Source organism: Ostrinia nubilalis, chromosome 3 (assembly GCF_963855985.1).
Source record: "Ostrinia nubilalis chromosome 3, ilOstNubi1.1, whole genome shotgun sequence".
NCBI classification, from domain to species: domain Eukaryota; kingdom Metazoa; phylum Arthropoda; class Insecta; order Lepidoptera; family Crambidae; genus Ostrinia; species Ostrinia nubilalis.
Genome location: NC_087090.1, coordinates 10,506,673 through 10,624,919, shown reverse-complemented (window position 1 = coordinate 10,624,919; position 118,247 = coordinate 10,506,673). Strand labels below are relative to the sequence as shown.

The 118,247-nt window shown below is 36.8% G+C and overlaps 1 protein-coding gene and 1 long non-coding RNA gene across 2 annotated transcripts; both read right to left on the bottom strand.

Annotated features, from left to right (window-relative positions):
* Positions 1 to 35,617: 35,617 nt before the first annotated feature.
* LOC135087898 (neuroligin-1-like) lies at positions 35,618 to 65,194 on the bottom strand. Its single transcript, XM_063982742.1, has 13 exons — positions 65,004 to 65,194; positions 63,546 to 63,763; positions 60,193 to 60,351; positions 56,912 to 57,100; positions 56,086 to 56,171; positions 55,627 to 55,794; positions 53,206 to 53,326; positions 51,755 to 51,951; positions 46,743 to 46,865; positions 42,537 to 42,682; positions 41,495 to 41,622; positions 38,979 to 39,131; positions 35,618 to 38,897 (listed from the first exon to the last, which is right to left on the bottom strand). The coding sequence occupies exons 1-13, from the start codon at positions 65,192 to 65,194 to the stop codon at positions 38,005 to 38,007; spliced, it is 2,772 nt and encodes a 923-aa protein (XP_063838812.1). The 3' UTR covers positions 35,618 to 38,004.
* Positions 65,195 to 65,307: 113 nt separating this feature from the next.
* Positions 65,308 to 114,641, bottom strand: LOC135088317 (uncharacterized). The gene is made up of 3 exons (XR_010261010.1): positions 114,149 to 114,641; positions 66,472 to 66,527; positions 65,308 to 65,370 (listed from the first exon to the last, which is right to left on the bottom strand). It is a non-coding gene; the product is annotated as an uncharacterized LOC135088317 (long non-coding RNA).
* Positions 114,642 to 118,247: the final 3,606 nt, after the last annotated feature.

Below are 118,247 nucleotides of genomic sequence, written 5' to 3'. Positions count from 1 at the left end.
TAAAAGATGTCCAATGATGGACAAAGGCCTCTCTCAAGGATACGCTGCCCGCATTTCATACTTTCCACGAACCTCTTCACCTAATTGTTTGTCTACTGAAGTTTTTAAAGATTCCTTTTTTCATTGCATTCAACATTTAATAAAAAATAGTATTCTAAGAAAAATCTCCACATATTTTCAGCCAACAAACACAACCCGAATTCAGTTTAAGTTTCCGCCAACCTGTCCCACACCCTGTATAGTAGATGTGATTAGTGTTAGCTGTCTGCGCGGTCACGTAGAGCTGTGTCGAGTGGCGTCGCGAGTGCGCGCTCCTAGTGTCACGGGCTTATGCCGGCGCACGCCCGGCGTCATCTTGCCGCCTCTACAACTGCACATTACTTGTCAATAGTTTGTCAATGTCTTAAGTTGGGACTTACACGAGTATATATAATCTACAGGGTTTAGGTTAGATTTAGAGATTCCAGATTATAAGATTTTAATTTTTTAAATGTTACTTATTTCGTTTCTTAGGTTCGCTATTTTCTTTAGGTGATCTAGATACACCCTGTATTATTAATTGAATTTCTAAAATGTATTTGGTACAATGGAAATAGTATGTTGCACTGCAGATAAGACCTAAGTACCTATTACCTATGATGCTGCAAAATTGTAACTTCTACAACAACATCCATATCACTCTGCATAATATTTTCATTCAAATAAAGTGACTTTGCTTTTCTTCCAGGGACAATTAATAAGTTTCAAATTGTTTTCAACTTAACGTAGCTGTTATGTAGTTTTTACTTAGATTTATAAAAAAAAAACTTCGAAACCAGCGTAAAGCCAAAGCTTCAGCAATTTATCTAGAGTTGTGAATTAGACACTTAGCTTTAAACGTAAAGATTCACCGCTGATAGTCGCAAACCCTAAGACAGTTTGAAGTTACCGTAGTGAAAACACAATCAAAACTTATTCGATAGAGCATTTACGTGACACTATTACATACACACCGTCTCGGTACTCACAGAAACAGCTGCATTATTCGATTAACAGAAATCGAGGGCAATGTAATTTGCTAAATCTAAAATGTTATTTAACATTTAAATAAATGGATGAAAGCATTAGGCACCTAAGCGTCAAATCGCATTATTTGCTTTTATACCATCATTAAAATTTAAACGTAGCGAAAATTGACGCAATCCATTATGGTAAATGACCGGCCGCGATCAAATTGTCGCAAAATGAACATCACTAGTACATTTTCATCTCCATTTTATTGGCAATTCGACAGAGGGTGGTAATTTTATCTTATTATTGCGTACGGTTCACTTGACTCGCGCACCAGCCGGCTGCTTAAAAAACTAATTGGTGTTTATTTGTCATTTATACAATCGAATAATTAACAAGCAAAAAGATTTATTACGCCCGAATCAAATTGAGTGTAGCAACAGCAATTTATAAACGATTTTGTTTCATGATTATAGGATCTCGGTTATACTTTTGTATTTTATGAAGTCTATTTAATAATCTCTTACAATCATACCCTTCCATTTGTTTCGGTATTCAAAACAATATTTTATGTTTTCAGGTAGCAGCGGGGTTTCTTCATCGGTAGAGAAGCTCTTTGTGTGCATACCTCGTCTGTCTCGGAGGAAAAGAGGCAAAGTTGACGTCCAATCTGGTGCCTACTTTCAGAAATGAGAACGTCCCTGCTAACGACAAACGTGAAACTTCTTTCCTAAGTTATTTGTTGTGCTTTTTTTCCGACTGAAGCGATTTCCTACATTTATCTGAGATTCAAAGCACGCAAAGCACTGTTTAGTATTTCTCGTTTCGAAGTAGTTTTGTTTGTAACAAGTACGATTCTCCTTGGAGGCATCCGTTTTTGTTTGAGTCGTTGTCTATCTAGATCTATCTTGGAAGGTTTGTTTTACCGCAATCTCCTAACCACAATAATGTCTAGACTCAAGCCTACTCAACAACTACGTAATAAATATGTCAAAGTTTGACTCTGATGAACGATCACAAAGTCGTCATGCTCCAAACTTTTGTTTTGTCTTCTTTTTCTGGAGAGAATATTTCGGATCTAATTACAGTTAACTGCGAGTTGTAGTTTTCCGTACTTTTTACCAAACGATGTTTATAGCTGCGTTGATGTCCAAATACTTAGGTAATTGCACAAAATACACATAGTTTTTAATTTTTTTTTAAATAGCTCACCCTACTGATTATTTTAACCGTGTTAAACTCAACAATTTCACTGAGTCGCTGCCATTTTCAGGTACACCCGTTTATGTGTGTGCGCATCTTGTCAGTTTACGAGCAGCTCTAGCGCCGCTATAAAATTCCCTTTACGTTCTAGTTCATAGTGTCGCAGCAATCTCGGACAATTCGCGCTTTTTATATGGCTTTTTGATGTACGGCGATACGCACGAGTGGAGTTTTGCAAAACAAGCAGAGTGGGTCGTTGAACTTTAAATAAATAGTGCCTGCAACATGACAGGATCAGAAAGGTGGCATTTGACTTCTTCTATCATTTGAACAGAGTGCTATGAAGACCCACGCAGTGCTAACCGGATTAGAGAAACGACTATCCGCTTTTAAGCAGTGGATCTTTATACTGGACAACGAGGACGTTAAAAGCCGCTTGTCTACCTTTTCAGCTGGGAAAGTATCCAGACAGTTTGAAGTAAATCGTCACTAAAAGCTGCAATGAGAAAAAGAAGCAGGTAAACGTGGACTCAGGTATAAAGTTAGATTTAAAAAAGATTGCAATTATTCTGAGAGGGAAAATTTGTGTTCATTCATTACAAGCCAAGGACCATTACTTACGATTTATGCCATAAAAACTTTATACTACATTCATTACTTAGCTATCCATTCAGGTAGCTAACATTCTGGGACAAACCACCTACAAACGTTGAACCAATTAAAAACCTGTTCCCCAAGGTATTTTTAGACAAAATACTTAAATTTATTCTGCAAACTAAGGCGAGGAAAAGAAAACATATTCCCGGCTCCGCTTACACATGTAGGGCGAAACTAAGTTGAACCGCGACCGCGACTAATAGGGTCAACATCCCAATGCACTCTATTAGACCTTCCAACCCTTTGTAATCAATTCTCTGGGCAACACGACCTTTTTTCTGGGGACTGGAAGATGCAGTAAATTGCATGCCTGTAAACCTAAGGAGGTTGTGTTTAATTTTTTAATCACATTAAAATTTGCGACTTACTCTTTTGACTAAAGTAATAGTTACTATGTTCTTGGTTGGTTTGTGTTTAACACTTTATAGTTTTGCGTTAATGAAAAAAAAATAGTTTTACCTTCTTTTGAGTATTTTGCCAAATAATCTAATTTGCCTTGCGCAATTTATACATTCATTGTTCGTACAAACATCACACAAAACCCTGAATTCAATCCAATTGACTTGTATTAATAAGAGATCGACACTCCAATGTGGTCTTGAACCCCTTCATCCTTTGTTATCAATCCCTCGAACCATATTACCGCGTTTCCCTAACTGTTCATTGCTCGGCTGCGAACTTTAAACCGAGGAAAGACGTCACAACAAATTCAGGATTATTTGACTGCACGACAATGGCTATTGTCTATCTTTAAATAGGTTGGGCTCGACACCGGCACAATGGGCTCATTTACTCCTTCCCTTAGGCATAGACGAAAACTGCGACTATAGAATTAACGTGTTAATGCAATGTGTAATTACCTCAGATCATAGAAGGGAATAGATGTGAAACGGGGGCGTGGCGCGTGTCTCCGCGATATGCCCAGAAACGAACATCGGCCGCGTAGCTAGGTTAGTCGCGATTCAGTCGTACTAAGGAAATGTTCTCCGATATTTTGGATAATGCGTCGTTACGTGCAATAAAACAAGTGAAACGAAGAACTACAGGAACAATGGAGTCATTTACTACATGTAAGTATTGCAAATCCATTGGTATTTTGCTTATAAATAAAAAAAACTAAACATTTTTACGAACGAATTCAGTGCCGTAACAGTTACTGCGATATCGAAATCAGTGGTGATAAAAATTCTAACACACTTGTACATTGACGATTTAGTTAGCAACCACTTTATGTCATGCTCAACTACTGCGCAATGTATTTAATTTCTTCCGATATCCACTGTCGTGTGAAAATACACAGTACGGCCGCATGTGCCGGTCGTAACATAGTGCCGTGCTCGTGTTCTAATGCGGTTTCCTATTATCGATAAATAGAAGTAAATTATAATTTTCTATTTTGTAATTTTAAATAAAAAAATGATGTGTTACTTGCGATTATAAGATTTTACAAAAAAAAAAATAACAGTAGAAGTAATTAGTAACTGTCAACTATGTAATTACTATAAGAGCCAGTTGAAAGCCTAATATAGGCATTATTTTTGATAAACATATGCGGTACGCAGATCGCCATAATTAAAAAATGCGTGATAGTAGTTAATAATAACGTATAATAATAAAAAGATTTTCATACATAAGCATTTTGTGAAATCAGTTTCGAGCCTTGCCCCTAGCGATTTAAAGTATCGATATCTTGTCGACTCCATTTTGTCTTTGTTCTCTCACTAGTTTTCAAAGTGTGCGTCACGTCACGCGGCCATTGATTGGCCATAAGGCATGCCTTCTGGCCAATCACAACACTTTTAAGCCGGTTGCACATGTTGTCGTAGACTCTCAGTCGCTTTGTTTTTACACAGTTGAATGTGTGTGTGGGAGCTGTGGTGGGGGAAATGTGGGGACACTGGTTCTCGTTGTAGTTACGCGCGACTTCATATCTATTCTCTTTCTATGATCTGAGGTAATTACTTTTCGCCTGAGGCTAATATCTATTTTTCTGGTTGATAAATAATGATACAAAACTATTTTCCTTACAGACTTTATGTCAGAACTAATATGCTATTAAACATATGATCAGGAAAGGAATCCGCGGAGTATCCCCCAGCATTAATGTCTGCGCCAAAATGTCCTCAAGTACCAAACCAAGGATCACCTACTTACCACAAAAGCGGCGATCGTCAAAATTCCCGGCCTCTTCATAATCATTCGGCATAAACATTTTACATTCACACCATTCCGCCCACGCAAGGAATCGAACTTAACGAGTGACTGATACCTATCTTCGGAGGGGACTCATAAAACGGACCCGCAGCCCTCGGAATTCCTTCCATCATTTTGAGAAACCCTTGTCACTTCCATTACGTTCCCAGGGCGCGCCGTTCGGATCCTCTCGCCCTTCATTTAGCGGAGTTATGGCCTTCTCATATTTTCTAAGTGTCTTGTATTCTTGGGCGGATTTTGAAACTGTAAGTTAAACGTCGCATATTCCTTAGCACTACATCTGTTGTCAGTTTTTTTACGTATAAAATAGATAGATATTAAAGCAAGGACAGACTGTTAAAGGTGCTTGGTCCTTAAATTCCCTGAAAACAAAGCCAATACGCTCATTTTGTGGAAATAAATAAAAATAAGTACTCATTCTATCCTATTTTATTTTCAAAATTCTGGCAATTACCTATTCATATTTTTCTCCGAAAGTAAACAATGATTGACGAATGCCAATAACAGAATTAAGTTATAGCCAAGTAGATAAGATAAATGTGCCAATAAGTAGTATAATGCGTTGTCATGTGCTCCATTTAACATTAAGTTGCGATCCCGAACAACGAACAACTCGCCGCAAAGAACTTTCCATCGTTACTTATAGCTGAATAAGTAAAGACGCAAAACAAAAGCAAAAGTGTTTCTTAAATTTTCGCTAAGCTTGTGTTGGACCCCGCAGTGCATACTTAAGTTTCATAAAAAAAAGCTCAAAGTTGTGGTGCCGGTGTAATCCTTGTTCTATAGGGAGCTTTCACGAGAGACAAAAGCTTTTATAAGTTTGGCTTCCACTATAAGCAAAGCACAAAGACAATAAATTAATGTGAGTCACTATAACTAAGAGAGAGTTCACACGGAGTGTATTTTGCTGTCTGTTATATTTAGCAGCTCTTCAAACAAGTAATCTCGATGGGTTTTCAAAAACTTATTTTCCACACTGTAAAGTTTCGGTTGTGCCTGCAAAACTCAGTTAAAAGTCACATTAGTTAGAATCAAATGTGCAAAATGTTCGTGCATGCCACTAAATAAAATATAAATACAACAATAAGTACGATGTCTGATTAAGAGTAATTCGCTGATAAAAAGTTTGGATCAAATTGGCTGGCTTAAAGAAGAAAAATAACTAAAAATAATTTAGATAAATTTTCACCCCTTGTGTGCACTGCAGAAGCGGTCGCTAAGCCTCGCCCAGATTAAGTGACTCTGGCCAAACCACATGTGAATTTAAGCAGAGAGCCCTCTTTGATAAACACGGTAATCGCATTATATTTTAACAAATATCTTAAGCCTTAATCTTGAACGCTTTGTTGTATTTCAGAAGACGTGAAGATGCTGGTTGACAATGCATAACATTTAGATAATATTACGTTGCTTATTTTATTACTATACCTACTCGTAGATAATATTAAGAACTGTAAGACCGCTATAAAGATTTTGTTTTATTACGATTTTTTTTACCTCTAGCTCCGTTTAGAACCGTAGTATTTTGTTAACAACAACCTACCTACCTTTTAGAAAAAAAAAAAAAAAAAAAAAAAAAAAAAAACCTACCTACCTAGGCTATCTATGGCAACGCAAGAAATACACTTACGGATTCATTTGACTGTTTTGGTGGACCAAGTTCACATTGCCAGTTATGCAAATAGGTTGGCCTTATGCTACAATTTGGTTTTAATCTAGAGTTGGATTATACTGAATTAAGAAAGATGTGCAAATGGACCTTTGTAGTCTGTGACATGAGGGTTAGATCTGAATAGTTTTCTACACACAAATCCAAGCTTCGCGCAGCGGTCTCGTCTCAATCGCGTAACTCAAACTCCATTTGCGCTTACAGTTTTAAAACACTTTGAAAATGATATTTTACACCAAATATATTTCAATGCACGCGGTACGTGACGATCCTATTCCAAAGGCAATCGTTCTAATACCGGCCGATCGTTTCAATGAAAACGTTTCATCAGTTTTTAATAAAAATTCGTGCAGCTCTGTTCACATGACAACAGTTCAATGTTTTTTTTTAACTCGCATTTTTGTTTTCAATGCGGACAATTTGTCCGTAGTCCACATTTTGAAACCACAATTAATGGTTTATGATAAATTGATCAACTCGGGATAAATATTGTTGTTAAAGTACAAAAGGTTTGTCAGATGTTTTTGAAAACTTTAGTTCCATCAACGGCACATTAACCCATATGAATGTAGGCACATAAAACTTATGTTCATAGTTTTAGGTGCTATAAGTAATGCGACATAGAATGGATAGAAAGTCGGATGCTCTTACGGCTGAACATTGTCTAGTGCGTCTAATTTGTGCTTATTTTTCCTGGTGTTTGCAATCCGATTACTCTTATAAATAAATGGATGGACATCCAAATCCTAAAATTTGATTACTTACATGTGCAGGAAAACAGCAATACGCTCTCGGTCTATAAAGCATCCTAATTGATTCCGATGCGATAATGTTATTTATATCGGATACAATTTATTGTACTTGACGAGGGTTGACAAGTGTGTAAAACAATTTGCCAAGTGAGTTAATTCTAAGCCGTAATGACCGCGAAAGTCACAACTTTTGCAAAGTCACCGTCTAAAAACTTGATGTTAAAGTTCGACAAAGTACCTAAATGTAATTTTACGGCGTTACGGCCGCTTTATTAGATTAAATAAGGTAGGCGCAATTATAATTAAATGGAAAATTTTGGGACGTAAAAAACCTACGGAACTTTTTTATTAAAAGCACTTGTTTTTCTTTTCAATCTTTTTGCAGTTTTCCTTGTACAGGTTCAATTTAATATCACCGCCATCGTAGAAAATAACAAAGAAACTGCGATGGCTATATCGAGTGAGCTTTTGTCGCTCACCAATAGCATCAAATGATGTATCTCGCGAATGTTACTTTGAATCTTTCGTATAAAATTGCACCCTAAGAATGTCGTGCATCATGCTAAGTGACTCGCTATTTGCTTGCAACACGTTCATAAAGCGGTTTATGTACTTTATTTCGTTGGCATCATAAAGCCAAAGCCATTCGTCCGTGAAACTCGGCTGCATATCAGTCAAGTGCGCCACTACTCCGCCTCGAGCTATTCAATGCCCTGAGACGGGCATCGTGAACTTAAGTTATTGGGCGTAAATTGCAAACGGTTCATTGAACGCGTTTTCATGTGAGGTGGTGAGTAGATGGCTTAACATTACACAGTCGATGAACAGCTATAAACAGATAATATAATGCTCCTCAAACCTACGCAATTACTGGAAATACAACCAGATGAATTAATACCTGTGCCAACGGCTGTCTGGAGTAGGTTGTTCAATTACACACTTAAATGTATATTTTAGAAGCTCAGAAACAGTTCATTCGTACGTGACAGACATTATAATAATGCTACGTTGAAATAAAAATGCTTTATTATATTATTCATTTATTTTTGCTATCAATCGTTACGGTAGTTATAAAAATAATATCAAGAAGGAAAAGAAGAAACCAAATACATTTAATGAAATGTAAAAAAATATTCAAGAAAAAAATACAAGAGCCCCGTACTAGGCTACACCTGTTTCACGAGAGGAGAAAGAAGGGTAACAGATTAAGTGAGCTGTAATACAACATAGAAGGGAAAAAAAATCTTGATCTTCAATTGCAATATTATGGTTAACAAAAAGAAAATGCCTTCTCTCATTCTTTTTGAAATGGAATAGATTCCAAAAGGTATGAAAAATATCATGTGTGAACAAAAATTTAGGACGTCCACCCACAAAGTGGACCGGCGACCTCATAAAGGTAGCGGGAGGGCGCTGGATGCAGGCCGCCACCGACCGGCCATTGTGGAAATCATTGGGGGAGGCCTATGTTCAGCAGTGGACGTCCTATGCCTGAAATGATGATGATGATGATGACTATCACCATATCAATATTCTTCTTCTTCTGCCTCGCCTTATGCCGTTACGCGGGGTAGGCTTTCAATATTCACTTCACACAAAAATCTTAAGAGATAATCTAGCAAACTTTTTAATCATTATAACCTTTCTATAGCGTGTATAGATAGAACTAATACTTCATAGAGCTCGCTCAAAGCCAGTGGCCATAAAGCCGCTGGCTGAATATCCGTCAAGTACTCCTATCATGCGGGTGCATCATAATGCCCTCTCGTACACGAAATATCCTGAGATAGCTCTTTGTTCGCATCTCAGAGATAATTCTGGCTAGTTAGCACAAATGCATACCTTTACAATTAACTAGATTAATCTGAAAATGAGCGAGGCTCTAGATATTTGGTCGGTTATCTATACTTATAATAAATCTGTAGAGAGGTCAATTCTGTACATGAAATATATTTTCAAAATAACTATCAGGGGGTGATTAGTGATCGATACTGATGCCAAAAATGCAATCAGTAAAATTTTTGTCTGTCTGTCTGTCTGTCTGTCTGTCTGTATGTTCCTTATAGAAACAAAAACCACTTGACGGATTTTAACGAAACTTGGTACAATTATTCTTCATACTCCTGGGCAGGTTATAGGATACTTAGGAATTCCCACGGGAACGGGAATTAGCGGGAAAATCCTTTTGTACGAAAAATCTAAACCGCTTAAGTTAGACGCTTGAAATTTGGCATGCAGGTACCTTAGTAAACTTAAAGCTTAGTTACAACAGGATATTGCAAAATTCCCATGGGAACGGGAGTTAGTGGGAAAAAACATTCGTATGAAAAAATCTAAACCGCGTAAGATATACTCTTGAAATTTGGCATGCAGGTACCTTAGTAAACTTAAAGCTTAGTTACAACAGGATATTGCAAAAATCTCACGGGAACGGGAGTTAGCGGGAAAAAACATTTGTATGAAAAAATCTGAACCGCGTAAGATAGATGAAGGGGGGGTAAAACGAGATCCACGCGCACGAAGTCGCGGGCGGCCGCTAGTTATAACTAAACCAGAACTCAACAAAGCTCGAGTAGTTATTTTAAGAGAAATAACAATAATTAGGTCGTGTCGTCACCTTCGGCTAATCATCACTTTCCATCAGGTGAGATGCAGGCCAAGAGCTTCCTCGTAGTAAATAAAAAAAAATACTTACTATATTTAGTTACAGTACAATACTACAGTTACGAATAAGAGAGAAGACAATCATTATTGTATTTTGAAATCTTAAAAGATAATAAATTATGTGGAGTGGAAAAAGAAGAAAAGAATTAATAGTAGGTAAAGGATACCTAGTAAGTTTTCCCCCAAATTGTTTCACGTTTAGTAATGAACCTATGTTACAATACCTAAAATAGTGCCTCTATACGTCAATTTGCCCAACGAGGCCGAACAATAGCTCGCGAACTGACGATCCTGATAATGTCCAAAAGCCATTTGCTGGTGCGTAGTTGCATGAATTGTCGCGTTAATATATGATTAGTGTGAATTGAAAATGGTACTTTCGCTTAATAGTTCATAAATTCAATATTTTACGTTAATACGAGTATATTGTCACTTCCTACGATTCCATTGGCCTTGGGTTTCTAATGGTAACAATTCCTATTTCTTGTTTCAAAGTTTCTGGACCCGAGCCATTGTTCAACTTGGTACTTGTAGGTGGCAATTTTCTGGTACTACTTATGTCATAGTTTTTTCAGGTTACCATCAATCAAATCAATTTCAGGTCAAATTGTAGACAGTGCAAAAACTAAAATTAACTCATGCTGTGCGCGTATCAGAAACATCATATTATCCTCATTATAACTTCTAATATTCATAGGACCTAATCTTCACAATTACGCAGATAATCTATACAGCGGGAGTCAGCGTTACCTTAGCACGTGACTCTGTATAGAAACGACTTCAGACGTCATTATCTGACATCGCTTGGCGACCCTCATAAAGGGTTATGTCCACCACAGGAAACAAGGTTGGAAATTACTAATATTAAAGTCGGGACAATGCTACGCCTAAATGCAATTAATATACAAAGACAGTCCGCTGGCGGAATGAGGCGGAAGCCTTTTAATTAGTCAGTATGGTAAGTACACGAAGAATGTGTAAAAGTACACTTATGTGGTCCCTCCCTTGTGAGGAAGATAACTGCATTAATCCTCTAGCTGTCCCAGGGCCGAAGTATGCAATGTAATGCATTTTCTTCACGTGAAAAGTTTTTTTTTTCACTAAGTCCCTAAGCTACTAATACTGTAAGGCTGGGTTGCACCATCTAACTTTAACATTAATAAATGTCAAAATTATGTCAAACTCCATACAGAAAACACCGGTTATGGTTATAGTCACGGTTAAAATACCATGCAATTCAGCCTAAGTCTCACTACATAGTGAAGTAGCACTTCCTAAAATAGTAGAATTTAAATATTCTATCAGGTCCAGCATCTTAATACATTTCTTAAGCCAAGCATCAAGATTATTAATGGTTTTTGTTTGAAGGGCACTAGTGACATTACACATTTTTTGCGGCCAGCAGACCGCGCAAATTAGACCAAGAGGCTTGTCAACCAAGATTCACCGGCTTTCCTTGGGACAAAAACAGTTTACATGTGTTAAAATAGGTAGTAGGTATTAGATACTTTGTTAAATCCAAATGAAGCTCAAATAATATTTTCTTTTCAGCATAACTTGGATTTAACGAAGGTGTGCGAAATAAGAAAGGGTCAATTAATAATTTTCAAATGGACATTTTCACTGCTACAATTCGTATAGTTAAACCATGAACCAGATTCAGTTTCAATTACAGATTCTGCCTTGTGATAAGTATGTTTGATTTAAATGCAATTAAACAAATGCCTTAATCTAGACTTTAAAATGAATCGAGATTGGAGCTTCGTTTCTTCTGAAAACTAAAATAATGTTCTCTATTTAGGTTCCAAGTCAATTAATTCAAAATAATATAATAATGGCGTTGAGCCGAAGCAAGTTTGTAGACAGGGGCAATTGACGGTGTAAGCTCTTTGCCTAATCCTATTCACGCGGATTACCTTCTAATGCCAATCTATTTTAAAGTCGCAAATGTGTTTATTGTTAAGCCCCAGAGAGGACTAAATACTTGTAATAAACTAGTCAACTCCCAAAAACTATATCATAAAGATTTTCATTAATTTATTTGTTTGATTTGTATCTATACTTTTTTAAATCGTGAAGATTATAATAACACTAAAGATTAAGTAGGAACAATAATATATTTTGCCGCATAATGCTAATTACTGACGAACTTGATCTATGTATCAAAGAAAAAATATCTACTTACCTAGTACCTAAAACATTTTCCATTTGACAAACACAAGAAGTACATTAACATTTGTAGCAAGGGAAGAAATAAATTAACGTCTGTCGCAAAATCGAATTGGAGGAATCCGTTATAAAAACCTCGGTGATTTTCTCGACCGACGACTACAATTTTTTTCCATTACCATGGATTTCTCTTAGATTTTATGAGAATGAAACAAAATCTGTACAACGTAGGCACGAAGGTTTTAGCTTCGACTTATTGACTCGTTTTGTACAACAGATTCTATATCAGATAGACATTAAGTATAGCATAGAACGATCAAGTATGTAGGTATATGGGGTCCCATAGAGGGTACCGTACCTTTACACCCTCTCATCAGATATTTTCTCTTTTTATCGTTTTTAAATTGCTACAAAGGAAAAGATAAATCAGTCAGAAAAAAGCAATGTTCACTTTTGCAATTGATATACATGTTCATCCATACTAGCGGCACATTGTTCCGAAATTAGATAGGTAATGAAAAAGCTATTTATGATTGTATGTTTAGGCACTGAAGAGTGCGAGGGAATATTTACCGCTTATGAAGTACTTTAAATTAAAAAACTTTATTACCCGCCCGAAAAAAAGGTAGTCTCACGAGACCCTAATAGGTAATAACTTTTTATGCCGTAATGAGAGGAAGTACGGGATGAGCGCGATAAATAACGGAATACTAATTTGCAAGTTCCCCAAAATTAGCCCCTAAACAAAAGACTTCAATGAGGCTTCCAGATTTAGTTACGGAAGAGGGTGCTCTAAGCGACAACCATTTGTGGGTAATGTTGACCATAAACATCGGCCTATGCTACCCCGCCCGCTCAGTATCCGCACTGATGTATTTACGCACCACGAATTATATGGAAGCTTGTTTACATTTTAATGAAAGACGTGGGCTTGTAAATTCGCTGTTTATGCTCGCTGTCAAGCATTTCGACGCTGCGCGTGCCGTATAACGGTGTACGCTGCGTCATGTGAATAACGCGCTAATTTTAAACATAATATACTATTCCGCTGCGAACATAGATTCTCTCCACAATCAACCCCCGAAGTCAGCTCCTCGCTAATACTCGCGGAGAAACAAATTGTTACACAAGCGAAATCTGAAAGGCTCGCCTCGGAGACTTATTGTAATGTCAACGAAAATGGGAAGAATATATGAAATGTCAGTAAAAGTCCCGCTGCCTTTCATCAGGCTTTTATTTTCAAACATCGCGAAGAAAAGTCGTTGACATTATTGATAAGTGTCGTCTCGCCCCTGGGTATTCGATACATAAAACCTTATCTTATTTATTATCTATGTGTTTGAGAAAATATTTTTTTCTCTTTTGCGGTGTTGACTGACCTCAAAAAAGCTCTCGATTTGAGCCGGGCTAAGCGAGTTAAGCGTTATTTATCGCGAGATTTTAAGCAATTTATATTGATCGCCTAAAGAAAAGATAGCCGCAGCCTGAAGAAAGGCAAACGACAGGCTACAAAGGAAGGGTGCGCTTAAATCACTAAGATTAATTTTCCGCGCACATAATTTATATCAGCAAACCAGGACGCGGGTCGACGAGACCATGAGGCAATTTACAAACTCGAAAATCGCGGAAGTTCGTTAATTATTCGGCGGGAGCGGCTCGGGCTCGCCGGGACTCACGTTTATTGACAATTAAGACAAGGCCCGACCGCTTCACGCGCCTTATTGCGCCGCTTGCGGTCGCCCGCTAGCTCCCTAAGCAGGATTTCAAATATTCACAATTCAATAAAGTATATAGATTTAGAGAGGTCCAACTATTGATAGCACGGTCCTTGCTTTTAGAACAATCGACTCTAGGAGTTTCAATCCAGTGAAATCAGATTACGGATTTGAGGATCATGGTGGAAAGGGTCATCGTATAGATTACTTCATGCTGTAGCTATTAAGCATTAGAACTTCCCCAATTATTACAGTATTTACCTTTAACTTCATGCACTTTGTATTAATTATAACGGGTGTGAGTTTCAAACTTATGCCAGACCGCCACCACAGCTCCCGACCCAAGAGACGTTACTGATTTCTGTTTTCGTCTAAAATGTGTGATGCTCAGAGATCACAGGTGCAATGTTGCGTATACATATAAACAAAAACACTGGTTTTCTATTTGAAAAGCTCATAATGTGGTCTCACGTCTGTCTCTACTTATTTGAAAACTCGCAAGTGACTCTTGAACATCGCTTGCCTACAACTAAGTATACATTTAGCATCATAACCTCGCAAAATATCTCTCAAAATAAGGCGACCGTATCAAGACCAGTAGAATCACATTCGTCACTAGCTCAACGTCACGGTATATGCACCACTCGGTCGTATCATTTACGATACAAGCAACAGAAGGGCTGTTGCACATCAGTTTCAACGCGCGACGGCTACATTTTCAATTACGAGAGAGCCTTACGAACTTAATGATGACAGGAGCAAACAAGAATGTACCTGCAACATGAAGCTTATGAATACCTACTTAGTTCTTTATTAAGTGACACTCTAACTAACAGTACTTGTTCTAAGTATCTAATTATATGACTTTTCATTCAATAGCAAACGTAGATAAACTTTCAAATTGTAAGATATAAGAAGACGTACATTTCTTGCATCGGAATTTTCTATATCTTTAAGAGCACAATAATAGTAACAAGAAAGTTACGTGCAATAATAAATATACGAGTATAACCACCCACTTTATACTCACACCAAGGTTACCAATAGTTTGGATTCACGATACATATACGGGATACCATAAAATCTTCCATAAGAATATAGTAGGTTTGCGGGTACGTCGGTGTAAACAACTAATATGGACTACGGAAAACCCTCTCAAAGTAGGCCATGTATCGTATTAAGGGAGGTTGTATTCTGTATTCATACGGCGGGACGCAAGCCAGCCAAAATGGCGGGTATAAAAATGAGTTAAGTGATAGTAAACGGCGACCTACCCATCGAATATTCTCTTTCTACGGTCTAATCTAAAAGACATCTAATAGAGTTTAAAAATAGGCCTTAGCCTTTTCCAGAATAACAAAGGTTTAGAATATTCTATGTAACTAAATGGATTAAAACCTAAATAAATTTTCATGAAACCCTAGAGCACTCAAAACTTTATTTGAACTCCTATTCAGATTTACCTGTGATTAGTAGGATTTCAATATTTAAACCAATTAAAAGCTGGAATATATTTTACGTTTAGTTTAATGAAGTTTAGCATTCCTCCATTCATTTGAACTTTGAGTAGTTCACAATAAACCAGACATATTTGCATTAATAAAAATAAAATTTTGATTAAATATGCATGCAAAAAAATGACGTACTCGTACCTATTCGATTCCACTCGTAAGGAAATGAGAAGTAATTAATGAAAGCTGTAATATTTTTATACCAGCGCAATGAATAAACCTCTGGTTATGTATGGAGGCACTACTCGGCCGCTCCCCGGGGAGGGCTCGGATGAGCAAGGGCAGTATTTTTATTAAGTAATAAAGTGAAAGGAAGACAATTGGGATCCCGGCGAGCTTAAATCAAATACAGACATTGCCGAGAGTTTATTACGTAATTGACAAGTAAAATCGATATAAAAGTAACAACGTGACCGTAAAGTTTAAATGGCAAACGTAAACGAATGCTCGTTCCGCTATCTTTAGGTTTATAGATTTTTTTTAGGTATATAAAAGATGCAGATTTTTTTATCAAACGAAAGGAAAGTTTCATATGATTTTTTTAAAGGTACGCATGGAGCTTGAATTGAATTGAAAAAAAGTACTGATAAATACGATTTTACAACAAAAAAAAGTATAGTTTGAGATTGTGGTTACTATGTAGAAAAGATGCCACAATAATCTAAACATGCCTACCTTTCTAGTTATTTCTGTCTATGTGATATGCAAACATGAAATATTTTCCTCCCTTTCGCTATGTCAAATCTGAAAGCGTATATTGAAAGTTGGGTTGTTTTTATTTATGTGCCATCTACGTAAAGTTTCCTCATACGTCATACATATCATGCTTTTCCATTTAATCAACCATACTGTAGTTTATGATTAAACAATCCAATAAACCATTGTATTGCTTCTTTTTCTGTGATTAAATGCAAATCTCATAACACCCACATTTAATTTTCATTGTAATAAAAGGCTGACAAAGCAGACTGAGTTTCTTCAGCCAATTTATTGTCATAAAGGGTAGTAGGTATTAAGGTACTTGATACAAATAAGGCCTACGTTCTAATAAGGCCTATACATCAGAAAACACAGATAAATAAATCCAACCGGGAAAATACTTCAAGGACACGTACTCATATGCCCTATAACCTAATAGAGTGCAAGAGCATCCCGATCCATGATCCCAGCACCAATTGGCACGCGTTCTTCTAAGGTGGTGGATGATTTCGTGCTCCCTTATAAAAATCCGGCGATTTGATCTTAAATTTTCGGTAAAATGACGCTGTTTTAGATTAATCTTTTCTTAGTAATCGTTTCTAAATATTTCTTACTAGCTAATAATTACCTTAATTTGTGCTACTGGCTATATATGCATTATTTGTAAGTTTTTAAAGACAACAAGAGCGAGATATCTAATAAGGCCTAGGCCTTATTTCAGCATGGTAGGCCATATTAGATACTTATGTTAACACCTGATTACGGACAAATTCATTAAATTAAATGAGTCAAAAAGTAACAAAATGTTTATTTAATAAGAATGTTACTAACAGGACAGAAAAGAAAAAGAAAACAGTGCCAAAAATCAATCAAAAAAAGAAAAAAAAATACAAAACCAATAAAAAATAAGAAAAAAAAGCCGTATGTATAATTCTAAAGGAAAGAAGAATAAAAGCTGGTATTATCATGCCTGTCTCGAAGACAAAGTAGCAGATATGCGACCATAAAGAAATGCTTTAAGTGGTATCACAAAGATTGTGTAGGAGTTCGTAGAGATGATTCAAAAGCCTTTTTATGCCCTGGTTCTAACAAAAATTGAGATCTCATTTTGTTTACAAAAATTCTAAACTAAATGATATTCCTAAACTGATTTATTTGAAAGGTTTTATGTGTAGGCCTTATTCGAACACGGTGTTTTAATAAGCCCTATACAAAAAAATAAAATTGTTTGTTTTTGATATTTTTTTTAATAATATATGTAAGGAAACATTACTTTGTTACTATGAATATTTAATTTTATCTATAATTTATGTATAAATCTTAATAAGTGGAATTTAAGTTTATCGAGAGATATACAGTATATTTCTGTTTACTTGGTATGTAAAATTTTGATAACGCAAACAAATCGACGTGTTTAATGTTATAAGACCGCATTTTGTTTAATACAACCTCAATTTTAAGGTCTAGAGGCATTTGAATCATATAGGCCTTATTTCGTGTAGGTGATTTAATAAAGCCAAAATCAGTGGTTTCGTAATTTGCTTATTTTGAATTAATTTAGTTAAAAATTGTGTTATTTTTTGTAATATTATAAAAATTAAAGGATGGAAGAAGTTAATTAACCTTGTTTTTGTTGATTGGCGTTAATATTTATTGAAATATAAGCATTTAAAGTTAGGTAGGCCTTATTTGTATCAAGTACCTTACTTTAAGCTTAATAGGTACTCGTGTGCATTCAAGTACCTATTTGAATTTGTCTTGTTGCCTATCTTTTATGTATAGACCTACCTACCCAAATCTATCACTTGTAATTTAAAGAACTAAGAACTGCTCAAACACAATTAAAAAGACGATGAAGACGCAAACACAGAAAATTATAATGATTCAAATTAAAATTCTGAACTCCCGATACTTAACAAGAGTGCTCGAATAATTATTAAACTAACAATAATTACATCAGATGAAAGCTGTCGAGAGGGGGCACCCATAAAAAAATATAACTTTCCTTTTTATTCTGTTGGATAGGAATTTCTGGAGTTAAATTGAATGGTGTCGTGTCCATCATTAATCATGAGGGTTCAGGCTTGTTCAGAGTTCCCTTGGGAAGTTTTTCCTTGTTTTACGGTCCACCAATAACTATTATAATCATTATTTGTGTTTTGTTTATCATATAATAGAAGACAAATCCAATTTATATAAAAAAGGTCGACAGCTATAGTATAAGATAAAAACAATACAAAGCTTTTTTACCCTAAGCAGATCCGTAAGGCCGTGTCGTTAATAAGTTATAGAATAGCCCAATGGTGTCGTCATTAAACGCGTTTACTACTAACAATTCTTATAATGAATGAAATTAACGACAAAAGAGTTATACTTAAGTAGTTTATTGGTTACCATTGATCTCAGATAAAAGTTCTCCGTGAAGTATAAAGTAACATCTTATGAGTTAGCTTTAATTCCTGTTGCTCTCGTAACACGGTTGACGACGCAACATAACATATTAAAGCGGCTGAGTCGCTATGGAGACGCTATATTAAAAGCAGCGCAATAAAAAATACGCTTTATGGAATCACTCCTATACAAACATTCATATTATTCAATATATCTCCAGCGGTTGCTTGCCAAAATCCTTACATTATCCTTATAATAGTTGATATGAAATAACATATCACTAAACTGTCACAATATTATTATTAAGTGCCATGGAAAAGAAAATAAAGTATAGAAAATAAATGATAAGCCTTTAAGAGATGTTTGTCTTATTATGATCAATTTTTCCTTGTTATCAAGACAGCTAGTTAGCTCCTGTCTTCAATGACCCTGTTTCACAATATTAAACAATGAAATATGAAAACTTGAACTTGAATGTCACAATTGTATTTGTAATCCCCACTTAGGGCTAACGGCCGATTCAATACACTGTCTACATTTACGGGCTTTAATTTCCTTTCGAAAGGGTCTAGCACCTCGCTTCACCAAGTTAATATGCCAATTAGATAGCCTCATCCCTATTAGCAAAACCTTTGAAACTTCAAATGAGCGGAAGACCTAGAAACAGTACAGACAACTAAACACCATTTTCAAGAATATTGGATACATGGAAGGAGCAATTCTGTTGTGAAATTACAGGTTAATTTGTTTTGCTCCACTTCAAGTGAAATTTAATAAAAAGAGATTTATTAAGAATATGCTTTATGCAGTTTTCCGAGTAAGCTGAAGGTTTAAAATACGCAAGCAGTTGGGACGTGGTGGTAGGACAGATGAGCGCCGCTCACTGCGCCAGGCTGTGCCGCTGGCATACTAATATTGATAAAATACTGGAGTTACGTGATTAAAATAACGCTGCTGCTTGCATAGGTGCGCGGTGACAGTTGATCTTGTTGATGCATTGCTGCACTGAATTATTCCTATTAACAAACACACAAGATGAAGGAGAAGCTCACTTAAGGTTACTAAATTATTAGCATTTCGGAACGTACGATATTAATATTTTTATAATAATATTCATACTATCATTATGTTGGTGTTAAGGCTTGTTCTAAATTCCTCTGTGGTTGGGGTTCCGGGTTAAGCTTGCCCTCACTTATCATCAGATGAAATGCAGGCTAAGAGCTTCTCTCGTTTGTAAAAAATACATTAATTCAAATTCTGCCTATATTGGACGTTTTACAGCTTAATTTTTCGGATGATCTCCCTGACTTTGTCAATATGCGTGGTCGTTCCTGTAAATATGAACATTCGATTATTCTAGGTAAAAAGATTTCCCTAGGGATACATCAATCGTGAATAAAACCTATGAAATACGAAACCCTGGAAAGTCCTTAACATAATGTAGGTAAATGTTTACGAAAGTACCAACCTACCGTAGTTACACAATTTGAAATATGTAATTTCGTGAAATCAATTATTAATTTAAAATAAGTTGTAGATTCTTTAGATTTTCCTAATAGAATGTTACCGCACAAATCATTCAAATATCTAAAGAACATTTTTCATGATCACAAAATTCACCTCCGAGCTTTCTCAGCCAATTTCAATCGGAAGGCACTTTACTAAATTGTTCAACGTTTTGCTTTCTTAGCAAAAAATGTACGAAATATAAATTGTAACAATATTTATTTACCTAAGTACCTTCAGCACATCATAAATGTTTAATATGCATGGACAAAATGAAAAATTGTCAAATTCGTATTACCTACTTACGAGTATAATAGAATCTCCATTCACCATAGCTTTAGATTTTTTTTAAATTAAGCTCGTCTTATTCGCAGTGAGTGAGTAGATTTAATTTCTAATTAGCTAGAAATCTGTTCCTTTCTTAAAAGAGTAATTGGCAGATGAGGTCACAAAGATATTAGAATTGGATTATTCATTATTCCTTTGCCATCAAGTTTAAAATTCCGGGGATCCGTCAAAATATCATTTTGAAATTGACGTTTGATATTCAGAAATGACATTTTACCAGACTGTATTTTTAAAGAATATTGAGAAAACATATTTTATGTTGTATGCAGTGTAGTGTTTGACAGGCTCTAGATATTGCCACATTGATAAACGGCGCCGGATTAGACAAGTTTCGTAATTAATACAATATTCAGTGGTACTAAATTCAGAAATGTTTCTAAGTTCAATCTGGTTGGGATTGTGGCTTAGTTAATAACAATATCTCAGCGTTTGATTGTATTATGTACCAGTCTTTTGGGATTTAAATGAGACGCGTGTGTGCACTACAAGATTTATTTCCGAACTAGTTGACATACAAAGTTTGCTTGCTACCCACTTATTTTATTTATAAGTAAACTACCCAATACCTCCACCCTTATTTACTAACTATTCTAGAGATTATATTTAATTAAAGTACAGTAACCTTTTTCATTATCAGATATGTCTTACATGTTTTCCAGTGTCGTGACTGGACTCCGTGTGTACTTGAATGGTATACATAAAGATAAGTCGGTCTATATTTATTAATAAGTAATACATTTAGGTACATTTACAGTAAACATATCTAAGAGGAGCCAGTCACAAAACAATTTCTTAATAACTAAACTAACTTAGTTCTTAACTAAAATACATACAATAAGGATTATTCAAAGCCATATCGTGTTGGAGGGTGTCGCTCTCTGAGAGGATACCTCCTTGGAGCGAGCTGAGGGGCAGGCGGGCGCGGAGCCGGCGCGGCCGAGCCCGGGCCGGCCGCGGAGCACTCCGCCGGTCCAGCCCCCGGCAACCACAACCAACCGGGGTTTCTCTGTTCCTTACTTTGTGTTACTTTATCGTCCTGTGCAGATCCACCAAACACCTTACATATTTTTAGTTGATCAATATGTCTATGTATACATTGTCCGTCCTTTAAACTGATACGATAATCGGTATCGCCTAACTTTTCTATGACCTTACCCTTTTTCCATTGTACATCGTCATTATAGTTTTTAAACCATACTTCCTCACCTACCTTAACTTCCCTACTCACTCCTCCCGCACTATTTTCTTGTTTTTCTTGTAATTTTCCAATTCTTTTCTCGCGATCAGGTTTGAGACAGTCTAGTCTAGTACGTAAATTTCGACCTAACAACAGTTTAGCCGGACTGTCTCCCGTAGTATTGTGAGAGGTGTTCCTATATATTAATAAAAACCTATACAAAGCTGTGTCTACGTCCATGCGAGTCATAATTGCTTTTTTAATTACTCTTTTACATACTTTTACTGCGTTCTCTGCGGCTCCATTTGAAGAAGGATGATACGGAGCTGTAAATATATGATCTATTCCATTATTATTACAAAATTGTGAAAATTCGGAACTCGAAAACGGTGGCCCATTGTCACTGACTATTTGTTTTGGTAAACCAAACCTAGCAAAAGTGTCTCTCAGTCTTTCTATTACTTTACTGGCCGTGGTCTGATTCATCTTAAAACATTCTATCCATTTAGATGTTGCATCTATAATTACCAAGAATTTCATACCTGCTATAGGCCCTAAAAAATCTATGTGAATCCTAGACCAAGGGCGTGTGGGCCAGGGCCACGAGCGGGGCGCGTGCGCCGGCGGCGCGCCGCTCAGCGCCGCGCACACGCCGCACGCGCCGCACTGGCGCTCGATGGCCTCGTCCAGCCCGGGCCACCACACGTAGCTCCTGGCCAGGCTTTTCATTTTAACTATACCTGTATGTGTGTCATGCAGTTCTCTCAATACTTTGTCTCTGCAGACATTAGGGATTACTAAACGATGTCCCCACATAATGCAGCCCATTTCTAGGTATAGTTCCGACTTCCTATTAAAATATGGTTTAAGTTCTTTAATATCAACATCGGCAGGCCAACCATCTTGTATGTAACTTATAATTCTACCTAATAATGGGTCTTTTTGCGTTTCTTTTTTTATAGTTTCGTTACTCAATAATAATGCCTCGGTAGCAAAGTGTAGATAAGTTTGTTCTATATCCCTGTCCCCTGAACTATCACGGCTTTCCTTGTGTGCGGCTATTAAACGTGAAAGTGCGTCCGCCGTATTCTCCTCTGATTTAATGTACTCTATGGAAAAGTCATAAGCTGATAAAATAATGGCCCACCGTTGTAATCTACTCGCTGTCATGTTAGGTATGCCTAAATTCGGACCGAATATGCTCACGAGCGGTTTATGGTCGGTCCGAAGTGTAAATTTCCTACCATAAAGATATTGATGAAATTTCTTCACCGCGAATACTATGGCCAAGGCTTCCTTGTGGATTTGGCTATAATTGAGCTCCGCTGGGGTGAGCGCGCGCGAGGCGTAGGCCACGACGCGCTCGCGGCCGTCGGCGGCGCGCTGCGCCAGCACGGCGCCCAGCCCGCGCGGGCCGGCGTCGCACGTCAGCACTGCGGCGCGCGACGCGTCGTAGTGTGCCAGCACTCCCGCGCTTTTCAACAGGCCCTTCACCTTTTCAAAAACTCTTTGCTCGGTACTACCCCATGACCATCTGTTATTTTTCTTTAATAAGTCAAACAGAGGAGCCAGATAAACGCTTAAATTTTTAATGAATTTACCGTAAAAATTGACCATTCCTAGAAAAGATTTCAATTCCGACACGGTTGTAGGTGCTGTCATCTGGATTATTGGTTCCAGTTTACTTGGATCTACTCGCACACCGTCCCTATCTATTACGTAACCTAAATATTTTACTTGGTGAGAAAAAAATTCACACTTCTGTTTCTTTATCTTTAACCCATTGTCCTTTAATATTTTAAAGACTTTTTCTATGCTTTTTTCGTGGTCTATTCTAGTAGTATTTGAAATCAGGATATCATCTAAGAACACAGTTACGTTTGGTAGCTCTCTAAACAGATTAGTCATTATTCTTTGGAATATACCTGGGCTAGACGCTAGTCCGTACACTAATCTTTTATATTTGAACAAACCTTTATGCGTATTAATGACCGTTAGAGCTGTACAATCATTTTCTTTACTGTCATCTAACAAAACTTGATTGTACGCTTGTGATAAGTCAATTTTTGTAAAATATTGACTGCCATTTAAAAGAGTAAATAAGTCTTCTATTTTTGGAACTGGATATTTATCTACCAACAAAACCCTGTTTAAAGTAGTTTTAAAATCTGCACAGAGACGTAAAGAACCATCCGGCTTGTGTACGATTACCAGAGGAGTGGCCCAGTCGGAGTGCTCCACGGGCCCGATGACGCCGCTGGCCAGCATGGCGTCGAGCTCGGCGTCGACGCGCTCGCGCAGCGCGTACGGCAGCGGCCGCGCGCGGCAGAACACCGGCTCCGCCCCCGCCCGCAGCCGCAGGCTCGCTCGCCCTCCCGTGAAACACCCGAGTCCGGGTTCAAACACTTCTTTAAATCTGTAATTGAGATTTTTAACAAATTCATTTTTGTTCCAACCGTCCATTAAAGGTGTACTAATTGTATTTATACAAATTTTAGGTACAGACATCTCCAGCTCGGCTAACCACTGTCGGCCTAATAAACTAGTTGTACCTTTATTTATTACATATAAATCTAGCTTTTTTGTAACGCCCTGACATTGTACATCAACACTTATGAAACCTAACGGTTTTATGTTACTTCCATCGTAGAATGTTAAAACTAATTGGCATGACTGTAAAGGTACATTTATAAATTTTTGTTTATACACTTTATCATTAATACATGAAATTGCCGATCCCGTATCTATTTCCATATTAATTAAAATTCCATTAATTTTTACAAGAACGCTCACCGGTCTATACTTTGCTAAGGACATCTGGAACATGGGTTCTTCATAGTCACCACTCTCCTGGTCCGCTTCATCGTCCTGGACATATTCGGTCGACATGCCCGTGACGTCACCCTGCCGGTTCCCGGTGTCCCGCGAGTCCGACCGACCCGCCGCCGCCGTCGATGACTTGTTCTCCGTGCCTTGTCCTATGTAGAATTGTCTTCCGCCGCCCCGTGCTGCACCGCGGCCCCGGTAGGTGCTCCGAGCGCCCGCTCGGCCGCCGCCTCTCGATGACGTAAACGAGCCGTTAAAGGTCGTTTTGCGGTCACCGTCGTTTACCTCCGCCAACGAGCACCTTCGCCGCAAATGTCCTACATTTTTGCACCGACTGCACACATAGTCCCGAAATTTACAGTTTTCCACCTTATGTCGAAAATCTCCACAGGCCACACAACACCCCGTTGTTCTTCTCACCGGCGGTTTTTTCATAAAATTAACGCCGGTAGTTTCAACTGCCAAAGCGTCCCGTTCCGCCGCCTCTAACGATAACGCGATCGCCGTTGCCGTTGAGAAAGTCAACTTTTTTTCCACAAACAGCCGTTGTCTAATACCGTCACTGCACAGCCCGCACACAAACTGGTCCCGCATATTACTGTCGAGTTCGGTCCCAAAGTCACAAAAACGCGATAATTTCTTTAACTGTTCCACAAATTGAGCAATAGATTGGCCTTCACATTGTCTATATTGGCGAAACTTAAACCTCTCCGCTAACATTGACGGGGTAGGTTGTAAATGCGTAGACATTAGTTCCACCACTTCTTTATAAGTTTTTTCAGCTGGTTTTTTAGGTGAGCACAAATTAACCATGAGTTCGTATGCGGCTTCACGTATTATTAATGTAATGCACTTAAAACCCAGTCCTGTCGCCACTATTATGTACCAGTCTTTTGGGATTTAAATGAGACGCGTGTGTGCACTACAAGATTTATTTCCGAACTAGTTGACATACAAAGTTTGCTTGCTACCCACTTATTTTATTTATAAGTAAACTACCCAATAGATTGCATGCAAATTTTTACACCTAACGTCTTATAAATACTCAATTATTTATTGCATCCATAATATTACAAAGTTACAAAGGTGCTATGGTATTATTTTAGATACAAACTAGCTACCTGCCCCGGCTTCGCACGGGTGCTAAGTATACATACATATAAACCTTCCTTTTGAATCACTCTATCTATTAAAAAACCGTATCAAAATCCGTTGCGTAGTTTTAAAGATTTAAGCTACATAGGAACAGACAACGGAAAGCGACTTTGTTTTATAGGTACGTACGATGTAATGATAAGGAGTCGGTGAAATCTGAGTAAAAATAGCTTTTGGAAAACAGTTGGTTTCTTCTCAAGTAGTAAAGAAAGAAAGAAATAAAGTAAACAAAAGTCATTCTTTAATCTTGTTCCAGTGTACGCACTAGAAGTTTCCCACTGATTGTGTTAACTTGTTTTAACAAACACTCGCAAAACTCGTCAAGACTGTTCTTAACTAGTGCCGACTTCGGTAGATTTTATCCAATGGTTTTACCTTCGACTAAAGGTGTATTGTTATGGCGAGAGAGAGTTCTTTTTTACGAGTATATATCAAGTCTGTAGCTGGCACAATATTAACTAAGTATTAGTACTATTTTTATAAATTTTTACTTATAACTTCTTAACATTTCTTCTTGAAGTGATATTAATTATCACAATTAACAATTATCGAATTAACAGTTCTAACTTTTATCTTCTTTCAACTATGAACTACTACTCGCTGTTAGTCAACAATAATAATTAACCCTTAATTTGGCAGACTCATTAAATATCAAAAAATAAAAATACATCGTCGGATTTATGTTCTTAGGGTTATTTAAAGGTCAGAAAAAAATATATAAAAAATCGGAACTTCACCAAATAGAAAAAAAACAATGTTCATCCCGATGAACACTGCCAAATATATGGAGAATTTTAACTGTTCATTGGGGTGAACATTGCCAATTTAGGGTAGCGGCATTAAATTAAAACAATTATTCATATAAAAAGTAAAATTTATATTATTAAACGCTTTTTGGTGCACAAAATAGTAAGAAAGTAACTATTACCATACAATTTTGTGTGATCGTTGAGGTAAAACAATGTTTAATGTTTTTAAAGAAAAAAATCATAATTTTTTGTTCATGTAACTTAAAAGTGGACAAGTCGCACTAAATAATAAAAAAACAGCTCCCACATTTATAAAATATATTCTTCAGGGTTTAAATAAAAAAGTAAAAATGATTTTAATCAAAAATATTCTTTGGAACTACAAACTTTGAATCTACAAACAACCGCTAAATTAAAATATGTAATTATTTTGCATGAAAATTTTGAAAACAATTATGTCCACTTTTACCAGTAACAAAACATTATTCTGATATTACATTTCATGCAATATACAGTATTAAGCTGCCAACATCCCAAACAAAATAAAAAATTACTCTAAATAAAGAAATTAGTCCACTGAAATAAAATTAAGCAAAAATAAACGGTTCATAGCCAATTTGACAACGTTCACTGGGATGAACAATCAAAGATTATTAGTAATTTGGCAATGTTCACTGGGATGAACACTCGACTTTGACCTGGTATAACATGGCTTATTTATTAAATGAGCATTGTAAATCAATCAAGTTATTAAGCATGAACACTATGCAATACGTTAAAACCACTGTCATTACTCAATTATAATAAAATACATGTAAAGCTTGAATAAACACCTTGACACTAAAGCCTGGTCTTCGCTATGGCCGGCATTTTGGCTAAAATTAACACTTTCAGACTGTGACTAGCACATAAAAATATTTTTCTACCAAAACTTAAGTATATTTTCTAGTGAAAAAAAAAACTTACCAGAAATTAAGACGTATGCACTCGGCATATTATTTTTTTCAATTGAATGTTCATCCCAGTGAACAAAATCAAATGAAGGGTACAACAATAACAATAATATTATCAACAATAATAATTAAATTGGTAATGACTACAATAGATCGTACTTATAAGGGTTAAAGTATTTATTAAGTTGACATTACCCACTGTTGGGTGACAAAGCCTAATTACTTAACAGAGGCGCCAATTGGTGAGAAAATTTATTGTTACGATAGTCCTGTTGTTGTCTCGAAGTAGTAATTTTATATCCACTCACTGCGAGATACAAGAAACTAACCTGATAACTATTTTGTATGGAGTCTACGAGCTTATCCCTCGGTTTGCTTTTATAGAACGCAACTTTTTAAGAACAATTGTAATGGAAGTGTGCGGCTTTCTCTACCTACGAGTATGTGTAGTGTAAATACGTAGCTATTTTCAGGACTAATAAAATCTTAAAATCAAAATTATCTATGCATATTTTTCCTGAGATGAATCACGAGACAACAGACCTCCGTGAATAAATGATTTGGCCGCAATTTTGACCGGCTCCGTGAGCTCATCCGTTTTCAATTCAGCCGTAAAAAATGTATGAATAATTCCGCTATTTACCTCCCACCATTCGGATGGATGTTTGAAGATACACATAAATCGTTGTTTATATCGTAACTGTTTTCTTCATAAATATGCCTTTATGATGATGAAAAAATACTTAATTTCCTTAACAAAATATTTTTACGACATTCATAAAATACGTACAAAAACAAATAAATATACATGCGTGCTAATTAATTAACAAACTTTCTTAGTTCGCCTGTTGCCAAAGCCATAAAGAAGAAGGGCACGTCCTGACTCCCGACCCTGCAGCCCAGTTTGATAACGACAACCCTTGTGAATTCATAAATCGTGAAACGTCGTCAGCCCATAAAAGTCACTTGTGCTTTGTAATTTGATTTACTCACAAATTCTCGAGAACATCAAAGGAGTCGCATGTAAAATAAAAGTGAGCGCTTGAGGAGGTATAAATTATGTAATGCGAACGCACACCGACCGTAGCGTGGCTCGCTTTCCTTCGACTCGATTCTTACGACGACTCATTTAACTCGAGTTGATAGTTTTGTAGATTCCAAATCGACTTCTGCTCGAGAATAGCAGCTCTGTTCCTCCAGTTTGCGATCTACAATCGAGAATTCACTTTGCAGACTGGCTCTTGAGTTTGCGTTGTTTTTGCTTTTAATGGGATGTTGAAGCTAGCACACCGCGGTACTTTAGTTAAGATATTAGCATTAACTGTAGACTTAAGTGCTAAAATTTGTCAAGTTATTTCATTCGAGTTGAAAATTCTGTAAGAGAATGCGTGCAATTGTTCTCGTGTGTAAAAAAAACTGTCGTGGCACATCTCTACTTCCCGGCAGTTTCACATCTACACGTCGGCTCATTTACGCTCAGGTATGGCGCTTTGTGCACTTTCTTTATCCTTTTAGCCCTTTATAGGTCGGAATTTGAGAAAATTAGCCGAGTTATTCTTACTAAGTGCGTAAAAGGGTAACGAGCACACGCCGGGTCTTTTAACGCGTTTCAATATCTGAATGACAAAATCACAAAACTGTGTCGTAGAAAAACAGCGTTGTGATTTTTCACAAAAGGGGATTCGAGCTCTCGGACACCTATTTTCGCGCAGATATTTCCTCGTTAGCGTAATCAGGTCCGTTTACAAGCAATCATTTTCTTTCGATCTGGGTGTAGCCGGCACACAAAAGAATTCTGTTTGGCGTTTGTGCATTTTTAAAGACTTTCTAGGTTATCAGATGTACCTACAAGAAAATGTTATTTGAACATTTTCCTTATTGAATTTGTTCAAACTGGTAGATAGGTTCTTACCACATTGTCAGAATTACTGCCTAGTGAGTAAGCAGAATCGAAGAAAAAACACCATCAGAATGGACCCCAAGCTTTCTACTTTGCCGCAGGCGGAAGTAATGGGGCCAAATAGTGATCATGACCTACATCTTGAAACTAACGCAAGTAGAAGGATAATAGCGCTAGATATTCCTCTGCAATATACACATGTTACCGCAATTTATATGCTGCGTAGGTGTCTGACATCGCACGTGCCTTGCGAAGAATGGCATCGTTTTCTTAACGGATAATATCAAGAGCACTAAATTTTGCTAACGCCTCTAGGATCTAGTGAAATTGGACTCGATCTCGAAGTTCCCTATTCAATTCCCAGGAGAGACATACATTGCAAAATCACTTTGTCGACTCTGTAGGATGGAGCTTAAATCAGCCTGGCGTCAGAAAAGAAACATAATTCAATGTTGCGGAGGAAAAGTTATACCACTGGCTATTTCGGTTCATATAAATCTGCTTACAAACTAGTAACCTCAGCTGTTAGTAGACATACCTACAACTAACACGATATAAAGAGAGTAACAAACTAGAAACATTTTAAAGATAGTCATGGTATTGGACACTTTGAAATTGTGGTATCTCATCCCACGTTAACAGTTTTCAAGTTTGCTTCGGGCCCGAGCCCGCTTGTACACAGTTTTGTTACCGACTTACAAAATGTCTTATCGTCATGTTGGAACTACATTTTGGGATCAGCTTTATTCTTCTTATATAATCTTTTTATAGCATCTTACTCATAATAAATGTAAAGAGATATTACGAAATATAAGTAAAATAATTATTTTTAAATGCTTTATTTATCATCAACAATAGGTATGATTGAATAATCCCTCAGCTATAGGGAAGCATTTTGAGAAATACTTTCTGATATGCTTACTCGTGCTTAATTACATTACTTGGGATGATGTTTATTTCGAACGCGATGCTATGTAAATATCTGACTAAGAGGGATGTTAAAATCGCAATCCATGTTCAGGTAATCATGTTTACTCGCACATCCAGCTGAATGGCGAATTGGAGATACCGATAATATTGGAGCGAGGCTCCGGGAGGCGTGAAATAGTTTCTCGATATATAAATACCGACCTTATGTAATGTTACGTATATAGGGTGTAAATGAGAATGGATAGTTCTTAGAACAAGATTATCAGATAGCGAATTTCATTATCGTTAGCGATTTCAAAATCAGCGACAACCTGACCTGGGAGTTTAAGTACAGTACAGTAAGTAGGTACTAGAATGACAGCCGTTTAATACCTTTGGGGGACAAACGTTAACGTAATGAGCACGCGAAGTTTATTATACATTCATAAGAACCTACTATCTTAGTACGTTTATCTGCAATCTAATCACCATAGTCTCAAGATAGCTGGTCCCTTACCAGTTAGGGAGGTTAAAAAAGTTCTGCTTGTTTGGGCTAGGCAATTAAATATATGAAAAATTAATTCAACAATAAATACGTTGATGTTTTACAATAGGTACTGATTGCTTAGTTTCAAGAGCTGTTTCGTTTTCTTGAACAACCTGTATAACAGAATAAATACCCATCCAGCTCACTCCACACATAAACGAGAATCTGGAATCGTTCGATTTGTCGAGATTGTGTAAAGTGCTCTTACTTATGTAGATTTTGTCTGACCTTGGTATCGCCGTCTATGAAATCGAGATTGTTTGAAATATTCGTTTCTATTATTGTACTGAGTACCTATACGTACCAATATTTCTCGTCAGATATGGTTCTATGGTAACCTGGGTATTTCATTCCACTTAGTCCTGAAAATTAATGACACTATTACAGCAGTTCAGGGTGATACGAAAATTTTGTCTCAAATAATGTGATAAAATACACCTTTATCCCTCACACCGCTAAAAGACGAGCAAAATAGTTCAAAATTAAATATGTCATCGCAAAGGTTAATTAATGGATGTATTACATTCATTATTGCTGCCATACCTGACAAATTACCCAATCCATTTGGAGCATCATTTAAATTTTATTCATCATCATGAGGTCTGTCGACAAAGTAAAATTAAATGAGTAGAAATAACAGGCTTCGTCGCGTGCACTACATGGGCACTGAATACTAATGACTGGCAACACTGGCTATTGTCATCACGGTTTTAATTAGATGCCTGTATATCACGCGTAGCCCAGTAAATTAGGTGATAGTAAAATTAAAACAGTTGAATAGGATGCACAGTTTGACATGCGTTTGAACATACGCAAATTAAAAAATAACTTCTTATCTAGCCCCGCAATCGTCTTTACTTTTTAAAGTAAAGCAACCTTACTCATTTTATACAAAACAAACAACATTCTACCCAGTAATTTATTATACGCACATTGTAAACAAAATTTTGGTTACCTGTGTCAAGAATTTCATAGTACCCTTTTCACACTAAGCAAACACGTACTCAACTGTTTACTAAATCGAGGAGATGCCTCGTTAATTGAAATTCCGAATGGACCGGCTAATGGAAAACCGCGAAAGAGCGGAATAGGTATTTTGTAAATAATAGATGCGTTTACATAACTGCAGGTGCATGTAGGATACCTATATAAATTATTCATCCAAATCCCGGCCGAGTCAGCTGCGGACTGGCAAAAATCGCTTTACGAGTGTGGGAACTAGCGGGAGGCTTACGAAATAGGCAGCACGACTACCGCAGACGACCGATGACTGACTGCCAAAAGTCGATACAAGGTATGACATGATACTAACAAATAGCTAGTCGTAAATACTCGTAATACTCGTATTATGAAACGTGTGGTCGTGTCTGTGAAATTATTTTTTTTAAAAGATTTTCTCCAAATCACAATTTAATGCTCGTTTATCCACAAATGAAAAGCCTCTTATTTTGAATTCTACTCGGATCTCATGTTAGAAATGCCTTATTTACTTAACCATATTAGTTTCTCTTGACTATTTGCCTTAATTATGTGAATCGAGACGCAGACTTGAGCTTTAATGTTATTGATCTGCAGTTGCGAGTTCGATTCTCGCCAAGAGTAACTGTTAGTACGACATTAGTCAAGCAAACACTATTCGATCGACTTTGCAAATCCATTACTTACAGGTATACATAATAAATAATATGTTCGTGAATAAATCTAAATTAAGAATTCGATACATACCTAATTTCACAAAAATACACTTCGGCAGTGATTTCAATTGATTTCTGCCCAAGCTTAGTTTCCGGGTCTACCTAAGCTTCATTACCCAGATTTGATTGACTTTTAAGCTCCGGCCACAGAAATGCATTGGTTTGTCGACCGCCGGTTAAAATTAGCCGAAGTCGGGCAGTCAGAGGTTAGTGACAGGCAAAAATCGGCCGTCTACTTTGCCCGTGCACAGCGACGGCACCGCGCAAACAAATTGGATGCTTAAAATTCAATTTGAAGGTTTCGCGGTCCGCTTCATTCGCTCGGCCCGTTCGTTACAAGCTGGACCCACATATCCGAATGGAAACGCAATTATTTCGCCGTAACTTGGAAAAGCTTAAATGTTTATCGCCGCTTGTTTGTTTAATGGAAGTTGGTCTGCATCACAATGAAATGCAAAATTAAAAAGCAGATAGCGACTGAGATAGTCTTTATGGCTTATTGGAATAGTCACGGAGCGGCTTATGTAGTGAAATGCATTCCATTATGATAAAAGCGGGACGAGCAGTGAAATTGTCTTTCATCGTTAGAACGCGTTTTCAGCGGTTCATTCCAAATTGGATAAAGATGTTTTAACCTGAGTTTTAAAATTCGTCTGAAAATGTTTATCATGTAGGTATTTAATAATAAACTTTTAATACCTAGGCTCTTAGCTGTATTATCATCATCCTGTGATAGATAGCTAAGTCCCAAATCCATATGAAAGATCACAAAACTTGACGTGGCCTTTGCGAAATGCTTTAGAAATAAATTATTTGCTTTTAAGTGAGTGCATAAAGCCAATACATTTATATTAATGTACTTCTCTGCTCAGTTTCACAGTTGTTAACAACTCTGCCTCCTTATCTGAGCTAAAGCATTTTAAAGCTCGTGTTAAATCGCGGTATTGTTATGAAAAGTTCAGAACAAACCCAAAACGAGCTGTTAAAATAAAGCACAGATTGTGGGTGCTTCTATGAAGAAGAATTTGAAGTTGGAATAACTACTGGCCAAAGTTTTCCATCCTCAAGCTCACAGAACTTTTCGGAATAAATTCAAGTTTTCTCAAGCAGAAAATTGATGAGTAAGTACTACAAAATTCAGTATTGTATATATCACTTAAATGATATCTTTGCTTATGAAGAAAAGGGGTGTTTGTAAACCACAGAAGTTTTGAAATAAACAGTCTGATAGATAATAGTAATTTAATATAAGAATTAGTATCAAAATGTTAAAGAATGTTGTGTTAAATGATCAATCCAGATAAAACATAATTTAGTTTCTTAAGCCCTGTAATAAGCAAATATTCTTAAATTCTGTCTATAATATTCATATTTGTTAAATAGTGATAACACCCCTAAAACACTGGCAATGAAACAATATTAAAGACCTTAAGCATGTGGTAAGTACATCCATCGCTATTATGCTATTATTACCATAATTTTTGTCGTAATCCGTCTAGATTTATGCTGACGTAGAACAAAGGCGTAAGCTCAATTTCCATATTTTGCATGGGTAGACTAGGTACTTAGGACTTGCTCAGGGAACGTTCACAGTTCACAACTTTTAAATCCTTAATCTGTTGTGCCCGTGTATAACACAGCAACCATAGGTCCAAACTCGTTGCAAAGTAGCCTCTATCACAATTGTATAAGACCCAACCATGTTAAGCTTGATGTGCTGCCGTCTGTACTTCCAATGTTCACGTCCTGCGCTACAGTCGAGACAGGCTTAATAAAAAGTAAACAGAAAAACTTACGAAGAGCATCCATAGAGATACACTTAGTTAACTTGATGTTACGTCGTCTCAGTGCCGTATGAAAGTTTTCTAATCCTGTATTCTTTGGTAAACTTTTCCAATATTGCGAACATAACAAGCTTACATGCGACCTAATCCGACAACAGCCGAGCACCTACTGCTGCAAGAAACTTTGCTGAACATTAATTTATTTATCTTCATATTTTTTGAGTTGACGTTCATATCATTACGAAGGGTGGATTCGACCAAACAAGAGTAAATTATTCATCTCAGAATAAGTTTGGCACATTGACAGTTTCAGTATGGAAAATATGTCAAAATGACAAGTTTATTCTTCAGTTAAAAGTTATCCGACAATGGTAAAATCGCCCCTTAGTTACTAAGGGTAAGTTAAGTCATTAATACAATGAAGATCTAAATTTAATTATGGGTCATTTATTAAAGACGACTTATGGAAATTGATTCCGAATAGAACCAATAGAACTCGTACATGCAGTCTATTGTGCATTCGGAAATCAGTTCGATCACTCTTCACGCCGTGCATCCTTTCAATTGTCGAATTAGAATCGGGCTGGTCCGCTTTGGAATTAATCGGTCGCCCGTGTACCACCGAGCGCCGCAAATTTGCCCAGCGACTCCCAACAGCGACGCTTTGTCGCAAAGTAACTCGCTCCAAATGAGTTATCACACGGCCTCAGCCACGGATCAGCACTTTCATTAACTTTCCACCTCGGCTCCTCCGTTTTTTACATCCCCTTTCCGCCTATATTAAAACTCGTAATTTTTAAAGTATGCCCAATGTCAGTCTTTGCGTAACACTCAGTCTGGCTTTAATTAGACCGAACCCGCGCAATAACTCCTGCATAATAATAAATAGTAGAGTAAATTATCAAGATCAAGAAATGTTGATGTTAAAAGTTACTCTTTTATTGCAGGCCCTGTAATAAAATAATTCCTTAACTCTGAATGTAATTTACTTATTCCGTTTTAGTAAATTAACTTTGATCATTTATCTCTAAAGGGTTAGACCCTTTGCATATTTTAAAGAGAGAATTTTTCAAGAATGACACTTTTAGCTCGTTTACAAAGACGAAAAAGTAACACAACAATATTAATAATTATGCACAAACTCAATTAAATTTAATCACACTCTGCTGGTTTCCTGAAAAACTCGCTTTTCATCTAAATTAGGCGGAGGTAAAGAAATACATAACGCGATAAATTTCAATTCTTTATTCGACACCATATTTATGCACTCCATTTCAACACCAATTGTAACAAAATGTTGATATTCAGTTACACTTTTATTTTATGATATAAAATTTGGGGACATTATTATTCAAAATGCATAATTAGCTCTGTATTGCTTATTTTTTTTCTACAATACATTTATATAATTAAATTAGGAAAACTATGTTTTTCCTTCAAATAACAAATATTAATTAATTAAATTAATCATCGCTATACCATAGTCGATCAACAATTAATATAATATGAACTACATTCAAACAATACTAAGTAGATTATTTAAAATATCTAACATTAATAATAAGTTAGATGTTTTAACTGTTATCTGCAATTCCTTAAAGGATGACAATTTCCATAAATTAAAGCTCATCTTTAACATAACTACAAATTACAATTACAGAAAACATTTAATTGCGTTGTAGATTTTAAACAAATTCAAAAACTTTAATAAAAATATTTAGGCCATTCACAGGATATTTCATTGCAAAATATTAAATTATTTGTTAATAACTTCGCAAGCTTTAATATTAATAATGTTGACAGCTTCGGTGTCCGTCGAATTTATTTAATTTATTGTTATTTACTATTAAAATGTATACAATTTTGGTAAAATTTTCATAACTTGGCCCTTACCAAGCTTAATATTATTAACATAAAACTTAAATGTTTGGTGTTATTTGTATTCAAATTAAATATTTGATGAATATTTTATACCATTAAAATACATATATTTTGGTACAGAACTTCACTTTTTGTAAACTTAATTGTATAAGAAACAGTATATAAATGTGTAAATAATCAATTGGTTATAAATTAATTTCACCTATGGACCATGGACAACAGAATTTAACGTTATATTTACGTCAAAACCTGTGGACAAAACAATCAATTCCACATTCTAAAATTATTCTCATAATATCTCTATCTACAAATTGTTAACACATAACAATGACATTGTTCAGTGTATTGTATTATATCTATTAATTTGCAATTATCTAATTATTTCACATTTTGTCACAATTTGGATAATGGAATTAATATTTATATTAATTCACTCACCATTAGTTAATCATCGTCAATTCCTGTGAAGATAAAACATGGACGAGTACGGAAGCGAGCCAGTTTGTAACATAGAAGATCTAACTGATAACATACCTATAAATAACAAAGTTAGTATTAAGTATTTTTTTAAATTAATGAATGAAGATACCTTATACAAAATTTAGATACTTGGTAAGTACATTGTGTTCCTTGTGGTGTGTCAAGAACTAGGCTTACGAGTATTACAGGACTAAAGTTTTTCAATCGACGTGAATTTTAATGCCCTCTTTATTAATTGTTTATTGAAAAAGGTCAATGCACCTAAATTACAATTTAATTATTCGAGTCAGTGGCGGGTAAGCCGTAGGCTGATAGGTAATATCGGTAAGAAACAGATGTCTTTGCTCAAAAATCATTATGTTCTTAAGCGTTTAACTTATAAATCGCTGGTTAAGTCTGTGACAAAATTAATTAATTACAGCCACGTTTTTTAATAACTAAGTTTCTTGAAATGTAAGAAACTGACGACCAGAAACACGTTTATCCTTCGACCTCCACACTAAAAAGCAGTTGTGTGCTCTATTCGGTACTATATTCAATAGTATAGACGGTAATTATATTTTTATTTAGTTATAGAACATTAAGTAGGATGTGGTTGAATATTGCGATGTTCATAACTGTGGCCTATTACCCTGATTACCTTAAAATTGTTCCGACACTGAAATTTAACGAATATTACTAGCTCGCAAACAATTAACCAACCCTTTTACGTAATTTCAATTTGTTATTTAATTTAAACTTTCCTTTAGGTACTCGTCCATTTAGTAATTAGTTTTCAATATTTACTTATCAAAAACTACTCAAAATTAATACAACTCACTTAAATTAACTATACAAAAAGTTACAACATACACAATGCTTTGAAATATAATGTTATCCTACATTCTGAAACACGGTTCGTCTGATATAATATTTACACACTAACGGGTTTCCTTAAGTCTTTTGTCACTAATTTATTGTTATATTCACATTCATTACAGACGAATATGTTCACAAGAACCTACAATTCCTTCATCGTAAATCCGAAGGTGGAGAATACAGTAATAAATGGCGGAGATCTGATCTGGGTAACGACGGCAAGTTCTTCGATACTTCATAATATTTTTATTACTTCGCTATTTTCTGGTATAATCGAGTATTTTATATGCGAAATAATCTTAAACCAAATGATTGTATTTTAAGTTGCCATTAACTTTATTACATCCCTTCATCTTCGAACTTATATGGCATGTAGAACGGAATAGTGAAGATATTGGCATAGGTACATTGTAAACAGTTATAGTTTAAGGCAGAATAGTCACGCATGCCCGAAAATTTCGCTGTAAGTACGCACTGTTAAAAATATCTCATATTTACACAATCGTAACGATACATCACGTCGTAATGTTTTATGTACACGTCTATGTTTAAAAATCACAACTTTGTCCGTTTATTGACAACGACCTCGGCGTCCAGGAACCCTCATACGGATATTTCCTGTATTTGGACGCGCTTCTTCATGATGCCGGGCGGCGCGGGCGTGGTCGCGGCGGGCGGCACGCGCAGGATGCCCGACCCGCTCGCGCCACCCGACTCCGAGTCGCCGTTGGTCTCAGAGGCCGCCTCCGACTCGGGCCCGAACTTCACTTGGGTCGAGCTGTCCACCACCCGCGGCTCGAACGTGCTAGTTCGCCCCACAGAGTCCTGCCGCCCTTCCACTTTCTGAATGTCTGGCTTCTGCGTATCTATACACACTACACTGCCCGCCTCTATCGCACTACCCACACTCACGTCCGGCAACGAGCTGCGGGCCGCTCGATGCTTCTCGTCGTAGCAACTGTACTCGCCGAAGGTCGGTTCGCCGCAGTCCGATAACGTCCGCAAGTCGAACTTGGAACCGGAGCCTCGGGGCACGTGCGCCGATTTACACTCGAAACCGAAACCTTTGCCGTCGAATGCGCGCACTTCGTAGTCTAGTTTTCCGTCGTAGTCTGATGAGGATGAGCTCCCGGCCTCGGCGAGGTCGTCTTTGGAGCGCCGAGGTCGGGAGCCCCTCTGGTGGTAGATGCCGGCGAAGATGAGGACGTTTAGGAGAAGGAGGAAGCAGCCAACTGCTATCGTGACGGTCAAAGCGGCGGTGTATGATTGATAGTGAGAGGAAGCGAGGCGTCGAAGGAGGGCATCGTCTGGTTGTACTGGGGTGGCTGTGGCATTAGGCGGACACTCTGTGGATGGTACTGAGGGTGCAGGGGCTGGCCGAGGTGGAGAGGACTTAGGAGAGGGAGTGCTGCGAGATGGGTCGCCGCGTCCGCCAGAGTCAACATTGACTACGTGCGGTACGTTGGCTTTCGACATCGACTGTGGACGCACCGCTCCTGTGTAAAATAAATAAAAATGTGTTGTATTGTGACCACTTCGTATACGGCTATAGTAAAATCTTAAATTTATAATCATACCCTCGTAGTAGTTGGCGTTGTCGTCTGGGAAGTGGTGGTGCCTCATGCCGGTGTCTGGCATGTCGAGGCCGGGCCTGTGCAGCTGCGGGATCAGAGACAGCCAGAGAGACATCTTGTGCCCCCGGTAATGACTGCGCATCTCTGGCTTGCTGCCTGTTTTGACAATATTATTATACAGCAATAAGTACTGGGATGCAGCAGTGTGGTCAATGCAATCTCATTTTACTTCCGAACCATTTGAGTTCCCGCTCCCGTGGTCAAACGTATTTTCTATGAAGTATACTTAACGCTATAAAGTTTAGATTAATTTTCTGGACTGTGCACTAGACTGATTTATTACTTTAAATTTATGACATATAAAAGCATTAGTCCCCTTTTAGTTGCCAAGCCATTCAATCTACTTTTAAAACTACTTACTTCGATTTCATTTTATCTTAATCGTGTGTCCATTTACCTCACTATACTATAATCAGATGAAAGCCATTACAAAAAACCCCACCAAAGTGCAAACTCGTTCAAATAACCACGAAATTGAAATAAACGTCCAAACAAATCCACAGGACGGGAATACCCTGACCCTAAACTTTAAATGAACGACTCCGCGAGTTTGTAGTTCGCGTCTCAGCGGTAATTAACTTTAAAAATGTTGGTCATTGGAAGTTACGCAGGTGAACTAAGGAAATTAACCGCCCAAACTAACTTTCAACTCGACTTCGGGAATAAGATGATATTATTTTTGGTACTAAAACTACACGGAACCTGCAAAAGTAATTTAAACTGCACGAAGATGAAGTTTTATGTCATCTCTCTTGGTGATTTTATTCTATGTTCTTTTATGACCGACTTAAAATACATATTTGGTTATTTATAATCACCTCTGCTGCTAGACACAGACTACTCGCTATAATTTTATAAAATCTGTTTATGTTTAGCTAATCTTCAACTTGAGATCTTATTAACATCTAACGGATGATAGCGTCATAAATTATATAAAAAATTTAAAGCAGGTTAATAGTCACATAATGAGACACAAATACAATCAGGAGAAGACACATTTTTTTTGTAGGGTAAACCGTATAGCTATTGCCCACTTAAAGATTTCAAACACATTGAGATGAAAAATTAAAGAAAGTATTTTAATTATCGACCATTTATGACTTTTTTCTTATAACTCAATAAACTGTTAAACAGAATATTAACAGTTTTTAGTTAAAACTTACGTAACTTAGAAAATATTGAAATAAATTTAAAATCCTCCAAAAAGTACAGTCATTGCCCATTACTTACACTAATTGCCCACATCAAAGCACAGTAATTGCCCAGTATCTTAAAACAAAATAATCAATTTTAAAATGACAAAATAGGCTTTAAATAAACAAAACAAAACATTAAACTTAAATTCTTACACATTATTATTACGTACAGTCTTCAAAATTTCAAAATAAATTGCGTTTGGCCTTATTAACATATTATCAAATATTTCTTGAGCTGACGTTGATGAGTCAGAATCGGTAGAGACAGAATCATCTACTTCAAAACATAGATGACGCAAAAACTTGAATTTTATATGTAAATTTTATATGTATTTATTTTTTTATCTTCTTTGATATCAGTTCAAGTGGTTGCTCAGAATGTTCAATTAGCTGTTGGTTATTCTTCCCTAAAGTTGTATCTATTTCCTTACAATTAACATTTTCACTAGTAGATTTAACGTAGGATTTTCATTTTTTGTATTTGCGTTTGAATTTTTATCAATTTTTTCAAGCCAAACCATATTTTCAGCAATTTATCTTGTAGATAAATTGTTGGATACATCTTGTACAGCTTCGATCGCTTTTTGCAAATTTTCTATGCTATATTGAACTTTTGGAGTCTTTGGCATACTGAAAATGAAACATTAAAAGCCATTTCAATATTTATGCCTGTAAATTGCAAAACAAGTCTAGCAATGAGCAACTTAAACACTGCTACTGCATGGTGGCAACACTCTAATAATAATTGCCCTGGGCAATAACTATGCATTAACATATGGCAATAACTGAAATGATGGTGGGCAATAACTAAAAAATACAGATTTACGTGCAGTGATTACCCACCGTTAAAATGACCGTTAGAAATCAAATTTTATCAGTTATTTTCATTGATAATGGAGAAAACACTTATAACTTCATCATGACTATACACCATTAGTTGAATATTAAATAACTTGCAAAAAAAAATTAACCTCTAAGCAAGTAATTCCTTAGTAAAATTGTTAAAGTCTTTACCTGTTTGAGTAACATTTTCTCCCGTCTTGACAAAATCGGCCATAACTGTTTTTTTTTAGTGTTTCCTATTGTAAATTTTAAATCTACTGTACATTGATCTCGGAGCCATCTACTTAGTAAATTCAAATCTAACTAGAGTGATTCAAAGTCAGCACCTGACAATATTATTCTTAAAGCGGGCAATCACTACCAGTGGGCAATCACTCTCTGGTTTACCTTGAAACTGAACGTGTAACAGACAGTACTCACTGATCTCCATGTAGAGCTGGTTGATGGTGTCATACGTGTCCCAGTACCGGACTTCATCTGGGCCCAGCCGTGGGGATTCCCCAAGCAAGGGGCTCGGTGGCGGCGTGGCTGACGGGTCATTCGGGTTCCTGCCACAAGCAAAGTAACTCAAACAAAAACTCCAAAGTTTCAAGCCGATACAGATTCAGGAACCTTTTAACCTTAATCCTTGCCCAACGGACAGAACTTTGTTAATCCTATGAATCTCCTTTTTAAATGTTGTGCAGTTATTGATTACCCTTTAGAATTACCTTTAATAATGTGGTTGATTTTTGCTTCATAATGTATTTATGTAAAATAATAAAGAGCTAAATTTTAAAAATTGTGCTCAAATTACGACAGCTTTGTACCGGAGCGCGTTTATAAGTCAAACAAAACATAAATATTAAACAAGCGAAAGTAAAATTCTTAACCGTGTTCAGAAATAACGAAAAAATACTAAATATACCTACACCGTTACATCCCATCCCATCCCATCCTCGCCCCTCCAACAACTCGCATCTCAATTTTCAAAAGTGTAAAAGTTTTTCAATATTTGAACTTAACCAGTTTAATACCACCTCAGTAAATACGGAATTTCCTACCTCACCGAGTTCCCAGAAAGAAGAATAATTTAAACAGCTTACATAATCATAAAAGTTGTAACACTGTTAAGCGTTTAGATGGACTGTACAAAATTACGAAGAAAGTGAATTAGAAAACCAAATACTAGGTACTTTACAACTGTTAAAGGTATTTACTTAAACTTTACGTGTAAAGTTTGCGCCAGTAGGTACTTTGGTAGAACCTAAAAGTTAAGAATAGGTCCGAAACAAAGTACCTACCTTTTGCAAAGACTCGTTTTATGTTTTACTTGGCGTCGAACTTACCAGTTCTTCGTTAAAGGCATACTTATTATTTTGTATGGTGGTGGTGAGTCTATGCTTGAGTTTGATTCCAGTTCTATTTGATTGTTTTATAAAACGGACCAAATACTCTGCGTCTCAAATGTAGTTACTCTTACCCATATCGGACGAAATTGGAGACGTAGTGTATGCATAGCCTTGACACTCGCTGCTCCTGTTGCGTGAAGTTCTGTTGGTGATGAGTGAGTGATAACGGTACTCCGAGGTAGTAGGGGAGCTCCTCTCCGTGGACTGATCCTGGTCGCTGTATGAATTAAATATATTTAGTCACCAGTCGTCATTCCATAAAGCATACGCTGCGCCATATCTAAGGTGGAGCCATAAATTCTCAATCACAGGGTCACAATGTTATGCGGATAATGGAGCAGTGTCCCAGAGCAAGATAATTAATATTACTATGTTTCATCAAACTGCGTAGGTATATGCTATGTTGATAACACCTGATATTAACCAGAACTAACATAATGAGCGCCATAGTTAGAGGTGCTTGTGCAAAAACGCGTTTCTTTTATATTTAAAAACTGTTTGTTTCCAACCAAAATAGAAACGTATTTAAGTTGACCTTTTAAATGTCGACAAGAGTTCGAGACCACCGATTTAGCGAAAATTATATGTAATTTATATTCTAGGCACGCAAAAATAAAAATTGAAATCCTTCTAACAATATTAGCTTAGTTACCCTTTTTAATCGCGGATGAATTTGAATACGCCACCTAACGATCTACGTTAACTTTTATCCAACAGAAAAACCATTTGAATTTTCTGTTACCCTACAAAGCAAACTTTGGTAATGTTACTACTGGAATTTAGGCTATACTAACATAAAGTGTCTACAATACCTTAAGCTATAAAGCGCCGAGAACAATACTTTTAGGTATAATCAATTCACGCCTACGAACGCTTTTATTTCATTGGGTACACTCTACATAAGGCAGGTACCTACTTCTCATATATCTACAGAAAATGTTCGTTCTAAGATATCGGTGACCCATCTGATTGATGTTCGAAATTCGAATCGATTGGTATTATTTATACATTTGTAGCTATTTCGAATAAAGACTTTTTTAATGTGAAAGAAACGTTGCAAACTTTGGAAGGCACCGAAACTTTTTGCTTTAAGTCACACAACTAGGGTTGCCAACCGTACTATAATATATAGTATTGTACTATATTTCGGGTCTGCGTACTATATACTGTTGAAAAAATATATAGTACGCAAAAATACTATATTTTCAACACCGACAAATCTAACAAACAAATCCTTCATTAAAATAAATAAGAACGCGCCTTTAAAGTAACTTTTAACTGTTAAGATGGCTAAGTCATATAAACTATTGCGCACGTACCATTTCCTTTGATGAAGTCCGTGAACATACCCGATAGGCGATAGCGTGTATCCGAACGCTTGCGTAACGAACTTCATCATTTCAGCCATAGGACGTCCACTGCTGAACATAGGCCTCCCCCAATGCTTTCCATGTTGATCGATTGGTAGCGGCCTGCGTCCAGAGCAGGGATGCTACCTTTACGATGTCGTCGGTCCACCTTGTAGGTGGACATCCCACGCTGCGTTTTCCGGTACGCGGCCTCCATTCCAGAACCTTTCCGCCCCATCGCACGTAACGAACTGGTCAATGTCAAATTGACAACGTAAATTTTAACGTCAAACGATATTTTGGTCTGCTTTATTTATCGGCAGAATCATTTTCAACTAGATGTTGCTATTTCTTTTGAAAAGTTGAAATCTTATATAAATTAGGTATGGAAAGTGGTAGTGATAACGAAAGTGCGTCAAATTCTATTGCGCCGTTAACGCCGATTAAAAGACGAAAAATACCAAAAAGACTCCAAATAAAATAAACCGGAGTGGGAAAGAGAGTATGACTGGATTACTAAAGATCCCCAAAATATACAGTGTGAGTCACGATAAAGTGCACATATGAAAATATGTGAAACTAGACCTATTTTTTTCGAGAAAAAAGAGGTCAAAAAATTTTTGAGATTTTTTTTAAATTTTTTATATAATTTTTTTTCTTCCAATTACTTTTCGTAAAGAAAACGTAATAACTTTTAAACTAAGAGGTATATCCTGATAAAATAAAAACAATAATAATGCTAAATAATAGGCGATACTAATAAAATACATAAAATACCCAGAAAATGCCAACAAATAATAAAAAATTAAACTTTTTGAAAAAAAATCTGCTTTTAAATTCGTGTTTTTTTGGTTATTTGATCAATTTCTCCAAAAAATGCCCCTATAACAGGTGGTTTTTATTGCTTTGTATTATTCTCTATCGTATTACTTTTGTAAAACTAAAATTTGCATGTCGCTATCCTTATCACAACATATTATGTCAGTTTTAAAATCGGCGCTAGAACAACATAAAAAATATATTTCTTTTGGTTACAAAACAAAAAAAATGTTGCAATCATTAGAAGCAAAATCCCCCCACAGAAAGTTATGGAATGCAAAAGATTTTTTTGCTATTTCTTGATAAATGTTTAGACTATCTTAATAAATGGTTTTGATTTCAGTGAAAGCAATTGGTTATTTAAAATCCAAAAATTAAATTTAAAAAAGGAGGTTTTATTTAATGACTGTGAGACAATATTAGAAGTTCTAAATTTACAAGAAAAATTGAGTATCAAAATGGACGACCTATATACTCTGAAATAACGTTAATGAATGAAATCTTTGCCAAATTAAAAGACTGTAGTGACTTTACTGACAAAACTGCAGGCCAAAAATGGCAGCATATTTTAAAAAATACTGAAAATGACTTACCAAATTTATTTGAAGTAATTTCATTCCTGCTCTCTATTCCCGCCACTTCGGCATTTACAGAAAGGATATTTTCGGTTAAGAATTCGAAGTGGCGAGAAGAAAGAAACAGAAGTAGTGTATCATGAATAAAAAATGAGCTTTTGATTTATATTATTAATTTAAAAATTGAATGTGACAAAGCATATTACACTTTTATTTTAAACAAAAAACTGTTACACAGCGCAAGAACTGCAAAAAAATATAGTTTTTATAAAAATAAATAATTAAAAAATGTATATTTGTCTATTTTTTTTGTTTTTCCCATAAAATACTATATTTTTTTTAAATGTACTATATTTTTTTACACCTTATTTTGGAAAATACTATATTTCGCTGATGAAATGTTGGCAACCCTACACACAACTTAGTCGATTTGCGACCTTTAGGAGTAAACAGACGAACTTGTGACATAATGCTTTACGTTTTAGACTGTTTTTGCACTGATATGCGAATAACAACACGACGCCACAACGGCGTTTTGTGTTCCTAGTAGTTGTAAATATTAGAAGCTTAGTGCCGGCGTTGTGGCTAAAATTATGCAGCAAAAACACTTTGCAAGATAAGCATTTCGGTAAATAGCATTGCTGGATCACACGTTGTTGAAATACAGAGGAGTTTTGCGTGTTTATTTTAAATAATTAGAGAACAGTGAAATTTTGGTTTAATAGAATAAGGTATCCGTCATAAATAAAGCAGAATTCTTGATAGTAAAATGGAGACGCAACTAAGTTTCAGAACCATTGTCCTAAACTTAGTTATTGTAATGTTTCATTCCATAACTCAAATTAAATCATAGCTAATCAAATCTTTAAAAATCCTAATAAAATTATTGGTCACAAAAAAATTGTCTTTTTCTCTCCATTATTGGAAAACCTCACGGGATTATAATAAGGCACCATTATCACCAGCGCCCCATAAATAAAAATGTGGAAACCGTTTTACCTCAATTTGATTACGGGGTGTCCGTCCATAAATTACGGCGGCGCACGCCCTTCACAAGAGATTTCTGCTCGCTTGACAACCCCAATCCGGACCAAATCCATATCCGGAGATCGAGATAAAACCGGGAGTAATCCTTTAAGTCTCCGCATAGAACTTTAATAGGTAAATCAATGCCTGAATGCCCCAAATGCATTCCGTTCTGCCAAGTACAGGGTGTGTACAGGTGTACCGGGATTGCGGTAGTTTCAATTTAACACACAGTTTAACATTGGTGTTATCTCGGATTGTTAATCCCGCTATGAAATCCAATTTGTATGTGCTTAAGTATTGAATGTATCAAGGCACTGGAGGTATTTGGAACTATAATCCTTTATTTAAAATACAGATTGGATAAAGTAAGCTTCTTAAAATCAGGTTATGAAGTAAGTAAGCCACGCTTTTCTCAGCTCTTATCTTGCTCGTAAAACAGCCGCTCCTAATCCATGAGTCAATGAACTTAAAGAAGTATAAATAATCTGCGTGTTTACATTCCCACCTGGGGGTAGTCCTTGTCCTGCGACAGATGGTGGAAGTGGGTGAAGTACGTGGTGCCCCCGCGCAGCGCGTGGAGGTAACCGAGCCTGATGAGCGGCGCGGCGGTGCGACCGTCACTGAGGACCTGGAAACAAATGACAGCTGAACAAAAGTACATCACGTGTGCCTATTTGAAAGGAGGTTTTAATATGCGCACGGGTAATGTAAACAACGCTGTTATTGTTACAAAAATCATTCGAGTTACTTAACCTTTTACTAAAGATTTTTTTTAAGATTCATTACAATTTCAGTTTAGACTTCTTTACACTTTTTACAATAGTGTTAGTTTACACTCGTATGTCAAAAATACATAGCTAGGAAACGTTTTGGAAACTGAATTCAATTATTCAATAAAAATGTTTTTTTATATTGCGACTATGCAAAATTGCTTCGATATCGGTTCTCCGTGGTCCTATATTTATTTGAAAATTCACAGTATAAACAAAAATACGCAAAATACTGACCAATATTACTACTCTACGCATACAGAAAATATAGACTTGTTTACTTATTGATAAATGGACTCCCGAAAAAGCCTTTAACTCCAAATAAACAATAGCACGATATTTTTCCTAGCATTTGATAGGCAATTCTTTTAAACTGTACCTTTCCTGAAAGTATACTAATGGACACAATATTTTCACTTAGGAACAAGAAACGAAGACACTCAAGAGTAGAAACCACGTAATAGCTGTAGACGTTTCCCAAAACAGCAAACAGGCAATTTAGAAAAGTTCATTTTCTAAAATGACCCGCTCGAGTATCCGCCGGGGATCGTTAGCACACTAAGCAGACCATCTAGACTAGACCTTCGCCGGCGGGGTTATTAATTAAATCTAGCCGACCATTTCAATTTAAATAGAAAGATTTATGTGGAAAATTTAAAACTATGTGGGAAAAACTATAGGAATTTGTAACATTACCCTATGTGTTATTTGTAAAGAATATCACATTGTTTTCTTATACTATGATTAAGCAACTCTTAACACTTTTTTTTACCAACTTTTTCGTTATTTTTTCATGTAAATGACGGAATAAATTTATTGAAAAGAACTAAATTAAATGTTTTCAAATAAAAAACACTTAGGTAGGTACGTATTTTTAAAATATTATAAGTCGATATGCCTCTACATGTATAAATTTTCACTTGCTTTAAGAATCAGAACCCAACATGTATGACTTAAGAAAGAAAATATAAAAAGATTTAAATCCTAACATGCCAAGAAACCATCTCTCACAAATTACACTACTAAAAGCAATCTTCGGAAATATTTCAAAGGATATAAGGTGACTAAAAATAAATTGTGCCGAGATAAAGCTGCAGTAGGCCGGATGCCGCGCTCCCGTCCTGGAGACATTTTCATATTAACAGGAAGAAGGAATTTATTAGGTGTGACGACGGAATTTCCTAGTTCACCTGCACACAATCTAGTTTTCAAATATTTCCTGACGTTGGAAAATGCTTCTCCTAAAAGATTTCTAGATATTTCAGCAGCGCTGAGCTTATGTAAGTTGGAATAAAGATTTTCTAAATTGTTTCGCATCTAATTTACGATTTACATACGAGGAAAATGAATATTAGTAACCCGTACCCAGTATTAGGTGAGTTCAGACTAATTAGCAGAATCGTTATCATTAGTGTAGGTAATTTGATATTCAATTATGAAAGTTAACAGAGAGACGTCTTTCAATTATGTTGTGTAAAATATTATTTCCAGACTTAATAGAAAATAAGATATAAACAAAAGAATGGAACAGAATTTGTCGTTAAATTCCAAATTAATAATGAGCTCAACGCGCGGTGAAATTAAAATTTTTAGACTGATGGTATTTTCATAATAAAAAAGTGAAGCAACGTAATCAGCAGAAAATTAAATATTTGTGGGCTGATAAATTAGTATCCAACATGTTTATGTTTATAATTAATTCATAGAGCACATTTACCGATGTTCATAATCCGTTAAATACGTAAATATGGCTAGAGTTGATTACCCTTTAAAGTAGGCAACATAAGAGATTCATTAACCAACAAGAGCCAGGAGCGTTTACACACGATGTCTCGGAGTAAACTTCAAGTGCCGCAGATGCTCTCTGTACTATTTAATTGAAAACATTGTTCAACTTGTAAATGCAAACGTGATTCGGGAATGTTTGTATCGCTTGTATTGTCATTAAGGGTGCTACACATTGTTGGTACCATCTCATGGGGGTACAGACTTTCATTGAGTGTAATTATATGAATGTCTTTCATACGACTCGCACTATTCTTTATTATATTAAAACTAGCACCGAATTTATTGAAAGTCTATCATAAAAACATTAACTACAGTTGCATTAACTGTGAAAGTTTTTCTACGATTGATGCTCTTCTGAAATCGATCCAATCGATGGTGTCTAAAAAATATTCCAAAATTATATCCATGAACATTATCGATGACGGTGACATCGGCTCAGAAAATAGATAACTGTCAGCTGACTAGACGCTCTCGAAACGCTCTATCGTAGGCGATCTCAATTTACGCCTCGAGTGGTTTCCGCGACTCACCGTGCTCCGCGCACAAAGGGTTAATGATGCTCGCGATGAATACAAGATCGCAGTTGAAAGTTTTTATTAGAAAATACTTGCATCAAAGCGTGCAACGATACATCATGTACGTCAGCGGCAACTATGCACCATGACTGGTTTAATATCCGCTATGACGGCATCATTTGTCATACGAACATAACTGAAGAGAGGTTGAGGCTGTATACGAATATTGAGCTAACGTACCGTGACTACCGTAGTAAATATGCTTAAATGTACTTCACCTTGGGTGGTTCACCATGGGTGTTTGACTCGGAGTATAAATTGCACATCAGATTGACATTTATCTCCAGCGGGCAGCCGTCATCAACTAGGTATAACTTGTCTATTAAATACTTACCTGACTTGAACACTATGATTACCTAAGGTTCTACTTCAAAGGACACTTAAAATATTGGTCACAATAATATAGGTAAGTTATTTTGGTTACTAGTAGCTTTAGTTTTCCTTTCATTTGCACAGATATTACCTATGTATTTAAAGCAGAATAAGACTTAGGGGGACTTTTAGCTGACAGATACTGGCTGCATTATAGGTTGAATAGCTTGTCCTCGCGACGCCATGGCCTCCGAGGAGGGGAGTTAATGACTCTCGCGCACGATGAATACAAAATGTAGCTGAAAAGCTTCATTTGAAAAACTTGAAACATCACGGCAAGAAATTACGCAAATGTCAATGCTTATAATTTTTTTTGCTTAAGCGGTTCTTGACTGCACTAAATTATAGGTGAATAAGTTTTATTCATAAAAAAGTTACTCTAAAACCTCAGGATACTCAGATTAAACAAATAGGTAGGCAGACTTATTAAGCTCAGACTAAAAGCTAGCATAACGAATTTAAATCCAATTTCATCGTAAAATTATTCAAAAGGTTAATAGAAATACCATCGTAAATAAAATTAGGTGGAGAATTCACAAAAATAATTTTTATTCTACTCCTATTAGTAATTCACGTGGGCTGTAAGTAAATACTTTCGGGTAAATAAATACGAATTTTTCGTCCCTTACAAAACAAACGCCTACTTTTACTAAGGCTTTGTAGAAAAATAAACATTTCAAAATATTAACGTCGTAAAAGACCTAAAATAAGATTATCAGAGGCCCTTCACCTCAAGGGCAGTGTCTTGAAATCCTATTGAAGTCTAAAATATCAAACACGAAAACAGACAAAAAATATTCTTCAAGTATATAAGCTTCTGAAGCGAAACGAATATAAACAATAGGTGGTTAAACAGCTTAAGAGCAGCTTTAGAGCCATTTACTTACACAAAGGCCATGTTTAGCTACACGTGGAGCTGGCTCAGTTAAGAACCGGGTTTCCAACGGGATTTTCTTTACGAAAACTTTTGTACATAAAAGTACGCCTATCCGTGTATATGTTACAGGAAATGTATGAAATCCGTCATTGTATACAATTCCTAGGATTTGTGTATAAGTCCTAAAATCACCCGGAAATGTGTGATGTAAATTATATTAGACACATTTCCTAGGAAATTTACACATTTCCTAAACAGCAATCGGAAATGTAATTAAGATTTCTTTTTTTTCTCCGAAACTTAAATGGCGCTATCGCGCCGCGGCCGCTGTGTATGTGTTAGGTCGCAAGTCTAACCTAACCTAACCGAGACTTTGTTATCCAGCTACAGGAGTACTAAAACCTTCATGCCAATAATAGTTAAATAAAAGAGATGTTAAAATTAGGGTTTTCTAATACTTCAGCGTAATATGCGTGATGACGAAAGAAAGGTATGCCAATAGGCAAATATTTTTTTCAGCCAAAGTATAATAGTGTGAAAACAACTTTCAGGCTAAACAATAATAGTTGTGAGTTAAAAGTACCTATCGGCCAATGTGGTTTGGCTAAATGAAATTTTAGGCGTACTGAGGGGCACCCGATCACACGACCGCGCTTGTGCCGCTTAGTTTTATACATTTCCTAATACAATATTGGAATTCTATAAAAATCCTAGGAAAAGTATACATGTCCTAGGATATGTGCGTATTAAAAAATCTCTGAAGCAATATTTTATACATTTCCTAAATAGCTTCGGAATTGTATACATTTCCTAGGAATAGTATACAATTCCTAGAATTCATACATTTCCTGTAACATATACAATAACTATCAACACTTAGAAGACCTGCGTATGTACGTATAAACCATTCTAGACTACTTAATAATACCTTATTTTGAAATCTTCTTACCTACCTTCACTGTCCTCGTACCCTTTACATTTTGACCGTTCTTCAAAGTACAATAGATCTCATTTCAGTAGACTATAAATAGCACTACTTATGTGTACCTACATTCGACAATACTCTTATAATCGACCCCAAAAATGCATATTTAAGATAAAAAGCTAAAATTGGGTTAATTTAATGGGCATTTACCTCCAACGTCGCGTCTCTTACACTAAGAGGGTTCTGCACAGGCTTGTCCCAGTCCGTATACTCGTTCTTGAGCGTCGAGTAGATCTCGTTCAAGTGGTAATAGTACGCGTTCCGCACGAACGTTCGCAGAATTCGGTCCCGCCTGCTCTCGTTGAAGCCGAACTCCAAGTCTTGCGCGTTGAATTCGAGGTACGATTCTGCAACAACGCCATCGCCAATTTACATAGAGAACGCACCCACGCATACTAAGTGGGATTAGAAAGCACCTAAGCTCTTAATTTATTCCCGCAGAAAACGAGCTAAGTTAGACATGTGAGAACTCACTATTAATAACTCCTTGAGACCTGCCTATTAAGATCGCAGATTAACCCGAGTTCCAGAAGTTAATTACAGTCTTGTAAATGTTTGTCGACATTAAAGGAAAACATTCGGAACAAAGTAGGTCATTATAGCTACAATCACGTCATTATGATATGGAAAAGTATTGGTGAACCGCGCCATTATTTCTGACAAATGAATAACATGAATGGCTCATTGGTGTATTGTGCGCATCCTGATAATAATGCAATACTACAACATACATTATTAAAGTGTATCAGGAAAGATTTTTGTATTTATGTGAAAGTTTTTAGTGAGAGAAAATCTATTCTTAATCGAGTAAATCAAAAGTTTATTGATTTTTTTAATACTTTATATAGTAAGTTATTACAAAATTCAGTATTGTTAAGCGCGTGTATGAATCGTGCAGAAAAATTGCGTGTCACGAACCATAACATTTAAATGAACGCAATGTAAATATTTGCTTACGTCAACTGATAACTTATCAGTGAAAGCGTTTTACGTTTTATTCATAAATTTTTCTACATTCCGTATTAGGGCAGGAGGAAATTTTATAATAGAAAAGCCTGAATATAAAGCATACTATGTTTAGATTCTTTACAGTAAGAAATAATTATGTAGAATAAAGTATCTTTAATTTGATGCGGTACGGTAGGTATCTTCATACTATTACTATACGGAATCTTCGTACTATTATACGGCATCTGCCAAGCAAAAGCTTTTTATAACTATAAAGCTTGACTCTGATCTTATTATATTTCCACACTCAACTTGAATCTACATTATATAGCTTTTTTATACAGGGTGTTAGGTAAATGGGTATATGAGCCGACACTAGCCCATGTTAACATGGGCATATAAATGGTATGGTGAAGTCAGAAATTTGATATCATCATTTTATTTTTTTTTATTTTCATACAAAATAAATTTTATAAAATCCGATTTGTATGAATATTAAAATAATTAAAATGAAGATATCAATTTTCTGACTTCACCATACCATTAATATGCCCATGTTAACATGGACTAGTGTCGGCTCATATACCCATTTACCTAACACCCTGTATAAATCTCCAACATAATATTACTCAATATACCTAATCCATACTCACCAGTGGTAGTAAGTCCGAATAGCAGTTCCCTATGGGAGAAGTCAGCGAGCTCGTGGCCCGCCGCGTTGGCCACCGCGGCGGCGCCCGCGCCCAGTCGTGAGCTGTCGGTCGGGGGCGGCGCCTAAACAAAATAATAAATAAATAAAATATCCTTGGAAATTAAACACTACGCATCTAGTCCCAAACTAAGCAAAGCTTTCTTTTTATTTTCGCCTTATTGATTCTCGGAATTGGCGATTCCTGTGTGGAAAATGCCCTCACAGGTTGTTAAATACTGACAGAGTAAATACAAATGAGTAGGTCATCTTCATAGAAACGCACCGAGCGCGGTTTTTATGTGAGCGCGCCAATATACTTATGCGGCGCGCACGCACACACGGACAAAATTCGGCGCAACCACGACTGGCTCCCCGCTAATCCCCGCTAAATTTTGTCAGTGTGTGCGTGCGCGCCGCATACGTGTTGGCGCGCACACATACAAACCGCGCCCGTGCGTTTCTATGAAGATGACCTACTCATTTGTATTTACTCTGATACTGATAAGGCAGCATACTTAATATTATGACGTTCTAATATCTTTAAAGATGAAGTTTTTTGTACCATAAAATGTCTATTAAAATTAAAATCTAATAAATAGATCTGCGAAATTGGAATAATAAACAAAACCAGTCTATTTGTCTCTCATAATGGTAGGCTACTATAGAAAGTAAAGCAATAATTAACGGTAAACAACACACGTCCCATTGTGTAGGGTAAGCTTTAAATGATCTCTTTCACAGTAACACCCCTGGCAGTAGGGTGCATATAAAAGTAGTAGATTTAGGTCGAAGGCTTTATACTGTCTCCAGACAGTCTTTAGACTGAATTCCAGATAATCTTTATAAACCGTTATTTTTATTAAATTGAACAAAATCGGATAATGCATCTTAACGACTTTACTTTACTTTATATTATTTTTTAATTAGTTAGTCTGGAGTTACAAAACAGAAATTTAACGATATCATTAAAATAACAACTTCTACCAATTGTAAGACCAATCAACGCTTTTTGAGACCATGTTTCGTTGAGATATAATTCGATACTCCAATCTTAACGAGACAAATTTTCCAACAGACATTCCTGTCACTAATTAAAATAGTGTTCTTTCCTTTTTATTCCAAGTCAAAGCTGGATTTGGTGGAGAAAATGAACAATAATTTTTAACAACACTATCGATATATGTATGAGTAATTATTTGCCGTTTTATCACTGGTGTTTCAATCGTGTTTATTCTTGAAAACCTTTATAATAAATCTTTGTTTTCGATAAAGTAAACTACTATTCTCTAATCAAATCTTTGAATCAACAATAGTTATAATAAAATCAAATCAGTGGATTTGATTACAACAGTTGTTGTGACTTACAATTGAATTGGACTCTCAATGTTTTTCGATTATAACTTTGTAGCTCATTCAGAGCCTACCTGCCTCGTTATTTCTCTAAGGAGGCTGACTAAATGTATCATACAATAGTAATGAAATAGTGGTGTATTTTGGTACAGATTCATTACGGCAGGTGGGTCGACGACGGTCGACGGCCACGTGGAGGAGGGAGAGATATTAAAGGATCTAGAGCCGTAACAATTACTTATGTAATCCAGCTGCTCGATTCATTATTAAGTGATTAATCCTAAGATGTATCGAATACTATCGATTAAAGCGAGCTCAAATGGATGTGAACCGAATATAATTACTCTGGTAGCAACAATTAACAACTAACATTACTTAAGACGAGTATTGAGATTCTAATCTTGTGGAAATGTTGAGAATTAATCCACTTACGCTTAATTACATTCATGTAAGTTGTGATCAATTCACTCAAGAACCTTGAATGGGTTAATCGCAAATAGAATTTTCAAAACAAAATAGCATAAATCTTACCAAATCGGCCGAAATTACAAATCTCCACTTAAAAATAGGGACAAGTTAACTATATTTCGGTTTTTTTATTTAATATGTGTCACAGAATGTATTAAGTCATCCAAAACGTTTTCAATGTTATTTGGTACACTGACTCAATCTTCAACAGTATCGGTCATATCGAAATCTAAACCCAATATTTTCTGTGTCATAATTAAATCACGATTCATCGCGATCCGACGCAGCACCACCGCATGTCAAATGATTTTGTGTCGCACTTTTAAATATCGATATTTGTTCTGTCACGTGAACGTCCCCGTTGCGTATAGCTCAGCATTTGACAATATAGCACATATTGTGAATCGAAATTCTATTCTATACAGATTTGAATAACTCAATTCGGCCAGCTCATGGCTAGTCTTTGTGGAAGTCCTTTGGGGAGGCCTTTGTCCAGCTGTGGACGTTATTTGGCTGAAACGAACGAACAAACTAATTAGTTATTTGGATATACATTTATACTTACAGAGGACGGATTAACAATGACAGTGCCGTCGACGAAAGGCGCGAATCCGGGCAGGAACCGCGGCGGGTCCAGTTTGACAGCTAGCAGCTCGCTGAGCGGCTTGTTGCGCAGGCACGGCGCCAGGTCGTCTTCTAGCAGGTCTCCGTGACACCCTGTATGTTCCGCTACCTGTTGACAAAGAAGCTGCGTACTCTTCTGCTAGATGTGGGTAAGGTGGGTGCAGTGAAGGTCAAGTGTTAAGGTGTATTTATGATTGGAAAATTGCTTACACGTGCGTTTATGCACAAAGCCACATTTTGGGAACATAAATTTTACGATAAACCACTTAAGAAACAATCAGCTAAAGTATAAAAATCCACCCATTTGTTACTAAAATGTTCTGTATTTAGAGTCTACTCTGCCACTCGCGTATTTATAATATAATTCAAGTGACAGAAGCCCTAAATAGTGCCGCCTCACCTTTCGTTTTATCGCGAGTGGATCCCTCTGCAACGCCCACGAACTCAGCCCAGACCCGCTTAACAAGATGACGCGCTTCAGTAGTTCTGAAACAGATAACCTAATTTAATTTTGTCATTTCGAACAAGGATCACAGAGATAATGAAATCTCATCCAAAGAAAACATTTGTATTTCTCCTCGACCGTTATTCCGAGGGAGTTTTTTAAGGAAGTCGAGAATGATGTTGACCTTATTTTTAAATTGCGCTTTAGACGATTCCCTCTTGCACTCGTGATGTGACCCTTTTAATCGCATCAAGTGACAGGGATCTAAACGGGATGGTGACACGAAATAATGAAATCTGCTCGGAATGGTGTAATTACGGACAATGCTAAGGCTGGGCTCACGCCCGCGCCGCGGTCTTGTTCCGTGTCCGTGTCTGCGGCGACAATTAGATTATACTTTTTCATTATTTACACTTTGCGTTGTTCACGGCGGTTTAAATGCGAGCAGCGCATAAATCTTTCGTGGCTAAACTGTTAAAACAAATGCTGGGAAAGGTGCACAAAGACTTTAAAAGAATAGCGTTTACTTTTAATCAACTTTTTCCAGCTTTTTATTTTTTAATGGGATATTAATTACTAAGCTAGTTTTAATTTAGTTCTTGTAGCCAAGGTTTTAATGACGACGCAGCAAATATCTTAAAGCTATGGGTGAAGTGAAGTCACGACATATAAATTGACATGCTATGTTACGTTTTACTCCACCTTAAGCTACAACAATTATTTTCGATTTTACGATCGTACGATTCAAGCACACGATTAACTAGGTATGTATTATAATTACCTCTCGCCACAGGAGAGACGGCCAGAAAATTGGCCAGTGCCGCCCCAGTCCCGTGGCCCATGATGGTCACCCGCTCAGGATCACCACCGAACGCTGGCAAGTTCTCCCGCAGCCAGTGCAGCCCTGCCACCAGGTCCATTAGCCCGAAGTTACCCTGCGCCGACCCCTTAGCACCAGTTTTTAAAAAACCTGCAAAAGGTTTCTTACTTAGGCCCACGCCATTAAAACGACATTTGATAATAATTATAGGTAACAAAGGGATACACAGAACAATAGAGTAAATATTTGTCATTTTAACAAAATTAGTTCTAAAAATATTAGCCTAATGATGGCAAGATCAAAATAAAGATAAAAAGAAATGAAATCTAAAAAACGAGCTTGGATAAAATAGGCCTACTTTTAATTCGAATAAAACAACTCGTCGTACCTATGTATGTTATATCATACATCACTCGTATCACTCGTACTTACAGTGAAAATAATAAATCGATAGATTCTATACATATTATCCGAACGTAGCATACATTACATCACAAAGTGGGGTCGAATAATCTATGTAAAAAATATAGCCGTATAAAAACACAAGGGCTTCTTATGAACTCCGAATAAGTCATTCGTGAAGAGGCATTTGGGTCTACTTTAACATCGTGCTTAACGAAATTCTCTGACCTATATTTTATGTTAAGACACAATTTTTTTTCAAATCGCAATATTAATTTCTATATACATGTAAGCTCCTATTCATTGCTACTGTTATAGGTAATTCAGCAGAAAGCTACAAAACAGAGTTTTCAAATTGCCTCGCCTTTTAAGAAATAGCTTTCTTAAAGTGAACAAAGTGCCATCTTATTTCTCATTTTATGCACTACTACGATATAACAGCTCAGAAGCTTACTTGTATAAAACATGGGCACTTATTGCGATGAGTCTCAGTGCCAGCTCTAAGTCGGCATAAATACCGTCGCGTTTTTAGCTTTTATTTCGCGTAAGGTGCAAATTGTCTCACGCGCTTATTTGTTCAACTTCGACGGAAATTTTCTTCACAAAGGAGACTCGGGAAGTTTGATTACATTATCTATGTTGTCACAACAAACAAAAAGAAAAAACAGGAACAAGTATTTCAAACAGATAGTTAGATGTTGTTTGTTCCCAACTCCCGCCACAAATAAAATTTTAAACGTACAAATGAACATCCGTTTTGTAATTAATGACAAAAGTTTGGCGTCATAAAAGCTGGTTATGTTACCTAATTACTATTTGTGCAAAATTAACTAGTTCAACATAGATACTGCCAGATTAATGTTATCAAAGGTCATAATATTAACTATCTTACCAAAAATACGGCTATTTTAATGGTTTTAATGAAATGACAAATACATTTTCGAAACTAATACATATTGTGTATTACGCTTTGTTCAACTCTAAAATAATTTTTATTAGCGTGATAACATTTATTTGACGTTAAAAATGTGAAAATTGAGTGGAAAAAATAAAATTTCTTATTACTTTTTACCGCTCACGCCACGTCAATTATACATTATTTTATCAGATGTCATTAAATTTATTTGAATTCTCGGAATAGATTTGATAAATATCAATTTAGTGAGTGGGTCATCATGTCTAGCGACGAGCATTGCCACGATCTAAAACCCTTCCACTACCTACTACCACTACTAACACTTCTATTAAGCCAAGTTATTTTTGGATCATATTAAAATCTATAAATACATTCACAATTCTCCAAATTTCTAATTTCCGTGAAACGACCAAATGATTACTATGAAGCGTATTTTACCAACGTGACACGCTACACGAATGGTATATTTCATCATTAATTAATACTGCGGTTAATTAAATTGACAACTAACTAGAACATCGCTGTCTGCTATACGAGTATATAACGCTTAATTACATTAATAAATAAGTACCTACCTACAATGTTCAGGTTTACTGAATTGAATATGAAACGGCGTAAATCGAATCAATGGCAATAAAGTAGGTATATAGGACGTATTATATTGAAAATTTCTAACAGATAATCGAAAAAGTACCTAATGGCATAGTACTCGTAGTAGAAACAACGTTATTTATAATTTTAACTTAATAAATTATTACACCGGATATTTATAGACACCTATGTAGGTATGTAGTTTGTTTTTAATAGTGTCTTAAATCCTCTTGAGGTTTGTCCAGACACTATAGTTCTCTATACAAATAAAATAAACGATTTACGATGCTTTTTAATTTTTAGCTAGTAATATCAAAGTCATTAATTTTTCATCGATTTCCCTCGAATTTTTATCGATTACGATTATTAAAAGAAGATAATATTACATAGAAGACAACAGAAGAAATCTGAAAAGTTTATATCGCTTTTTGGTAACAGCAACTACTCAGTGTGACTAATCTTAGATCAATGGTACTACGATAATGTCATCTTGCGGTTAACGTGGTCTTGTAGTACATACACATTGACAAGGCCCCACTTGTACGTGACCTTGTGTGTACTACATAATACGTTTACTATGTTATACAGGGTGTACAAGACGACGAACTAGAAGAAACCCTGAAATACATCCCAAATGTAGCATCATTCAACTGATGGAACTGTAAAAGACCTATCATCGTCAGTGAAGTTCTCACAGTCGCAAGTCAAAAATGTGCATTTTACAGGAAAAAAGCACGCGTTTTTTCTTCATCCAATGGCATCAAAATGTTAAAACTGTCAAAAAATTACTTAGGTACGCACTGTAAGAACCTCACTGAAGCTCTGCTGATAAGGATTACAGGAATTTTACGCAATTTAAACGACTAGTAACGACACTCACCTAATGCAACAATCTGGGGTATAATTATGGATGAGCTTCTACTTCTCTTTTCGTTCTCCGTGTTTCCTCGTTCTCTATGATTTTTGTTATTGTAAATAAATTCTCTAGCATTACATTAATTTACTGATAATAATTTGGTTCAAAGTGGTATAAAGTAGAAAAGTGAAGAGAAAAACAAGAGACAATCGAAAACAACAAAAAATTAAAAAGAAGTTTCTCGCCGGCCAGGCGAGTGGCCAAGGAGTTTGGACGTATGCCATTGCGACCTTTACGATTTTACTAGGTCATCATCAGACGAATCTGTATAGAAGTCGTGCGCCGCGAGTGTGTGTGTGTGTGTGTCCCTAGTTTCATATTATACAATTCTCCGTTTAGAACACCAAACCGTCCTCCGTTAAGACCCCGTAGAGTACACTAATACTAAGTAACACTAATGTCTTAAAAGTCACTTACCCAATACACCTAATCTAAAGTTGATAGTGACTACGATAATGTTGCCGTGCGCCGCGAGCGTGGTCCCATCGTACGCGTTACCGGAGCTCCACTCGTAGGACTCCCCGTGCACGAACACCAGGCACGGGAGCCCTGGGCCTTCGCCCTCGCCTTCACCACCTGAGTTCCAAATAACACAGTTAAACTCTTTTAACAAAATTTAGTACTGGAAATCTATGAGTAGGTATGAAATGTTTAACATACATGAGCCCAGCAAGACACTAATTAATTTATCACGACTATTTTACACACGTATTTAATTAACTAAAACATCAATCAATTTCATTTATGGAACTTAGTCTTATTCTTGTTTGTTAGCATGAATATACGACAGAAAATACGATAATTACATCCATTGTTTTATAATTAGTTTTCTAACGACTGTCAGATCTAAGTAATAGGTACCTAGTTAGATAATACACAAAGAATCAATTTGATACAATTCCAGCCTTTGTACATCCCAATTTAATTAGTAGTTAGCAATCTACGCAACGAACTAATAAACCGACACTCGTAGCGGTTTTGTTTCCTAATTGTAATGGCGTGTCTCATTAACGTGACAAATTAATGAAACCCACACATGCACACATGCTTAATAAGTAAAAGTAGGTGCACAAACATGAATGAATCCCCAATCCAAAGCAATGGCACCTTTGAAGCCCTTACACCGTATTTTAAATCAGGGACCGCCTTAACGACGCCGACCGAGACGAGGTCGATGCGGGCTTCGTACAAGTGAACTTCCGACTCTTTTGTGCCTCGAAAATAAAACCATTTAACTTCTGGACCAAAAATGCGCACTTACAGAATATTCTACGTCATACATCGAGTAAAGAACTTTCCAAAACTTTCTTAATCTTAATAGATTTGGCTAGGTAACATGATTTTTAAACTAGGTTTTTACACATAAATATTTAGTCGAATTAACAGTTCGGTACTCAAAATATAATCTTTCTTTAAAACTAAGACTAAACTACATAACTACGGACAGTCAGTTGCTTATTTATACAAACAATTTCTGAACCGATGGTTTTACCAAAATATTAATCGAATGTAGCAGAATCTTCTTTGATTGCGAGGTACGGTATAGATAGCCACCACAAACAAACGGGTAAAAGCTAACGAAATATGAAACCGAAGATACTAAAATGTAGCAAACAAGATTGTGTGAGCGTTTGAATGAAAAGAGTCGAGTGCCGCTGACGGTTCCGATTGAATTCTAATCTAATGAAACTGGAGCGAAAATAGCGCAAGGATGAGGATATCCTTCGAAATGCATTGGATTTTCCAGAAGCGAAAGAACTCTATTCATTTATCTCATTCTTATCTTTTCCGTAAGCTAGCAAATAATTTACACAGAATTTCTAGTGAAGCAATCGATTAGTGAACGAAGATTTTTCATCAACGAAAGTCATTTGTTTATTTTCCATTTACGTAATTAACAAAAAGCTAGCCTCGATTCATTGACTACGACAAGGTCAATGACAGCCGACTAGCATTACTACGCCGCGAACAAGCGGCGTGATAAATGGAGTGTGATTTTCATTTTTTGCGTCGCTTCCCGAATAGGGTCGGACATTACATATTTGACCATAAATCCTGGTTTTATTATTCATTCGTACATTCGGTTAGTATTCGGATTTGGTGGAATGAACTAGGTACACCGATAGGGTTTGGAATAACGGTCGTTTTTCATTTGTAAAGCTCCAAACACGCACCTTTTACTTTTCAGTATTTTTCCTATCTATTCACGAATATTTCATAAATATATCCACTGTTGTTCAATGTTCTCTTGTTTACGCTTCTTCATAATCTTAACCAACATAAATCATCCTCGAACAAATAGCTTCTTTTCTGCACTGTCGCATTGTCCAGCCACGTCGAAAGAGACAGTCTTAGCCTCACTTCCGCACTGCTTGCAGGGAGCACCACGCACTGCAATGCACTACGGAATTGAGGCCTCGACGCCATGCCCGCCGGCTCCACTCGCGCGATGAATCTTCGTTCCGCGTTTCCCGTTCTTGATAGCACTTTGAGATAAAATATCGCTCTGTAGACACACATCAGTAACAAAGAGTTTTGTACGGACACAAGTCATAACTTATAGTAACTACAACTAGTAGCATTTCGGTAGCAATAACACAAAATACAGGTAGGTACCTACTTAGATTTTATATGAGAGAGACAGGAAGTAGCTCCAATATACCCATTAGCATTATAACTATTTGCTTCTTATTTGTTAATAATTTATTCTTATTTATGTATTTGTATTCTTTATTAAAATAAAATTTACTTTTCGGTTATTAAAATAAGTGAGAATACGTTTTTTCTATTAATAGAACTTTGCGTTACTTGTTTACAGCAACACTTCTATATTTCGCACCCACTCAGAACAAATTCTAATAAACCCGCACTCAAGTCAAGTTCTATGAGGGATCGCAACATCTTCACGGGGCTCGCTGCATATTTGAGAAGCGGCTTGTTTAACGGACACTGAATTAGTAGAGAAATGACGTGAATAAAATATGAATGAACAGTCTGGCAAGGATTAATGAGCTCCGCGGGACCGCATGCGAATCAGCGCCGCCGCCCCATTACCCCGATGTTATTGTTCCCAGCTATCAGATGTCACGTCACCAAGGAACCAGAGGGAACAATCAAGCCGACGTCATTACCTCACATTTAGCAACGCACTCATTCACTTACACAAATGATTTAACTCATTTTGACATCATTTTAAAAGGCGCCTTTTGTAGCCATAAATCTGTGAAATAAGTACCGGAAATTGTTTACTTAAAAAGTGGGCTTTTAACGTGGGCGTAAAAGTTGCGAATTTTCATTTTTGTTTTGTGACCGTTATTTCGGACGTACATTTCGGTAATTCGGTGTCAAAAAGTTCGTTTGTGATTGCGTAATATTTGCGTCAGAATGCTTCAGTACAAAAAGTACTTTTAAGGTGAGTTAACAACACATCGTGGCATAATTTAATGGTACGTAAATGCTACCTACATGTAACCTAAAGACAATTCTAAGCTGCGTCTAAACTAACAAACATTGCTTACATCTTGTTGCACAAAATGTTTTCCTAATTTTGGAATTAAGTTAATACAGACGCTAATATTATTTTTCAACAAACTTATTTAGGTAATACATAGACCAAGAGTTGATTCGTTGCAGTAACAATAGTTTTCATAACGACTTTTAAAAATAGTCAATATTTCTCATTGTCAATATATAGGAATACATAAAGTATTGTTATAATTACACGCCTTATTTTAAACGTTCTCTGAACGGTTTGTCTGACAAGCACTCACCGTTAACAGGAACGTAAAGGTTAACGTAGAGGCAATCCTCGCTCTGGTTGGCCAGGACGGGCAACAATCGCTCCAGTTGCCGTATGCGCGCGCGCGGGTGCACCAGCAACGCGTCGTCTCGCGGCGCCGCGGCGGGAGGCGCCTGCGGACACGACGGGCCCAACGCGTCCGCCAGCCGAGTGTTGCGCCACTGCGACGGCGTCACCGGCGGCATGTATCTGGTTTCCAAAGGGTTTCTATCAGTTCTGTTCTGTTCAGTTCTTTATTTAGGAGAAAAGTAAAAGGCAGCAGCGCCACCGCGAGAAGCGCCTCTGATACGGCGGCCCCAACGCGTCCGCCAGCCGAGTGTTGCGCCACTGCGACGCATGTATCTGGTTGCCAAAGGGTTTTGTCAGTTTTGTGACCAGTGACGCAGCAAAAAGGAGGTGTGGGTGTTTAGGGTATCGTAGATCCTCGTCCTAGACAAAGGCAAAAGGCAAAGGCCAGTAAAAGGCAAAGGCGCCGCGGCGGGGGGCGCCTGTGGACACTGTGGTTTAAACCCATCATTGCTCCAGGTAAGTAATGTGGATGTGAAAAATATTTTTCAGTTTATACCCTTTGGGCCATGTTAATAAAAGTTACAACATCCTAGTAATATTATATTGGGGCGATTAAACACTGTACTCGTATTTTACTACGTAAATAATATGAGGAAAACCGTAATAGAACTATTATATTACATAAAAAGTTTGCTTTGTTGAATAAGCGAACCAAATCATGATTTAGGAGTCCATATTCTTTCTTTATACACTCTACCAAGCGTAGAGTCACAATTTAACACAAAGGATGTTAACATTGTTGTTTGCTTACATTGAAAACGTTTGATTTGAAGAATTGTCATCAAAATACACTAAACAAACAAAGCTAAGAATAGAAACAGTATTTTTATAATGTTTTCAGTCGTCAAAACCTTATCTGAAAAACATTTTAAGAAGCACTGGAAATAAATTTTACTTCTTTCAAAAGGAACTTCGTGAATGTTATCTTACACTACGTTATCTTTCAGGATTAGTCTTCAGGGACTATTTTGGTTATCTGCAAGTTTTTCAAGTGGAACAACTTTTGGTAATAAATGATCCTAAGCCAAATGAATTTAAAACAGTGTTTCATGTGCATGTGTTATTATTACCATACAAACTCCATGTCAATTGCTCAGGGGAAACAGGGCATAGTGTTATTTGAATTCATCATTATCGAGTAATGTAAATTTTGCGTGAAACCTAAGAATTTGAGAATATTTACTTATGTGGATTATGGCTTTTCTTAACAATATTTTGAGACGGTAATTAAGGCTGAGTTGCACCACCAAACTTTGACGGTAACTATAACGTTAGCCGACGTTTTTTGTATGGAGTTTGACAGATTTTCAAAGTTAAAGTAAGATGGCGCAACCCAGCCTAAGTAAAAAATAATACACACCTAAGACTACCGAGAGGCGGCGTAGCATACGGCACGCCGAGATAGGCCTCGACCTGCGGATGGGAGTGCACCACGATCCCGCGCAGAGGCCCGTACTTGGTGCGCACCACGCGCGTGCTGTACTTGTGCGAGGACAGCGCGGCCGCGCAGCACACGAGCCACGCGAGCAGCGCGGCGCGGTCCGCGCGCATCACGCGGGGGGGGCGGGGGGAGGCGCGGGCGCGGGCGACGCGCCGCCGGCCACGCGCGCGCTCCGCATCACGCGCGCCGCCACGCGCTCGCGCACGATCGCCGCACCGCGCGCCCCGCGCTCATCCTGACGCTCCCTTCTCGCGCGCGCGCCGCCACTGTCATTATAGGACTGTCACTGGATAAGGAAAAGTATGCTTGTGATTGGCCATTTATTGGCTGACATCAGCAAGTAGTTTTGTTTGTAAATAGCAGAGAGGTTTGTAAATAGACCAATCGATTACAATAATGATCATTGTGTTAAAGAAATAAAGGAAATTTTGAAATGGCTGTTTTCTTCCTAAACTCACAACCACGCTGCGTGGTGCCGTGCGTACGTGGTCCACAACTGACCAATCACGTGCGTAACTCTTATCCTTCAACCAACGACAAGATAAAAGTTTCATTTATATTTAAGCAAATTAATTATTTAAATCTAAGCTCCTGCGCTACGCGCGCCGCCACGCGCTCGCGCACGATCGCCGCACCGCGCGCCCCGCGCTCATCCTGACGCTCCCTTCTCGCGCGCGCGCCGCCACTCATTATAGGACTGTCACTGGATAAGGAAAAGCACGCTTGTGATTGGTCATTTATCGGCTGATAATAATATAGGTTTCATTTATACGTTATAAAAAGATTAAACAATGTCGTAAAAAGATCATTTTGCTAAAGAAAAAAAGGGAAATTTTGAAATGGCTGTTTTCTTTCTAAACTTACAACCACGCTGGGTGGTGCCGTACGTGGTCCACAACTGACAAATCACGTGCGTACTAATACTCTTATCCTTCAATCAACGACAAGATAAAATTTTCATTAATATTTAAACAAATTAATTATTTAAATCTAAGCTCCTCTGCGCTACGCGCACAGCTACGCGCTCGCGCACGATCGCCTTATCCTGACGCTCCCTTCTCGCGCGCGCGCCGCCACTGTCATTAAAGGACTGTCACTGGATAAGGAAAAGTACGCTTGTGATTGACCATTTATCGGCTGATATAAATAGACCAATAGATTTATGTAAAAAGGATTAAACAATATCATGCTAAAAAAAAGGAAAAATTTAAAATGGCTGTCTTCTTCCTAAACTCACAACCACGCATGGGCATTGACCAATCAAATGCGTACTAATACTCATCCTCCGATCGGCAACTAGATAAAGGTTTCATGTAAGTACCTATACCTATTTACGCACATTAATACATTTCAAAGCTCACAAGAATAAAATCTACGAGTAACTTACCCAAATCATGTTTCGGCCGAAGAGATGTTCTCTGTTAACTCAACCATTTGTTAAACCTGTAACAATGCAAATGTTGTTATTTGTAGATGAACAAAAACGTAAACATAATAATTTGTTCGTATTATACACATACCTAACTACAACACGGCAGGTAAATTTTCATAAAATTTCCATTTTAATCAAATATGAACGGAGTAAGCCGGGCCGCGGACAATGGAGTAGGTAACGGAAAATGTTTACCTAACAGACCTAACCCGGCATTCGTATAATTTAATGTAACACAAACACGACAACAACATCGCGTTCTAAGCGTTTGTCGTTCCGTAGTGAGCTTTATTTAGTCGCCCCGGAACTTGTGTGCATGCAACTCGGTGCATTTCAGCGATTACAAGCTTTATTGCAATCCAATTTACCTTGCAGTTAATACGTATTTGCATTTCCATTTCAATTCACAATATTCAAATAGAATACTTGACAATCTTATACAAATTAATATGAAGCTTAAACCGAGTTACGAAATTAATTTATGCTTATTAAGATATCAGATGGTTACTTAGAAGTTAAGGTATTATAATAAAAGCGTAATCCCATAACAGATAACATTCTTAATGAGTTTTAAAGCTACTAACACACTTTTAATAAAATAAGCTTTTCCTTAATCTATCAATTCAAGCTATACGACGCAATATTTGACGGGCGTCAGCTATATTAAACGGATTTTTGTCAACGAAGAGCGTCGTTTTGAGACACATTTGGTGCGCAAGCGGCCCACAAAGACGCGGGCGCCATCAATCAGCGCCGTGACACGCATAAGCTTTGTGGTCCCATATTTTGCTGCACGGACCTTGATATTGTCGCGTCACTGACCGTTGAAATGCTTCAAATAAATTTCACTCGGCAATTTCTATAGACTATATTTATCAACTTTTCAAACGCGTTTCTCCTCTGAAAAGTTCGGTAATATTACTTTTATTATAAGTTGGAACGTTCCGATTAGATACGGAATGTAAAATCTGACAAAATATATTAGATTACGAATGTTTTGCCTAAATATGGCGCTCTACATAAAACCGACATAAAGTTACCAATAATAATAAAAGCGCTTCGCTCAATTCTTGCGCAAAATCCAGTTTCCGCAAAATAATTAAAAAGCTTCGTCGTACGGCAACATGGCAGTACACAGTAAATGCGTTTTTTCAGCCACATTTGCCTACGTCGTTGGCGCTCGGCGTACAAATGTGCGTAGAGAACAGGTAGACATCTATTTAAATGAGCACCGACATTAACAATAACAGCTCCGGGCTGGAAGGTATTACAAGGGAAATTCAGAGTCAAACCTTTTTAATTATTGTCGTTAGTCACAGAGGTAAAGCGGTCACGTTAGAACCGTTTAGCTTCAGCACTGAACTTAGCTCTTATGATTGGTAAGGAAAATTCCATTAGAACTCGATTTAGATTCTTAGCATCTACTTATCACGTTCATGTTACGACATTCATTTCTACTAAATTCAAACTGAAACTGCTTATGTTTCATTTGTAACTTTGCTCAGTACACGTAATTTTAATAAAATTGTTATTAGCATAGGAAATAGCATTCTAAGAGCCAGTTGCCAATATCTATAACTAAGTTTATTTGCCGTTATACGCCTATTCCCCCCGCGGACATTACCCTTATCGGTTCTCTCTATTTATGGCCGAGAACGAGCGTGCTTACTTCGTTTCAGTAATAGCCAATTTTAAAGACTGAACGAACTGGAGCTGTTATTGGGAAACTAATACACAGTAATTGCATAGTCGTACAGCATAAAATCTCACCACTTTATTTTCCGAAGTATCGGCACCGATCTCTGATAACATTTTAATCTTTCGAGGAATTTATTGGCGAACTGACGTGTCGTTATTAAGAGCTTATAATGGGGCGTTAAAATATCGGAGGTGAATTTTCCGAGGCATCGACATCAATCTGCGGGGAACATGTTAATCTTTTTAAGCGTGATCGAGCTCGGCGTGTCGCGCCCGGCAAGATAAGTACGTGCTAGGCGCGGGCGGCTGATAGATCGCCTGGCGCCCAATCAGCGCACAAACGATATTTGCATCTTGACTGGAGCAATCAAAACTCGATATATTGCATTAGACTTTTAAGATTGCCTTTTTCAAACTGGATTTGCCGCACTGGATGCAGTCTGCGGTCAGGTTAAAGTAATCATACAATGCGAGCTACATCAACTTTGGCCTGACCGCAAATCCTTTATGGTTGAGTATTCTCTAATTTCGTGACTGACAAGATGTCTACAGCGTAACCGGCTGTTCCCTTTCAAGGATGTGAATAATATCAATAATAAATAAATCAGCACGATACAGTTATGCATAAATATGTATTCATATGGGTTGGTAATGTTGTCTAATCCTACCTACTTAATGTATTATATGCACACTCTACTTAGCTTGGGACACGGTAATGGGTGATAATTTGAATTTTGAATAATTTATTACGATCAAACGATCATACATCCCACACTAATGAATTAAAGGAACATGATTATTTCCTGCTTAACTAATATTGTGTAGAATCAGTAGAATGAGTCTCTAATCACTGTTATGTTGTTGATCACATAACAACTAGTAAAACGTTGCAATAACAAAGTCAAATAAGTCAAAGTATCCATGAGTTTAACTAAACTCGCCAACAATCACTAATCTTGCTGCTAATTGCGCTATAAATTACGATTCTTCAAACAGCAGAATTAATTAATTCCACCAATTTATTAACGAAAGTTTGGGTCTCCCGCATGTGCAAAGTTGTATTTACTCCTGTAATACCTCTTGCAGATGTTCGTAGAGCGTTAATTAATATGTACATTACGTTGAAGTGATATTTATTCCGCGTAATACATTAAGAAACACCTAAAGAACTCGTTACGGATGGCACCACGCTTCGGTTTCATTACAAGCGAGCAACACTAAGTAATCAATTACTTTAATGAGCGTAGAAGCGACGAGTGGGTTGCCCCATAAATGAAGACATTCGATTCGCTAACGCACTCTCATATAGGTATTCAATTACGTTAAGTAATAATTATAACGACGAGGTGAATAAATGCCGGGTTCATATAAATTTAAATTCTAATTTGCGGTGAGGAGTGGGGAAAAATATCCAATTTAATAGAACCGAGCGTGTAACTTGGGCGGACTAGAGCCGCGGTTGGACTGGCGGCGGTTTTGATAACATAAATAACGAGTCTGACGCCACATTCAAATTAGATCTTTAATTGAAGAGCATCAGCCACAGCCGCTTATATAATAAGCTCCATAATGTCGCCAAGTTTCACATTTGCGTCTAAACCATTGTCAAGCTACATTAATGTTGTCAGAGCCTTAGAATGATTTATGAGATGATTATGTAAATAGATTAGACTTGAACACACAAGTTCATATTGTTAGGTAAGTATTGTACGCTAAATCGAGACGATAAATTTTACGCTATATAAAACTCTATTATTAACAAGAAATCTTATCAAACCTTTTTTAAGATAGCGCTGTTGAGGACTTGAAGTGAAATAGGGCAAAAAGCATCAATTTAATAAAGCTAAACCTGCCAAGTCATATAAAGCTGAAGTAGAAGTGCCGGCGCGGAAGTGAAATAGAGCCAGACAAGATTGTCGATAATGACATTTATCACAGTGTTCAGCACAATTTACTCTGTCAGTCCGGCCACAGCCTAATAATGTGCCCTAATATTGACCCACTTAATTTAAAACTTTGGACGCTAGCAAAAGTTGATTTAACTATGTACCAAAATCCTCTTAGAACTTGCGCTCTAGGATTCTAATTTCGAATGAGGAGTGAAATAGAGTAAAAAAAAAAAACAATTTAATGGAACGGAGCGTGCCAAGTCTTATAACGCCGGGAGCGTTCGGAGCTCCCAGCTCGCTGGTGCCGGACAAGTGGCGAATTGGCATCATCAATCACGGGCCAGCCGTCCGCCGCAGAGCTTTAATAGCACACGCTCGTCTTTAGCCCCTGATGAACCCTAAGCGCGCTGATTAGGGTCTAATTTGCAATAACAAAATTAGCTGTTAAACAGTGCCAGAAAAACTTGACGCTTATTAGGAATGCAAGAACAAGTTTTAATGGCATTTGCGGGCTCTTGAGAAAAACGCCGTAACGTAAATCAATTTGCTCAGAAAAAGCCTATGGGATTTTGGATGTCGAAGAACAAAAACTCGTTAGTCCCAAATAACGGAATAATTTAGGTAATATGTTTAAGTTAATTGCAAAATTTCAATTTTCTTGTTCATGAAACTCATCGTACACGACGAAATTAACATAGTATCTTAGGCGGATTACCATAAACACACGAATACTTAATACCCTTATCGAGCATAGGAAACAAGATATTACCGCCACAATATCTATGCGAAGCCATTTACATAGTAAACATAGATAAAACCCGGACCGTCCGGGTCCCTAGTAGGAGTTTACTAGTCGCCGTTGTCTTAATGGACACCGATGCGCTAAATCTCAGAGGCTTAGCCTCCCCGCAACATCCAAATTGGTTACTCCTTGTCGTTAGCTTATCTCCACGGGTAAATATCGACGCCATTGCTGAAACAAAAACCACAACGACCTCTGTTTATTTTTCTAACTGTGCTGTAGATTTCTACCAGTATTCCCCGGATTTGAAAACTAAGGAAAGAGATAAAGGGAAAACAACCCTTGTAAATGAAACAAACAATGGAATTGGTGAAGTTGCTTTTGTTAAACAATTATTTCAGTCTAATGTGATGGAACTTAAATTATAGAATGAGAACAGCAGCAAAACAAGACTATCTTCCTTGTATCGCACAGGGAAAATTACACTTTTGAAGTCGAAGTTGAACGTTGTTTTACCTCAATTATAGATAGAAGATAAGATCTTATCCTATAAGATGGACTAATAATAACAAGACAATTTAGACAATTCGTCCATCACGGCCTTGAAGCATACCACGGATTTCAGCAGCAAGGGACATCTACTCATACCAATACAAATTGTATCATAATGTGATAATATCAAGGTATATCCCATCCTAATAAAATGTTGAATAACTCACGTCGAGTGTTGTTGTGAGGTGTAACTAAGTGGAAAACCAATTTTAAGAAATATTTACGATAAAATATATCTTTTACTGTATGATCAGTGAAGGACGAAGGTGTCTGGGAAAATAACCACAGTTCTATTTCTGTACTTCAAAGGAATGTTACCAAAATGTACTTTAAACTAAGTTTATTTATGAAATAAAACATTTTCATTTTCGTTTTCATTTTCATTTTTCAGTACAAAAAGTTTCGTAGTTCTACGTTACAATACAAGCGATTAAATATCGGAGGCTAATGAACTTATTCGCCCGAACCACAATAAAGCTATCCATTGTACTTACTGGAACGTAAAATTGATTACCAAGTATTAATGGTAAATTAAAACGGAACATCACAAGTTTTCATTATAATATTTTCCGTAACATCTTCTGTCAAATTGTCTTCTCAGAAACGCTCTTAATTAATTTAAAATAGTTTCTGACCGCGGTTCGCGTCGTAACGTTTCGGCGTAAGAACATAATAACAAACAAACACAAAGTTTAACATCATCAGATGATGATCTATTTAAAGCTGAAATAAAAAGTTATAGGACGTGGGTTCAATTCCCACCGGAGGCAGTTGATTTCCTCTAGTTTAAAGTGTTTAACTTTAATATCTTTTATTATACTTACATTATAATACTGCGCTTATTAATCGAATGATTTAAAGAGACGTTGTAATCGACTGAAGGGTGTACCAATACATCATTAGGAACCCGTGAAATATTACCACTCTGAGTGACGCCCCATCAATCAAAGCAAAACGTCCGCTTATATCTACTCGCGTCGGCCACGTTCCCGCTCCGTTACAATAAATACTCGTACCGTGTTCAAAGGATATCGGTAAATTGAAGGAACGTCGAAGTTTGCTAATGAAGAATTCGGCTGTCTTGAGTTTAATATCAAACAAAATGTCAGCACCTACTTTGTATTTTCAATTTGGTTAGAAGATTAACGAAGGCGTGCATAAGCTACTAAGGAAAATAGTTCCGTGCTTTGGAGGCCACGTCAAGTTGTCAATCCGTTGATGAGCTCCGGCACAAGTTAGTTGATAAAATTTACTCAAAATGTACGAATAAAATTCTTCCACTAATTGCGATTCCCGGAAGAACGAAGAGTTTCAGCGAAAGTTCAACAAAAGAATAATACTTCAGTCATTTGCAACTAAACTTCACGCGAATTAAGGCACCTTTTTCAAAGAACACAGAGAGAGTAGAGCAAACTTATAACCAAGATGTGATTGAATCGATTCCCACAAAGTGCCACTGCACAAACCAGCTCGAATTTCGTGGCTCGTAGCGAAATCCGCCGTGACCATAAAGACGAATCGGCATTTACTTGAATAGGTTACCGAAGCTCATAAGCGGGATGTTTCATAAAGGTGTGGAACATTGGGTCGATATGTCGGCGAGAGGCTGTAGGAAGAAATGTGGAGCTATTTGTGCCGCGGGCTTCGAGCGCACTCGCTACGGACAAACCAGATTAACTCGGTGACCTCGTCTTCCCAGACCCTCTGTCTTAGATTCCCGCATCTTTATAAATCTAAAAATTTGACACACAATTTCCGTCTGTTGAGAAACAATTTAGAAAATAAAGATCAATGCGGAAAAGATCTAAGGCAACTGTAAATAGGTTGACGAAATAAAATTCTTATCGTTTATTTGTGTTATACTTACTCGGGTAAAATACTTTTGTGATGTAAATAAAGCCTGTTTTGGTAATAGGGTAGTAGGTACCACAAATCCATATTTCTACCAATTTATCTATCGACGATTTTCCTTTAAAGGACCTGGCAAGAGGAAAGTTGTGTAAAATAAAATACAGTTTAACGCTATCAATCATTTTTGCCCCGCCACGGGTCGCAGAGCAACCGATAAGCGATAAGCTAGAGAAATAAAACAGTACGGCAAATCCCAGATAGTCCGGTTCCTATAGTCCAGTCATTTAAGCTTAAATTAGGTAAGAATCTCGGAATTAGAGATACCCAGCTGTAAGTCTGTAAATACTTGTATATTGACACCCTAAAAGTTGTCTCAAAACCTACATATGGTAGGGTGTAAGCAACTATTAAATTTTAAGGTCAAAGGTCACAAAAATCGGTTTTTTGCGCTTTTTTTGGAAATATCTCATTTCCTATGGGTTTTTTGCTATTTGTATTTATTATCAATATTGTAGAATACTAAATTCTCTACAAATTTTGTTTAAAAAATTTTTTTATACGGTGAACCATTTTCGAGATAGAGGGCGGAGAGCGCGCGGTTACTGCATCACTTCAGGTCAACTTAAGCGGTTTAGGTTTTTCATACAAAAGGATTTTCCCGCTAATTCCCGTGGGAATTTCGGTAATTACTTGTTGTAAATAAGCTTTAAGTTTACTAAGGTACCTACATGCCAAATTTCAAGCGTCTAAAACTTCCGTTAAGCGTTTAGATTTTTCATACAAAAGGATTTTCCCGCTAATTCCTGTTCCCGTGGGAATTCCTAAGTAAACTATAACCTGCCCAGGTGTATGAAGAATAATTGTACCAAGTTTCGTTAAAATCCGTCGAGTAGTTTTTGTTTCTATAAGGAACATACAGACGGACAGACAGACAGACAAAAAATTTACTGATTGCATTTTTGGCATCAGTATCGATCACTAATCACCCCCTCATAGTTATTTTGAAAATATATTTCATGTATAGAATTCTGTCCGTCTGTATGTTCCTTATAGAAACAAAAACTACTCGACGGATTTTAACGAAACTTGGTACAATTATTCTTCATACACCTGGGCAGGTTATAGTATACTTAGGAATTCCCACGGTAACAGGAATTAGCGGGAAAATTCTTTTGTATGAAAAATCTAAACGCTTAACGGAAGTTAGACGCTTGAAATTTGGCATGTAGGTACCTTAGTAAACTCAAAGCTTAGTTACAACAAGGAATTCCCGAAATTCCCACAGGAATTAGCGGGAAAATCCTTTTGTATGAAAAATCTAAACCGCTTAAGTAGACCTGAAGTGATGCAGTGACCGCGCGCTCTCCGCCCTCTATCTCAAAAACGGTTCACCGTATAAAAAAAGTTTTTAAACAAAATTTGTAGAGAATTTAGTATTCTACAATATTGATAATAAATACAAATAGCAAAAAACCCACAGGAAATGAGATATTTCTAAAAAAAGCGCAAAAAACCGATTTTTGTGACCGTTGACCTTGAAATTTAATAGTTGCTTACACCCTACCATATGTAGGTTTTGAGACAACTTTTAGGGTGTCAATATACACGTATTTACAGACTTACAGCTGGGTATCTCGAATTCCGAGGTGAACTTACTATAATGACTGGACTACTAGCTAAAACACGACGACGACGAAGTTCACAATACACGTAAAATCAATTTAGCAAAGCCACTTTGAGCCGCACTGACCCTTACAGGTTTATTCACAATCGTGCCCAAAGCATTTAATCTGTATTTAATTTATTACATAGCCTTTGCGACGCAGCCTTTTGTTTATTTTCGTTTTTGTAAGAAACATTTTTAACTGTAGAGGAAATAAGATTTGAATCATGAGAGATTTCTTGGGGTATTTTAACTGTTAGAATAATGTTACGCAGCTTAAATCTTTCTATAGAATTGAAGCACGTTTAAAGTTACGCTACAATTTTCACTTGACTTAATATGTATTAGGTCTTCAGTTTATTATATCTGAAAAGTTTTTGACGTATTACAGCCATGAAAATAATATTCAGCTTCAATTTTTGAAGTCATAAACTCAATTTTAAAATATTGTAAAGAATACTCTAAATAACAAAGATTTACGTAGATAAAGAACAATAAAAAATTCGTCCCACAGAGGCATAACAGCTGAGGCTGAGGGCTGCGGTTGGCAAAGTAGCTTGGCGACCGCAGATAAGAAAGTTCAAATCGTAACATTTTTTACGTTGTGGACGCGTTTTACTTAATTTGTAGCTTACAAAAGTATGTTAATTTAATTACAGACAACGATGACAGAAACACAGTCAATTTCCTATCCTACAAAAGTAATGTTTAGTAAGAAGACATTGCGAATTAATCAGCATTGCGCACTTTGGGCTTCTAAGTGTCTGTGATACTTATTGTGAAAATTGATAAAATACCTATTAGGTAAGTACTTCATATTGCATATTATTTTCTTAGGGTCTCCCAGATACAATTTTAAAACAGATTGTTGCTCTAATCTGACCCTCGGCAAGAGGCCACTTTCTTGGCAATGTGGCCCACGGTCCCCGTAATGGAAAAACTATTAGCCTCCGCCTATCGAGAACAAAAGGGGAAAAAATTCATCGGAAACCCGAGGCTCGCTATAGTAATCGATGTTCCTACGTGCTAAAGCATGTCCTTCCATTTGTTCCGCAAATTGCTTTAAATAAATCTCTTGAGATTGTGTCTAAAGTCCGTTTTATGTTTTATTTTAGGTAGTTACTCGAAAAAATAGGCCTAAGGAATACCAAGTTTGTACAGGCACTGAAGTGTACCTTAACTGTAGTTAGAAATACTTTTACATTAATAAGTAAAAATACACACAATTAAATCACTCCACGTCCTAAACAACAGACTGATCCTATCGTACCTTAATTTATGCTAAGCCAAGCTTTAAAATTATTATCTGCGTTAATTAACAGTTAATGACTACATTGTTTGTTAAACAATAAGGTATTTGTTTCAACTTTAAAAGCCACAAATCCAATACATCTCGATCCGATCCCTCAAAAATTGAATAGAAACGTCGCGCCTATTATTATAATCCCGCCTAAGCATACTTATCGAGTCAAAATCTCTTTCAGCGCGGACAATAAAATCGCTTGGTAATCGTATAAAAGCGGGTGTTACTTCAAAAACACTCACGTCAACTTGACGATAAGCTAGTAAGCCATTTTGTGCCTAGACTACTAAGCTTAATTCAAGACATTCTTTATCTTAACAATGCGCCCCCCCAAAAGTGGCTGATTTTGTCACAATTCCCTTACTGTATTTATCTTATTCTTGTGAATAACAGATGTTTGGTGTCCCCACCATGTCGTTTGTCAGTGTCGCTTCTGTCTAATCATTCCTCCGTACATTTATCACAACACTTTTTATGTACGGAACCGGCCAAATAACTTGACATTGTAAAATTCACAAAAGCGGTGTTACCACCCGCATGATTGTATTGGATCAATAAATGTAATCTTCGCTTTGCCTTTCTGGTTTCCATAAATTTCTCTTTTTTATTTCACATAATACAGGCTGCCTTTCAATCAGTGTATTGAACTTTTGTGAAGTGCTGTGCTGAGATTCTCAGTATTTATAAGCGTATAATTCATTTATTTTTATATGTAGGTACGTGACGATGACCGTGACGATGAGACGTGGTCGCTTACTATGGGCCTCATAAGAAGGCTCACGGTCACCCAAAGGGCGATGGAGCGGGCTATGCTCGGAGTTTCCCTGCGTGATCGAATCAGAGATGAGGAGATCCGCAGGAGAACCAAAGTAACCGACATAGCTCGCAGAATTGCTAAAATCAAGTGGCAGTGGGCGGGGCACATAGCTCGTAGAGACGATGGCCATTGGGGCTTGGCAAAGTTCTCGAGTGGCGACCACGGGCTGGAAGACGTAGCTTGGGCAGGCCTCCTACTAGGTGGGACCGACGATCTGGTAAAGGTCGCGGGAAGAGCCTGGATGCGGGCAGCGCAGGACCGTTCATTATGGAAAACCTTGGGGGAGGCCTTTGTCCAGCAGTGGACGTCATTTGGCTGAAACGAACGAACGAACGAACGTGACGATGAAAGTGTGTCCGATTGAATATTATCAACTGAAATGCAATAATACGTTGCTTACAATAAATAAGTTTGACCAACTCAACAAGACGTGGCATATTGTACCTACTCGTAAACCACTAACATAATAGTGGGGTACATACCTTGTGGTACGATAAAATCTTACTTTAGGATCTTAATATACATAACCTACTTTGAAGATTTATTTGCCTGCAATGGTATAATTTTGTAGCCAATTTCAATATTGCAGCCTTTAAAGTTAATCGTATGCATGAACGCTCTGCCTCTGCTAATATGACACTGATCGGAATTAATACCCATTAAATTAAACTAAAAGTCAACACTGAAGTTTATATTATTACCTATAGTAATTTACACAAATAATATTGGTGAGACCTGTTGGAAATCATGATTATGTTCTTTAACCAAATGAAAAATACAATTCAGCAATTTATGTATACGAACTCATGATAAATAAGTATTGAATAATAAGCGTTACTAATAGTAAGCTTATAGTAACGTTAACTATTGTTAATATTTTTTATTGCAATTGTTTATCGATATTTCAGCGAAATAATATATTAAGTACTTATAATATAACGGAGCAATTTGCAGTCCTTAGAGCAAGACATCTGTGGTTCCATACATCAAGTACGCTTCACTGAGTGACTAATGTCGAACAATAAATTACGACAGTCAACATCATATAATACGTATGAATCTGAAAATGCGTTATGGCAGTTTCATATTATGTGTACTCGTACAATAATATCGTTCTGAATTTATGTTACATCCAAAGTTGCCAAAAAGTTCGCAACATGTCTTTGTTATAATTGGTATAAGGCTGTGTTGTCAACTTTTTGATCACTTTGGTTGTCACAAACTATTTGACGCTGACTGTACATTGATCACTTTGTGTGATGTTTAATAAAATGTATCGCCAGTCGTAAGCGACTAAAAAACCATTCTATAAAAACAAAAGAAAATCGGATAAATCGCTATGAATTCTGTATTGTATGGAATATTGGTTTTGAAGAGCGCATCCGTTCGGAGGGCAGTTTAAAATGGACGTTAAACATAAGAGTAGTCAATGGAAACTGCCATTCAATGCCATTTCATGCATAATAGCACGGTTTTATTTCGTAGTTCGATATCGCCGTCAGTTTCCTAGTAATTTCGAATGTATTGGCTATGGCATGTGCAAAATAAGCCGCTTGAATAATGCATGATCTATGCATCCCAGGCAATGAGAAATACGTGTCAAATAAGCATAGCACTTGGTACGTAATTCAAGGAAATAAAAAAACATTTAAGTTAAGATTTACGAAATAATTTTATCTTTCACTTTATATTCCAGTTTGCTTCACGAAAAAAGGCAATCTCATTAATCTCGTTCATGGCCATACCTGATTCCAATTTATTTTATTATTTTAGAAATTCGTAATCCATTATAGTCGTGGCACATTTCTTTTGTATTGTAACACAGGTAAAGGTAAAATAATCCAATGAGCTCGAGCTAAGTAAGATAATCCAAGGAAGGTCACACGCAGATTTACATAGTTGGGTATGTCGTAAACCGATCCACAGGGACCACTCAGACATTGTTGCGTACTTAACCCTTTCGGACGCGTGAGACTGTGAGATACGAAGACAATGTAATATATCGACAGAATAAACCGTTCTATTTCGGTATGCAAATAATATTTCTATTGGATTTGAAATGAAGCGCACAATTCTATGCAAATGTTACTTAAATGGAGAGTCGAGAAAAGACTAAAAAATCTTTCTCAGGTCCATTTCGATAAAACACTAAAGCCGGGGCCACACGATATGGAAATCGTTTCGATATTATAACTATCACTTGATACTCAACATGATTAAAAACACTTTTTGAAATTCCATCTATAGGAATAATGATTCCCGGGGAAGCGGCAATAGTATCTTCATAGCATTAGAGCGACGGCGACGGGCCAAGACTAGTACAGTTAATAAAATTATGTAAATGAAGTCAGTGAGGTGCCATTCGATTTCATTAAAAATGACTTCACCGAGTCCCGGCATGGTTATGTGACTTGACAAAATTGGCTCCGGGGACTGACGAAGTAATTAATTTATGACGGTGCACCGTTTGCCTTAATTTTCACGTTTCTCGATCAAAGAAAAGAGCCCCTTTATAAGGAAGTTAAAATAAGCGTCAATTTTCACCAACGACAGGTTTCATTACTTTCCAATACATTACAAGTTTTTACATAAAATTTGAGACGACACTTGACTAGTCAGCTAGACGTAGAAAAAAGTTATTAAATTGGAAAAGGTTTTGGCTTTTGCCGATTTTTTCTCCAAATAAGGAGCGTCATTAAAACCATTTATGAGATAATTATTATTCACCTATCTACGATTCGATTGCGCCCTTTTGCTAGGTACTATCCCATACCAGCCAGTCCTAGCAGGCCAATGCTAACATTTGGATCCTAATAACAGGTTAAATTACAGTTTTCTTTTCTTACAGCTATAGGTGAATAAATAAAACTGACTGGGCCGAAAATACATTTTACTCAGTTAACTAAAAACTAGGTGTTTGCTCCAGGAGTACACGAGAATAAATGAAAAAGTCCTGTCCCAGACTCGCTCTCAGCAAACACTCGAGGGACCGGCCGTGCCCTGCAGTGTTCCGACTTTGAAATATTGTAACGGATTCGAACGCATACACGGCTGAATAGCGTTGGACCAAACATTTGCGTATTTTGTGATTTCATCGATACATTCGTATGTTCAATTGTTAATTCTGCCTCGATACTGCAAATTGTCCAAAGCACCTGCATTGAGTATGTAAATAGCAGTGATATTTTACTGCCCATTTTATTTTCCATAGATACCAACAGCCCCCGCAAACGAAGCCACACTCAATTACCGATTAAAAGATTAAACGATAATTACCTTTCCTCATGGTTTGCTCAACGGTAAACAATGATCGTATTTCCGATTATTCAAAAAGTATTATTTATACGAATCATTTACTATCAACTGCTCATTGGAAAAATTAATGACGACCCACCGAATTACACTGAACTGAATTATCAAATTATATTAATTGATCATTAAATTAATGCTTTAAAGAACAATTATTAACAGACTCGAAAAATTTCACTTATTAAGAGTATTAAAATGCTTACGAAATAAATAAAACTGGATTTTAAATTTTCCGCTGGGACTGCATCTCGCGTTTAATATGTATATCGTTACGATACAGATTTATTATATCACCTAGTTTATATATGCGCGCTAGCACCGCGTCCGCAATTTATAACTCGTATAAATCACAATTTCGCCGAGTGCTCAAACCCAACTGCATTCATCATAGCCGCCGAAATTAGCCTGCGCCATCAAACGTGGATACATTACCTAGTAATAGTGCGCTTTAGTGACACTCATTTGTCTCCTGACACTCAAATTGAGCATCATTTGTACAACGTGCAGCGGTCTCCCTTACATGTTGATTGGGTTGTTCGACCAGGCCTGGCTCACTCCGCGCGGTACATCCGATAATTACCTACAGCGAAGCGCCCCGCCGGCGGGTATTATATCAGTCGAGTGTCACGCGCGCGCCCGTCAGCAGGACGCTGGCGTGCGTTGTAGTATGATTATAATTCTATGATCGAAGTATTCTTTAAAAATGGACATAAAGAGAAAGAAATATTGTGCGGCGTTCGGGTGTTTAAATTCGAAAAGAAATCTACCGGATTTATCTTTTTTTTTTCGCTTCCCAAAGATGCTGAAAGGTATGTTGGCCATGTAGGTAATCAATAATTCTTAGGATAGTATAGGAACCTAACCTACCATAACTACTACTGCTCAGAATTCGTTCGTTCGTTTCAGCCAAATGACGTCCACTGCTGGACAAAGGCCTCTCCCAAGGTTTTCCATAATGAATGCATACTTACCTACATACGTACCTCATTATAAATAAGTAGATTAATTATTTTTTCACTAGACAGCAACCCTAACAGCGTAAGAAGAGTTCAGAGGCACGCGATAGAAAGAGACAAAACTTGTAGGTGAATAAAATTGTAGGTACGTAGTGCTGTGCGAGCTGAATTCCACTGTATCGCGTCGTAGCAAGACTCGCATTTATTTAAATCGTTTTGCGGAGTAATCCTTCTGTACCTACCTGTACTATTACTTATTCTGTGGTTCGACAGGCAATTGGTCAAATGATGGCATTTAGTTTTTCATGGTACCTTGTTATATTGATGATACGTATAAGGCTTTACGTGCTGCTTATGAATGATACCATGAACCTCGCGCCTTTTGATTACACTGAAGGCAGAGATGTCCATAGTTCTATCATATTTTAATATACTGGACACTGTTTTAACATTTTTGACATATCCTATAACTGATCAATAAATCATAAGGAGTATGCCAGTAACATACACTAATGGCACCTTTTAACCACCCCTTAATATCTGTACGTACACTTTGACACAACAAAAGCTTTTCTGAAACATCTCGTTTTCCAGAAAGAATTGATCAAAAGAATTTATAAAGACATTTCTCTTAAAATTCATTTTTTCCTGCGACATTTCTCACCTTTCCACTTGACACCATTTTTTCTTTTCGTTTTCTAGGAACATTAACGTTTGCAACTGAGTCGCGAACGTTATGATACAACCCAAGTGTTTTATTACAAAAATATTCATAACGAGTTGGAATCAATACTCCCGACGTGTTAACGATGAACAAGAAAGTGGAAAACGTTACGTGTAAGAAACACATAGTAACATTTGACTGTATTGCATGTCACGGTGTTGCTTTATCGCCTCCTTTGAACATTACTTTAATTTACACACCAAGTTTGAAGGTGAAATTAAGTGCACCGTAGACAAACTTAAGGCACTTTATCCGCTTGAAACTGTGTAGAACATTTTGGTGGAAATACACGGTTTTCTACATTAACCGTGTTACATACTTCAGGTGGAGACTTAAACTTGCGTGTGATTTAATTTACTGCTTGCGAGCTCCTGCCTGGTTGCACACAAACTATGTGCACTTTGAAGTATAATAACGGAACAATTATAACTTTATTTTTAGAAACAGATTTATGGAATTTTACAATAAAGAACGTACACATTTCTACCGTTATGGAACTCTCACGATACTCGTATTATATTCAAAAAATTACCCTCTAAGGCTGAGTTGCACCACCTTACTTTGACCGTAACTTTGACGATAACCGGTGTTTTTGTATGGAGTTTGACAGATTTTTGACGTTTGTTAAAGTTAAAGTAAGATGGTGCAACCCAGCCTAAATCTATTGGGGGTCTACTAAATGTATATTAGAACAGTCATACTTTAAAATAAACTGTTCCAAAAATAGCAGATGTAAAGAGTCAGGGATAAAACAAAATTAGTATAGCAATTCTGAACCCCTACTGCTAGTTTCAAACAAAGGTCGAACAAGCTTAGAGATAGTTCACTTTGAAGTAGCTGAAGGCTAAACCTTTGAGCAGGCGCGGGTCAAAGGTAAAAAGGGTCACAGACATCAAAGATAATTGAGGACTTATTAAAAGATTTTAGCCGAGCGCCATGACGGTGCAATATTCAGGTATGTCCTAACATTTATTCGACATAATATTTTTGAAGATAGTTTGACGTACAAGTAAAAATGATAAGTTCAAATCTTTTAAACGTTGGTCCTGAAATAATCATATACTGCTTCATAAGTGTACATAGTATAATATTTCTTAAGGTAACAGGTGCAATGCACTGAACCAGTGCGATTGCGATCACAAGAAATAGCAAACCATATCCAAGATAGTGTCTAATAAAAACCGTGCAATTGGATTCAAAAGTAAAAGAGCTTCTGTGTGCACATGCCAATTTTGTAACATTCTGTGCAAAGTCAATAGGTAGTTAACTTTTACGTTCCCACTGCATCACATGTCACACTTAATTCACATTAACAGGAATTGGGCTTTATCACTAAAAAAGCAATTATTTTGAATACCTTTTAAGGGAGGTTAGTGAGTGGTAAAGTGACGTCACAGGTTGTCCTTTCTATACAAAAGCAATTGAAAAGCCATTTGGACACTATAGAAAAACCATGTCAATTGACTACTTATTTACACACCACAAAAGTTATACCTATTAGGGCTGCTTTTTCAATCATCGGATAACTTTTAACTGAAAAATAAGTTTGGCATATTGACAGTTTCAGTATGGGAAATATGTCAAAATGACAAGTTTATTCTTCAGTTAAAATTTAACTGATGATTGAAAAATCAGCCCTTACAAAATTAAATCAACAAGTGCCAGTTAAAACTGTCAGTTCGTTCATTTGTTACCCAACCATTCTTCGCGCTAAACCGCTTGACACCGCGCGGCTGCCGTCCCGACGTACAAAGGATAGTTTAAATTCCGATCGAACACGTACTTCCCCGGAGTCCGGCGAACAAATAACTGCTCTGTAAACCATACACAAGTTTTGGACGATTCATGGCATTTCACTCGAACGCTCTAGTAATAATACCTAGCGCAATAAAGCCTCTTGATGTTAGAGACTAGTGACTATTAGAGACAAATGTTAGGTTTAGGAAAGAAAAAGTCACAGGCACTCTTACTTACATCCTTCTATGACATATTGTTAAATACATTCATGCTGAATATACGCGAATTGAATTAATTAGCACTATTTCCCTTCACATAGGAATACCATCTGCTCTTTAACCTCATAGACTTCATTTACTATCCAAAGATCAAAAGAGTCACTTTAAGACGATCATGAAACGATACATAAGTAATGATCTACTACACCCAAAAATATACCTTTTCAAGGATCCAAAATAAAAATTATTATTATTCACAACACATCCTTCTTATTGAAATAGGTGATTATAAAGTTACGTACAATCTTACGTGTAAACAAGCCAAGCGAAATTGAGAAATTCGCCGTGGGCAAATCTCCTCCAATGCCTTAGGGTCGTCATGCCGACGAATAACGTAATATTCCTCTTAATAAGGATTACAGCAGATGAAGGTTTTTAATTTATACCATTTGTTTTTAAGCTTTGTACTGGCTAGTAATATTTTCCAGAAAAATAAAAACTATACCTTTGATTTATGGAAAGCACATTTTTTGTGAAAGTCAAGGCATTAATATTGTAAACCTCTTGTTAGTTTGGTGAAAGGTTGAATAGATTACAGTCCCACGTGCCCACAAAACATGAAACGAAATGATAATTGTGAAGGGTCTAGCGGTCCATCCGTCCCGATTGCCCCGCAAAGGACATTGTGCAAGATAAATAAGTAATCTACCAAGTGGGTTTACTTTTAACGTCCCTGGTTTTGTACTCAGCATTTCGGGGTTAAAAAGATTACGGGCCGGCGACAATTGCAAACGGAACAAAATTACTTTTAGAAACACAGTAGGACCTAGGTACTGACGTGGTCGACGTAATACGAGTACCTACTACCTTTCGAATATATTTCAATGGTATTTAACTATTCCTTCCCCACAAAGGAATACACAATCAACTGGATTGTTATTCACGATATTTAATTTTAACCTATTGTATTTATGTTGCGGTATTCCTAGCTCTCCAACATTGTATATCCTATGCAGATTCATATTTAAGATTTTAAACTTTCGCGTTCCATATTTGTGGTGACATTCAATAAAACGTAGTTAAACATGGAACGGTGCCGAGTATTCAAAGTAGGGAAAAGCTTCAATCCCACATTAATTCCCGTTTCAAATTTACAGCGATGAAAAAAGAAAAACAGTCTCCCGCACTCGTTACAAGGATTCCTCCAAGATATTGCTTCTCTCCTCTCGAGTAATAAGATTAAAACAGAAAATGAGAATTTCTTCAACAGAAATAGAATTTTGCTAAATAACTTTGCGCCATTTGTCTTTGTAACGAATGATTTCTGTATGCTGTCTGCGTAACTAGAGGCGGCATTATTATTGTATTTTTGGAATAATAATAATGTAAGATAGTAAAGATACCTATTTTATTCAAACAAATGTTCTGGTAGTAGGTACCTATTTATTTCTTTTCTTCAACTATATTAACGCAAAGCAACTTCTCCACAAAATAACATCCCCGTGAGACTAGATAAAGTTCGTAACAACAAGTTATAAGAAATCGAGTACCCCAGGGATGTTCACGCTCGAATCAATGTACCTGAACTTGAATTCCAAATCCGCCAATACATTGAATATTATGAATATAATAAATGAATATAGACAGACAAAACCACGCAAAAAATGTATCATAAAAGCAGCGCCATCTATAGATAAATAGCTTTGCGTTTGATCCGAACTCGGATTTCGAAGTGATTCAAATCTCGCTGCGAGCAAATGTGCTAAATGTACGAACATTTATACCCGGAGTCATCGTAAAGACAGACATTTATAATAATGTCAGCCGGGACGATTTCAGCCGTGATTACCACTACTCATTGCAACTAGTTTATTTATCCTTCTTTGCTTTTGTCTAATGGTACCTAGAACTCACCTGAACTAGCTAGTATGGTAATAAACTATATAACTAAGTATGTTTACGCGGATATTACTTTTTATTTACTAGCTTTTGCCCACGGCTTCAGTCGCGTAAAAGCTTTGGACCCCTGTTTTATTCTAAAATCTTCTTAGCGGATAGTTTTCGTGATCAATAACGGTTGCCTTTTATACATACAGATTATACGAGTACAACCCACTAATCTAAAACAAACATAGCTGTTTTATTTAGGTACATGAATTAGAACTGCGTTAATCAAATGTTGGCTCTTATTTTAGCACAATCGCATTCTAAGTGCGCTCCCGCGCCCACCGCTGTCCTGAATCTTAATAGCTCGGCTAACTTCTTAATTGAAATTCTAAGCGGAATTGTTCTCCGTGTCCATCAACATTCAGTTACGGATTTTCTGAAGATTCCTATTAATTTTGTTTGCTCACTTTGATAAATAGGCGTTTAATTTTAAGTGGACGGTTAAACAGCATTTGAAGCTCGGCAACAACGAAAAAACAAAAGCCTTGGAAAAAGCCGCGTTTGATTTTAATTGGTTCGCAATGTAGCGTCGTTGGATCATTTAATTAAATTTTAATTAATATTGCTTTATTTATCTAAGATAACAAGGATTTTTAAACGCGTTGCTTGTTTTTGATTCTGTTACTGTAACTGACAGTTACAAAAATAATATAATTACACGTTACTGCTCCACTCCTTTGATGCTATCTCCACCTCCTATATTTTTTAAAATACTTTTGATTTTAGAAGATTTACACTTCGAGTTTGCATTCTGTAAGGTAATCATAATCATTTTGTAGGTAGTAACTTATAATCACAGTGACAAATTAGTGGTTACTTAGTACCTCTATGTCACACACTAGGTCTTAGTCAGTCTAAATATAACTAAGTAGGATTACACCGAGCTAAAAGGCGTTAGCAGTAGGATGATTAAAAGCTTACTTAACTTTTATACCTAACCTTGAAATGAGATTAGCCTTGTGCCCTACATAGGTGGCTTAACAGTGGAGTGATTAGGAGTTTCTGACTTTATAAATTAAGCCTCACGCACGTTGGAGCCATTATAAATGTAGCAAAACCATCTGTGGTTGCAGGTTCCATTCTCGATGAGAACAAGACCAATGAAAGAAGAGAACAAGTGCTCACCTACTTCTATCTCTTTAAGATTGTTTGTTAATTAGGTTATTTATTGAATTCATTGCGCTATCACACCACTAGCCAAGTCCCAATCTAAACAGAGATTATACAATATACATATCTGTTACGAAATAATACCTATTCCTAAATGTGCCGACGTCCGTACAAATAACGAACAAACATATATTTTATACGTTAAAAGGGTTGCCTTACCTAATGTAGCATGAATTTATTTAGCTATCCCATCTGCAATGGTAAACCGCAGCCCATAATGTGCACTGTTAAATGTTACCAATCCGCCATGCCTGAGTCGGTTCCAAGCTATCTTATTAGCCGATTGAGCAGCTATTTGTATTCTCCCGGTCGGAGAAATATTTAACTTCCACCCAAAGTGAATTGGGTTTAGGAAACGGGGTGGCAAAGAATGGAGTGATTCCAATACAGCATTTCTCTTGTCCAAAACATTGAATCTGGTGTAAATAATAAGAGCAGTCGCTATCAATCCCGCGGGATCAAATATAAATCGAGTTCGTACAAAACATTTCTTTTTTTATTATCGCTTTTCTAGTGACAGCCAACCATTGTGACTGAAATTCGACTAAAGTGCTTAATGGAAACTTCGTACTCGACCTTGACTTCAAATATATGGCAAGGTTACTAAAACTTCTTAATTGTAGTAAAAACAGCACGTAAAACACCCTAGGGTCTAGTCACTGGAATAGAATTAGGACGAATTTGTTAGGTGGGCTCTTCTGTGGTTTATAATTACCTATCTACTTGATTTATGTTGGTTCCTCTCGAAATGATACTGTAATGGGAAAACGCGGGCTCTACGCAACGTAAGCCGAGTTGGAACACGACCCCCAATCTCAAACTCGTTCGCGGTACCCTAAGGGCAAGCTAATATTTAAAAGTTGAAAAATGAGGTTCGGCTTACGTAGATTTCGGGCAAGCAGATTTTTTAATCGAGCCCAAACGCTTTACGGGAAATAAACTGGTTTGACGGAGTCATAAAGGTCTGGCTACACGGCCAATTTTAATGTAAACAGCAACAGTTGGTATACATTATATGCGTACCCAAATTAAATAATTTTTATTTTTATAATTTGATACATGTCACATGAGCACGACATTAAGTAACTTCAATAAAGTTTTTATCATTGAAAACAGAAGGACATAAAATTACGCAATTACCAAATGAAGCACAGAATTATTCCCACTTCTCATTCCTCCGCTGTATCTCCTGCGTAGATCTACAACTTCTATGTGACAAACACCTACAATCCTACATACATAGGTACGTAGGTATCTTTTATCTCAATGCCTTTCTTGATATAGCCATAACGTTCAAATCGGCATCTGTAGAGCAATTTTATTTAATCGCCCGTGTAACTGGGCCTTTATGGGTGATAAAAAAGTTTCGGGCCGGTGTCGTCGGTATATTGTGTGTGACGTCGTTTAATCACGGTGACAAATGTGCGGCTACTGTCAGCCGCGTATCCCGCCGCAAATTGATAATGCTCAATTACACGCTTCGCAATATGACAATCGTTTTTCAATCTATAATTGACAGTACGGAGACGTCGGCGGAACTGTCAACGGAACATTTAACGGTGGTCCGATAGTTAACGGGAAACGTGCTAGTTATGATTTATTAAAAGTGACTACGAGTAGGTAGGTATACATAAATAGTAAATGATGAACTTAAAAATAGACACTGATTAAAACTTCCTGTAATACTTAGTAGATATACCTTAAAAACATTTTTAAATTAATCTACACTTTCCGACATTGCTATAGGTTTCTGATGTCAAATCACATCATTTACTACGAATATAATAGGTGTAAGTATTATATTGTTCTTTGTTAACGATAATTAAAATGAATAAGTAAGTAAAGAACTCAATAAACTGTCGCCTAGTTGATCATATAAAAAGTATGGAACTATAGAATGTCGTAATTTTATGACCGCAATAAACTTTAAGTAAATTCCGCACGGAACCCTCGTAAATTTTTATGTTGAAGGGTTTACGAGTGTGTGTCACCAGCTTTCTGCGTATACGCATTATCAAATTTCCAATTACAAATACATTTATCTTGACGATAAAATAATAGCCTATATTTATTTACTATAGGCAATTAGGCATAAAATATACTGAAGTTCGAAAAAGTTATATAGACTTTTTCTTACCCTAATACAAACGATTATTTACATCAATAAATAGTAGTGAAATATCTAAATAAATTAATATGACCTATCCGTTTTCTATCACATTAAATGAAAAGAGACACTGACTAAGACAGCTGTCCAACTCTAAAAGAATACAAAAGATAAACTGGCCTGCTAATACTTACTTTGTTTTAAAGAAGCGAAAAGTTTCGGGGTAGCAGCCATTATTTATTTAAAACAAAGTTGCCGAGCGTAATTGTCATGACCGCAAACGGTGAGCATAGAGACGATTTCAAAGCTCGTTCGACGGCTTTTGTGCCGCTCTTGGACCAGTCCCATCGCAGTCGATCGAACTGGCATTCACGCTGACATGTTCGGGAATCACCACGATTATTCAATAAACTCTGGCAAACCACTAACGAACTTTACATCTAGAACGCCCTTTTGTCCTTTAACGGCACATTAACATTAAGGTCAAGGGCAAACTAATTAGAAGTAAAAACAAATTGCGTCTGTTTCTTCTATCGTGTTGTAAAGACATTTCAAATTCATTAGTTAAAACATGAATCAAAAAGAAAAATGCAAACGACCGCAATTTACTTATTTATAAAGTAATTTGTATGAATCATATTCATAATTTACGGTGGCTTATTTGCACTGCATTTTGCGCGAGGTCTTAAAGACAGTTTTTTATGGGACAGGAGGCAAACGAGCAGATGGATGACCTGATAGTAAATGATTATACCGTCGCCCATAGACACCCGCAGGCTCGGAGGCGCTACAGATGCGTTGCAGGCCTTTAAGATGTATTTTTTTTTATTAACATTCAAAATTTTAACAATGAAATTCCAAACATGTACTTGTACTTACTTGTTTCTATCTGAAACCACTACGTTCCAACAATTTCCTTTCGTAATTAAATACAAAAAGTTTAAACAATGCGGAATGCCGACAAATGGTTCAAAGACTCACAAATTAATTTTATTGTCACAGACAAAGAAGGAATGTTCCTTTTTCTGAAGAGAAAAGAAATAAGAAACCCTTGGAATTAAGTTAACATAAATCCTATTGATGTCACCGAAAAACATTATCAAATTACGAGAAATACACATGGCAGGATATACCTGCGTAGAACATTATTAGTAACTTATTACTCTGACTCTCTAGAGACCTAACCCTCTTAATTTTATACATTAGCGCTGAAAATGTACCTCGCCAGCCAACTTTAAGGTTATAAACATAAATAAATAACTCAGATTAATGACACGTTGGTTCTAAAAAATAAAATTATTAGGTATATATTTGTCAATGGAATAAACATAATTATACTTCGTCGCTGCATCCTCGAGATTTTCATATTTACCAGGTAGTCCACTTCTCATTGTACTAGGCATCGAAAGTCCACTTCTCATTGTACTAGGCATCGAACATTTTAGAGCATACAATACAAAAAAAATACTTGTTATGACTCGATATCCGGCGGTAGTGGGGCACGTTTACGTCAGACCCCTCCAACCGTCGAGTCGTCATTCGCTTCGATAGTGCGGGCATCGTAACATCGAAATTTCTCGTTCGTGCCGCAAAAATAAAATTAAATTGGAAAAAGTGTGTGCTTCGTGTGTGTTTAAATGTGTAGTAACCATAAAAGTAAACCTTTCGAAAAAATACACAGTTATATTACGTCGTCTAGGGCGACGCGACATTTGGAGGATAATAATGGCTACCTGTTGGGGAATCAGGAGACCGGATCAAGGCCGCAAGTAAGTGCTCCGCCAACGAAAGTGCCTGGAAAGCTGCAGTCTGCGACGAATCGCGCCGTAATGCAAAAAACATCACTCATCGTGAATCACAATGATGACTACGACCACTCTGGCAAGAGTGTACAGACCGAGAGGAAGATGGGCTTGGGAAATATTTAAAACAATTATTTTGTTTTTACCCAACTGTAAAAGGAATGGCAAAATGTTTTCGATTATATTCTATCTGTGCTCGTACATAGGTACGTAATACATTGGATCCTAATTTAACACTGAGCTGTGCTGTGAGGTGAGTTGTGCTGTGATGAAGTTCATACCGTGTTTCATGGAATCTTACCTTAATGCTATTAAGGTAATCTACGTATTTCCTAAGAGTAGTGATGCGATTACTACCGAAATACCAAAATCGTAATAAAGAACCTCGATGCGATTGAGGTCAAATACGAATCTCTTAGAGTAGTGATGCGATTACTACCAAAATACCAAAAATCGTGAGAAAGAACCTCGATGCGATTGAGGTCAAATACGAGTTTCTTAGAGTAGTGATGCGATTACTACCGAAATACAGTTCACAAGAACAAAAACTCGCTGCGTGCCTCCGCACAGCGCGCCTGCCGTGGCTACTGGCCCCGCTGCCCCGTCGTCTTCCCCGTGCGCCCAGGTGGGACCCCGCCGTGGCTCAGTTGCTCCGCAGCTGCCCTTCGCGACCTGTGTCGCCCAGTCCGAAAAACGGTGTCGTAAGGTGAGTGCGTCCATTGCTATCATAATTACTATTGAATGTAACTAAATTTACTTCGCTGGTGTATTTACATACAGGACCTACCTATCAAATTTTTTGTTTAAACTATTTAAATAAAATAAGAAACTATAATATTCAATTGTACTAAAACAATGATTTCGAATAATACCATCAGCGAGACTACAAATATGTATTTCCTTGAGTAGTAATGCGATTACTACCGAAATACCATAATCGTTATGAAGAACCTCGATGCGATTGAGGTCATATAACTATTACCTATAATACCAAACCGAACCGAACCGAAATACCAAAACTGTAATGAGCCTATATTACCACTGAAGTCTAAGAATCGGATGATTCAACACAAGGGGAAATTTCAGTCTGATAAACCTGCAAAACCGGATATAGAGGTTACATAGGTAAATTGTTTCAACTTCAGACACGGAAAAGTGATCCCGTTAGCCAATAATATTTTGGAAGGCTTAGGTCAGCTTAAAAAGTAAAACTGAGGTGTACGCACTCCAATTTGGAGATGAGATAATATTCTGAACGCTTGGGCGAATCTTGGCTAATTAACTGAGGGACGAGTCAATCCAGAGTTTGACTAAAAATACCTACACATGTTGTCACGTGTCTCTTACGCAAATAAATTATTTGTGTTTTATTCAGTTCATTCTCCAAAAAACGGGGGGCTTATCCCTCGAGGTAACTGCTCGAGGAAGCGCAGAAATAGTAATAAAAAAGAAAAATACACAAAATGATAAGATGTATTTTTTGATTTGAAACTTTTATACAAGTCCATAAATTAAAATTAAAATTACAATAGGAATAAAGACTTTAATCTAAATCAAGAAAATGTTATTTAAATGTTCAAATATTAATTTAGAATATTTGCCTCGGTGTGGGGTAACCGGTTCACGCACTTCTTTTCCTCAGCACCATCCGGTTACTGTATGGGTGCGCGTGTGCAAACATAACCCTGTTGTGCAACAGTAGCGTACTGCAACTGTTGCAATTTTTTGAGCAGCAGCTTTATTGAACGGTGGCATGATAAACACCAAAATTATTAAGATTTCATCAGATGTTTAATATCAGTAATCCTACCTTTAGGTTTTGAGTGCCAAAACATATTAGCAGTTTCAGTTTCGGTCATCCTTATCAATAAACAGCAGCGACGACCAGCGATGGCTGCAGCAATTTCGTCCAAAACGAACAACAGTGATTTTTTTCCGCTTTCTACGCTTTATTCTGGTCTCGTGATAAGGTTTAATTTAAACCAGTATACTAGCTTCATTCCATAGTTACAAAACAGAAGCTTATACCAACAACTTATAAACATTTTCACTTTGGTCTACCTAAGAACTGCAATGTTTTTTCAATACATAGTTATACATATTATACAAAAATATTTCATTAAGAATCAAGTTTAACTGAGAAGAGTAATTCTACTATAAACGTACACCACTTACGTTCATCTCTTTTACTTGAGTAAAGAATTTAGTTCAGACGCCTAAATTAGTGACTTTATGTAAAGAGTCTTATCCCACAAGCAAGAACTAAAGATACCCATTACTTATATTCATATTACTTTTAACAAAGTTAACAAAAAACTGGTAAAATTCCTTATATTATCAATATAACAACGAATCCAAACGTTAACAATACATAATAAACTATCATTCTATAGGAATGATGAATCGAATATTTATGGCCCCAACTTCATGCTAGTACATTATCTCGTGACTTCGGTTTCTTTCTATCGCATAAAATGAAAAGCAATAAATACAAATATTATTTATTTATATAATTTATATATTTACCTATAACATCATAATTACGAAACAGTTAATCGGCTACAAACAGCTGTGCGATGTATGAATATTTCTGCTACCGTAAGGTTACCTCGGTAACTTCTTCAAGCTTACTGAAATAAAAGATTTGAGTGTTATTTTTTGTGGGTCTCACACAACACAATTGGTTTGACAAACAATAAGACAAAACAAGGAAATAGATTATTTTTTGAAGTACTATTTACTTACTTAGTAAAATTAAAGTAATTGATTAATTTATTAATTTATTCTATTGGTTTACCAAGAACATAAGTTCTTGTGTAAGTGTAAGTAAGTAGGAGCATAAGCTCTATTAAAACACAAAGTATAACATCTATAACGTACACAGTCAATTAGAGGTAAACTCTGCATGCAATGAAGTGTTTATTTCAGAAAAATGAGATCAAAGTACTCTAAGCGTATGCTTATACGATACATGAAATCGGTCTTGACGTCATGATGTATTATTTTAACTATTATTATAATTTTTTATTAAGATGCGTTTAAAAGTAAATAAATAATTCAATTTTTGCTACTAACAGATAAACTCAGGAATATACAGAGGAAAGGTGGTAATATATCAAAATGTATATATTTTATTTTTCATGTTTATTACACCGCCTTAGTCTCTCTGCTAGACCTGTGGTTGACTGGCAGAGAATGCCACTTGGCATTAAGTCCGCCACTGTACAGTTTTATGTGCAAAAGTATAAATAAATAAATGTTATCATATCTTAAATACACACACATTTATCTGCAAAACGTTAAATAAAACATATCATTACCTGAACGTAGTTAGAATTAGCCACCTCTTTTGTGTGCCGACGTTCTGTCGGACTGAGCACGCTGACTGGCGATACTCAAGGATCGCGCGCAAATTTTTGCGAAGTACCCACTTATTTAGTTAATCCTTAATTTTATATTCTGTTAATATAAAGTTATCGTTCTCAGTTTGGTTATTATGTTTCCAATCCAAAGCTAGTTTTACTAAAATTTGCGCTTCTCTCACGTTAGTGAATTGTTGTAATTCTTGGGAAAATTAAAATCTTAAACTACATACATATAAATTCAATTATCATAGCTCAATGTACAAAATCTGACCCCATAATAGAAAAAAGTTAATGTGTAAACTTAAAAGCGAAGGCAAAATTTCAAACAACAGCTACATTTTATTTGAAGCATAAAATTACCATTAGAATACTATTAAGTATTTATTACATAAAAAAGAAGTAGTAAAAATATTAACTTGCAGAAGAAAGGGACACCTGGCCTATTATATTTACCGGTGATTTCACTAATACTTTAGCACCCGGGTGGTCCCAGTTGCACTTTAAAGTATTGTTTTCAATATCAGAGTTATTATTCCAGCAAATACAATTATTTCTTACGAGTATACATGAATAACAAGTTAAATTATTATTATTATACCAAAAAACTAATCTCAAACTACGAATAAATTTTACCATAATGCAAGAGCCTCTAGGATAGATTAAACATATTTGAATATTTTTTCATTACGTGTGAGTTATATTGATATAACCCAAAATTATATTCCGCACAAAGTGTCCGTCATGCAACAATTTCAGCGGCTAATTGTTGAAAAGTTATCATAGAATCGATTAAAAGAAAAGCAGCAGGCTAATCTAGAAAATTACTACTAATTACCTTGAATTCTATTCTTAAATTTAAAGCAAGACCTTCTGCTTCGCATTTTGATAATGCTTTACTTAACGATAATATTATGTATAAATATTATTCCTTATAAAGGAAAGGTCTTATTTATTTAAATAACGTATTTATCATAGTTTTGATTTCGCTAAAGCTCTCTAAACATCTACCTGGTAAATATGAAAATCTCGAGGATGCAGCGACGAAGTATAATTTATGGTTAAACAAACTTACCTTAAGTGAAGTTTGACCGTAATTATACGAGTCGCTGCATCCGAAGAGATTTTCATTCCCGCCCTACCCCTAAGTTTACACTTAACCCTTACTTAACTTTAGCGAAATCATACTCTGAAATGAATGACGACTCGACGGTTGGAGGGGTCTGACGTAAACGTGCCCCACTACCGCCGGATATCGAGTCATAACAAGTATTTTTTTTGTATTGTATGCTCTAAAATGTTCGATGCCTAGTACAATGAGAAGTGGACTTTCGATGCCTAGTACAATGAGAAGTGGACTACCTGGTAAATATGAAAATCTCTTCGGATGCAGCGACTCGTATAATTACGGTCAAACTTCACTTAAGGTAAGTTTGTTTAACCATAAATTATAGCGTTGAACCGTAAAAGGTTACTTTTGATTAGATTTAGCCCACTGTTGTCTGTACAAAATTGAAACATAAAATGATGCCTCGAAAGCATGTCAAAATAGAATACTTTATTTCTTTAAAGTATAAAGCAAGAATAACACGACTTTCCCAATGAAATAAATTCCGCTTAGTTTAATTATATTGGGTCGTTTTATTTAAAAATCCATTGGCCCTTAGTGCCCCGGCTCACCCAGGGCGGGGGCGGCGCCCGGCTAATCCGCCCAATGCCGCATGTCAGAACGCTTAATTCTAAGTCGCTTAGCTCAAATAAGGTTCCGTATAAAAAGCTGCCCTTTTTCGATGAAATATTGACACTAAACAGATTACGCTCTGACAACATGATTAGTCGTAATTAGATAGATGTTTAAAGGCAATTACCACATTTAAGTAGCTTCAATTTATATGGACTTACAATAGGCTAGTTTCCTTAAAAATTTTTTTTAGTCCGTCATGTTTAATATCAAAAAATATTGGACACCTATATTTTTATTTGTCAATCTAACAAATAATTACATAGTTACTTATGGTGCGTTGAAGTTCCGCGCGACGTCACAAAGTGCGGCACTTTTATGCACTCATTGACGTCACGGGCCTGTTCTTATGAACTTTGGCGCGCTTTATCTCTTTAAATTTTAATTAGTTTGAAAAAGTGAAAAATACGTGTAGAGTATTTTTTTAATAATTTAACTGACGGACTAATTAAAACTCTTGCTTTTTGACCCAGGAAACATCCCTATTAGTTTTATTTAGTACCTACTTCAGTGAGTCCTTATTACCTGTTTTGAAATGACACTTGCTAAACGATACACCTACCCATCTATCAAATAACATACATCTGTACGTAAACATTAGGTATCTGAAAATACTTATTAATCTCATTCACTATTTGGAAAGCAATCGAGTCGACACGAACGCTTAAATTATACATTGTCAATATAAATACTTAACTAGCACTATCTGGTGTATAATAAATTAAACACAGATCTCTATTTCACCCTAATAACGGCTTCAATCTATCTTTTATCTACTAGGTACAAGTTTTGTGATTTCGCAGATGTTGTATTTTCATTAATTGCATGCATAGAAGTAACACCATACTTATTATTATTCTGTGGTAACACGTCTTGCCTTTATCAAAATTGATGTAATGTATTACGATGTAATTTAATTTGTTTTTAAAGTAATTCAACTAACCAAGACACGAGGACTCAAGCACAAATCATTTACGCGCTAGAAAATATCTTAAGTACATAGTTCTGCTAAGAGTTTATCGTTCGCTCGTACAACTAAGGACGGTCGTAGTTTCCTTATATCAGGCATTCCTTAATAAATTCCCTCTCTTGATTAATGACATTCACAAGTCACGTGATAGTTTCCGTGGATGGTAATATCCCTGGTTTAGCTTACTCACTCAAAATCCATTTGTTGTCGTTGCCGACTAAATATCATTGTGGAGGAGTGATGTTCGAGTAGAATTATATGAATGTTTTGCTTTTGTGAATAGGGGGCTATTTACACCTCTCGTTCTCACCGATTCACTCCTGTGTAGCCAGGATCTACAGCTTGACTGCCAATAAAGTTGTGAAAGTAAAACTACATGCAATATTTAAAGCTGATAATACTCGTATTAAATGGCATCTCAAACTTTTCATAACTGTTAAACAATCCAGCCTGGATTGCGTATTTGTTCCTTTTTGAGGCAAACAAGTTCACGTTTTATGCCGGGTGGAATTGTAAGCGTGAATTTCAGTTGATTATTTTATTTTTGTGAATCCAAAGTTTTGCATTGATGGGTGTTCCGCGAACAATGTGGGCGATGCGCTCATTGATTTATTTGATGAAATCTGAAAATCACATTAGTTCGGCGGCTATGTACCTACTTCGTTTAGTAAAAATACGTCTGTCGATCGCTACTAACTTTACTTTTTGAATGTTTTTATGGTAATCATTATGGCTAATAAACGTTTAGACTATAATTCGCGTGGCACTTAAAAAAATATCTAAGATGATTGATACACGAATCAGGGCACGGTTAACAATGTTATTAAAGGTAATATTATATTTGTTGTCAGATGTCCGATGGCGATAAAAATGAGTGTTTCCTATCGATGAAATCTTTCCTGGCTGCCGACGCCGCCCGGAAACACTCGGGCCGGGACCAAATATTATTGTATCTATTCCATCATCGGACAATTGCCTTGTCCGCCGGTCGCAAGCTGCTTCTTGAAAATTGGGAAATACAGACAGACTTTACAAAAATTGATTTGATGAACCGTTGTAATCTGGTACCTTTACAAAGACAAATAAAACGAAATATTGTCATCAAACATTTTCAAAGATTTAAGTAATTGTATTTGTACTTTTGTAGAGTAGTTAAGCGTCTGAAATAAGGTTACTAAGTTTAATTCCTCGATAGGAAAAATTAAAAATTGGTCATTATTAAATTTTACTTATAAAATGTAATATTTTCAGGGCACGTTAAGCCGCCGCTGTCCTAGAGTTATATCCGACGTTTCTCTTTAACACCAGGCTTAGTTTGACACCTAATTCATAACCTGAGTAATTACCACCCACATAATATTACAAGAAATGTCATTCCTATCATTCTAAAATCTTTAACAATGGGCTTTATTAGCTAAACATTTATTTAAAAGTCATATCAAGTTTCCAACGAGATGACATTTCTATTTACGAACACCTAAAAGTTCAAGTCTCTCTTGACTGATTTCTCAAATGAAATACATAAGTACGAGAGGTAGGTACCTAATATTATATGTCATACGTATTATTGTCAAACTCCCGAGCAAAAAGCGTAACACCCACTCATATTCCCATTAAATCGCTTTCGCTTTCGTGATCTTATTATTTCCTTTTACCTTTTTATTTCTATGTAGACGTTTTCAATGGCGTTGCTTTTCAGTCAAACATTTTATTATATCGCATATTACAGCATCCAATCCAATTGTGTAGGTTCTTAAAGGTTACATTACAGTTACGTTCATCATAAATACTGTTCACTGTTCAGCTCAAAAATATCCATCCAAAAACATAAACAGATTTTTTTAACATATTGAGTCGTAACAGCGTCTATGGTATTAAGATTAACAGAAACCCGCATACATTCGATTAGTAAACCCCATTTCAAAATAAACCGTCATCGTCCCTGTACCAAAAAGATATACCCGGGCAGGTACTTCCTCAGAGGTAAATAAACATAGGTGGCGCTGGCAAACGTGCGCACGCAAAACAGGGCACATTAAACAGGCGACACACGACCGTACGTTACGCACTATAGCGTTTATGTGTTTGTTTTCCTTGTCAATGATCGAGGGACAGAATTCGACTCCATGGATAACAATGCCCATTAGTTGAACGCCTTTTATAGCTGCTACATTAGCAATGAGCTGAAACAAAGGGAAACAGAGGAAATGGAAATTTTATTTTACGTTTCTCAGTAAGTAGTACTAGTCAGAGAGTAGTCTCATAAAACAATATTCATAACATTGGATATCGCGGTATTTGATCAATTTTAAAATAAGATTACAAACGTCACAAATAAATGTTCCAACTTTTCGATAGATATAAATTAAAACATTAATCTTTAAACGGACGTCAAGTAAACGCAAATTCAATTCCTCCCAAAAGTAATAAACTTAGCAAAGCTGATTAATTATTTATAACTTAGGGATCTCGGCTTATTATAAAGTCCAGTAAGTTACCTTCTGCTTACAAGCTCTTAGCGAAGAAAAGACTGTATCACTAATGACTTAAGCAACAGCTTATGTAATTAATTTATCCGTTAATTAACGGACAGATTACGAAATAGGGAACATCCTGCCTTTGTAATTACACGGGTCCCGCACATAGGCCTTCATCTGACAAACAAACCTTATACAACTTCCCTGAAAACTTCAGAAGAGATTCCCTTCTCTAATGACTCTCACAACAAATAAAACTTAATTATCAATTGCCCTACTTGTGTGAGTTGGGGACAACTTAGAAACTATTACGGGGATAACCACCTTAACTTAAACACACAGGCCGTATTATTGTCTACGTCTGTTCCAAATCAAATTGATTGAGACACAGATACAAGTTTTTACTGTCTCAGCTGGTATCTTGGGAGTGCAACTTCAGTTTTACAATGTATTTAAAACAGTTTAAGTGCCCATAAAATTTTAAGAGGGCCTTTTTTCTAGCCACCAATTTGGTTAAATAAGGAAAAGAAATTGAAGGAAAAAGAAAATGTATATTTCATTTTGAATGTCACAAATGACACCAAAGCTATATTCCTATGCCATTTCTGACAGTGCGAGAATCAACATAAACCTACTGACCTATATAATAGTGGGGACTTATCGAACCTCGAAACGAGCGAGAAAAACGTGGCGACACTAAAATAAGCGAAAAAATCGTGCGCCATTTGGTGGGAACAGATTTAGTGGCAGACATCCGGGAGGTTAATAAGGGCCAGTGCAAAGCTCAGGAATCAATTAGAGCGAGCAGACCCGTCCATAATTCATGCCACATCGAGCGCCTGTTGCTGCCTGCTCTATCCACTACAATTAACACTAGGACATAGCATATTAATTTCTAAGGGACTACATTTGCAAGTACATAATTTAACTCCACCGCGCGGTTGCTAAATTGGTAGGAAGATCTAGCTCTACAGTATCGTTCTAGCTAAACGTTGACATTTAACAAAAGGTTTTAGACACAAATAGAGACTTTAGACCTTACATAGGTAAATAAATACGTTTTGACTTTTCTATCGCATTGGTGAAAATTGATAAAACCATAATATCAACTGCAGAAGCAACGTAATTGCTGTGAATGAAGTTGCAACTGCAAAAACAGGATAATACAGCTAGGAATTGTAAAAGCACTAAACTTGTCTAGCGGCTGGTGTATTATATATTTTTGTGCTACAACGCATGTCACTGACAAGTGGGACTCGGTCACTCGGCGCTGCCCAGGCTCGACAAATTGAGATGACGAGTGCGCCATTTGCCAGGACACCAAACCAATAAAATTCAGGCTTAATCACCCACGTATGCATTTCGTTTCGTGCAGCCACTTTTCACTGCTGAAAGTCGCTGGAGGATAAAGTGAAACTGTACCTAATTAAATTGACTGTAAACGTTTTTTTGCAATATTACACGTCCAGTTAAAAAGATACAAATAAATCAAGATTTATATGTAAACAAACGAACAAAATCCAATTTTTTACAACGAAATAATATTTTTTTATTGCAATGGATAATATACAGTCAGTCGGCTATTTCCACGCCATGGAACGCTGAGGCAACTTTGCTGATGAAACTTTTCTCGGAAATATATGAAAATTTATTGCTTTAGAACATGTCACAGCGCTTTAATAGTGTTTTACGATTGTGAAAGTATGAAAATGTTTTATTACTTTTATTGAAATATTACGGATTTGTGACTTCGGAGTAGGAGTTAAATGCGTTTTATGTTGTTATAAACATTTCTCAAAAATATTATAAGCAGTATTTTGTCCTTTGCCTTTATGCTCCAGGGCATAGAGAGAAACTCTGGGTTTAAAAAGTTCTGGAATCGATGACTAAACTTTGTGCAATAATTTATCGATATGGTTATGATAGGCTCCTGGTCTCAACAGCATTCAAAGCTCAGAAACCTAATTTTCTACACTAATATGATTTTACAGTCTAAGTTATGTCTAAAGCTTGCAGATGCTTCAGTAAGAATTCTGACTAAAATACACAAAGCGTACGTTACGACTTTTATTTCCATGCAAGTTTTCAAGCAATGAATACCTATTCAGGGGAACATTATTCAACACAATTAGAACGAGGCCCTTTATGCCCTTCAGTCGACCGCGGGCGGTTGGATTGTCATAATTTTATTGTGCTCGAAAACCCTCCACAAACTATCTCATTTAGCAATTTGTGATGTAAAGTAATCACATTGTGTGGTTGACAGTAGGCACGACATTGTCTAGAGAACAATATCTACTAATTAAAAAGTACTTAGCACCAGCAAATCTGCTCAATATTGATTAGAACTAATTAACAATCAAAGGCGTGACTTTAGTGACTATTTAATGAAATGAAATAGATTTTCCCGTGCAACAACGGATATTGAATCTCCAAACTCAAAACTTTAGAACTTTTAAAACTTCTTCGGAATACAGCAGATATCACATTTTCCTTGGAAAAACCAACAAAACTCTTACGAAGTCATGAAATGTGATCATAAATTTTTAGGGAAGCCCGAGACTGGCGAAACGAAGTCGCAAAAATTCTTATCTTTATGGACACAATTTTAAGGTATTCGGATCCACCCGAACCGTTATGGCGGCCGGCGGACGCGGCCAGTCTATAAATATACCAATAACAAAGCCTCAACACTTGCAGGCACATTTTAATGATTTACCCATCAAAAACACCATATTTTAACGCGGTTTATAAAAGCTTTTGAAATTTTTTAAATAATTGTTATTTTAAATGTTATGAAAGCTATTGTCCGCTTATTCTGGTGGCGTGGTTCTCATATATAACTGATTTATATATAACAAAGTAAATTTGCAATTAAATATTAAAAATACATTTTCTAATGTCTCTCAACTCTTTAACAGCTGAAAACTTAATTACGTTACAGTTGAAATTAAATAAAAAAGTAAGTTTAAGGGTCTATAAATTTATCGACGCAAAATGATATCTAATTAGGAAACTTTTGAAATGTGGTCACGATCTTAGCCCGCAGCAGCTGCTTCTAACGCGACTTTCAGGCTTCACTTCATACCCAAAGTTCAGAGTCGAGATAGCGAGCCTAACGAGTAAAGAAAATGTAACTAGATCACGTTTTATCCAACATCTATTTAGCTCCAATCAATTAATTAATGTGTACTTACCATGACTACAAAAAACGTTAGAAAAACGGTTCTTATCAATTCATGGATTTTTCATTTTCCATGGATTTCTAACCTCACAACCACCAAAGGAATGCTAATGATTTAAAAAATACACAATGTAATTTAACAAATGCACTCTTTGAAATGTGAGTCGTGAGTTAATGTGAGTCAGCTGAACAGAATGCATTAATCATAGTGCAGTAACTCAAACTAGCACCTTGGTTTTGCACGCAACATAAATACGAGTTACGAGATATAATACCGTGACATATATAAAGAGGTTTAAGAAATATTTAAGTAGTATTTTTGACTGGATAGCACAAACAGGTTTAAATGCACCTTTACCGTCCTAATGAGCTGCTGCATATCTAAAAGAAAACAACACAATTTCACCGAAACAGAGTGTCGTTAATACCTACAACATTGAGATAACTTTCTATGACAAGTCTGTTAATTATATTGATCAGATAAATGTTGACTGGCTGAAAACGAACGATAATGTCAAACAAAATTAGGAACACGTAAAAACATACTTTTTCAAAAGCATTTTCATTAATCAAAAAAGATGGTGCGTCGTCAATGAAAAGTGAATAATGCTTGTACGCCTCAATATACACAGTGAATCCAAGAGTTACCCCATTACTTGCGTGCCCCCAGCGAACGCGGATAAACAGCGCCAACACGCGTGACTTGAATGAATAGCTACATAATATTCACGACCAAGGAAACTCCAAACTTTTTGCATACTCAAAAATTACTTATATTTTATTCAATACGAAAGTGGGCGTGCACCGGGTATGAGGTTTGCATATGACTCTGCAAATAATAACGGACGGCATGAGATAAGTCTCTTTAGGAAAATGAGGGCGATGCTTTTAATAAGATTGCTTTTTGACGCATGTGCGCAAGACTTCCTGCTAAAGCAAAAATAACTTAATAATTAGAATTCTCGGAAGCCCAATGTTGATGTATCTTTAAGATGAGCGTAGGGAATGACGTAATATAAAAGGGCCGGGTGCTAGGACAGGTGAGGTTGTTCGTTATGGCAGTAATTATTCAGGGCGAATGTCCTGAAGGGTGCATATCTCAAGGTGAATGACAGCGGGCCCACGCACGTTACGCAAGCCCACCTACAATTTGTTACCGTCTCAGCGCGGACCGGATTACTGTACTGCATCTGTTATTAATGGTCACTCCTGTGTTCTCACACTAGGAAAGTATTTCTACTTGAGATACCTATCTATTTAGGTAAACGAAATAAAAGCAATGGTATAGAAATCAACAACAAATTATTATCCCAACCACAGTGTGCTTTGTTATGAATCTATGTAGTAGTGTGCACCGATTCTCGTAGCATATTGTGCTACAATTTATTCGTAGCATGTTCTACGACGCCCCGTAGTCGTCATAACGCTCATGGATCTGAATATTTCATTGCTCGTCATTCCTTATTGATTCCTGAATGGTATAGGCAGAAGTAATAAAAATACGCAATTAACTTTTCTACGTAATCGCTTTTAATCGGTTTTGGTATTATTAAGGCCTCAGCCTCGAGTTTAGCGGGCAGCGGGGCGGGAGCGGCGGCGGCGCGGCGGGAGCGGCAGGATCTTATGCGTAAAATCAAATAGACCGGTTCTCGAAAACAGCGGCGCGGGAGCGGGCAACGAGCGGGCAGCGCACTCCTTCTTATGCCCACAATAAATCGAGCGTTAGGAATAAAGAATCGAAATAAAATTGTCGCCGTTGTTCAGACATTTCGTTTGCGAATAAAAACAAATATCTCGAAAACACAACCCCGAACACAACACTTCGCCGCTAAAGCGCCGCGCGAGCTGCCCGCTTGTTTCGAGAACGGGTCTGCGTTGCCCGCCCCGCTCCCGCGCCGCCGCCGCTCCCGCCCCGCTGCCCGCTAAACTCGAGGCTGAGGCCTTAAGCTCATTTATTAACGATTTTATTTTTAAAACTGTACGATTGATGACGACATAGACATGAAACAAGGCGGTAAAACGTGAATGAAATTAAATTTAAAAGTAGGAAGGATATTTTGACTTCAAAGGCAGGTAGAAAAGGTACACTACTCTATGATCCAATTACAGGGTTTATATTTGTGCTTTGATTCAGGATTCAACCGTAACTGTTCTTAATAGCCGTAGGTAATTAGATGCGTGACCGGTTCCGGGGCCGGCCGGGCGCGCATTGATCTTTCCTCTGGGGTTTAGTCTACTATTTTATTCAGGCCGTGGAGCAAGCCATAAGAAGGTGTTAAAGAGTGAATTGGCAAAAGGAACGAATGAATGGAATATGCGAACAGGCCGGCAAGCTCGATCGGCATCCGCTGAATAATGAATGCCGGCGCCATAATGCTCAATGCTTCACTCATTACACGTGTTGCTGTTTCAAACCGACGTTTTCTTCGTAATTATCGTGACACGTGGCGAAAATACAAAAACGTTATCGTCACCTGTACGGTCATTAACATGACTTATTAGGTAATTGTTACGTGTTGTCATGAATTAAAGCGTAATCACGCCGCTCGTGGCAAGCATTTACATAATTTTACGAGTAACTACGATATTGTTATATTTGAGTTGGTTTTCCACAAATGAATGAATCATAAACAAAACTTAATCGATCCGATAAGTTTGCTTGTACCAATAAATACATTATTTTACATTTTACCTATATTAATTTTTACCTATAAAATGAAAGTATGTAAAAATAAAAACAATTGTTTTGTATACTTTTCGAACCTGGAAACTACCGGTATATTATAATATGTAGTAATGGTGGTAGTAGGTAGTAAAAGTTTAGCCGAACAACAAAAATGTGGGGTCATAGTATAAACAATACACAAAGTTATCACGGGTTGTGTGTAATTAAGGGAATTCCGTCCGAACTGCTTAATCTAGTGGTGGATAATTAGTTTCACGGAAATCCCTGACTCATCCTTTTTTGTATGAAAAGGGTCCGATCGCAACATTCAAACTTGAGCGAGCAAGCTGGCCTAATTTTTGAGCCGCGCAGCCCGGTACGTGACGCGAATCACTGCGGACCTCACTATCATAGCGACCGCTGGTCGGCCATGTGGTCTACGTCCGAAATATATCCGACCGCGACTTTAATGCATAAAAAAACTTATTATTTTAGCCTGATTTCGTTTTGGTCAAAGAATGACCACAGTTTTGACATTTAAGAAGTATTTTAACTTAATCACTTTGTCAGTATTTTAATCAAATTATGTGTAGGTACCTACGCCTAATAGACCACACTATCACTCAATGTGTGCCTACTTATGTAGCTAGATATTCACCCGACTGAGTCGTAAAGACAACCAGATTATTGAAAGCTCAAAAATTTGATCTCATATAGGTACCTATTCATAACGCTGCTCATCTCTCATTACGTGGTCATGTGAAATCGAATATGTACTCGTAGATCCTTCATACAAAGAAACATAATTATAAGTCGGATAGTTATTGGACAACATCTTATTTAGATTTTCCGCTTTTATATCGCAAAACTGACGTCCAAGCAACAACCGCAACTCTCCCCTGCCTCTTCCCAGATGGAATCAGTACGCAAATACGACAGACGTCAAATGAAAAGTTAAAACGGCCTCAGGGCTTCTCGTTTATACTCGCATTTCGACGTCATAAAACGTGGGGAGAGGTATTTCACAGCTTTTGTTTCATAATAAATATTTTATTGCAAAACATTTTTCAATTTATCAACAACGGTTCTTCTTTGAACGGGTACTATTGTTCCTTATATTGGCGGATATTATCCAAAATGACATCTGCCGCTCAATTCAAATTCATTCTTGCACAAAATGTGCATTCATGTGAATACCGATAATCCAATTGCTTTCATCTTTTCAGGATCTGCCTTCACATAGCGTATAATCCGATAGATTATATTACAGTCTCTATGAAGCAGTAATCTGTCTGCCTTTTTTACTTTGTATTCTTTATATCGCATAAAAACATCGAATACTGGTAATATGGGTTTCTATGATCGTGAGATGGTATGGGAGATTGTTTTTGGTAACATCAAAACATCAAAGATAGTTCAGAATGTTGTTATTTCAGACAAACATGACAGCTTTGTTATTCAGCTTGTGCGCTATACCTGCCTACATGTGACTGACGCCAATATCACGAAATAAAAGCTATGTTATAAGACTTATAACATGTAAGCATGTATTAATGACTTATAATAGAAGTCATTAATACATGCTTACATACCTGCTTTTAATTAAGAAGGTATATTTATTCTGTAAATGTTACGTTTTATAGTCACTGTCAAATAACTTTGTCAAGAAAGAAATATAAAAGTAGGTACTACATTCTGTTTAAAATAAAAATACATTTTGTTTTCTGCATATACCTATTCAAAATTTTAAAAGTCTGATAATATCATAATTTCCATTTTAGAAAACTGGTGCACATAAAATGTTTGTTCGTTCCTTTAGCTTAGAAAATATCCTTAAGTTCTGTATGTATACCTAGATACCGCAATGCACCACTCAAATAGTGCTTACATATTTCTCTACGTACGTTATCTTTTGAAGCAGAAGCGCTTCGTTTGAATTAGTATTCTATCGACTGGCCCAGTTTTTTGATTCGTAGTTAAAATAACTAATTGTTAAATTTTGCTACTAATAGTTAAATATTAACAAAATGTAAACTAAGGCTGAGTCGCACCACCTTAATTTAACCGTAATAATAACAATATACGGTGACTTTTGTATAGAGTTTGACAGATTTTTGACGTTTGACAAAGTTAAAGGTGCAACCCAGCCTGCTAGTTAAAAATGTACTAAAAGTCAAGCTAACCATTGTTTGAAAATCATTTTTTTTTTGTTATTGTTGTCATTTGACATCTGTCAAATTTGACTACTTAATGGTTATTTTAACTACGAATCAAAAAACTGAGCCAACATTCTAGAAGTTAAAACCAAAAGTACTGACCGTGGTATTAAAGCCTTTTTCAGAGACGATCTATTTCAACGAATTTTAATTCACTCGCAGAAAACAAAAACAGCGACCATTGCATTGTGTAATTAGGCCGTAACGTGCTAGTCCATTGTTTTAAGTGGACATAATAACAGTATCGCGGCCACGTATAATGGCGGTCACTAACCGAAGTGGAATGCTGAAAGCAAACCTTTACTTTTGAGAAGTGTTTTTTAAGTGACCCAAGGACAAGAGGCAGGCAACTAAAACTAAGCCTCGACGTAAACAACCTCAACTGCATTTCATCAGGAGAACCAACGTATTGGCCCTCAGATCCAAATAAAAAACCAGATTTGTTGGACTTCTTCGTGACAAAGGGACTTTCGGCAAATTACATGAAGGCGGAATCCAGCTTAGACGGTAGCTCCGACCACACTCCTGTTCTTCTTACTATTAGTACGACTATCATTGGCCATGAGAAATCTGAAACCTTGTGCAACAACCTCACTGATTGGGAAGGCTTCAGAGAATACATTGACGAATGCATCGAGATAAAAGTATCCCTGAAAACACCAGACGAGATAGATGACGCAACCCAATATATTACTAATCTAATACAAAGGGCTTGCTGGATCAACACTCCCCTAAAAAAAGAATCAAATTGCAAAGTGGGTGGGAACTTACCTCTCGAGATCAAACGCCAAATACTAGAGAAGAGAAAACTACGTAGGATATGGCACCAAACTGGGCATAAAAGTGACAAGACTGCACTCAACAAAGCCATTAGAGAGTTGAAAAACTCAATAGATTTTATAAATGATGCCACACTGAGGGACAAACTGGAAAATTTAACTGCCACAAAATCCACAGAGTACTCTCTCTGGAAGTTTACAAAGGAGTTGAATAGGCCACAGCAATATAAATGCCCCCTAAGGGCACAGGTTGGTTGGACTAGGACAAGTAAAGAAAAAGCCAACGTTTTTGCAAAACACCTATCCACCATTTTTACACCTAATGAAGGCAGCAACGCGGAGTTTGAAAATGAGGTCGAATGTACACTGCAGCAGGACCTGCAACTGTCCATTCCACCAAGACCGGTCACAGTTGGGGAACTGAAGAGAACCGTATACAGATTACAAAACAGAAAGGCCCCTGGATTCGATCTCATTACAAAAGAAATTATCATGCAACTCCCCAGGAAGGCATTGGTTTTCCTGGTCGTTCTCTTTAACGGTATGCTTCGAGTACAATATTTTCCCAGATTATGGAAGGTATCAATAGTAACAATGATACACAAAGCGGGAAAGCCCCCGGAGGACCCCTCGTCGTACAGACCCATAAGCCTCTTGCCTGTGCTGTCTAAAGTGTTTGAGAGGATCCTCTTGAGCAGAATATCACCCATACTCAATGAAAACCTAACAATACCTCAACACCAGTTTGGTTTTAGACAGCAGCACTCTACGGTAGAACAGGTGCATCGGGTGTGTGATAGAATAAGACAGTCCTTCGAAAAAAAGGAATACTGCTCCGCTGTATTCTTGGATATCCAGGCAGCCTTTGATAAAGTGTGGCATAGAGGCCTCCTCTACAAAATAAAAACATACCTACCGCATAGTTTTTACCTATTGATGGAGTCATACCTCACAAACAGAATTTTCCAGGTGAGAGAGGACGGAGAACTGTCTGTTATAAAAGATATAATGGCGGGAGTTCCACAAGGATCTGTGCTTGGCCCCGTATTATATACTATCTACACTGCTGACCTCCCAGAAACACAAGATGTAACAACGGCTACATTTGCTGATGACACTGCAATCCTAGCAAGCAGCAAGGATCCAATTGCAGCATCCGCCGTCTTGCAAAATAGCCTTGACAAAGTCGACGAATGGATCCAGAAATGGAGAATAAAAGCCAGCACAACTAAATCCGTGCATGTCACGTTCACATTAAGAAGGGGAAGCTGCGCTCCAGTGAAAATGGGAGGCAATGTATTGCCACAGAGTGAATCTGTTCGATACCTCGGTATGCATCTGGACAAAAGGCTGACCTGGAAAAAACACATCAAAACAAAAAGAGACGAGCTGAATATGCGGTTTAGGAATATCTACTGGCTAATGGCACGTAACTCCAAACTGTCGATCGACAACAAACTGTTGATATACAAAGTGACCCTGAAACCAATATGGATGTACGGCGCACAGCTGTGGGGAAGTGCTAGTGACTCTAACATAAACATAGTGCAGAGACTGCAGAATGGCATCCTAAGAACCATCTCAAATGCACCATGGTTCATTACCAACAATGAAATCCACGAAGCTCTGAGCATGAGAACTGTTAGGGAGGAGCTAAAGCTGACAGGGAATAAATATAAAACGCGACTGGAAAACCACCCAAATCAGTTGGCTACTGCGTTGGCAACCATCAGCTACACTAAACGACTGAAGCGCCACGATATACTTGGTGACAGATGGTGAATGAGGAGTATCCTGCTGGGGAGCTCCTTCAACATGTTAAAACTACATGGAACAAATCTGCTTATAGTTTGGGACTGATTGCAGATGAGCGCAAAAAAAAAAAAAAAAAAAAAGTGACCCAAGGACTATAACGAAGGTAGTATCACTTTTAGGTTTACTCGTGTGACTGCTATTTACAAGAGCTTACGCAGGAGCTATCAAATTGTTCAACTTTAAATCATATCATAGAAGAGAGAAATAATATTCACAGTCCCACTTCCTGGTTAATTTTACTTGGAATTATGTTTAATATGTCTTTAAATAGTCTGCTCGTATGTCTAGACTAGACTATATAGGTTAAAACAGCTACTTAATTTTAAAGGGTCTCTCCATTGCAATAACATACTCGTTAACCTAAAAATATTCACGCGAGCCGGTCTCCTAGCACGGGTTCAAACTTGCGTGAAAATTTATGAGGCTGTTGTATGTCTCAACGAATGTCTCCAATGCGGTGCGCGCCACGCTTGGCGCCGGGCGCGGATTACACGAGACCCTGATCCGAGATCGACCTTTTTTGAATCCGCGGTGTCATTATAATTTTATATTACAAGATGCCGCCTCCTATTTTGGTTCGGGTTCAGGTGCCGCGCATAATATGCAAATAATTCCATATTTTCACATATCATTCCTCCTCTGTTGTGCTTTTCTTTGTCCCACTTTCAGATATTAAGGCTGAATGTATTCGTTAATGGATACAAGAATGACTCTCGAAAAATGAATGTATTCATGAATTTAAAACACTCGTACTTTTGTGAACATTTGAGTGTTATCATGTAGTAACATTATGTTGCTTAATCAGTGCTCCTACGCGACTACGAGTATAAATGATGACTAATGAGTTTGTGCAAATGGTGAGATTGCATTTGAGTCCAGTTCAGATAAACTAACGTAAGCTGTTTGAGTTTGTGTACAAACTATTGCTGCTAAGTTGAAGAGTTTAAATTACTTCAGTTAGCGAGTCATCTAGATTAGGATGGCGCGCAGCGAGCAGATGCATCTGACCGGCGACTAATCTTGTTGCGACTCTATTTACTAGTTTCTAAGCTCGACGAAAAAGTTATATGTTACTGTGGTAATCATCAACTTACAATTCATTAACTAAGAATGTACTGCAAGCTCATAAATCTCATAAATTATCTCAATAACTCAGATCGAAGCTGCATAAACAATGATAACTTAGCTACAATATCATGTTATGTATTTCAATATAACATTCGTAGGCGAATATTCTCAATCGCGAAAATCACAAGCTTGACAAACGAGCTCGTCATTATCGTCCGTGCAGAGGTAACGAGCACGAAAATGTTTATGATTTGGAAGACGATCACATAGAAAAACCCAAACAAACATTCAGTATAACACACACTTTTTTCATCCCTTTTCTGCACGCATTTCACGCTAAAAGTGCTTTAAAATATACATTTTGAATAAATATCTTGAATACCCAAAAATCATCACATCACTGCATAATTTTCTGGGCTACTTTACCTAGTTGCAAGGTTATACATACATTTTATTTTAGATACGATAGGGACGGTTGGATAAATATCTCCTTCTCATTATTATGCTATTTCCCATGTTTCACGTGAAAGAAATCCTTTAGGCTGAGTTGCACCACCTAACTTTAACGGTAACTATAACGATAACGGGTGCTTTTTGTATAAAGTTTGACGATTTTTGACGTTTGCTTAAATTAAAGTAAGATGGTGCAACCCAGCCCTATTAATTAGCTGTCGGTATGTATGTCAATCAAATGCTGTTAAGGATCCTGCTGAGTGGACATCAGTCGGCGATAGTAATACAGCCACCCAGATTAGGATGGACCGCTGAGCAGAAACAGGCCACCGACCGCCACGGCTAATCGCATCGACAAATCGTTTAATCCCGTGGTTAAAAACGCTGAGTTGTGGCCACACATGATTTGCCTTTTTTTACTATTGAAACATCTTATCTTATTTAGACAACTTTAACATATGATTTTAACTAAATACAATAATTACGATGCTATCTTTCCCTCCATGATTCTTATAACATATTAACGGGCACATCATGTCTCGTATTACTTCATCATCGTCATCATTTCAGCCATTTCGTATTACTTCGATCTTTGAAATTCATATTTATTTATTTTATTTATTTATTTTAAGGACAGCCAACAAAGCATACACCTTATCTAATATAACCTTAATACATCAAACATTATGTGGTGTTGCCTTACTTAAAGGCTGCCACGGCATGCAAATAAGTGTACTACTAATAGAAGGCAAACACAATTTCAATTTTCTTTTCTCTTTTACATAAATCATGTTTAGAGTCTACAGTTCGTTTCGGATACATAGTCCAATCTATAGACTATTTATCCGAAACGAACAAGTCATGCAATACAGCTTTAAATTTACGAGGTGAATATGATATTATGTCGATGCTCCCAGAAGATGACCGTGACAGGCGGCTAAACTGCGATTGGATTCTATTGATTGTCGAAAAATGGCCCAAGTTAGTCCTAAACTCTTTTGCTCGGAAAGCCATATACCTAGACGGTCTAGCCAGTTTGTAAGGAGTGTTAAAATTAACCTGAGACAGTAGATCCCGGCAGTCGATTTGCCCATTAATAATTTTGTACAAAAAAAAGATATATAGAGATAACCCTACCGTAAATACGCATGTGATGGAGTTAGAGATGCTTCTATTTGCATAATATTATCTTTTTTGTTTATATCATGTTATGAATTAACTCCCTAACTTATCATTCATATCTATAAATTTTAATGCCGTTAACAGTATTTGCTGACAATAAATACCAACTGTCAGTTAGATTAGCAGTATTAGCGCCCTGTTTAGTGGACAGTGGGCGGCAGTGCCAGAGCCACCGAGATTACGAGTGACCACTGACCGCTGTGCAGACGCAGCCTGACCGACACAACTAATCACAGGGACAACTCATTTAATCCCGTGGCTAAAAACGTTCTGTTTCACGATTTTCTTTATTCTGACAATGCAAGAGAAAACTGTATGTATATTGCACATCGAAATTGTTCAATTTGCGATGTATTATAATTTATATGTTTTTAAATTTTGATGGCCATAAAATACCTGAGACAGAACAAAAACTTAAATGTATCAGAAATAATTTTCCCGCCATTTTTATGATTAGTACATTTAAGCAAAGACGTCACGTTATCAGGTGCATCGTTTGGCAGCCTATTCCGATCATTTGTAGTGTTGTGTCATTTGCGGTTATTTTAATAAAGTAAACTTGATTGATTTAAACAATTATTATAAAAATCTATAAATTTTTATTTACAATTACGTACGAGTAAGCCTACATACTTTTAATTTATTCTTCGGGGATTCTCTCTATTCAGAATCTGTACCACAATCACCGTAGAGAAATATTACGACCAACTCTTTACACAAAAACAAAATAAGATTAAAATAATACTTCCTAAGTTGTAGCGTTCCAAGTTGAGTCATTGAAATTGATGCGACACGGGAACAGACGCAGGCTTCACACGATCTACACTGCTTAAAAATACTTTTCTTTCTAACTGAAAGATCTAAAGACTCTACCAATCTGAAAAAAAATGCTAATCTAAAATCTACAATTTGTATAATTAAATAATTAAGGGTTGATAACTTTCTAAATCGTCTATTCTATCTATTTAAATACGTGTTAATCTACTTTTGTCAATGAACTCATTACTCGTAGCAATCGTCGGCAGCAATCATCATAATCCTCTTATCGTAAAAGTAATATTGCACTAGAAGGATTTCCAGAGGGTCAGTTATCAGCGGAGGTTGCTCGGCCGCTAATAGTGACAGCTGATAACGGCGCTAGGACGCTCCCGAGAGCGCCAGTAATTACGGCGCCTGCCTCCAGCCGCGATATCCCCGCTGATACCACGCTACCCTTATCACTACAAGCTCCTTACCGTTTGTCATAAATTTTATCACTCCGATGAGCGGACGCAACGAAGACCTCTTTCTCGGATTCTCTCCTCCTCCGACTTAACGACCCGTGAACTCGTGAGCGAGACTCCGGGTGTCTTTTTCAGTCACAAACACGATCACTTTCAAAAATTATGCACTACAACTTTTTTATTCTGACGATACACTCACTCAATCCGATTACATCAAATTCTCGGACGAGCTCATAGCGATAAAACTTGTTTTAAAGTTCGTTTATGAGTTTTCAAAATATCATCAAGGTTATCATAAATAAAGTTTATCACACTCTGTGAACTTTGCCAAATCGACGTCAAATAACTCTTCGAACAGTCCTCGATAAGTTTGTAACAGTTTCGGAGCGATAACACTAGAGAGCAATTCCTACTGGGAAGGCGGTTTGAGGTTGTTCGAATGTTGTCGCGCGCTGAATGTCAAACGTTGCGACGCTGAGACGCGGCGTGGTCGGCAGTCGGTCGGCTGGCGGCCGGCTGCGGACTGCGCGGGTGGCAGTGGCTCGGAGTCCGGCGCGAGGCTCGGCGCCGCCGCCCGCGCCCGCCGCCGCGGCGCACGCGCCCCGCCGAGATCGATACACCCCGCCCCAACCACCGTCGCGCCCGCCGGGGCCCACACCCACTTCGCACACAGCCGCCGAATACACTGCAGTGTGTGGGTGGACCCACACATGCACCACCGCGAGCGCCTTGATTTTTTAAGTTCTCCTCAGTCACCTCTCAGTCGAGCAAATCCAAACTTTGACAAAGTGTACGTACACAAGCTCGTCATAAACTTTTCTAAGTGGCCGAATATTCAGAAGTTGCCCTTTTTTAGCCCGAGAATGTTATGATGTTAAATTATACTTTCTAAAGAAACATGTTCGTAGTTAGCTCGTACAAGCAAGCCCACAAAGTTTAGTTAGACGGAACGGCAAAAATTAGGGCTGCGCAATGCTACGAGCTACGAATGTCTTCGTAGCTTCGTAGCGCTGTAGCGACAACAATATCAAACCGATATGAGCATCTTTAACGCGTAAGAGAATTATCTATCTCTGAAAATGATCAGTCAGATAATATCCAACGATGATCTTCACAAACTCTTTTAATATTTTTAAAGGCAAATACCTACCTATTGCCAATGTTATCTACAATAATTTTGTCTAATCCAGTGAAGGTTCCTTTTATTTGTAAAAATCGAGCTGGTTGATTATAATATTAAAAGGTAAAAGATATAAATCTATAGAGTTATGATTCGAAACTCGAATATCTTGACTCGCTCAAGGACACTTTATCAAACTTGCCGATCTTGGATCCAGTTAGTCTGATGGAATATTAATATACTTTTAAACTAAAAATATGAAGATTATTGATTAAGTAATCTGAAGAAAATTCAATGTTTAAAAGTTTTTATCTTTAGTGAAATAATTTATTCCAGATTAGAATTCTAAATGCTTTAAACACTAATTTGTAAATATTAACTAGATGTTACTCGTAATAAATGCTTTATCTATAGTAGATATTTTAGCATATTACAGTTATTCCACGCAATCTACCACATATAAATCGTAATAATAAATAACGCTTAGGAGTGTTAGGTTATATTACATGAAACAATTAATTATTATGTTAAAAAATCTTAACAATGCCCTTTGCAAATGATCTTCCCTTCTTCCTTCACTAGGGACGTACCTAGTTGATTTATGCTGTAGCAAAAGACAGGAGCAACAAGTGAGTTCATGATCCATTTAGGCGAACTTGACGCTCCTGTTTGCAGCATGCACCGGCATTTAGGAATTTTGGTTAGACGGCCTGTGAAATGTGGACTTACAAGTTGCATTGGGAACTTTTATTCTGATTCACTCTATAAAGTGACTGACGCCCGTATTCACAAACATTACTATGAGGTTTTACAGTGCGCGTGGACGCACAGGGTGACACGTGAACCAATAACAGAGCTCTATTCAACGCTGTACGTTCGATTTGCTGCTTGACTTAAGCAAGCATCGTTTGTGAATACGGGTGTGAGTTTCTCGCTGCTTCTTCTCAGCACTGGCTCATTTATTGTCTCTAGACAGTGGTAGGGTTAAAGTAATACTGGGACTTACAGTTATTTTAAACCTATTTGTAGAATGACTTTAATGACTTTTAAAAATGCCTTAGGTTTTCGAACGAAGAGATTGGGATTATTTTCCATTCGCTTAAAAAATTATAGCGTCCATCAACACAACTTTTTACGACAACGCTCATCAACAATACAAAAACAATATTGATAAGTATCACAAAAAAAACATATATAGGTGTTAATTTTGATAAGTCACCTAATTACCTCAAATTGGCGAGAAGCTTGTTAACAAAGACTGAAACAAGGCTTTAGTTAGATTATTAGGCTTAGCAAAATTTTATTGTTATATGAAAAATAATCCTACAGGTAATTTTGGGTCACAGTAAGTATGTAGCTGTTTTTAAATTACCCATTTACGTGAAGAGCTACGGATATTAGACAGTATTATATGTAATTACAATAATTAATTCTGATGACAATAGGATTAGCCCAAACATAAGTCCTAATATTATCTAAAACGTGGAGGATGACTCGACTCATTGATTGCAATGGTTATACTGAACATATTTTCAATTATGATACTAAGTACCTATTAATATTTGATCTGTCAGGCAAATATTTTGCGTATATCTCCAGTGCCTATTCTTTTGTCTTTTATTAAAACAAAAGAAGGAATCACATTCAACTATCTCTTATAGAAATTGAATCACCAAAGCGAGAATTGCATTAGCCACGCTCTGCCCAACTTAAAAGACCCAACCCTTACCTTGGTAAACAAGTCCGTAAACATTCGCAAATAAATAACGCTATAAAAATAACCCATATACAATAAGACAGAGGAGGGAAGGGAGCAATTGTTTGAGTATTTCTACACTCAGAAAGGCAATCCAAATTTATTGCGCGCTCAATCAGGGCGAAACTGTTCCTCCGCCGGCTGTACAGAGAGGAACCGCAAAGAATTCGCGCACAATAACAGGCCCGGAGGACTGCCGTTTTTGACTGTACAAATGCGTGCATGTAGACTAAGCCGAATGTATCAGCATCGATCAACATTTCAAGGACTAGCGTTCAGAGACGCCTCGTACGTAAACCAAGCTGTCAGAAGCAGAACAAGAAATAATTCAGATAGCTTCACATGCCAGTGATTCTTTCAGGAAAGGCATGGCTCGGATACTCGTCAGGGAGCGGGACGGCTTGGGTCCGCGGACCGACACTATCCATTAAATTGATGGATGGTGTTGGTATTTTTTTAAGTCTGCAATGTCCTGCATTCATGAACACATGTATGTGAAATAGATAAATGTGAAAAACCTATCACACGCTGGAGAAACGCGCGACTATTTCTTTTGTAACTGGATGTGCCAGTTATAAATCATTTTAACTCCCTTCAGCTCACCAAAGGTGGTTTTAATTTGTATTCTAGTACATATTTGTGAAATAAGAGAACTCGTATAGTCAAAGTGGCAATTGAATACCATTATGATTTGAAACCTAAAAAGATTTTGCGAAAAACATAAAAATATCTACCAGTAATGCAATTAATAAAATAAAATATACTCGGATCGTCTTAAATGGATGGCGTCTTCTAAAATTTTGCTGATTATCGGATTCCAGCACAATGGAACTCATTGGGCTTCACAATACGTAGAAATTCTTCATTCCGAAATGCGAGCTCACCTTTAATTAGAATTTTAATTTCATCTTTCCCGAAATTTGTCAAATAAATTGTCTTAAAATTCACCTAAACAAAAGGTCTTAGTCGTTTAAAATCTTTTTAATTACTTTTAATTAAAATGAGATTTAGATATTAATTTATTAATATTACGGTTTTGGCTATCCCATTAGTATTATGACTGTTGTTAAGCGATGAAAGCCGATATGATACCATTAAAACATTGTATAAAATTCGTTGTAGTTAGTCCTCATTAAAATTAAATAATGGGTTTCAATTTATTAACACTTAAGCACCTTTGCTTCTGAATTTGTAGGTATGGACCTGATTTTTACTTTACAATAATGTTCTTTGAT

Coding starts and splice junctions, on each gene's coding strand:
- LOC135087898 (XM_063982742.1), bottom strand. CDS start 65,194: ATGCGCGCGGACCGCGCCGCGCTGCTCGCGTGGCTCGTGTGCTGCGCG. Junction 56,172..56,911: donor CGTCTCTCCTGTGGCGAGAG/GTAATTATAATA, acceptor TATCTGTTTCAG/AACTACTGAAGCGCGTCATC. Junction 38,898..38,978: donor CAACGCCAACTACTACGAGG/GTATGATTATAA, acceptor TATTTTACACAG/GAGCGGTGCGTCCACAGTCG.